Here is a 137,942-nt window from a genome sequence, read left to right on the forward strand (position 1 = left end):
ATAACATTAAAATAACTGTTCAATAAAAAAAAAAAAAAAGAAAAAAAAAAAAACAAAAAAAAAAACTCTCAAACAGTTATTCAGTACTCGCAGTACTCAATAAACATTTGCTACAAGTACTTTTTTACTTTTACTTGAGTATTTATTTGGGTCACTACATTTTACTTGAAAGTAATATTGTTCTAAATTATTTGTGACTAGTCAGTAGTCACCTCTGCAAATAACAAATGGTCAACAAATATAATAATGCTGGTATAAACATAAAAAGGCCATAATTAACAGGTAATAAACTAGTAAGTAAGTATCACACACATTTAAAATATGACTTGTTCAATATATGTATGCAGTTGAATAGAGAAAGTGCCTTGAGAGCACAGCTAGCCCTCTGGCTGCATGGCTAAAGTTGATGTTAGCATCATGGTTAGCTGGTTAGCTTCTCACCTGTCCCGTGCGGGGGCTGCTCCGGCCGGGCTGAACTCGGGGCAGAGTTTGTTCTGGGGAACAATGACATCCTGGTCTTTGAGGTACAAAACAACCTTTACGTGTGCGTTATGTGAGAAGTCATGGCGCTCAGGTGAACTTCTCACTTCTCTCCGTCTCCCGTTGAGCTGTCTGACTGTCAGGGTTCGTTGCCATGGGAACGTCTTCACGTGCTAAATTATTTGTCAGCTAGCTAAATGGCCAAAGTGTTATTCCGTTTATTTTATTTTTTTGTCGCACGTGGGAAAATATTACACTAAAAGTAAAAGAGTAAAGATGAAGCAAGGATAAAAAAAAAAATAAGAAACAAGGAAAAACAGGAAAAAGTGCCTCTGAAACTCTTGCTCTGTCCTGGCCACAGAACAGACAGGCAGAGGAGGAGACCAGTAAAAAGAAAGCCAAAACGGGGCAAAGGACAAGAGCAGAACCTGTTTCCATTTGAGAAAGTATAACACAAATTTCAGATAGAAATTGTTTTTGTATTAAAATGATGTATAATTAAAAAAAAAAAAAAACTTTCTATTTGTTGATGTGACCATATAATTCCTAAACTTTCACATTTTGGACTATTTGCTCATTGATAGAACAACTTTATTAATCATGGAGTTCAGGGGCTGGACTGGGACTGAAAAACAGCCCTGACTAGCCTGGCCCAAATCAGCGTAATTGTGACACTTCCACAAATACATATTTTAACCTCTTACCACCCGCCTAAACCAAATGCATTCTGTCCTCTTTTGGCTGTGTAACACCTCATTTGAAAGCTAAGACCCACAAAACTGACCTTTTTCCTCGCGCTGTTGCTGTGTTGTGTCACCTTTTGTATGTTTTTTTTTTTCTTTTTCATTTTTGTTGAATTTTTGTAGAATTTTTGTTGAATTTTTGTTGAATTTTTGTCACTTTTTGGTTGAGCTTTTTGTATTTTTTTTGTCACATTTTTGTCACATTTTTGTTGAATTTTTGTCACATTTTGGTTAAGTTTTTGTCACTTTTTGTTGAATTTTTGTTGAATTTTTGTCACTTTTTGGTTGAGCTTTTTGTATTTTTTTTTTGTATTTTTTTTTTGTTTTTTTTTGGTCACATTTTTGTTAAGTTTTTGTCACTTTTTGTTGAATTTTTGTATTTTTTGTTGAGTTTTTTGTCACTCTTTGGTTGAGTTTTTGTCAAATCTTTGTTGAATTTTTAATTTTTTTTTCTATCATTTTTTGTTGTGTTTTGTCCGTGTTTTTCCTCATGTTTTCATCCTCTTTTTCTCGCTATTTTGATGCTTTTCTTTTTAGCTTTTAGATTTGGGTAAAGCTCGGTTGAGGCGGGACCGGTGGCCCTAGAGCCAGTGGCCCTTCTGTGCTCTTCCAGAATGGACATATGGCCAGTCGGCCCCTGATGGAGTTGAATACTAGACCCCATTCTCAAATGTTTACGTCTTAGGGACAACGGTTTCCCTTATCCTTTGTAGGGGCTTTACTTTTTAAATACATATGAGCATGGCTAGGCTGTGAATGACTTTGTTTACACTTTTTAAGTCACATGTTGGAATGCGTTTCATTATGTCACGATGGATTTGTGTTTTTGTACAAAGTATTTTTTACAAGAAAATGTTGAATAAAAAGAAACTATTTCCTTATGACTTTGCGAGATATAATGGGTTATTGGCTTTGCCCCTAAAAACAAGCTGTCGAACACAATCACTCTCTAAAGTACAATAAAACCTGGAACCTCCTCGGGCAATGGTGCAACAACTGATTCCTCCCTCGCCCCTTTTATTTCTGCCCCTATCTGTCCACCCGCGTGCAGGTCTGCAGGAATGGACTTGTCTTTAATTAAATGTTATTATTATTATTATTATTATTATTATTATTATTATTATTATTATTATTATTATTATTAAATATCAAGAAGAAGGATACGGCCGTTGCTCTTAATCTTGTTTTATTTTTAATTTTTTAAAGCTCGATTTTATTTTTCATAGGTATAGGTACTTTTCTCTAATTATTCAAAAACTACTGTAACAAATGCTGAAATATGAACATAGTTTCTACTAAATAAAGATACAAAGACATGGGGAGGAGCAGTGGTTCAACAGCCCATAAATACATTAATAACATGGAATGCTAACTTGATGCTACATGTTAGCATCGGGCTAATGCTAACGGTTAGCTAGCGCTTGCTTACAACTGCCGTTTTTTCACTTCTACTGAACAATCTGCTGCGAGAAAATATCCATATGGGCCTGATTTACACTTGACTTTATTTGTATGTGATAAATAAGCTAGAAAATGGCACCAAAAAAAAGAGTGGAAAATTGTGTTGCGTTGTCGAAGTTGGCGTCGTTGTCATGACGACAAGTGCGCTATATAAACTGCGAGTTGCTGGAAAATCATTCTTGTCACTGCGACACTCGAGAGAGAGATTAACACGAGAGGTCTGTATCGTCATTTCTCACCAAGTTTATGTCAATTCTTGGTCATAGACACATTCAAAACGCTTTCTAACACTTTGTTTCTGTGCTTGTGTGTGTTTTTGTTTCTTTTTTTTCTTCAGATATACCTACAACTTTGACTGATCATCATGGCACCGACTCAGGACCTCTTCCCTGGCGGTAAGTGTCTTTACAATACTGTATATCAACAAATATGACTAAAATAGCAGGAATTTTCTGTGTTAGTGCCAGTTTTGTCCGTGTGAGGGCAATGCGGCGTTTGCTAATGCTAAAGTTTGGGCCTAAAGTGGTCAAGTTGAAGCTAATGGAATTGGTCAGGTGTGAGAGTGGTTAGTAACTTTCACTCGACGATTTCTTGTTTGAGCATGGTTAATACCTGATAAAAATGGCTTAAATGTATCAGTAGGAGTCCTAAGTAAAAGGTTATCAAGGAATTTGTTAGAAACATGAAGTAGTTTAGTTTCACGGCGTCGTTGTTGTGGCCCAAAGTGGTCAGGCTAGTGAAAAGCTCAGTCTTGAGACTCGTTGCGTACTTGGTAACTTTCAATCGTCTGTTTGTTTTTTGGGCACGGTTAATACCTGATACAAACTGCTCACATTCATGAGTAGGATTCTTAAGTAAAACATCATCAAGGAATTTGTTGGAAAGCAGAGGTATTTTAGTTTGTGGGCGTTGAAATTCATTGGTGTTTGATGTAAACCTTTCCAGTTCAACATTCTAGATTATTTCTCAGAAATGCATTTGCTGAAAAAGTAGTTAACTTTTGATGCTTTTTAGGTTTGACTGGCACTACCGGGTGCCCTGTGCACTTTGGCAAAACATGCCAGATTAAGGTCAGTCATTTTAAACTTATTTTTGTTCATTTATGGTAAAGCTAATTAACATGAATTGGTTATTACATTTGTTCGTGCCCGTGTAAATTTCGTCGACTAAAATATTCAGTCATAATTTTAGTCAAAGTCTAATTTTGGCAGACTAAAATTGGACTAAAACTAAATTCAAAGTTCTTTCTTGAGACTTAAAGCGGTACTAAGTAACTCTTCCCCCTAGAGGCCATAAGCGCAACTGCAGGTGTAGTAGCAAGTTACGATTTTTTAACTTATTAATTGTCTTGGAATAGTAAATACTACGCTGACAGAAAAGGCGAAGGGAGAGAGGGTTACTGTGCATCCAATTATACAATGGAAATATTTTTTTTCACTCAAACTTGGCTGTAAAAACTGTTTAAAGTGACGTTAGCCCGTAGTTAGCTTTGCCCGTTAGCATGTTAGCTTCTTCTTCGTGATTCCATTAGTGCGTATTGCTTTCTCATCCCATAAACACTTGTGTTACCCCCACAGGGACTACGGGAAGGATTTATTAAGGTAAACACGTTACTTAGTACTGCTTTAAACTATGTCTAAAATGTCCAGCTATTTTTGTCGATGAAAATATGACTAGATAAAAATGAAATGAAGAGACTAAAATCATCCAAACTTCCACTGACAGTTTGAAAGAGCCTCATATCATTTACATTCACTGCCAAAGGCACAGCTGTGAGCTTTGTTCATGTGGGAGAGGCTCCATGAGGACCTTAATAATATATGATTATAATAAATATTATAAATGCAAATTAACCTAAATTTAGCCAAATATATTTACATGCAATTTATTAAACAAAAAACTTGACTAAAGAAGAAGAGAATTAATTGACTAAATCTTGACTGAAATTAAAGAACATTTCCATCCAAAGACTTTAGACTAAAACTAAATGAAAATATGTGGTCAAAATGAAGACTGGTTTGTGCGAGTTGCTCATGTTTGTCCGTTTCAGACCCTGTGGACGCTCCGTGGGACGACCCGTGGTTCCTTCCGTGGGACGACCCGTGGGACGCTCCAGAGGACGTGGTCGACGCAGACGAGGACGACGGAGGTGAGTTTGGGGTTCTTGGGGGTCTTGTTTTCTTGCGTGCGTCGGAAGATGATGAAGAGGAGGACGACGAGGAGGATGAGGAAGAGGTGGAGTACTGGGAGGACGAAGAGGACGAGGACTTGGACGACGGGGACTTTGGCTACGGTCGTCTCACAGAGGAAGACCAGCGCGTGCCTGGAGAGGAGGGAGAGGACAGCGATGAAGAGGAGGAGGACAGCGATGAGGAAGAGGAGGACAGCGATGAAGAGGAGGAGGACAGCGATGAGGAAGAGGAGGACAGCGATGAAGACCAGTGCGTGCCTGGAGAGGAAGACAGCGATGAAGAGGAGGAAGACATGGACGACGGTGGTCTTTCAGAGGAAGAGGAAGATGAAGACCAGTGCGTGCCTGGAGACGAGTTTCTGGGCCGTCCTGCTCAGTCTGTGGAGCCGGTGGTTCTTCCCCTGAACCATTCGGCACCGCGGCGCCCCCTGCCTCCAGCCTTCCGCGCCCTGCAGAGGATGTTTGTGGAGCCCTCCCGTCCCATCCCGGAGTTGTCTTCAGGCCCTGCTCTGGACTTTCTGCCCCTCGGCGGATCCAAGCGCAGCAGGGATGAAGATGACGGAGATGAAGAGGACGACACCAAGCGCCCGCGTCTCTCCTTTTCTGAAGACGGCTCCGACGCCCCTTCCACTTCTGCTGGGACTTTCGGGGGCTTCACCCGGTACTTCCTCCACCCCTACGTGCTCCAGGACCGTGAGTCAGACGAGGACTAAGTTTTAGACTCAGAGACCTGGAAAGTCTGTAACGGCCACATTTACCAAGCTCCACGCGCCGACCTTTGACCTCTAGAGCCTCCACGCGCCGACCTTTGACCTCTAGAGCCTCCACGCGCCGACCTTTGACCTCTAGAGCCTGGACTTAGTCGTTCCTACGTGTGCGTAAAAACACCAACAGTATAGTAGTAGTAGTAGTAGTAGTAGTAGTAGTAGTAGTAGTAGTAGTAGTAGTAGTGTGTGCTTAAAAACACCAAAGGTATATGTAGTAGTAGTAGTAGTAAACACCAAAAGTATATCTAGAAGTAGTAGTTATTGTAATAGTAGTAGTAGTAATAGTAGTAGTATTTGTGTGTGCTTTAAAAACACCAAAAGTATTTCTGTTTTTAGTATTTGTCGTAGTAGTACAGTGGCAGTCGTAGTAGTAGTAGTAGTAGTAGTAGTAGTAGTAGTAGTAGTAGTAGTAGTATTTGTTTATGCTTTAAAAGCACCAAAAGTATTTCTATTATTATTATTAGTAGTAGTAGTAGTGTGTGCTTTAAAATCAAAAAGACAAAAAACATATTTCTTGTAGTAGTAGTATTTGTGTATTTGAGTGTGCTTTAAAAAACAAAAAGACAAAAAACATATTTCCTGTTTTGTAGTAGTAGTAGTAGTATTTGTGTATTTGTGTGTGCTTTGTGGTAAGTATCTGTGTCTCCAGTTTTCTCCATGTAAAAGTATCTGTGTTGAACAATGACTCTCTATTGTTCTTCTCTGTGTCATAACTGTGAGACTTTAAGACAAACTGACCCAAAAAGTTTCATGTCTCTGTTGCTCGGGTTTGTGGGACAGTCCCCCCCCCCCCATGGGGGGGTTGTTGTTGTTGTTTTGGGGCAGCAGTGGCTCAGCTGGTAGAGTTGAACCTCTAATTCAATGGTTAGTGGTTCAATCTGAGTTACTGGCAGTGCACACTGTGGTTGTGTCCTTGGGCAAGACACTTGAGCCGCCTTGCCTCCAGTGTAGATGTGTGAGTGTAGATGTGTGAGTGTAGTTGTGTGAGTGTAGATGTGTGAGTGTAGATGTGTGAGTGTAGATGTGTGAGTGTAGATGTGTGAGTGTAGATGTGTGGGTGTAGACGTGTGAGTGTAGATGTGTGAGTGTAGATGTGTGAGTGTAGATGTGTGAGTGTAGATGTGTGAGTGTAGATGTGTGAGTGTAGATGTGTGAGTGTAGATGTGTGTGTGTAGACGTGTGAGTGTAGATGTGTGAGTGTAGATGTGTGAGTGTAGACGTGTGAGTGTAGATGTGTGAGTGTAGATGTGTGAGTGTAGATGTGTGAGTGTAGATGTGTGAGTGTAGATGTGTGAGTGTAGATGTGTGAGTGTAGATGTGTGAGTGTAGATGTGTGAGTGTAGATGTGTGGGTGTGGATGTGTGAGTGTAGATGTGTGAGTGTAGTTGTGTGAGTGTAGATGTGTGAGTGTAGATGTGTGAGTGTAGTTGTGTGAGTGTAGATGTGTGAGTGTAGATGTGTGAGTGTAGATGTGTGAGTGTAGATGTGTGGGTGTAGATGTGTGAGTGTAGATGTGTGAGTGTAGATGTGTGGGTGTAGATGTGTGAGTGTAGATGTGTGAGTGTAGATGTGTGAGTGTAGATGTGTGGGTGTAGATGTGTGGGTGTAGATGTGTGAGTGTAGATGTGTGAGTGTAGATGTGTGGGTGTAGATGTGTGAGTGTAGATGTGTGGGTGGGTGAATGACTGAATGACTGACTGCTGTGCTGTAACGTAAGTGTGTCTTTGGAGCCGTCTGTTCACACTGACTGTTCTAAACTGTAACCAGGACATTTGGGTTTGTCCATGAACTCAGCATTTATGAGACACTCCCTTCTTCCTGATTCTCTGCTTTTTGTTTTAACTGTATTAATATGTTTAATAAAAAGATTTGACTCGTCTCTTTGTACTTTGAAACCAAAGCAATATTAAAAGGTGTGAAACATGTAGTGAAAGAGCTTATTTTCATTTAATAAAAATATAATCATAAAATGTTTTTTGAAAATGGGCCAAAATTCAGCGTTGTTTTCCCCTAATGTCTTCCATGTATGACTGATGCCGTGATATTAAAGATGAATAGGAGTGTGTTTGGGGAGGTAGGGTTGTGTGTGTTTTTGTTTTGTTTGTTTACAGGGAAACATCTGGGAGTGAGCGCTGCACCAGCAGAGGGCGCCCTGACCCAACACCACATGGGAGTGACCTGTGGATTCTCAGGAGACGCTGCTCCTGGTAAATGGTAAATGGTTTACACTTATTTGTTTATAGTGCTTTACATCACCCATTCACACTCTCATTCATACACCCATGTGCGCAGGTACCGGAGGCCAGGTGGACACCCCCGCAGAGCGCAGGAGCCCGGACTCTGACCTTCTGACCACGAGAACACCCGCTCCACCATCTGCGCCACTGTCTTCCTTTCTTGTGAGAAGTCACATGTCCCTGGCGAGCCCAGAGGAGCTCCGGTGGAGGTGAGGCGGCGCTGTGGCCATGTCCTTCTGATACGCCCCCCTGACTGTGCAGTGTCGCCCAGGAAGCACTTGGAGCTGCGGTAAATAAATGTAAATCAGGAGGATGATTTGTATTGTGGTTTTTGTTCACGGTTTATGTAGAAAACATTGGGTGTACTTGACATTTGTTGTAAGTGTAGTATAATACAATGCGGTCAATATGCAAATGATATTTTTATATTTATTGAGATTTTCTAAATTGTCAACTCAAATTACAGTCAGCGTAATTTTCAAGTCTTTAACTTAGAGGATCATTTGAATGTGACTGAAAAAAAACTCCCAATGATAACAGCAGTTTATTCAAAATAAATCTAAAGAACTTAAATGTACTTGTAGGTTCTAGCATGACTTGCTGTGCCCTTAGCATGTCCAAAGTTAGTCATCCAAAACACCGTCAATAATCAAATCCAGGGAGTCAAGATGTGCAGTTAAAATGTGCAGTACTAACAGCGTTTCAATACATTTTATAGGTTGTAAACAACTGATATTTTTTATTTCCTGAATGTGCAGCATTAGGAGGTCATATTTATTGAAATCAAAAGATATTTAAATCAAAAAACATCTTTACAGGTCAAGTTACATTTTGATTCTTACATCCATTAGGGTGGTCCTTATCTACTATGAAAAAAAAAATGTTCCTTGTAAACAAGTTCACAAACTAAAAAAAAGAAGTCCAATCTGAGGATGAGGAGGAGATGAGGCGAGTGAAGCCAGGACAGAGGCCTAAGAACAAGAAACGCAGGAGTGTGGCCTCCAAAGTGAGCTACAAAGAGGAGAGCGGCAGCCACGGAGGAGAAGGCGGGACTGTACACCGCACAAACTATCTTCAACTAGTGAATGAAAGACGGACTGGGACTGAAAAACAGCCCTGGACTCTGACCAGCCTGGCCCAAATTAGCGTAATTGTGCAGTTCCACAAATACATATTTTAACCTCTTCTCCCACCTCAACCGAGCACATTTTCTCCAGTTTGGCTTTACCCCAGTCCAAAAGCCTCTGGAAAAAAGGTGTGAAAATAGCAACAAAACTGAGACGAAAACGATGATGGAAATGGGACAAAAAAGTGAGGAAAAATGGATGAAAAAGTGGCAAAAATGTCACAAAAATGTTACAAGAAATTGACAAAAAATGTAAGAAAAAATGACAAATGCCCCAAAAAAATGACAAAAATGTGACAAAATGTGATAAAAAATTGACAAAAAAATGACAAAAAAATGACAAAAAAATGACAAAAAAATTACGAAAAGTGACAAAAAAATGACAAAAATGTGACAAAAAAATGACAAAAATGTGATAAAAAAATTGACGAAAAAATGAAAAAAATGTGACAAAAAATTTACAAAAATGTGACAAAGATTACAAAAATGTGATGATCAAAATTTGACAAAAATGTGATCAAAATTTGACAAAAAATTTACGAAAAGTGACCAAAAAATGACAAAAAAGTTACAAAAATGAGTTGAATACCCAACAAAAAAATGATGGAAAAAAAATCTGATGACGTGAGGAAAAAGATCCTCTCGGTTCAGTTAAGAGGTTAACCTCTTACCACCCGCCTTAACATTAACGAGTGCATTTTCCCTAGTTCGGCTTTTTATTATTATTATTTTTATTGGTATCATCAGCAAAAAGAGCGGGGGGCCCTAGAGCCAGTGGCCCTTCTGTGCTCTTCCAGAATGGACATATGGCCAGTCTGCCCCTGCTTGGAAGGCTAAATGGTAAATGCTCTACACTCTTATTGTTGACAAACCAATTTCAAGTGCAAAGAGGCAAGTCAGATCTTTTGATGACATTAATATAATACAGTACAATAAAAAGCAAGAAGGGAGTGTTCCACAAACCGATGGGTTCATGGACAAATCTCTACGTTACAGTTTTGGTTTTCAGTATTACACACATCCACACTGGAGCAAGGCGGGTCAAGTGCCTTGCCCAATGCCCAGAGTAGAACTACAGGCACACATGTACTACTGCAGGAAAAGTGCAAACACACAGAGTGGAAACGTTTTGAATTTTTCTCTTAAAGCACACACGGCTATGACTAAGAAGAATAAGTCGAATGTACAAAAATATTGGAATAATAATAATACACATGAAAGTAAGTGTAGTATTATAAACAGCAGTATTAAGTATAAAGTGCAGTATTATAAACGTACAAATAAGAGGTAAAATTACAATCCCTAAGGGTCCCAAAGTAATACTATGGAAAATTCCAGAAACATGTCAGTGGAACCTGAAAGGAAAGATCTTCATGGAGCTGAGCCCCTTGTTGACCAAAAGAGTTTGTTTGTGTCAGATGTTGAAAAGATGCTTCAGGTCCAAGTGTGGGCAAATGGGTGGAGGAATTAATCACAACTCTTCCATTAGAGAAAATGACTGATGCGATCAGGAATAAAGTACATTTATTTTTGGATTTATGGGGACATTTTCCGCAGTTTTCAGGATGGACAGATTCAACAAAGTTTGATAATATGTACGCGGAAACTACAGCTGATTAACTGTTGGTGATAGAGACACTAATCATTCTTACACAATGATACAGCATATAATAATTCTGCTTGAAAAATGATACACGAAACATTCAATAATATAAAAAACTATGTCTCTAGGAAGAACTGGATAGAAGCCTGGCTGAACACATCTGCATCACAGCAAAGAAATGTGGTTCTAAGTTCAGATTTGAATATAAACCTGAGAGGAATGGTCTAGAATCGAGCGTGCAGGTTTATTGGGCGTATGGAGATACATTTTGCACAGGTCGTACATGTACAAAGCTTAAATACATCAGCTTAAATATAAAAAAACAATCTACAATATGAACAGGCGTGGGTATAGGTGCACATCAGGTTGCTAGGTGCCTCTGGCTACAGCTGAGCAGATGGGGTAAGAAGTACGCAGCCGTCCCGTCATCTGGAATCAGCTCCAGGAAGTCAGTCGGGCTCGTCTCTATGGATACCACCAGCAGAGTCTCTGTCAGCACGGAAACACGCATTCAAATTGGTTAGTTGCGAAAAGTGCCTGTCTTATGGATTCATGACAAATGCAGGAGCAGAAGCCATTTAAAAAAGAAACAAAGATTCGAAGGTTTAAGATAAATGCTGTCCGCGGTGTTAGAAAGGACACAAAAACAGATCTATTCTACAGCACCTTTCAAAGCCGTCAGTAGGATGCTGTTGTCCATGGCCACTCTGGTTCGACAGCAGAGCTCTGGAAGTAACTTCTCCCACCACAAAGCCTGCAGAAATCATTCAACAAGTCATTACACAAAGCTCACACCGGCGAGTCAAAGCCCCCGTCCCGTTCTCCCTGTTAAATGATATCGATGACTTTTGTAGGGCACATCAATGACCCGATATTAAACTGGCATTTAAGTTCAATCGAAGAAATTAAACAATTTTAACTATTTGTTGCTATGATGAGGGCAGACGGCAAAACAACAAAAACTTGATTCGTGATGTTTAATCATCTTTAATAAGACCCAGTGTGGTTTAAAGATACAGAGAGTGAATTTAGAAAAAGCTCCACATGTTAATCTATGATTTATTGAATCTAAGCAAGATGATGATCTAGGGGAGAGGTAGGCCCGGGGTCCAAATCTGGCCCTCCAGCATAAAACCTCAGGTCCTCATGATAATTTTGAGAAACACCATTTCACAAATCAGAGATCAAACTCCTGTTAAGGCGAGACACTGCAGGTGAATAGGGGGAAAAAATAAATGTAGAGATATCAATTTGAAACTTTTGCTGAACATCACAGATATAAATATGAGAAAAAAATGTATTGCATTTTTTTCTGTCATTTTATGTTTTCACATAAAAATAAGGCATTTTGAGCATTAAAATGGCCAAAATTGCCTATATTTTGGGCAACGAAATAAAAATAATGAGCCAGATTAAATGTTATGGTTTTATTTTATTGACATATTAGCAACTAAGATTTTTTCAGAGGGGATTTTGGATATTTTGTTTAGTTTTTCAATAAACTAATTATCAGTGAAAAAATCTGTAGAAACTCAAATTCCGCCTGTTTTTTTGGTTTCAAAGCTGAATAAATCAGGCTAGGAATCAGATATTAAAAAATCCCTCTGAAAAAACCTTCAAAATATTGTCAGGTCTCAGACTGGAAAGTTTGGAGTCTGTGGGAGCTTCTATAAGGGCTCAGGCTCTGCCCGAGTGCGGCTTCTCTCATTCAGAGAAAACCAGCCCTGAAGTTTTGTAGCGAGTGCTCATGCTCGGCCCGTTCTTCCACTTTTCCGCTCCAGCGTCTCGTAGGAGGAAAAACACCATATTTGGGTGAAAGCGTCATCACGGGGCCCCTTAGCAGGACACGTGGATGTAAAATCTGTCAATATTTATGAATGAAAACCCGCGGGAAAGACGGCCTTTCTACGCGGCGCAGAAGCTACTTCCGGGTCGCCCCCACCTCGCAGACAAAACATCATAAAATAAACATCATCATTTTTATATCTGACATGAAAACTAAGATGTAAAGGGAGGAAAATAGATACAAATCTCCACTTCGACCACTGCGTGAAAAATCAATACTTTCACCTGCCGTGTCTCGCCTTAAGACTATTCTAAATACAGAAAATATGGTGTTAAAAATGTGATGCAAAACACCTCATTAGGTCTCAGTATGATGCACAACACTGGCGTTTGTAGGATGTGGTTCTTTACTTTGGGATGTAATTTGGGAGATTTAGTGCCCTTGGTGTTGACAATGAAGAGAAACGGCCCTGCGCCAAGGAAACCTGGCAACCCCTGGTCAAGGCCACAAGAGTAAAATGATATAAAGTTAACAAAAGGGCAGATTCATAAGACGTTTTTCTCTCTGCACTCAGCAGTAGTTTTGTGGTATATATTATTTAATGCCACTTTTGAATGAAATAAATAAATAAAAGGAAAACTGTAGAACCATTTGAGCCCACTCTGGCGGGGATGATCTCAGTGATATCAGTGCATTAGGTCCAATCTTAATTGTTGAGACTCGTGCGTATAAACAGTTCTCACTGCATTGTAGGCATTTGCACTCCCAAACACTGACGTTCATCCAGGCCTATTGTGCATCTGCTAGTGAAAGGGAAAACTGGAACACACGGAGGAAACCTGGACTGTGACACGGAGGCAAATCACAACAATGTCGCCCAAGAAGTGACTTCCTGTTTCAATCCAGTGCGCCAAAATAAAAGCACACAGCTCATGTCATTGAGTCGTTCAGCAGGTACTTGCAACATTATAAGAATAACATTAAATACACATTTTAAGTGTTTTGTCTGTTAATAGTTAGGCAGAAAGAAAGTTGAACGAATGAACTGCTGAACTAATGAATAAGTCGGTGCTTTTATTTTGGCGTGCTGGATCGAAGCGTTGTTTTGATTAGAGGTTATGCACAGAGTCATTTCCACAGAGAAAGACTAAACTGCCCTATCCTCTAATAAATATCTAACATGTAGAACTCACCATGTGCGTGTCTTGCAGGTGGTGGTTGGCGTAGGCGATGATGGCCTGAGGGCAGCGGTCCAGGAGCTTCTCTATGCTGCTGTGGTAGTTCCCTCTCCTGGTGGCACAGAGCAGATGCAGACTGAAGCCCCACAGAGTCTCCTCAGAGATCCGCTCCAAAAGAGGCACCACTGATGCAATGGACAGAGAGGGCCCACACAGGAGAGACTGAGGGACAGAAGACATAAGAGCAAACAGAGGTAAAGTAGGATTTAGCCTAAATGTTTTTTATTTGGCTGTAAATGTAAATGTTTTCATTCCAAATTGGAAGATGATGAAGTAATATGGATGCAGCTAAAGAAGGTGGGAGAGGTGAAGAAGGTCAAGACTGGCCCCAGGACCAAATGCTACGTTAATCAAGGTGCACAAACAGTGTCATATGTAGTTCCTGCGAGTTATCTGGAGGAGAGGCAGGATACCAAAGCTCTGGAAAGGAGCTGAAAGACTCCAGTCCTCCACACAGTCTCTAAAGCTCCAAGCCTCTGGAGCAGGAACAAACGGTTGACCTCACATCACCCGCACCTGACGTGTTTGGTCTGAACACACCTTAAAGCTGATTTTAGAATGTACCGTAAATGCTCTAATATAGGCCGGGGACTTTATTTACTCAAGGGCATCTAGGACCAGGCCTTTATTGGAACCAGGCCACAATTAGAGACAGGCCTTTATTTCTATTTGAGCAAAACGGACGACCAGGAAAATGAAGAAAAACGACATTTGTGTCCATTTGCACCTAAAAGATTAGGTTCATTTATTAATTAACATTTCAAACCCTCTCCCAGCGGCTGGAACATCATTATTTTGTCAGGACAACAGGAAGTGTTTCGTTGCTGTTTGTGTTTGTGATCGATCATGAGACTGACCCGAGAGAAGACGAGACGCTCGCGCTGATGGGAGGAGTTATTTTGAGGCGTGGGACTGACCTGCACACGGAGCAGCTGGACGTGCTTTGAAGACGCGATGGTGACTTTATTAAAACCCTGGAGGGTCACACAACATTTGTTGCTTTCCCTGTTTCTACAAAAAGTCACTGGAGGTTTGAAAAGTGGCTAAATCTGTGTCAAAGTTACGCTCGGATCAGCTCCTCTGCAGCGTCCCCCATCAGCCCGGGTTCCCGTTTGTTTACTTCCTGCACGTGAGTTTTCATTTACACCAGTATGAGACAAATTCCTAACATGGGGAATATTTCTACAGCTATAGTTTCTAATAAAAGCCCCGGCCTGTTTTAGAGACCGGCTTTAATTTGCCTCCGCCAGCCGCAAACCCGGCCACTGTTAGAGACCCGGCCGCTAATGGAATACAGGCCAGTATTAGAGAATTTACAGTATTTGACCTTTGTAGGCATTCAGTACAAGCAAACCCTCTCACCAGAAAACCAAAAAACAAGTGATCCTGGAGTTCTCATACAGCCACTGGGTCACTACAAGGTCAAACATGCACTAATGTTTTTTTTTGCTCCTTTAAGGCACCAGCAGTTACCTGAAGTTTGTGCAGTGCCTCCTGATGGTGAGCGTTGGTCATGTGAACAGGGAAAAGGACCGTAAGCCAGGGATACAGGGCACCGTAGTGGGAACAGGAGCCGATCTGTATTAAACACACAGTCAAATTAAAGATCCAAAACGTAACTAGGAACAGATGTGTATTTATCGCCACAGTACCAGGTCGTGAGCGCTCTTGAGGGAGCGTTTGCCTGGACCGGACTGTGTCAGCCTCTCGATGTAGACGGAGGCCACTCGGAACAGCAGCTCCAGAATGAGCGGCTCGTGGGAAGACGCCGTGAGCTGAGCCTCCCAGAAGTCCACTTGCAGACAGTTCTCACAAGCACCCAGAGTCTGCAGCACAGAAGGGTCAGTGCAGTACAACTCAACTCATTTCAGCTCGAACAAAAAAGGAGACACTGAGGAGTAAATGGCTAAATAATTAGAATATTTTAAGTGGTATTTAAGTAGGAAAAATGGACCTGAGAAAAGATAACGTCTTGTCTCATTAATGTAAACTCAGAAACGTCTCGTCATGTTTTGGCTCGTCACTGTCACGTACCTCAAAGTAAGAATATTTGGGCTGGGACGATCCACTTTTATCACGAGCCGATACGTAATACAGTAAGTAATTATGAAATATATTTGTGTTGTAGTGTTGTAGTAGTGAAAACAAAGTAGTGTGTGATAAAAATGCCTCTGAACACAAGTATTGAAAGTATTGCGATGAAGCACTGATACTTGTTATCGCAGCACATAGTATTGCGATACTCTACTTTGTCCCAGCCCTGTACTACTGCCTATACTAAATTGTTTTATCTAGATCCAGAAATAAATAATTAACCAAGTCACTTCCTTTAATGCTGTCCCTGAACCGACAGCATCTAAACTTGAATCTAAGAGGAGATTTTTTTCCGTACCTGTTTTCGATACTTTCATTTTTTTGGATAGCAATAGAAAAAAGAATAGAAATACTTTTTCTTCAATACCAGACTGGCATCATTGATAAATCCCATCACTAGACCACTCCCACTACAGAAATACAAAACGTTGATTGATACAGACGGCATAGAGGGACGTGGCCTACAGAATCTTTATGGAAACACAATTTTCCACTCTTTTTAGCCATTTTCTGGTGGAATATGAACTTATTTCTCACATACAAAGAAAGTCAAGTCTAAATCGGGTCCATGTGGATGTTTATTCACAGATTGTTCAGTAGAGGCGAAAAAGAAGGCAATCGTAGCTAGCACTAGCTAGCTACGATTAACTCCGTTATTTATGTATTTATGGGCTCTTGAACCACTTTGCTCCGCCCCATGTCTTTGTATCTTTATTGGGTAGAAATCTTTATCAATAATTCAGCATTTGCTAAAGTTGTTTTTGAATAATTAGAAAAAGTTTAGATTTTTCTCCAAATTGTTTTCCCCTTAACTGTTTTCAAACTTGACCATATATGGGCGATTCCAGAGATGCCGTCTGTATCTGTAGATACAAAAATCGAAACTTTCTTTAATTATTCAAAAACTACTTTAACGAATGCTGAATTATGAATATAGTTTCTACTAAATAAAGATACAAAGACATGGGGAGGAACAAAGTGGTTCAACAGCCCATAAATACATAAATAACGGAGAATGCCAACCTGATGCTACATCGGGCTAATGCTAACAGTTAGCTAGCGCTAGCTACAACTGCCGTTTTTTCACTTCTACAGAACAATCTGGTATCTTATATGTGATAAATAAGTTCATATTCCACCAGAAAATGGCTAAAAAGAGTGGAAAATTATGTTTCTCTTAAGATTCTATTTTCCCCCTTGGCGAAGCCACGCCCCCTTCTATGACGAGATGCCGTCTGTATCTATTGTTACTTGACCAAATAAAGACAAACGGACAGGCTGTATCGCTGTAGTTGTGACTGCTCACACCTTAAACACATGATCGGCCTCTTCCAGTCGGACTTTGCTGTTCTCGTGCAGAGCCACCATGGCGGCCACCAGGAGCCCGGGCTGGGAGCGGGCCATCTCTGAGGCCAGCGCAGTGGGGCGGACCAGACCGTGCTGCCCCCCTCCTGCCCCGTGCAAGAGCAGCCGCGGCTCCTCGATGAACCCGTACACCAGCAGCATCTGGCGGGACAGCCACAGGCCACTCGTTAGAATGATGAGGGAGGTCATTAACAAAGTCACTTTCTGCAGCTGCCCCAGGACCCACCAGGCATCAAACCCTCCAAAGATTTGTTTGATCGTTCAGGTTGTATCTTAGCTTTTTTCCCCCAACTATCCAGCTTTTGATTCAGGCCATCTCTTTCTCCAGAGCCAAACATCTTCACCTGACTCTTCCAAATCATCTTAAGCTGAGGGAACGCCCACGATTTTATGCAAAGACGGGGGATCACATTACACGACAGAGATTAGTGCAATTTAATAAAGACTGGGGGTTTTGTACTTTTCCCTGTGGTTCATCTCCGTCCTCACTCCTAGCTTTATCGATCTCTATGATTAAAAAGAAAAACACGGTCCCATGATGCTTATGCGTAAGTCTTCCCGAGTGTGCTTACACATACTGCAGCTATCACAAATGGAAACTAAAAAGAGGCGGGGAAGTTGGGACTTTTCTTTTCTTTCTTCAAGCTGTGAGGATTCTGAAGTTTGTTAGCGGCTCAGATGTGGCTGGTAAAGGTGGTTCTCCATTTTGTGCCGTTTGCTGTGGCTGTTGTTATGCGGTTTGTGTCTCTGTTATGTTCGGGAAATGGTTTTATTCTGCTCTAATCATTGGCCGCTGGACCCCCAGTGCATTTAAGGTGAGACACTGCAGGTGAATAGGGAAAAAAACAGAGATATCAATTTGAAACTTTTGCTGAACATCACAGATATAAATATGAGAAAAAAATGTGTTGCATTTTTTCTGTCATTTTATGTTTTCACAAAAAAATAAGGCATTTTGAGCATTAAAATTGCCAAAATTGCCGATATTTTGGGCAACGAAATCAAAATAATGAATTGAGCCAGATTAAATTTGATGGTTTTATTTTATTGACACATAGATTTGTTCAGAGGGGATTTTGGATATTTTGTTTAGTTTTTCAATAAACTAATCATCAGTGAAAAAATCTGTAAAAATTTCGCCGTTTTTTTTTTTGGTTTCAAAGCTGAATAAATCAGGCTAGGAATTAGATATTAAAAAATCCCTCTGAAAAAACCTTCAAAATATGGTTAGGTCTCAGACTGTAAAGTTTGGAGTCTGTGGGAGCTTCTATAACGGCTCAGGCTCTGCCCGAGTGCGGCTTCTCTCATTCAGAGAAAACCAGCCCTGAAGTTTTGTAGCGAGTGCTCATGCTCGGCCCGTTCTCCGGCTTTTCCACTCCAGCGTCTCGTAGGAGGAAAAACACCATATTTGGGTGAAAGCGTCATCACGGGGCCCCTTAGCAGGACACGTGGATGTAAAATCTGTCAATATTTATGAATGAAAACCCGCGGGAAAGACGGACTTTCTACGCGGCGCAACAGCTACTTCCGGGTTGCCCCCACCTCGCAGACAAAACATCATAAAATAAACATCATCATTTTTATATCTGACATGAAAACTAAGATGTAAAGGGAGGAAAATAGATACAAATCTCCACTTCGACCACTGCGGGAAAAATCAATACTTTCACCTGCCGTGTCTCGCCTTAAATGAAACAATTCAAACAACAAAAATTTAGCTCAATGGGTCCGAATAGTATTTCCTTTCACCTCCGCGTGTCGGTCCATCAGCTGCCTGTACAGTGCCGTGTCCTCCAGGCGTAGTGCTAAGGCTGCCATGGTGACGGTGAGGGTGACGGACACACCGGCGCTGTCTTCCAGACGCCTGAGGAAACCCATGGTCCGAGCAGGCTGGACATTCACCATGATGGGACTGCAGCACACGCCCGCCAGCTGCGAGGGCTCTGATTGGCTGAAGATGTCTATGACCTCATCGGCCGCTTGCTGTCGGAACACAGATCATTACTACAGACAAAGATTACTGCAGGTTTTCAGGACAGGAATCAGAATAAAATCCCACGACAGAGCACTGGATTCAAATCTAAAAGCTACTTGGAAAAAGCGTCAAACTAAAGAAACCTCACAAAAACACGATAAAGAAAACTACAAAAACACAAGGAAAAAGCAACACAAGAAAAAAGTGACTGAAACACAACAAAAGTGACAAAGAAGTGACTAAAACAATGTCAAAAAAGTGATGGAAAAGCAACAAAAAAATGCCAAAAATCTATGAGAACGCGCTCACATATAATAAAATAAAAGTTAAATATAAAGTTGAATCAACATTAATAGCAGTGAAATAAAATGGCAAAAAAATATTATTGATCAGCTGTGCTATGTAAATATTCAACCTGTGCTTATGTTTTACATTTTTAAGAGCAATGACTGCACATGTCCGGACCCTGGACATGTGCAGAAAGATACGAAAGTAAAGTTTCCGAACCTCAAGCAGATTTAGTTGGGGACCCCTGTGAGATATGTAAAGCCTTTATTTGTTATAATTTTAATTATTATGGCTCAACCTGTAAAAAGCCCAAATTAAAAATCTTTTGAAAATGGACCGTAAGCCATAATCAAAATGATAACAAACAAAGGCTTGTATGAGTCTATATCATATATTAGTTTCACATTTGAAGTTGAATTATGAGAAGTAAATGAACTTTTGAACAATATTCTAATTTTCCGAGTTTCACCTGTAGGTAGATGAAAAGTCTTGGGCCATTTACCATGGTGAAAAACAAAGTGGTAAAAAATATAGTTTACCAAAGATGAGGCGGACTGCAGACAGACCAGCCAAGACGGTATAAGTATCTTTTAAAATATAATTGAAAGTAGGCATAGGCAACCACCCCCCTGGTCTGCACATCACCAGCCCCCCCTGCTGGACACACACTGACACACTGAACAGGCGTCTGAGTGATAGCTGTGACATAGTTGAACCAATCACAGCAGTCACACAGAAATCATAAGCTGACGTCACTCCCTGCACTGTGCTGCTGTAGTCTTAACCACCGTAACACACAAACAAGTCCAAAACAAACATGGACAGAGCCAGCAACGGCTGAAATGTTTGTCTGGGCCTTCTCTGCATTTGCTCGATGATAAAGCACAGTCAGAAGTGAGCCTGACAAGCTACAATGACGACATGTGCTACAAAACTTGTGTGCTAGAATACTTTGGACAGCACATAACACACATTGGCCAAACTCAGAATCATCTCCTGAACAGCAGTGGAGCAGAGCTTCATCCATCTGGAAGAGCAAGTCTAGACTTTCATTATATTCTGAAGACGGACGTTTACAACAGCACCTTATCTTTGATGATTACATTTTTTATTAAAAACCAGCAGAATTTGTTTTAGACCATAGGTTTTGTGTTTTTGACAAATGTCGATGTCATTGAGTTTGAATCCAATTTCATTTTAATGACTTTTAAGGCCTTCATTTTGACCAAATAAATTGAATGACTTTGAAACCCTGATTATTGTTCTATTGGTATTGAAAAGAATGTAACAGTCCCCAGGCCGATTATTATGGCAAGTCTAACTGGACAAACTTAGCCCTGATGCGTTTGAGCCTGAAGTCATTCATCAGAGTTTGTTTCTTCAGATCTGAGGGTAGTTGTATGTGCATTGTGCACATGCAGTTTGTATGTTAGGGTTGTCGCACACAACAGCAAAAAATAGAATAGCAGAGCTTCTTTTGGGCCATTTAAAACAATATTATTTGGAGTTGTACAGTAAAACATGACATTCACTTTAAAGCAGTGGTTCCCAAACCTTTAGGAGCCGTGTACCCCCTGAAGCTTTGAGTGACGAGCTTTTCTCCTACTTTGACGTGATTGAAAACCCTGTGAATATCACATAATAACACAATGTCTATTTCATCCTTTATTACAGTCAACGCAAGTTGGTTTTCCACATTTCATACATTGTTGCTCATCTGGGTGACAGGCTATTAAAAAGATGTTGTCCTAATTCAAAATAACAAGATTTTGAGGTTCGGTTCTGCAGCATAATTTAGGTCCAGTATCGATTAAAGTGTGATAAAAAAAAAACATCTCTCCTAAATTTCTTTGCATACCCCCTGGGGCATCCTGCGGGCAACAGTTTGGGAACCCCTACTTTAATCCTTCTCCCACCTGAACTGAGCACATTTTCTTCAGTTTGGCTTTACCCAAATCTAAAAGCTTGGAGGGGGGGGGAAAGAGAGCATCAAAAAAGCAACAAAAATTAGGATGAAAACGCAATAAAAATGGGACAGAAAAACACGACAATGTGACAATAAAGTTAGGATCACTTTTGTAGGTCGTAGCTTTCAAATGAGGCATTACTCAGTTGCTCTCCAGTTGAGAAACTTTTAGATTTGGGTAAAGCCGAACTAGAGACAATGGCTCGGTTCAGGCGGGGGATAAGAGGCTAAAGGAAAGAACCATTAACATTGACAGTCAAAAGTCCAGAGAGTTGTGAGTTTGTAATGTTGGCACCTGGGAGAGAGCGTGCTGCGTTTCCTCCAGCAGGTAGTGCTTGAGGTAGAAGAGGAAACCTGGGCCGTAGGACTGAGGGCTGTTCGGTCGTGGTTGGTTTCGGCCCATGACTTCAGGGAAGGACAGACCGGACATCCTGTAGTAGGGAAGGGCCAGGTGACAGTCCTTCTGACTACCCCTGTCAAAGGACAACACACCAATATAGTGCTCAGTACAAACACTTTGGGTTTAAATGACTCACTTTAGGAACACCCAGAGTTTTCTGCAATACGAATATGCTGTTGGACCTTTCAATTCATTTTTTATAGCTATTCATATGAGCTAATCATCATCATCTGGCAATAGTGTTTTTATTCAAACATTTCACAGCTCTAGTGAAGTTCAGAATGCCAAAAGAACTCAGCATCAGTGACTTCAATGTTAGTGTCAGGACAGTGAATTAAAGGGATATAAAAGACATAACAGGAATGAAGTGACACCAGTGGAGGGCTGAAACAACTAACTGTTTAATCGACAACTGATTTCACTAATACTAATACGGCTAATAACACTGAAATAGTTTTTTTCTAGTAAACACAGACTCAAAAGGAGGAAAAATTACATGAAAATGTTGTAATTCTTGTGAAAACCTAATTTGTTCTTAAAGTTAAAGTATGTAGTGTTTTGTATACTGTAAATTTCATAAATATCTTTTCTTGTGTCATCCAATCAGAAAGCAGAATCAGCACAAAGAGCCTCCTAACATTCACTTCCTGTTTATTTATTGCTCTGTTTTATTGCCTTGATGTTTGGTGCAGCCCTGTGAGGCGACTTCTGTTGTGATATTGGGCTATACAAAACCATTAAACTTGAAACTTGAAACTTACTCCATCAACAGGTCTGTAAGTTTTATGTTTCATGTTGCACATAAAAAAATCCTAGCCTGTGAACCTGTTCACTGACAATGGCAATAAATCTATTGAGATTTTGTTCTGATTCTGACCTTTGCAGTCATGTGGCCTTTAGAAAAGAGTCCGAGCTCTGCTAAAATGGAGCCCAACAGCTGTAATGCTAAACAAGTAGACTTTTGTATAGATGCATAAGGCATAAGTACAGTTACTAGAACTGCTACATTAATTCGGTCTTCTGGTTTCAACAAATGTTGTTCTGGTAACAAATACCTGACATGTTTGGACGGTTAAATAATAATAATAATGCATTGGTATATAGCGCTTTTCTGGACACTCAAAGACGCTTTACATTGCATTATTCATTCACTCCATACTCGGTGGTGGTAAGCTACTATTGTAGCCACAGCTGCCCTGGGGTAGACTGACAGAAGCGAGGTAACCAGTCTGCGCCATCGGCCCCTCCGACCACCACAAAACACTCACGCATTACATTCGCTATTACAGCCGTCTTTCTCAGAGGCGTTGCTAGAAGTGTGTGATGTGTCTCTTATCAGCTGCTGTTCCCACAGTGAAGTCGCCTCATCTCTGTTGTTGGATCTTATTGATGAGCCTTTACTCTGGAGAAGTGAGTCCCATGTTCATGCCAGTGACCACCACACGGCGGCAGGCATGGCCACACGGACAGAAGCAATAAAACTGTCAGTGTGGCCACGCCTGAGAACAACAACTGATGACAGACTCATCATACTTTCTCTTTTTCTTTCATACTACATAGAGGTCTGGTGATGCCTCTGAGGAAGACGGCAGTGACCCTTGAACAATAGTGTTGTCTTCCTAAAAGAACCTTATAAAAGAAGTGATGTGAATGGAGTGACCTGCTGAAACAGTCTCCCAGCTGAGCACAGTTCTCCCTGAGAGCAGCCTCCAGCTCCTGTCTCTCTCCTGTGGGTCTGTCCTGGTGTCCGTCAGTGTCTGTGGGAGGCAGTGTGAGCAGGGAGGACCTCAGCAGCAGGTGGGCTTCACTCAGCACATGTCTCAGGCTCTGGGCCTGGGGATTTGCCTCCGAGTAACTCTGGCTGTACTCAACCTGAAACACACAAAAATACATGCCCAATTCTCTCTGAAATGTGTCAGATGTTTTGTAATGGTAGGTTGGTGCATCACCATCTCCTGGTAGAGCATGAGAGGGGACACGGTGTTGACCACGTAGAGGTTCCAGCCGTGGCCCACAACGCTGGTCTCTTTGGGAGAGGCTGCCATCCACTTCCTGCTCCTGAGGTCAAAGGGTAACATCATTCCTCAATACTTTCCGAAGCCTGACATGCAAAGCATATCGATTATCTCCAGCCTGTATCACGTCCAGACCAAAGCCTTATCACTGTTTGAAGATAACTTTACCACGATACTTTTTTACAACATGCATCACAAAACAACATGAAATGACCTGGAGTTAACATGACACTAATCTAGTTAACTGGTTAACTGGTTAACCATAAACCAAAAATCGAGACTGTCTAACAGGCTCTCTTGAAATGTCGTACTAAATTTGTATTACCGGTGTGCACAAACTCGTTTTGTATCATGTTTCTTTGTGATATATATGTAAAAAAGGTTTGTTTATCTTATAAACATGTTAGTATCGATGTGATTAGGATCTGGTTTGAACGTGATACCAGCTAAAATCACTGAATATGCCACTGGGCCAGGGTCTGACAAAAGCTGCTCAAGTTTGTTAAAGCTGCTAGTAAGACAAAACATACATAAGTTCTCTTTAACCTACACCTTTTGCAAATTCACTCATTTTCCTGTAGTAAATATTTGTTGTTGTTTTTTTATGCAACTCAAATAAACTTAATAGATTAAACTAAAACGAGGAATTACATAGCCCAAACCAACCTTTCAAATATTCCATGAAAAATGTAAAACTAAAATAACTACACACTACTGAGCCTTGGTCAGGCATTTGGAAGCATAAGAAATGCACACGCTTTCATGATGCACTGTCTGTGTGGTTGAGGTTAAAGAATGGTAAAGTTGAGGAAAAGTGTCACAGGATCTAAACATATTCATGGTGAGAACAATAACGACACTATTTTTGTGCAAATAACATTAACAAATATTGAGGAAAGCTTTGCAAATGTTTTGGAAATCTGGCAGAATTATTTCCAAATGCTTTTTATTATTCATAATAAATGGAATGTGCGAAGCCACACAGCACAAACGCCGTGAAGTCGGTCCCCCATCAAAGGAAAGGCCCCCAGGGGGCTGCAGCAGCGCCTGGTGGACAGGGTGCACATTGCAGGCAATATTAATAAACAGGAAATAAGTTCAGGAAAAGCCACATGGGGGAAGTGTTATGATGGCCCTGAAGGGCATAAACACGATTAAAAGGGCATGCTTAAAAATAATACGACTCTCAAATTCTGATTTTGATACTGATGATTTATCGTTGACCTCCTTTTGCACGTGCTGCTTGGTTTGTCAAATAGAAGACGAGTGCAAAAACTTTACACTTTACATTTTTAATGAACTAGTTATTAAAGGAACAGGCCACCGTTTTTACATACTGAGATATGTTCTTACCTTAGCTTTGACGAGTTCTTTAGGACCTGTCTGATCTTCACCCGTGCCTTCAGTCACGTAAACACAGTAAAGTGAAGATTACTGCGCAGTAAAGTGAAGATTACTGCGCGGATTTCGAACTACTCCTGGTATTATTACGCCTTACAATATAGTCCCCCCTTTTATCCGCTTAGAAAATCCACATTGTTTAATTTTGTGTAATTATACTTTGTAGTGGAACACTTCACGTAACCATATTTAAATAGGGAAAACGTGGAAGAGCTTGGTAGCTTCTATCTTGAGCTGTTTTGGAGCTATAGAGGAGAGAGGGAGAGGCTAAATGCTAACGCCGTCTGCGCTGTGTTTACGTGACTGAAGGCACGGGGGAAGATCAGACAGGTCCTAAAGAACTCGTCAAAGCTAAGGTAAGAACATATCTCAGTATGTAAAAACGGTGGCCTATTCCTTTAAAGAAAAAAATGCTGACAGACAAATGTCGCATTTCTTTTTATTAAGTTCAAAGTTCTAAAATGTGGCTACTAATATGATATCAAAAAATCTTTCTTACGACATTTATCAATATCTAAGATTGAGAAAACTGTAGTGTCCAGAAAAGCGCTATATAAAACCGATGCATTATTATTATTATGTTTCCATAATGAGGAAATGCATCATGAAAAAACTGGCTTGAAGATACACAATTTCAGATTTAGCTATAAAAAAAACTCTGCAATAAGCAAACATCTTATTGCGAAAATTAGGCAATTCATTATTTGACTCCATTCAAAAGTCCATGAGTGAAGCATTTTCCATAAAACTATTACAGTAACAATAAGTTTGAAAGCAAAAATCTGCACTTTTTCCATTGCGTTTGATGGAGGGCAGCTTCACGGAGATACTGTACACATTAGGCAGTGAGACGGGTTAGACGCCCAAGGGTCAGAGGTTAAAAAAGGAAGTGCTGTCACCCTCAAAACTAAGCTGCAAAAACTTCTGGAAAAGCCAAACAACTGTTCTCCAAGTTTAGAGACCGCTGAGCTCTAAGCCTTTTCCAAGGAGCTCACCAAATCTTCTCTACATTTCTACAGAAGCCTGAAGAGTCAAACTAAATTACTGTCTTGGTCGAACTCATATTTAAGTCGCACAACCGAATGTATTTCTCTTTGTGCACCTAATTACGATGATGAATGTTTTGAGAACCTCAAACGTGTTTTCAGCCGTGATGCTGCTGATGGGAGTCATGAGGTCCAACGTTGAGAAAATAATGTCTCAGTGTTACTCGATGTGCATTGCACTGACTCATGTCATCACACAGACCAAGAGTCCAATAACGGAGTGGATTACACCTAACTCTTGGACTGAGGTCAGGTAGCCAATAACTCAGCAGGTAGATAAAGATTTGAGCCCTTTATCCATAAACACCTCAGTGATTCTGAATGTCTCTGCTTGCAGCTTGGTTTGAGGGCTGACAGGGGAGTCAGGTGGGGGCGGGACTGTCTTACAAAAAGGGACGTGACAGGAGACTTTCCAGAGCTGCCGTGGTTGTGGGGTCAATTCCCATGGCCTGGAAAATACTGGCCAGTGTGCTGTGCTCTTTCAACATGCTAGAATCAAGACAGGGTCAACAGGTATATACAAATGTCAGTGAAGCACATAGTGCCTGCCCAGCTCTGATTCTGTAAAGATTTAGGTTGTTTTCAATTGATGAAAACAAGACAACATTTTTATCCTATTCAATTAAAGGAATGACAGAAAAACTTGAAACTAAAGCTAAGGCTGTGTTCACACTAGTTGTGAATCTTCTTCACGCTAGATGAAGTAACTAGGGATCAGGGATCTTTCAAAGACTGTCGCAGAGTAAAGTCACTTTACAATTTCGTTCATTACTCATTCACACCAAAACTGGAAAAGGTAAGCAACTATTGAAGCCACAGCTGCCCTGGGGCAGCCATGGGCCCCTCCAACCACCACCACTCACTGACTCTCTACATTGACTCCTGAACTGTCTTACAGGCCTCTGCGGTGCGGAGTGCGCTCTGGCTCCTCCTGTGGGTCCGGGTCGGTCCTGGACAGCAGCACAACATGACGGCCGTATCCACAAACAGATCTGAGGCCAATGAACAGCTGCATCCTGAGGGCACAGACGTCCAGGCTGCACGGAGGACAGGCCTGGACACAAGAAAACACATCTGACAGACTGCTTCACTGCATAGACACACTCATTTAGAAAGTGCGATGTTGCAATTCGTTTTGGGGATGTTTTAAATACTTCCATACATTATGAAAGGTTGCCTTAACAACACTTTTCTCCACCTTTTGCCAGAAAAGGACTGCTTTTGAAGAAAACTAACAGAGCGTCCTAGAGGCAGTGTGGTTTTCATCGACAAAGGCGATGCATTTCTGTGACACACCTTTTTTCAATGACGATAATGTCACGATGGCGAGACAAACAATAGCTCTTTGGGGACAAAAACATGAGTTTATGAGTTTACGGCTCGTCAGACTGTTCACAAACAGAGTTTGTGCATGGAGCGAGAGAACACAAAGGTACATGTGACATACAGTACATGTGCATACACTTCATATATGGGAAGTCAAATACAAATATAGACCAATACAATTTTATTATTTATTTATTTTAAATAATCAATCAAGGATTACCAGGCTGTTGGTTAGATTTGGCTGTAGCTCTGGGGCTGAGTCCAAATGAAAAGTTGGTGCAGTAAAATAATTAACAGTTTTTTGCCTCTCAGATTGTGTCCAGTGGGTCGACACCGGCTCGCGCTGACGTGCACGTGGGAGTGTGCACACGTGTGCACGTACATGCCTCCTTGTGTGCCGTTTGTGGAGCCAGACTCCGCCCGAATCTCTTAAGTTCGGGTATTTATGAATGAAGAAGATGTGCGTGGCTCGTCTGTCTGTTACGTTTTGCTTTTGACAGCGGGTTAGAGGCAGCAGCTCGGGGGGTTAGAGGCAGCAGCTCGGGGGGTTAGCGGCAGCAGCTCGGGGGGGTTAGAGGCAGCAGCTCGGGGGGTTAGAGGCAGCAGCTCGGGGGGGTTAGCGGCAGCAGCTCGGGGGGTTAGAGGCAGCAGCTCGGGGGGTTAGAGGCAGCAGCTCGGGGGGTTAGAGGCAGCAGCTCGGGGGGTTAGAGGCAGCAGCTCGGGGGGTTAGCGGCAGCAGCTCGGGGGGGTTAGAGGCAGCAGCTCGGGGGGTTAGAGGCAGCAGCTCGGGGGGTTTCCGAGTTTTGAATGTTTGACACCGTGTGCCTTTCTCCCGCACGCACCTGTCTCACCGCACACAGGGCTGCAGAGGGAGGAGGAACGTGGGGATGGTCCGATACTGTGCGCTCTCATGCGGGGTAGCGGGATAAACAGATCTGATGCAGCGAATGCCTCCATGAGAGCGGACAGAGTCTTATTAGCACTAATTTGAGCGCAAGTAAAAGCGACACAGCAACACCGTTAAGAAAGGAGGTTATCGGTCCAAGTGGACCAGCACACGTGGCCGTTATGATACCTGGTTTCGGTACCCATCCCTACTGATGACCAAAGAGAATAGGTCAGAAGTAAAGTCTCAGTTTTGATAAACATGTTGTACCTTCATGGTGGTGTCAATGTAGGGATCGTCCAGCCTGGCTGCCAGTGCAGCACAGCGGACGGTAAAGCTCTGTAAGGCACTCCTGCAAGGACATCCAAACTCATATCAGATGCACACAATCTCCAAACCCCTAACTCAGTACCCCAACTGTGTTCACCTGGTTACTACGTGCAGCAGGTGGTTAGTCAGCACGGCTTCTAGGACTTTCTCTGGGTACTGGTAAGCAGACAGCAGCTCCACCCCTCCCTTCAGACTGTACAGGTATCCAGCGTTAGGGAGGGAGAAGAAGCAGAAGACACAGGCAGGCTCCTCCACAGGTAAGGCCTGGTTTCCTGCAAATGTGTACATTTCATTATCGCAATCAAACCCCCAAATAGTGAACCCTCATAAGCCTCTGTTCCACATACCGTGCACACCACGATCTACGTGCACATATCGACTTTACCCAGTAAAGAGAAACACGACCACAGTTGTTGTGGGTGGCATCCCCACAGAGGAGCATGCTGTACAGATCGTCAATAAAGGTTTTTGAGCCACAATGAAAACAAATGTGGACAAATGCTGCCTTCTGGTGGAGGTTATGGAATCATCTTAGTGGTACTAAGGCTAATAAAACAGAAAAGAAACCGCTAAAACATGAACTATGAATGTAAGCAACATACTAATGCTAACACCAGCTAAAGTTGCGCTAACAGTGGCTAAATGCTATTATCGGCAAAATCCCTTTCAGAACACCGGTACTATGTTGTGAAATCTAAAATCCGTATGACCTGCATGTTAATAGTGAGGCCTGTTCTCTCTCTCGTCGGCCAATCAGAGGCCTGCGTCTGTTCACGTCACATTAGTCATAGTTTAGTGCGTTTTGACCACAGCCAGAGGTCGGTGCTAAACTTATACCTGGTCAGACCGAGTTGACCAGGCACTGGACTGAGTGGGCCTGCCTGTGGAAAAGCGACTATAGTGATGTGTTTCAACCGTTAGTCACACACTTATTTACCTGTCGTTTTTGGTTCACTTTCACTCAGGCCGTCTTACTCTATCAATATTATGTGAGCAGCTTTAACAAAAAGTATAATGTATAATGTTATTATACAGTTACACTCATAAAACTTCTAAATCCTATATTTCCCCCCATGATTGCTCTTTCTAAAATGGTGTAGACATGTATAAAATCAACTGTTAGTTACAGTCAAACATGCTCTTCTGCACAGGTTGAAACAGGTTTGGTGAAGGTGTCTAAACATAGCTTTGTTACCAAGTAAGTCAAAATTGCATCTATTATTCGACTCACTGATAAAGAGTGGGTGAAACTGCAGAGAGTGAATCTGAGTCTCCTCCACATTACAGCCCTGGAAGAACTCAGGAGTGAAACGCCTGCAGCAGAAGAAAGGACTTGTTAACTACAGAATATATACAAAAAAGTATATATCAAATGAAATCAAAAGTACAGACTTGAAGAGGACATAGGACACAGTATACTGTTGTTTGTCTTCAAGCCCAGTCTGTTCGATGCTGACAGGAATGTCACAGTTTTTAGCTCGGTCTCCAAGTAACTCCAGGTGTCTTGGCAAAACGAAAAAGTCGTTCTGCTCTTCAACATCATCTGCAAGAACAGTGTCAGAGTTTATGTTTTATGGGTTAGGGCCTGAACTCCTCTAAAGAAGACTGTTCCAGTTTTCAGGACAACTGAAGAAGCTCACACAAACAACGCAGACACACAAACCAATTATCTTTTGGCTAAAAAAAAACTGATTTTGGGAGACAATATATTCTTGAAAAAATGCCTGGGAAATGTGTGAAGTGAGTTTTGTGTTTTTTTTTTACCACATGTGAGCTGATGCAGGGTTTCTTCAGCTGGTGCAGGCTCAGAAGAGGCCTCTAGTTGAAGGACCAACACCTCCAGCTCTGACTGTAGGGCAATGTATCCTGCACACAGCGCCACCTGATGGTCAACAGAAAAAAATCATTTTATCCTGTTCTCATTGAAGTGAAAAGTTAAGTAATCATGCATAGATATTCGGAACTAAGACTTTTTGAACCTAATCTAATGAGAACCTGCAGCTCAACTTTCCGACCAGAGTCCACGAAATCTATTCAGCTGGACATTTTTCCCCAAAGTTGATGATTACTGTTCCTGATTCAGTGATATGGCAGAGAAAATGGCCGACTTCTGCTTTTGTACCGTAAAAAGGACTTCCTTGGTTAAAAACTGCCTCTTTTATGCTTGTCTTCTTTATTCTTAATACAAATAATAAAAGCTGAAACCACAGTATATCTCTAATCAAAAGGCCAATGTTTAACTTTGGAGAAAGCTGACAGTAAAACCTGAATGAATGCTTGAGACAGCGCTCGCTCTTACATCAAACTCCCTGATCTGGGTGGTATGAGAAGTTTCTTGTTGTATTGGCTCTCACTTTCGCTCCCTCTCTCTTTCTATCCCTTTCTCAGTTTCTCTTTCACTCTCTCCTCTTTCTTTTCCTCTTTCTCTCTCTCTCTCTTATATTTATATCAATAGTATCCGTGTGAAAGAAACATACTTTTTTGGGTTTGATGGCTGACAGATGAAGGATCACCGAGCGGTCAAAGTCCAGAGCAGCAACACTTTCAGATCCTAAACAAAAAGTCTTTGGTAACATTTTCAATCCTTTTTTTTTTTTAAATCAACAGTTTAAGGAGCTTACCTAGACTGGAGGTTTGCTGGTCACCTGGAACACTATTTTGTGCACTTTGCTGATTTGCATCCTACAAATAAAACATTGTTTTGTATGTTTGGCGGTGAATCCTCCATAAACACGTCTGTAGCTTGTGACTCACCGCGCTGTGTTGATTTTGCGTTTTGAGATTAAACAGTACAAGTGTGTTTTCACAGGCCACGAGCAGGTCTCCGGTCACTGAGCAGCTGGCCACAGCCACTGGCCGCTCGGACATAGGGATCTCAATGATCTCCATCTGTACCCCGCCCCTCTGGGACGCCCCACGCAGCAAGTGACCCAGCAGGCGCACCCCGACTCTGGCCTTCTCCTCTGCCTACAAAAACAAGCCAGTTCATCGAAATCAGTACCAGTCTGGGATCATGTCTGCCATTTCAAAGACAGTACCTGGTGGCGCCAGTTCGTATAAGCCCTGAGGTACGTGGCAGCGTTCTTTTCTTCAATGGTCACCAAATAGTCGCCTGTAATGGGTCAAAGGTTACTAACACAGTACTTCCACATGTAGATTACAGTGTTTTTATTGACTGCACACAGCTACCAAATGTCTGAAGTCATTGTTCCAAACTTTGAACAGTAGCAACATTATTTGCTTGTGATCTCAGTAGAAATGTTGTATCGTTGCAGAGATTCAAATACAGGGTTGACAGATGAGGATGTGAAACGTCTTGCTTTTGTAGTCAAACGTAACATTGCTCGAGGCTTTTTAAACTCTGGAGTCACCCATTTCTTCTTTACAGTTCCACTCATTACAACTGCACTAATAACATCATTATACAGTCTGTGGCGGCAGACACAGGGGTGAGTCTATGGGGTGTCTGATTCTGTGGGGCCACCCCAGGTGTCATTATTATCATAAGCACATCCCCAGGACAGTCAGGTGATTTCATTTTTATTATGCACAACTAATCACCAATAGTGGAGATGTGTATCTTTACCAAATCCTTGGCATCACTAAAAACAACCTATTGATAAGGTGCTTTAAAGCATTCAAATGTTCTCAATAATTCAATAATTACAAATGCCTAAAGCAGAGTCTAAACTAACAATGTCCCTGCTCTATGAACAATAAGAAACTCTACACCCCTTTTGGAGTCATGTTTAAACTACAGTAAATATTACGTTTGCATGATATTTATTATTATAAACAAGCAAAGAGCTTCATAATCAGTATTTCAGGACTTTTCTAAAGTGATGTCCCTAAATTAAACTAATGCACACCAAACGCAGTCTGAAACCTGCATCAGTGCACGTGAAGTATTGAGCAGTTTCAGTGCCGTTCTAGTCTATTTACAGTGGGAGGAAAAAGTATGTGAACACTTCGAATTTCTCACATTTCTGCCTAAACTGGTCACTAAACGTGCTCTGATTTTCATCAAGATCATAAGAATGAATCAACAGTGTCTGCTTAAACTAATACCAGCCAAGCATTTACATTAATCATATTTTTATTGGCCATAACATGTAAACATCGTTTACATGACGTTGTGTGTTCCTCCCCAACTGTTCAACTTTGGTTTGTGAAAGAGCTCTTAGATGCTCCACAGCACTACTGGATAAACATTCAGTGGACTTCAGTGGACCCAAAGTTGAATAGTTTGGGAAGAACACACAACGTCATGTGAGGGAGGACAAATGGAACAGCACATCAACATCTTTACACTATGCTCACTGTCAAGTCTGGAGCAGGAGAATCATGGTTTGGGGCTGTTTTGTTGCCTCAGGGCCTAGACAACGTGAACTTACTTAAACCTAAACTATCGTAAAAGTAAAGTTCATGTAAAGTTCACGATAACAATGAAGTGTTTTTGTCCTGATGCTTTGTGCATTTGGCTCAAATAAAGAACGTACAGTGTTTAGGGAGACGTGTGCAGTGTCAGGAACAGTGCCCTGTCTAGTTACTACAATAAAAGCTTGTGTTACCTATACTGCTGTGGCGGATGCTCTTCACTGTTCCCATGGTAGCAAAACGACAAATAAGTGGACAGCCCTCTTGCTCCAAGTTGTAAGCCTCCACCTAAAGATGGGCAATTAAAAAAAACATCAGAGGTCATCTATCTGTACACAGGGAGACAAACGCAAGAGCTGAGGATCATTCTTGGAACATGACTTGAACTTTTCAGTAGAAGCGCAGGTAAATTCACTTTTGCTATGCGTAATAATTATGCAAAATGTAGACAGATGCACATTTTCTTTGATGGAAGCACAGTTATTGATCCTTTAAACTTTGGATTTGATCTTAAAGTTATCACCAAAGGCCTGTAGACAGTCTATAGTCACCTTGCATCCTCCAGAGCCTACGACGAACAGCGCTCCACCTCCGCAGCACACCAGTCCAGGCTCCTGCTCCACCTGAAGCACCACCGCATTAGAACAGGAAGGAGGACAGAGGCCAGATGCTCGTCACACTGCACGTACCTGCACTATCTGCTGCGAGGAAAACGGATGGCAGTTGTACACGTGCACCATTTTGCTTCACTTAGCTGTGGTCAGTTAGACAAAAGTCGTCGTCCACTTGGTACTTCTTGTCTTCTGGAGTCAACAAAAGGCTGGAACATCAAGAGACTCGATCTTCCTTCATCTGTATTTCCTGAAAGTAGATAAGGCAAGACAGGCACAGGCATTCAGGTCACTAATGTGAGTATTGTATTGGACTACACTTTCGTGAGTCGACAACCTAAATAGCAGTTTGGAATGAATGTTAAAACTCCAGGCAGTGTAAAACTGTTGGACTGAAGGGTCCCAGGTGATGGTGCTGTCACAGCTGGTCAGAGGGATGCAGCTCTTAAGTCTTAAAATAAAAAGAATATACTGGGATTGGACCACAAAACAATCAGAGGTTTTGCCAATAGCCAACAGGGAAAGAAAAGACATACAGCAATGTAAGTGTCAGTGAGCGTGGAGACACTAGGAATCCTTCATCTACCAATGCTGCTATTTTCAGCAGCTGAACTTCTTATAAAAATGTGGTGACGTTATTCAAGAGTATCACTATCTGCCATAATATTAGTGTGGCAGTTTTGTGAATCCAATCACTTCCATATAATGATCAAGGAAAACATTTGGACATTTTCTGTTTAGAGATTTCTTTCCAAAACTGTGTCTTTCCGAGAGTTGGGAAAGTTAATTTAAAACTACTAGTAGTTACAGTTTAAATAATATAACAATATGTTTACATATTGCTTCTTCAAAACTGTAACTGAGTTACACTTTGAGTTACTTTTGGCAAAATATAAACTGAAAATAGTAATAATGCACCAGTGCAGTCACAGATGTAGCCCCATGCTATCTCCTCTACAGACTGCAGATCTTATTCACCAGTGTCGTTACTCCAGTTACTTCAAATGTAATATATTACTGTATTTTGTGTAAGTAATATGTTAGGCAGGTGAAACAAGGAAAATTACAATATCGTATACATTTTTGTTATTCAACTTAAAGTGTGAAACTAATGTATGATAGACTCATTACATGCAAAGTGAGATATGTGGCCTTTATTTGTTATAATTCTGATTATTATGGCTCAGCTTGTAAAAACCTCAAATTAAAAATCTCATAAAATTTGAATATTTGAAAATGTACTGTCAGCCAAAATCATCAAAATGATAACAAATAAGGCTTGACATATGTCACTTTGCATGTCATGAGTCTATTCCAAATCCCTCGGTCTATCTACTGGAGGGCCCCAGGGCTCAATCCTGGGCCCTCTTTTGTTCTGCATGTACAATGATCTTCCGCTTGTGTGCCCAGAAGTTAATGTTCAAATGTATGCAGATGACACAGTTCTCTATGTGCATGGGTCCTCCAAAGATGAAGTTGCAATAAAAATTACAAATGCCATGGCAAAGGTTACTGCATGGTTAACCAAATGCTGCCTGTAGTTAAACATATCGAAAACTACGAATATTACATATAACGCAACAATTCAAATATCTTGCCGTTGTATTTGACTCACATCTCAGTTTCAAATCCCACGCTAAACAGACAGTCAAACGAGTTACATTTAATTTGTCTAACTTCAGATTCATCAGAAAATCCATGTCCACCCAAGCAGCCAAAATGTTCATGCCCTCATGCCACCCATAAAATTTTGCATGGCCTGGCACCCCCACCTCTCAGTGATTTCATCAGTCAAAGATCTACCGCCACTGGTTGCTCCACTAGAGGAGCATCAAGAGGAGACTGCATAATACCAGTCCAAAAAACGGCATTTCAGTCAGGGCTTCAAAAGACTGGAACAGCCTTCCAACTAGAGTCAGAGTAACACCCTCATGTACTGTATTCCACTCATCTCAAACATTGGCTGATACAAAACCAAACCTGTAATCATGAAACTCTATGCTGCCCTCTTATGACGACCCTTGCCTGTATTTGTTCTGTTCTTTTGTTCTTGTCATTTTCCACTGCATCCTTAGCTCTCTGTTGTTACTAGTTTAATGTATGCTTTAGTCTTCCTGCTGCTGTTTTCATTGTTGACCTTGTCTTGCTTTTATAGCTTGCTGCTGTCCTGCACTGTCCCTGCCTTTTATTTTGCTTGTGTATTTCACTGGTGTACTCTCTACCTACAATGTATATTATACTCTATAATTGCTTTACTTTTAACCCAGCACTTTTTTGTTGGTTGCCCTCTTATACAGTTGCACTTTTGGTTAATATGCACTGTCCTATAATAAAAACATATATTAGTTTCACAGTTTAAGTTGAATAACAGAAATAAATGAGCTTTTGAACCATATTCTACTTTTCCGAGTTTCACCTGTATTCCTTAGTTGCTGAATAAAGTAATGTATTTTTGTAACTCCTTACTGTTGTGATATGTTACCCATCGGCCCCCGCTCCCAGGGGGCGGACTGGCCATGTGTCCATTCTGGAAGAGCACAGAAGGGCCACTGGCTCTAGGGCCACCAGTCCCCGCCTCAAAAAGAACGGGAGAGGTGGTCGTAAAAACAGAAGCAAAATCATTAATATAAATAATAAATAATATTGGTCCCAAAATTGAACCTTGTGGTACACCATACTCCACGGAATTCCTTTTAGATTCATGTTTTTTTTTATACCGAGCTTTACCCAAATCTAAAAGCTAAAAAGAAAAGCATCAAAATAGTGAGAAAAAGGGGATGAAAAGTCAACAAAAACATGAGAAAAACACAGACAAAAAATTATAGAAAAAATAATTTAAAAACCAACAAAAATATGACAAAAATGTGGCGACGTGACGAAAAGCTTCCATCACTTTTGTAGGTCTTAGCTTTCAAATGAGGCGTTACATTGTTGATCTCCAGTCAAAAAGCTTTTAGATTTGGGTAAAGCCCAGTATTAAAAAAACATGAATCTAAAAGGAATTCCGTGGAGTATGGTGCACCACAAGGTTCAATTTTGGGACCGCTATTATTTATTATTTATATTAATGATTTTGCTTCTGTTTCTACGACCACCTCTCCGGTTCTTTTTGCTGATGATGCCAATAGAGTTCGGGAATGTGACGTCATATCGCTAAGCATTATGGGATTAGCAGCAATTGTAAACTAATGGAGACTTTAAAAGTTAAAATACTGCAGTTATTGTTCACATTAAAACACTTGGAGACCACAGTGAGTTAGATGTTTTTACCAGCAGTAACTCAGCAGCTAACGGAGTTGTTCCACGGCTTTTTTCTCCACTTTTTGTAATGTTTTTAGCTAATGTTAATCTATGGAAATGTATGCTAACAGCTGCAAGAGTCCAGGGCTGTTTTTCAGTCCCAGTCCGCCCCTGCCTGCTCCGACTGAAACTATGACCTGACATTCTAGATGGTCGTGAGATTAAACATTGCTGTGATAAAACATAGAAAAATAAAGCAATAACAGTCGGTTTGTTAACGTTGAGAGTTGTTTGTGAAGTCTTTTCTTACCGGTCACGGCGGGACTCGGTGTGTCCCGTGCGTCCCGTGCGTCCCGTGGCTCTAATCAGCATCACATGGATCACATGCTGCAGTCCGCGCCGCCGCAACTCCGCCTGGAAGCCAGTCTCCTTCAAACTATTCCTGTACTGCCTTTTAAAGATCGAAATCAACCACGCAACGATTCAAAATCACATTCGTTTGTTGCAGGTTTTTGTAAAGGCTTTTTAGTGTCGCTCTATCAGGCAGGAAGTCGAGAAAAACCACAACACGGAAGCGCTCGCCCTCCCTGCGCTCTGATTGGCTACTCGGGCTGGTTTCCCAGACAACTGAGGAGGAGCCAATAGCGCTGGGCCTATTTATCACTTTGATACATTTTATTCTTTCTTTTTATTTTTTACTCAGGGTTGATATCAGTGTGTGTGTCCTACATGCACTGACATTAACCTCTTAACTCCCGCCTGAACCGAGAGTATCTTTTTCCTCACGTCATCACATTTTTTTTCCAGCATTTTTTTGTTGGGTATTCAACTCATTTTGGTAACTTTTTTGTCATTTTTTGTCACATTTTTGTAATTTGTTTGTCCAATTTTGTCACATTTTTGTCATTTTTTTTTGGTCATTTTTTGTCACATTTTTGTCATTTTTTCGTCAATTTTTTCGTCAATTTTTTGTCATTTTTTCGTCACATTTTTGTCATTTTTTTGTCAATTTTTTAATCACATTTTTGTCATTTTTTTGTCACATTTTTGTTATTTTTTTGTCACATTTTTGTCATTTTTTTGTCACATTTTGTCACATTTTTGTCATTTTTTTGTCACATTTTTGTTATTTTTTTGTCACATTTTTGTCATTTTTTTGTCACATTTTGTCACATTTTTGTAATTTTTTCATCAATTTTTTTGTCAACTTCTTGTGACATTTTTGCCACTTCCTCTTACCCCCCGCCTTAACCAAGAGCATTTTCTCCAGTTCGGCTTTGCCCAAATCTAAAAGCTTCTTGACTGGAGAGCAACACTGTAACGTCTCATTTGAAAGCTAAAATCTAGAAAAGTGACGGTAACTTTCTGTCACGTTGTTGCTGCATTTTTGTCATGTTTTTGTTGCTTTTTCATCTTTAGTGGCTTTTTGGCGTGTTTTTGTCACTTTTTTGTCACTTTTTTGTTGTGTTTTCGTCTCATGTTTTTTGGGAGGGGGTTTTCATGTTATTGTTGTTTTTTCATCGCTTTTTTCATTGCTTTGTTGTCACGTTTTCATCACATTTTGTTGTGTTTTTGTCACTTTTTTGTTGCTTTTCCAGCACATTTTTGTTTTTGGATGCTTTTCTTTTAAGCTTTTAGATTTGGGTAAAGCTCGGTTTCGCCCGGGGGGTAACGGTAAGGTAAAGTGAGAGGCCAGACCGGTGGCCCTAGAGCCAGTGGCCCTTCTGTGCTCTTCCAGAATGGACATATGGCCAGTCCGCCCCTGCCGTTTGTCCGCACTGTGATATGTTCTTACATGAGCTTAGACGAGTTGATCCGTACCTGTCTGGTCTTTGTGCCCGTGAAAGACCGTGGCAGCTTCTAAAGTCACCCCGTTTGGAGCTACAGGAATACATCGGGAGAGGCCAAATGCTAACAACATCTTTGGTCACGCACAACGACCAGAGTATGGCCTCATATGACCTCAGTATGTAAAAATCGTTCCATGACTAGAGAAAAATCTTTTGGGTCTCTGTGTTGACAATATAAAATGAGCCTATTTGAACATTTCCATTAACTTTCGACAATGAACTTTTTGTACTTTCTATATATTTCTTCATTTTTTTCAACTTTTGCATAGTCTCGATAGAAAATGTTCAGAAATCAATGTGTCTATGTGTAGAGTCAGGGGCGGACCGGCCATATGTCCATTCTGGAAGAGCACAGAAGGGCCACTGGCTCGAGGGCCACCGGTCCCGCCTCAACCGAGCTTTACCCAAATCTAAAAGCTAAAAAGAAAAGCATCAAAATAGCGAGAAAAAAGAGGGTGAAAAGAAAACAAAAATGTGCCGGAAAAGCAACACAAAAAGTGGCGAAAAATGTGATGAAAAGTCAACAAAAACACGACAACAAAGCGAGGAAAAAAGCAAACAAAAACGTGACAAAAACACAACAAAAAATGATAGAAAAAATGTGACAAAAACGCAATAAAAATGTGACAAAAACCCAATAAAAAAGTGACAAAAACGCAATAAAAACCCACAAAAAAAGTAATGAAAAAACAACAAAAATATGACAAAATGTTACAATCACTTTTTCAGGTCCCAGCTTTCAAATGGGCTGTTACATTGTTGCTCTCCAGCCGGAAGCTTTTAGATTTGGGTAAAGCCGAACTGGAGAAAATGCGCTCCGTTAAGGCGGGTGGTAAGTGCACATTTACGCTCATTTGGGCCCAGAGTCCAGGGCTGTTTTTCAGTCCCAGTCCGCCCCTGTGTAGAGTAAATGCTTTATTGCAACGCTCCTGTGCCACAGCATAACGGTCCACACCGTTCAGTTTCAAACCACTAGGGGGCGCCGTTTCTCCCCCCCTTTGTCCGGCTTTAGGACAGACGAGCAGCGCGTGGATTAACTCAGGCCAGGTCCGACAGAAAGATGTTTCAACATGATGACGCTGGACTTTTGCGGGACAGGGACCATGATATGACCTGGACCGGACTATGAATGATCTTGCGTCGGCCTGTGCGGAGTGAACGCGCCGAGGTGTGTGCCATGATGTGCGCACCTGCCGGCCTCGAACTGCGATATCCACTTTGGAAATCAGATTAGGCCTGTTGGATTGGAAAGCGCAGCCTGTCATTTCTTCTGGAGGAAACCGCGCACAGATCCGACCACCTTTACGCACAGACTTGGGGCCTCACAAAGGTTAGTGCTTTTGTACTGCAAAGTGGGCAGGTTGTTTGATCCGACTTAAATATATATGTAAAGCAGAGCGAATCAAACGTGGATTCTGCTGAACGTGTCAATGTGAAATCAGTTCGCCATTAAATGTGTGACTTTTCCCACGTGGCGTGTTCTGGCACATTCAAGAGGCCCCTTTACGCACGCCCCTTTTATTGACAAGCAACGATGTCATTTTGGACCGTTTCAATTGGATTAGGCCAGGGGTGTCCAAAGTGCGGCCCGCGGGCCAAATGCGGCCCTCAGACCAATTTTTGGTGGCCCTCGGGCTGCTTGCTGAATCGGTTCACAGCATCAGAGATGGTCCTTTTTATTTAATATGTAATAATTCTACACAATTCTAACCTAACAACTAGCATTTTATTGTGAGACAGAGCTGGCATTAAAGGAATAAGCCACCGTTTTTACATACTGAGATATGTTCTTACCTTAGCTTTGACGAGTTCTTTAGGACCTGTCTGATCTTCACCCGTGCCTTCAGTCACGTAAACCCAGCGCAGACGGCGTTAGCATTTAGCCTCTCCCTCTCTCCTCTATAGCTCCAAAACAGGTCAAGATAGAAGCTACCAAGCTCTTCCACGTTTTCCCTATTTAAATATGGTTACGTGAAGTGTTCCACTACAAAGTGTAATTACACACAATTAAACAATGTGGATTTTCTAAGCGAATAAAAGGGGGAACTATATTGTAAGGCGTAATAATACCAGGAGTTTGAAATCCGCGCAGTAATCTTCACTTTACTGCGGACTATTCATACAATAAACACAGCAGTATTCTGAAGTGTTTTTGTTTTGTTTTCATCATTTTTAATCATATCCGGAAAATAAAAACAAAAATGTGTTTTTTGTAAATACAAGCATTCGTTTTACTACAGATATTTGTATCATTTAAAAAAGCCCATAACCCCTTAACCTCCATATGAACCGAGGGCGTTGTCTCCAGTTTGGCTTTACCCAAATCTAAAAGCTTCTTGGAAAAAAGTGTCAAAATAGAACAAGAAGAATACAAAGATGAAAACGCAACAAAAAGAGACCCCAAAAAGCCTCAAAAGAGCAACCAAAATGTGTCAGAAACGCAATAAAAAGTGGCAAAAATGTGAGGAAAGCAATAAAAGAGTTACAAAAAAAGCAACAAAAGAGTAACAAAAAAAGCAACAAAAGAGCAACAAAAAACAAACAAAAGAGTAACAAAAAAGCAACAAAAGAGCAACAAAAAAGCAACAAAAGAGTAACAAAAAAGCAACAAAAGAGCCACAAAAAAGCAACAAAAGAGCAACAAAAAAGCAACAAAAGAGCAACAAAAGAGCCACAAAAAAGCAACAAAAGAGCAACAAGAATGTGACAAAAACCCGATACAGGCGGAGCAAAAAAAGCGACAAAAACTCAACAAAATAGTGGCAAAAATGAGATGAAAAAGATCAGTCTAGATCAGTTTTTTTAGGTCTTAGCTTTCAAATGAGGTGCTACACTGGCCACCGTTTTTCCACACTGTCACATGTTCTTACCTGAGCTTAGACGAGTTGATGCGTACCTGTCTGGTCTTTGTGTTGCATGTGGAAGAGCGTGATCGCGTCTAACTTCACCCCGTTTGGAGCCATAGGAATACATTGGGAGAGGCTAACATGCTAACAACATCTTTGGCCGTTGTGTGTTACTGAGCTCACGCACAAAGACCAGACAGGTATGCATCAACTCGTCTAAGCTCAGGGAAGAACATATGACAGTGTGGAAAAAACAGTTCCCAGTTCCTTTAAAGGCCCTATACCGGATTTTTTTGATTGCAATAGGAGAACAAAATCAATGTCATTCCATATGTAGAAGTAAAATCAGGTATAGCTCCTTTAAGTTGGACTTGCTTCTGTATAGTGTGTAACGGTCCTGAGTGATTTGTAAGTCATAGGGACCGTGTGGCTGTGAGGGAAGGAGCTGCACAGATTGTGTTGTGGACTTGTGGTGTTAATCCCATCTTATTGAGTCAGATAATACTTGCAGCTCAGAGTTTGGACCCTGAGTGGCCCCAAGCGGCACCGTGCCTCCTGTAAACCCAGCATCCCCTGGGGGGCCCGAAGCTCAACATGGAGCCGCTGACAGACAATAAATCATAGTATTACAAAAGGGGGAAACTGCACTATTATATATGAAACCTTTATGAAAACTCCTGAGAGCTCACACTAACGCAACCTCATGTTAATCACTAATGTGTCTGTGTTTGTCACATAAAACCCCAAATAATGTGTACTCACTATTTCATGCACATTTGTGGCTCCAGCACTTGGCTGAGCTGCACACGGGTCACATGACTGAGCTTAAAGTCACTGAGCTATTACCGTCTCCGCCTGCTAATACCTGCTCACTTACACTTCAGCAGTGACGACACACACGGAGGACCACGTGTGTGTTATGTGTGTGTTAAGTGTGTGTTATGTGTGTGTTATGTGTGTGTTATGTCTGCTCATGTGACAATCGTGTCAACTACAGAGCTGCAGAAATGAGACAGTGTTTGGGTCATTCCAAGAGAACGGGGCAAAATGAGCTTCAACATATTCAATGTTTCAATCTCAATATAGAGCTTTAATTTGATATGGGTCTGATAGTGATATGATGGGGGTTGGTAAAGCCGATGTATAGGCTGTAGGCCTGAAACAACTAATTGATTAATCGACAACTAATCGATTACTAAAATAGTTGTCAACTATTTCAGTAATCGATCAATCGTTTTCTAGTGAACACAGACTAAAATAGAGCAAAAAAGACATGACAATTATGTATTTTGGATGAAAACCTACTTTGTTTTTAAAGTGAGGGTCTGCAGTGTTTTGTACATTGTAAATTTCATTAATATCTGTCTTTGTCTCGTCCAATCAGAAAGCAGAATTAGCACAAAGAGCCTCCTACAAATGTTTACTTTAAGTTTACTCCATGTCCTCATGTCCTCAAGCGGCGCCACTTTAGCTTTATGTGGTCAAAAAATTGAAAAAATACAACTTCCACGCACCTTTCACAGTCAAGCGATTAATCAATTAATCGTAAAAATGATCGGTAGATTAATCGATTACTAAAATAATCGTTAGTTGCAGCCCTAATAGGCTGATATTTTAAGTATAAAATTACTTAATCACAGTGCTCAAATGATTGTTATAAGGAAGCCTAATAAGTAATACGGAACAAGATACTGAGAGTACTTATAAGGGGTGGGACTTTTTTCCCTAAGCTGTAAATGTATTGAGCTGCACATGTGATATTGAGCTCACAACTGCCTCAACCATGGCAGGTTGTATTTGAGTTCATATCAGTTTTTATGTTTTGTTTTTGGTCTGAATGAATATTTATTCATACATTCATTCATATAAAATACATAAACTAGTGACTGATTTTCACTGTGATGTTTCTCCGCTCGTAGCAGGGCATCTATAAATCCTCTGCCTAGAAAAAAAAAAGGTCCATACAAATAGTCCACACAGCCTCGGCGTCCACACTTAACTGCATACATGTGTTGTCAGCATTTATTGTTCAAATCTCTCCACAAGTTTCTGCACAGCACATTCATTATTTTTTATGCAGCTGAACGGCAAAATGTTTATGTTTATTTGTAATCTTCCGTTAGATAAATAGGACAGCGTGAGAGCAACTTTCTTTTAGACTGACCTGGCAGGTAATGACTCTAACAGCAGCAGGGCCGTGCATTCATCTCACCGACTTCAGCTCAAAGTTCTCCTGCAGAAGTGCGTCCCAGTCTGACCAGAACCCGCTGCTACGTCTGCAAGGAACATGTCAGATGCTTCACCTGCTTTGATATCAAGCAGGACTTGAGCTTTAGCAAAAAGCGAACAATAGTTAAAGGAACAGGCCACCGTTTTTCCATACTGAGACATGTTTACCTGAGCTTAGACGAGTTGATGTGTACCTGTCTGGTCTTCGTGCGTGCCCTCAGTTACACAAATGTTGTTAGTATTTAACCTCTCCCAGCATAGGAATAGCTCCAAACTGGGGTGACGTTAGAAGCGACCAAGCTTTTCACGTAACTGTTAAATACCGTTACGTGAAAGTTTACACAATCCAAGTCTAGTTACACAAAATCAAACATGTAGATTTTCTAAGCGGATTATGTTTTTGACCAGCGTGTTTTTGGAGGTCGGGGAAACCGTAGCACCCGCACTGCAAAAAGTAAATATCAAGCATTGTCTTAAATGACTTGAATTGAGGAAATGTATCTTGTTTTGAGCGGTTTTCGCTAATTTAGACACTTTTCCTGATCGGGCCCAGTTTACTTGAGGACATTTCAGACCAGTTCTAGGGTAAATCTCGCTTGAAATAAGAAAGTAAAATTGCCAATGAGATAAGACCAATTTTCTTACCCCATTGGCAAAGAAAATGACCTGAAATAAGGACGAAATGTATCGAAACGAGTCAGAAACATCTCAGAACAAGTGAAATAATCCCGGACAAATGCCCAACAACAATTTAACTAGTCAAAACAACTCAAATTTGGATTATTTTGCTCAAATTGAGATATTTATACTAATCTAGTACTTTTTGCAGTGCGGAGGAAAGCTGGCTGCCTTCAGTCTCCTCTGATCGTCTGAAGCGGTGCAGCGCCTCCTGGGTTTGTCCCTGTTCCAGAGCGTGGTTTCATTCTCCAGTCAACGTCCATTAGCCAGAACAATAGAAGGCGTGTGTGGCTGCGGTTCTTTCCTGGATACCTCCCCGTTTGTCCCTTCCTTGCTTCCCGTAGTGCCTCCACTGTGCTGCAGGTTTGGGGAGCTCTTGGTGCCTCTTCTCAGAGGAGGACACGTCTCAAATGGGTTTAGCTGATAAGCTAGCTGTTTGTTTACTTTCAAAAGGCTGCTTTCTTCAGGACCATTATGGACTCTCTGCAGTAAAAAAAATCCCCGAACACAAAACCACGACAAAGACATACAAAAGCATCCAGTTAAACAATGTGTAGCAGAAACCAGAAATGTAATTCGCGGAAAAAGGTCAAAAAAAATCACAGCTGTACAAGAGAGAGGGAGGTTGCTGCTTGTTTACACGTTGCCCTAACTTAAAAGTTATGGGAGGCTCTGACTGAGCTCTTTCCAGGAAGTCTCTATCACTTTCGATAGCCGATATTGAAAACACCCACATATCGGTTGGCCGATATAACCCCACATCATTAAGTACATATCAAACAGAATCTCATGCATTCAGTTTATCTTTTTATTCATCATTTTGTTTTTCTTCAACCCAGTTATGGACAACAGGGAGGCTCTGTTATAAAGAAACAAAAGTAAATCAACATTTTCATACTCATCAAATGTCCCTAATCAATATTTCAATCATTCGAAAAGCATATTGACATAAAAAAGTCGATTTTTCATTTCACTAAATCAAACCTCCTCATTTTTTATCAGAATTTGAATCTTTCCAAATTAATAATAAGAATTACAACCTCATTTTGTAATTGTACAGCATGTGTATAGTATAGCCTGTGAGCATGTGTGTCCTCCTGTGCAGACGGACCATGCTGACCGGGTTTGTGGAAGGCCTCTTCTGCTGCCTGAGCTCCAGATCGTCTAACGTGGTGGTCCCCATCGAGACGTCTGAACCCTCTGCTGATGGCTACGAGTTTGTGGAGGTCAAACCGGGGCGGGTGCTGCGCGTGCGTCACATGCTCCCGGAGCGGCCTGTGGTGGAGGAGCCGAGCGGGCAGGGCGGGACGGTCAGCTGCAAGAGGAAGATCACCGTGTACCGCAACGGGCAGCTGTATATCGAGAACTTAGGAGAGCGAGCCAGCGCTGAGCTGAAGGGCTCCGGAGAGGCAGAGGCCAATAGCACTGTGGAGGTGGAGCTGGCCGAGGGCAAGAGCACCCCCCCTGTGAGCCCACCCGACGGGAGACCAGACCCCGCTAAAGAGGCGAGTGGAGAGGGCCCAGGAGAGGCGCAGGTAAGAGGGCAATACAGGAATATACAAACCCATACAAAACAGTTCCATATTTGAACGATACTTGGTTTTCCATACTTTTTTATACCTGAATGATACCTGTACTATCATCTGTCATCTAGAACCAGAAAACAGAACAATAATGTGTGGAAGATCTGCACATTTACAACACTGGGTTCTTCCCCAATGTCAAGAAATGTGGGAAAAATGGGGAATAATTGTGGAAAAAATAAGTAGTATTGTCTTAATATATTACCAAAAAAAATTGACAAAAAGTGGGAATTAATTGGGTGAAAAATGGGGGGTAAATAGGGAAAATATTACTAATAAAAAAATTGCAAAAATGAGGGGGAAAACAAAACAAAAAAGGGGAAAAAATGTGCAAACAAAATGGGAAAAACATTGGAAGTGACTGCATCAAAACTCGGATCTAAAGATGTCACATTTGTTTTCAGTATCTGCTTCCCATACTTTTTTCAGATACCAGACTGATTTCATTTAACGGTGCCCTATTAGTGCCCTAATAGCCCTAATTGCGGCACGGTGGCACAGCGGTTAGAGCTCGTGCTTCACAGATAGAAGGTCCCGGGTTCGACTCCCACCAGGAACGGGGCCTTTCTGTCTGGAGTTTCCTCTGGGTGCTCTGGTTTCCACATGTACAACAGGCCTGGATGAATGAGAGTGTGTTTGAGACCTTTGGAAAGGCTATAATCCGGTGTGGCATGTTTACATGCATGAGACCCTTGTATGTTCATGTACATGTACTGAAAAATAAATAAATAACACCAACATCCCGACACCCCCAGGGTAAAATCTAACATTCTACTGATGACATTGATTCTGGTTTGAGCAAAGCTTGTCATGGTTGTGGTGGAGTGAAGAAAAGAAAACCCAAAATGCAGGACTGCAACAAAACTGGTGATGTTTAATGACGGACGAAAACTAAAATAACAAAATCCAGAAGTAACCAAAAACTCAAACAAACCGGGGCTGACGAAGACAATGACGCGACAAGGGAAACACAGGGGTATAAATACAAGAGGAAACGGGGCACAGGTGAAACACATCAGGGCGGGGCAGGCAGGTAATGAGGGAAGTAAAGCAAAATCACAAGGACAGAACACATGTCAAAATAAAACACAGGACAAGACCAAAGACAAAACATACAAAAACAGAGGAACAAAAGACAAATCATGACAAAGCTCACGTTAAAGTTAAGATGAAGTCATAATAAAAACATAAATTCATCATGAATTATGCAGTTATTTTTAATGTCCCAAAAATATAGAATGATTATTATTATGCCGATTATGATGATGATTATTATGATTGTTACATAATGTGTGTCGATATCCCTCCCAGGCACAGGCCGGTGAACGAAAAGACCAGCCCAAGAGGCAGCGACGGAAACCCAAGCGCACCATCGTCATCGACTGTGAGCGGAGGGTCTCCGCCTGTAAGGGGACTCATCCGGACGTGGCGCTGTTTTTCGTTCATGGCGTGGGGGGCTCCCTGGACATTTGGAACAAGCAGCTGGACTTCTTCTCACGCCTGGGCTACGAGGTGATCGCTCCGGACTTGGCGGGCCATGGGGCCAGCTCGGCTCCGCAGATCACAGCAGCCTACACCTTCTATGCCCTGGCGGAGGACATGAGGATCATCTTCAAGAGATACGCCAAGAAGAGGAACGTGCTCATAGGACACTCGTACGGGTAAATAATCACCAGGATGTGAAAAACCCAATGCTCAAAATACACTGGTCTAATAAATCTGTCACAATCCAATACAGTAAGTAATTATGATGAATACGGTAATATGTTTACCTTCAAATGTGCAGTCATGTGTTTAGACTTTATAAACCAAAGGCCATTTGACATTTATTGAAGTGTTAACAAAGTGCTGTGTAACTGTAACTGGAAAACAAAGGAGTGATGATAGAAATGCCTCCAAATGCCTTCAAATGATTGCAATACTTGATAAAGTATTGATTCTTGGTATTGCCCCTCCTGGAACCGCCACTTTAACATGGTGGAGGGGTTTGAGCGCCCGAATGATCCTGGGGCTCTGCTGTCGGGGGCTTCGTGCCCCTGTAGGGTCTCCCAGGGCAAACAGGTCCTATAGGTGATGGGTCAGACAAAGAGACACTTGCCTTGTAAGTTGTTTAGACCAGTTGTGAACGCAGCCTAGAACTAACGTTAAACCTTAATATGTTCTTAAAGACATTTTCTGTTTCTAAATTCAGTCAGTTACTTGACTGAGTTCAGTACAGTGAAACGTCCTGTACGTTTGTATTCGGTGGCACAGTAGTTGGAACCATGTTGGAAGTGTCTTTATGAAAGGGATCATGGCTGATACAACACTGTGCTGTGCTGCTTCCATATTATCACCATGATGCTAAACATGTTTCCTGGTCTTTCACAATGATTATTCTGGGTCAGGGTTACAGGGTTTCCACCGGGCATTAAAGAGCATTAAAATCAAGGCCTTCATGTCATTAAAAAGCATCAAAATTGGATTTAAACTGACATTAAATCTAAATTTGTTGGAAAATGATGACATTGCTCCACCATTTTTGCTGCACAAGTTAATCAAAAATACCTAAATAAAGGTCGAAATCATATTCAGTTACAGTTTGGGCTGAAAGTGACCTTTTTTTTTTTGCTCAGAAGTTTCTTGTTTTGTCCCATTTTCTTTTCTCTGTTTGATGAAATGTTTGGAAAGCCTAAGAAATGAAACATATGGTGTTTTCTTCTGTGTTTGTGGCACTAAAGCACAGTATTACATTTGACTTGCTTCTGTCTGTATAAACCCCGGGTTAGCTTTAGCGCTCCCGTTCCCGTATTACTTCACTGTAAAGTAAAGCACTGCCTTGTGTTGTTTCCTCCAGCGTGTCCTTCTGCACGTTCCTGGCCCATGAATACCCAGAGCAGATCCACAAGCTGGTGATGATAAATGGAGGAGGCCCCACGGCTCTGGAGCCCAGCCTCTGCTCCATCTTCAACCTGCCCACCTGTGTGCTCCACTGCATGTCCCCCCTGCTGTCCTGGTGCTTCCTCAAGTAAGCACATGTTCATACCCCCTCTTCACTCACCACGCTCTGAAACAGGGACAAACCCTGGAGCTGCACTGTTTCAGAGGAGCTTCCCTGACCTCCGAAACCATGCTGCTCAGGTCGTCCCACAGCGGCCCAGGACTAACCCAACACCTGATTTATGCAATTTCATTGTACAAATAAGACAAATGGCACTTACTTACTTATTGTGCTTTACAAGCCTTTGTTACCTGGTTTCTCAAATTGTCATTCATTCACTACTATTGTAGCCACAGCTGCCCTAGGGGTAGTCAGATAGAAGCGAGGCTGCCAATTTGCGCCATCGGCCCCTCCGACCTCCAACCAACCACTCACTGTCTATGTTTATTCAGGCCCAATATCACACGTTTCCTCACAGGTCTGCACAAACATTAAAGCAATAAACAAGACAAGTTCAGGCAGATGAAGTATCCAGGCAAACACAATGTCCAAGTAACTGTCAGTCACTCCATACTCTGTGATGGTAAGCTACTGTATGAATAATGCAATATAAAGTGTCTTTGAGTGTCAAGAAAAGTTATTATGTAACAAAAATAACAAAAATAAATATGTTATTATTAAACTCCCCTCCTGGAGCCGCCACCTTAATGTGGTGGAGGGGTTTGAGCGCCCGAATGATCCGGGAGCTTTGTTGTCAGGGCTTCGTGCCCCTGGTAGGGTCTCCTTGGCAAACAGGTCCTAGGAGACGGGTCAGACAAAGGGCGGTTCATAAGCCCCTTATGAGAGACCAACAGGCCTGAGGCCGTCCTCCTGTGGACCCACCACCTGCAGGAGGAGCCATAAGGGGCTGGTGCAATGTGATTTGGGCAGCTCTATATAAAACCGATGCATTATTATTATTATTATTATTGTTATTATGGCTGTGGACGCACAGGCCGGGGCACAGCACCAACAGGAGGTTCACTCTCTGCTCGGTGGATTTTCCCTCTGGAGTTAATACCTTCCTAACAAAGGAGTTGTGCTGTGGAGACACAGGAATATTGGATCGATTCCAAATCCTGGTAATCCAGACGAGGACATAGACAGCAGCTCGTCCTCTCACATCACTTTGGACATCATGTAGTTTTATAAAAGCACACATCACTCACATTATTCCTCCTGGCCTATTGTACATGTTTTTAGTGGCTCGAAGCACCCAGAGGAAACCCCAGCATTGGCACTGGTGGCCCAGGAATCAAACCTTGGACCGTCTTGCTTGAAGCACGAGCGCTAACGTATGGCCCCCTACTGGATTGATTGATTGTCTTTTCCTGAGGCTGGTCTAAGGCTCCGTTATTTAAAGCTAAAACCTACATTTGATTTAACTGGGCTGGGGGCTCTTCAGTTTAATTCACACATTACTCAGGAGAATAAGCACAAACACATCCCATAAGGCTTTGTCGACGGAATCAACACAGACAAATGCAGATCATTTAGAATGATTAATCCTGGTTTAGAATTTACTTCAGACCATCCAAAAATAACCACTCTGCATATGAGATCCCACAGAGTAAAAACCACACAGTTCATTTGTCCACAGCAGACTCCCAGTACAGAAGCTCCAGAGTGTTTACCTTTGGCCCAACAGGCTCAGGCTGCTCGGCCTGTTCTGCGGGCCTCACAGCATTCATACTGTATTTGTTTTGTACTTTAATTTTTTAATAATAATAACAATGCATTGGTTTTATATAGCGCTTTTCTGGACACTCACAAACGCTTTATTGCATTATTCATTCTGATGGAGGACAGGGTGGTTGTCACAAATAGAACCATAAAACCATTCATAATGTTACTTTATTCCTTTTCCTTCCATTTCATTTCTTTTGCATTTGTATCATTTGTTTGAAGTTAAACAATCAAGAAACTTCCTTTATCGACCAAAGGGCTGAAAAAACACGTTTTTATCTGCCTAAAATGGACGTCCTTCTCCTCTAGGGCGGGTTTTGCGCGACAGGGCTCGAAGGAGAAGCAGCTGCTGCGGGAGAACAACGCCTTCAACGTGTCTTCGTTTGTGCTGAGGGCCATGATGAGCGGACAGTACTGGCCCGAGGGAGACGAGGTGTACCACGCAGAGATCACTGCCCCCACCCTGCTGGTCCACGGTATGCACGACAAGTTTGTCCCTGTGGAGGAGGACCAGCGAATGGCAGAGGTCGGTTTACTCCCAACTTTTAATATCAAATACAGACTTGTTTGTGTGCTGTTTGGTGTCAGGGAGCCTGGGCAGTAAGGGCAGTGGACATGAGGGCAGAGGCCGTGAGGGCAGAGACTGTGAGGGCAGAGGCCGTGAGGGCAGAGACTGTAAGGGCAGAGGCCGTGAGGGCAGAGGACGTCAGGGCAGAGGCCGTGAGGGCAGAGGATGTGAGGGCAGAGGCCGTGAGGGTAGAGACTGTAAGGGCAGAGACCGGGAGGGCAGAGACTGTGAGGGCAGAGACTGTGAGGGCAGAGACTGTAAGGGCAGAGACCGGGAGGGCAGAGACTGTGAGGGCAGAGACTGTAAGGGCAGAGACCGGGAGGGCAGAGACTGGGAGGGCAGAGACCGTGAGGGCAGAGGCCGCGAGGGCAGAGGCCGTGAGGGCAGAGACCGTGAGGGTAGAGACTGTAAGGGCAGAGACCGGGAGGGCAGAGGCCGTGAGGGCAGAGGCCGTGAGGGTAGAGACTGTAAGGGCAGAGACCGGGAGGGCAGAGACAGTGAGGGCAGAGACTGTGAGGGCAGAGGACGTGAGGGCAGAGACCGTGAGGGCAGAGACAGTGAGGGCAGAGACCGTGAGGGCAGAGGCCGTGAGGGCAGAGGACGCGAGGGCAGAGGCCGTGAGGGCAGAGGACGCGAGGGCAGAGACCGTGAGCGCAGAGACTGTAAGGGCAGAGGACGCGAGGGCAGAGACCGTGAGGGCAGAGACTGTAAGGGCAGAGACTGTAAGGGCAGAGGACGCGAGGGCAGAGACCGTGAGGGCAGAGACTGTGAGGGCAGAGGCCGTGAGGGCAGAGGCCGTGAGGGCAGAGGCCGTTAGGGCAGAGACCGTGAGGGCAGAGACTGTGAGGGCAGAGACAGTGAGGGCAGAGACAGTGAGGGCAGAGACTGTGAGGGCAGAGACAGTGAGGGCAGAGACAGTGAGGGCAGAGACCGTGAGGGCAGAGACCATGAGAGCAGAGACAGTGAGGGCAGAGACCGTGAGGGCAGAGACCATGAGAGCAGAGACAGTGAGGGCAGAGACCGTGAGGGCAGAGACCGTGAGGGCAGAGACTGTGAGGGTAGAGACCATGAGAGCAGAGACCGTGAGGGCAGAGACCGTGAGGGCAGAGACCGTGAGGGCAGAGACTGTGAGGGCAGAGGCCGTGAGGGCAGAGGCCGTTAGGGCAGAGGACGCAAGGGCAGAGGCCGTGAGGGCAGAGACCGTCAGGGCAGAGACCGTGAGGGCAGAGACCGTGAGGGCAGAGACCGTGAGGGCAGAGACAGTGAGGGCAGAGGATGTGAGGGCAGAGACTGTGAGGGCAGAGGACGTGAGGGCAGAGACCGTGAGGGCAGAGACAGTGAGGGCAGCGGCCGTGAGGGCAGAGACAGTGAGGGCAGAGGATGTGAGGGCAGAGACTGTGAGGGCAGAGGACGTGAGGGCAGAGACCGTGAGGGCAGAGACAGTGAGGGCAGCGGCCGTGAGGGCAGAGGCCGTGAGGGCAGAGGCCGTGAGGGCAGAGACCGTGAGGGCAGAGACAGTGAGGGCAGAGGATGTGAGGGTAGAGACTGTAAGGGCAGAGACCGTGAGGGCAGAGACAGTGAGGGCAGAGGATGTGAGGGCAGAGGCCGTGAGGGCAGAGACCGTGAGGGCAGAGACAGTGAGGGCAGAGACTGTGAGGGCAGAGACTGTGAGGGCAGAGACCGTGAGGGCAGAGACCGTGAGGGCAGAGACCGTGAGGGCAGAGACAGTGAGGGCAGAGACTGTGAGGGCAGAGACAGTGAGGGCAGAGACTGTGAGGGCAGAGACAGTGAGGGCAGAGACTGTGAGGGCAGAGGACGTGAGGGCAGAGACCGTGAGGGCAGAGACAGTGAGGGCAGAGACAGTGAGGGCAGAGACTGTGAGGGCAGAGGACGTGAGGGCAGAGACCGTGAGGGCAGAGAGAAGTAAGAAAAGTAAGGCTGAAATGACCTTGTTGAACTTGCCTGTGTTCAGATACTGCTGATGGCGTTCCTGAAGGTGCTGGAGGAGGGCAGCCACATGGTGATGATGGAGTGTCCGGAGACAGTCAACACACTGCTGTACGAGTTCCTCCTGTGGGAACCCGCCACGCCCCCCAGCTCCAAAACCAACTCCAAAAGCCGCCCAGAGACCGCCAAGCCCCAGTCCGACCAGTCCAGAACTGTGCCCACGGACAGGCCCTGCACTGCCCGACAGGCCTCCAACAGCACCTCATAGCACTGGAGGACACGCCGTGCTACTGCCATGTAACCTTAACACTGCTGTATGTGGGGTCTGTGGTGGAGATCGCTGGTTAACAACACACTGCAGGGACTTGAGGAGCTACATTTAACCAAGCCTCCCGTGCAAACAGACTGAGCCATCCGTGCCTTGTGCTGTCGCAGTGTTCACACCAGATCCTACCAGCCTCAGGATTCTGGAAGTATTTACAACACACAGCGACTTTGAACAAGAAGATTAAGTGCAAGACTTTAACATCTACTGCAATACAAGAATCACTTTCATTTCCACCAATTCCCAAGTTAATGCGTTAATATGATTATTGTAAATGATTAGAGACTTTAACTTTATTCTCATACAATAAAACAGGATGATCTATAGAGAAAAGTGGTGTTTTGCACAATTGTAATCTAAATATTGACAGTTACAAAAGCACAAGTTTATTCAGTGTCTCCATTAACCGGTTTTATGATTACCACGATTATAAAAGGGCGTGGTAGGTGAGCCGTGGGGGTGGCACAGGTGAGGTTTGGCACAGGTGAGGGGTTGCACAGGTGAGGGGTTGCACAGGTGAGGGGTGGCACAGGTGAGGGGTTGCACAGGTGAGGGGTGGCACAGGTGAGGGGTTGCACAGGTGAGGGGTGGCACAGGTGAGGGGTGGCCCAGGTGAGGGGTGGCACAGGTGATGGGTCGCACAGGTGAGGGGTTGCACAGGTGAGGGGTTGCACAGGTGAGGGGTGGCCCAGGTGAGGGGTGGCACAGGTGAGGGGTTGCACAGGTGAGGGGTGGCACAGGTGAGGGGTGGACCAGGTGAGGGGTGGCACAGGTGAGGTTTGGCACAGGTGAGGGGTGGCCCAGGTGAGGGGTTGCACAGGTGAGGGGTGGCACAGGTGAGGTTTGGCACAGGTGAGGGGTTGCACAGGTGAGGGGTGGCACAGGTGAGGGGTGGCCCAGGTGAGGGGTTGCACAGGTGAGGGGTGGCACAGGTGAGGTTTGGCACAGGTGAGGGGTTGCACAGGTGAGGGGTTGCACAGGTGAGGGGTGGCCCAGGTGAGGAGTGGCCCAGGTGAGGAGTGGCACAGGTGAGGGGTGGCACAGGTGAGGGGTTGCACAGGTGAGGGGTGGCACAGGTGAGGGGTTGCACAGGTGAGGTTTGGCACAGGTGAGGGGTGGCCCAGGTGAGGGGTGGCACAGGTGAGGGGTGGCCCAGGTGAGGGGTGGCCCAGGTGAGGGGTGGCACAGGTGAGGGGTGGCACAGGTGAGGGGTGGCACAGGTGAGGGGTGGCACAGGTGAGGAGTGGCCCAGGTGAGGGGTGGCACAGGTGAGGAGTGGCCCAGGTGAGGGGTGGCACAGGTGAGGGGTGGCACAGGTGAGGGGTGGCCCAGGTGAGGGGTGGCCCAGGTGAGGTGTGGCACAGGTGAGGGGTGGCCCAGGTGAGGGGTTGCACAGGTGAGGGGTGGCACAGGTGAGGGGTGGCACAGGTGAGGGGTGGCACAGGTGAGGGGTGGCACAGGTGAGGGGTGGCACAGGTGAGGTTTGGCACAGGTGAGGGGTTGCACAGGTGAGGGGTCGCACAGGTGAGGGGTGGCCCAGGTGAGGGGTCGCACAGGTGAGGGGTGGCCCAGGTGAGGGGTGGCACAGGTGAGGGGTTGCACAGGTGAGGGGTGGCACAGGTGAGGGGTGGCCCAGGTGAGGGGTCGCACAGGTGAGGGGTGGCCTAGGTGAGGGGTCGCACAGGTGAGGGGTGGCACAGGTGAGAGGTGGCACAGGTGAAGAAGTAAAAGTCATGTGAGTTGTATTGACATTTTATTCATAATTGTTTTAAATAAGAAAGTAACAATTTATAAAGAAAAACAAGGCCAATCTGGCAAGACACCACTCCAGTCGTGTGAATGTGGTGTGTGAGTGACTGCTGGTGGATGGTGGGGACCCTTATGCATGTCTGCCCCAGGGCAATTTTGGCTGCCAAAGTAGCTTACCACCAAGTACTTCATAAAAAAATGCATCAAATATAAGTCTAAAAAGTAATTTCATTTCATGTATGTAGGCCTATGTTTCTGTTAACCATGACAAACCTTTCCATGAAGTTTGACAACAGCATCAAGATACAACAATATAAATTAAGCTCTTTTTCTATCTTTCACTAGCTCCATTTCAAAATGCTCTGAACTCAAATGCCTCATACTCTCTATACAATAATAAAACATTTATTCAAAAGAAAGCATAAATTCTCTATTTCATACATTCGTGAACAGTATTAGCTCGGTTAAAACCATCAAAGTTCTCCTTGTATTCAACAGAGAAAGTCGGTCTGGTGCTGATACAGTCGAATGCATTTTTCTGATACCTATACTGAAATATTCGTCATCTAGAACCAAAAAAACTGAACAATAATGTGTGGAAGATTTACAATTTATCTCCAATGTTTAGAAATGTGAGAAAAATGGGGAATAATTTGGGGAAAAAATGAGAAATTGTGGCAAAACTAAGGAAACATTGTGTAAAAAGAATTGGGGGAAAAACAGAAACAGTGCACAGCCTTACCCAGGACCATTTTTAGGTGTCTTCTGGCGTTGAAACAAACTATTAATTCTAAAGACATTCTGATATGCGGCACTTTAAAGCCCCACTTCATCCCCTAAACATCAACCCTCTGCAGAGTGATACCAGACCGACTTTCTTTGCAACATGACCAAACGAGGCCCCTTTCGTCTTTAAACTTGTACTGTGACTGTGGGACTAGTGTCCAGTGCAGGGGTGTTGTCTGAGCCCGCCGCTGTTGGCTCTTGCTTGTTCCCCTCCCCCTGCTGGTCGGTGCCAGTAGTGCCGCTCTCCTGCTCTGGGCCGTTCGCCTCAGTCGTCTTGGCTGGCGTTTGGTCCGTCGATGTGGTTTCGTCGACGATCTCCACGGTGCTGGCAGCGGAGACGTGCGGCGCCTTCACTTCTCCGTTCTGCACGGGGAAACAAGCCTCCAGGGCGTTGTACAGGAAATGATACTCCTCCTGCAAGAGAGAAGAAAAGATATGTATATATAAATGTCTGTGTCATGTCACCTGTAGCAACCAATCAAACTACAATCCTTTAGGAATACAGATCTAGGGCTTTCAGGCGAAACACTGCAGGTGAATAGGGAAAAAATTTATATTTACAGATATCAATTTGAAACTTTTGCTGTAGATTACTGGCATAAATGTGAGAAAAAAATACATGGCAAGTTTTCTGTCATTTTATCTTTTCATATAAGAACAAGGTGTTTTATGCCTAAAAATGCCCCAAATTTCACATCTTTTCGGCGATGAAATCTGAATAATGGATAGAGCTACATTCACATTTATGGTTTCAGTTTATTGATGAATGAGCTACCAAGACTTTTTCACAGGGGATTTTGGATTTCTTGTTTAGTTTTAAAATAAGCTGTTTTTAGTGGAAAAATTTGTAAAAATGTAATTTTCGCCTTATTTTTTGACATTCAAAACTCAATAAATGGGGCTTAAGGGATTAGATAATAAAAAATCCCTCTGAAAAAATCTTCCAAATATTGTTCAGTCCAAGGCTGGAAAATGTGAAGTCTTTAGGTCCGACTGACGTGGACATAGTGTCGCCACAATAACAGAAAAATGTGTTTTGAGAAAAAGGCCCTTGAAATTGCATTCTCCCATATAAGTCTATGGGGGAACATTGAATCAGCGCAATATTTAAACATGTTTTTGTGAAGATTAGGCATATTTTCTGTTTCCAGGTGAAAGCTTGTATGTTCAGAGACCAATTTGGCCCAAAACCTGAAAACTGAAAAAATTGAGTGTCTCCCCTTAAGACGAGTTAACAAAGGTCATTCAAAAACAACAAAAAAGTGATAAGAAAGATGAAAACTTTTTCCAGGCCAACTTTACTTTACTTGTTTGATTATAGGCTAGTTTTAAGGTAATCTTGCTTGAAATACGAACATAAAATGCCAACGGGATAATGACGTGAAATAAAGACAGCATTTGAAACGAGTCGGAGAAACATTTCGGAACAAGTGAAAAAATCGAGGTCAAATGCTCAACTCAATCTTAAAGCAGTACTAAGCAACTATTGCCCCAGAGGTCATAGGCGCAACTGCAGGTGTCACAGCAAGTTTCGTTTTTGAACTTATTAATTGTCCGTGAGAGTAAATACTACGCTGACAGAAAAGACAAAGGGGCAGAGGGATATTGTACATCCACTACACAATGTAGATCATTTCTTTCACTCAAATTTGGCTGTAAATACTGTTTAAGTGGTGCTAGCCCGCAGTTAGCTTTGGTGGCTCCAGTCCGGTGGCAGTTGTGGTTTTCTGGCCAGAGACACCAGCGGGAGATGAAACCCCCCAATCATCCCTTTAACACTTGTATTACCCCGAGAGGGACTACGGAAAGGACAAACAAAACAACTCAAATGTGGATTATTATGCTCAAAATGAGACATTTAAACTAACTAACTTTTTGAAGTGATTAAGAAGCCGGTGGAGAGCGATTTCTCCTCCCTGTGTAAATATTCTGCGATGAGACCCTTGTATTGTATCTATGCGTCCGACCTTCCATCAGTCGCCTTCAAGGGTCTATGAACAAGGACTGGTAGACTGATACTTTTGACAGCATCTCTTTCAGTTTCTGTCTTGTTTTGTTGCTACCTCATAGTCCTGGTTGTAACAGGCGATGAGGAAATAAGTCATAAACTTTCCAGCCATTGAAATGGTCAGAGCCGTGGGAAGACATTTTAGTTAGGGGGTGCTGAGGAAAAAAATGAACCAGAAAAACGCTTTTTCTGTGCTTCTCCTATTTATTAACCTCTTAACTCCCACCTGAACCGAGAGGATCTTTTTCCTCACGTCATCAGATTTTTTTCCCATCATTTTTTTTGTTGGGTATTCAACTCATTTTTGTCACTTTTTTGTCATTTTTTGTCACATTTTTGTCATTTTTTTTGTCTTTTTTTGTCATTTTTTGTCAATGTTTTGTAATTTTTTGGTCAAATTTTCATCATATTTTTGTATTTTTTTTGTAACATTTTGTCACATTTTTGCCACTTTTTCATACATTTTTCGTCACTTTTTTGCCTATTTTTTCCTCACTTTTTTGTCACAATTTGTCACATTTTTGTCATTTTTTTGTCATATTTTTGTCATTTTTTTGTCACATTTTTGTCACATTTTGTCATTTTTTCGTCAATTTTTTAATCAAATTTGTATCATTTTTTGTCACATTTTTGTCACATTTTTGTAAATTTTTGTCTTTTTTTGTCAAAATTTTGTAATTTTTTTGTCACATTTTTATTATATTTTTGTATTTTTTTTTGTAACATTTTGTCACATTTTTGTCATTTTTTGGTCAATTTTTTGTCACTTTTTTGTCTCTGTTTTGTTGCTATTTTTCACACCTTTTTTCCAGAAGCTTTTGGACTGGGGTAAAGCCAAACTGGAGAAAATGTGCTCGGTTCAGGTGGGAGTTAAGGGGTTATTATTGCCTGCAGTTCACAAACTATCCACCAGGGGGTGCTGCATCGCCCTCAGCACCCTGGGTTCCCACGGCCTTGGAAATGGTCCAAATCCATGCTAACGTTGGGTTGATCAGTAGGTTCCCCACTCAACACTCTTTCATGAATGCGAGCGTCCCTTTGAATGACACGACTCAAGCGTGCACACGTGGTCCTCACCATGCTGCTAATCATGGACGATCTCTCTTTGCGCAGTGATTTAACCACTTGAAAAACATCCACCAGCTTCTCTGTCTCCGCGCTGTCCAGCAAGTTCCACAGCGCCACCAGCAGGCCGGAGCGACTGGAGCCGTCACTGAAAAGAAACAAAGTCTGTACTTGAGCAGCAGTAGGTAGCAGTAATCATGCACCATACATTCTGGATTATATTGAACCTTCAAATGATCAAAAGTGTTGATTGTTTTATTTCAGCACATGAAATAGTCCATTTAGTGCAGGGCATGGGTGAAGAAACACCTGGCTGCTGTGAAAGAAGGATCTTTTAAATGGGATTCCAAAGGAGTTGTGTCTTACTTGCAGTGGACCAGAGCAGGAGACGCTCTCAGTGCTTTGCTGCTGCCACACTTGCTCCGGATGTCCCTCAGCATGTCCAAAAGCTCCTGAGCTTTCTCCGGTACCTCTCCATCCCCCCACTTCAGGAACTGGTAATGTCTGAGCGACCGGCTGTCTTTCCTCTGTACCACACACATCAGTTAAACCGAGTTATGAAACAGAGCAAAACCCGTTTCGCCGCTAGCTCAGAATGACTGACCAACAGAAGAGCATCCGAACCATAACTACCAATATACCAGTCAAGATGAAAGAGTGGACCATAAAAGCTCACACCAGACCATAACACTTTGATAGACGTGGAAAAGCACTATCTACATTGCAGTATTTGTATCATCCACACATAGAAGCAGGCCACGGACAGTCAGCGAGTCAGACAGTTGTGTTGCTAACCTTGACATGGCGGATGCTCATCACACGGCTGATGAAGACTGGAGTCATCTCCGTGGACGTCACCTCCACCTCGACGTCTCCAAAGTTTGTCTTCTCTTTGGACCAATACGTAGAGTCCTAATAGCAAACACACATAAGGAGACATGCTCATTTTCTTGTTAGCTAAAAAATAAATAAAGGCTAATTAGATTAAGGCTTGAAATCAGTTGATTCCGTGAAATAATTGGACATTTATATTTTTTATGTGAAAGCTTGGATATTACAGTGAAGGCATTGTATCTTTAATATGTTTGGCTGCCTGTTTTCAAACAGGATGGAGTGACCCAATATTGTGTACAATATTAGTTTATATTATTTTATGGTGATGATTTCACTAGTCCCCTCCTGGAACCGCCACCTTAACGTAATGGAGGGGTTTGAGTGCCCGAATGATCTTAGGAGCTCTGTTGTCGGGGCTTTGTGCCCCTGGTAGGGTCTCCCATGGCAAACAGGTCCGAAGTGACGGGTTCGACAAAGAGCGGTTCAGAAGCTCCTTATGAGAGACCAACAGGTCCGTTAAATTGTGAGGCCGTCCTTCTGTGGACCCACCACCTGCAGGAGGAGCCATAGGGGCTGGTGCAATGTGATTTGGGCAGCTCCAACAGCTGCCCCCACGGCCCGGAAACGGACAATTGGAAGAAGATGAATAGATGGATGGATTTCACTAGTGAAGGGCGAGTGACGTGACACTTCAAGGTTTTAAAAGGCTTGAGAGCGGCTTCATTCTGTTGGAACAATGACTTCCTTTGAACAAACAACCTGATACTGTTTGAATGATCAGGCCATCATTCTCTGTAATGTGGTTCTGTGACGGGGAGCTCCATTGGGCAGAGCTGACTTTGTCACCTGCCATACTGCTGCTCAGACGAAGGACATACAGGGTTGCCAGGTCTCGGCAGCCAAACCCGCCCACAACCATCTCCTTCTTATTGAAAAAGCAGCTCTGCGAGCCTTGGATTTGAGATGTTGTCATTCAAAATAGTGATTTTGATCAAGAAATAATGTACCGTAAATGCTCTAATATAGGCCGGGGCCTTTAATTACTCAAGGGCATCTAGGCCTTTATTTCTATTTGAGCAAAACCGACGACCAGGAAAATAAAGAAAAACAAGATTTGTGTCCATTTGCACCTAAAATATTAGGTTCATTTATTAATTAACATTTCAAATCCTCTCCCAGCGGCTGGAACATTGACGCCTTTTATTTTGTCGGGACAACAGGAAGTGTTTCGTTGCTGTTAGCGGAGCTTTGACATCAATGTCACTGCAGGTTTCTGTTTCGTTTTTACCGCGGACCGGATTTTTTGTTGTTTTCTTGTGTAAAAGGCGAGTTTAGACGGAGCGTTTGTGTTTGTGATCGATCATGAGACTGACCCGAGAGAAGACGAGACGCTCACGCTGATGGGAGGAGTTATTTTGAGGCGTGGGACTGACCTGCACACGGAGCAGCTGGACGTGCTTTGAAGACGCGATGGTGACTTTATTAAAACCCTGGAGGATCACACAACATTTGTTGCTTTCCCTGTTTCCACAAATAGTCACAGGAGGTTTGAAAAGTGGCTAAATCTGTGTCAAAGTTACGCTCGGATCAGCTCCTCCAGCGCCCCCATCGGCCCGGGTTCTCGTTTGTTTACTTCCTGCACATGAGTTTTCATTTACACGAGCATGAGACAAATTCCTAACATGGGGATTATTTCTACCGCTATAGTTTCTAATAAAAGCCCCGGCCTGTTTTAGAGACCGGCTTTAATTTGCCTCCGCCAGCCGCGAACCCGGCCTCTGATAGAGACCCGGCCGCTAATGCAATACAGGCCAGTATTAGAGAATTTACGGTATAAATAGCCCATTTTACATTGAAAACTGCAATCTCCACGGCAAGTCTTAAAAAGCCACCCAATTCCGCTGTTTAACTGCAGACCTGGCACCATCTTTTTACATCTTTCAATGTGAGCAAATTTAGCCCGTTTGCTGTCGAAGGTTCTCCAGGACCAGGCAGGGACAGTGTATGCTCATGAACAAGCCACTCTCAAACACACTCATTCATCCTGGCCTATTGTACATGTTTTTAGTGGTAGGGGAAACTAGAGCACCCAGAGAACATGCAAACTCTACACAGAAAGGCCCCGTCCAGGTGGGAATCGAACCCGGGACCTTCTGACTGTGAAGCATGAACGCTAACCACTGCCCATCACCAAAGTAAGGACCAGGAAGCATCTGTGATATAAAGCTGTGAGCCGCCCTGAGCCGCTCTGACTGAAGAGAGAAAGAAGAACAGAGCAGAGTTACCGGGTCGTCCAGTTTGCTGTCAGGGAACATGACGATGTGGGACACTTTCTTCTGGTGCACCATGAGCCAGAAGTCTGCAGCTGTGTCTGTGAGAGGGGTCTGAGCCGTGATGAAGCAGCGAGGGCCCCAGTAACCCTGCGCACACACAACAGGAAACATTTCATCAGATGACATCTAGTTCAAAGGTCAAATGCTTTATGTTTTTATTTAACAGATCCTCATTTGCGCAGCCAAACCAGGTGTCAGTATCTAAAATAAAGGTCACGGACACACCTCAGACCTTAAGGCTCTCAGCTCTGTTTGCTGGGTTAGAGAGGGGACATTTACATCATCGGAGCCCATACTCACGCCGATGTGTGAAGCGTTGATGTACTTGCTCGATTCCTCTTCCTCATCAGAAGACTCCTCCTCCTCCTCATCATCCTCACTGTCCTGACTGGGATCGTCGTCCAACCGCACCAGCACACGGTTATAGTCATCTGAGGCACAAGCAGAACACAACTTCAAATCAATACTTCTTTCTCAAAAATAAAGCAAAGATTTACAGAAAAGTGGCGACTAAGAGACAACGTGTCAACGGAAAAAATATCTAACATCTAATAATGCATATTTGTAATCAACACGGGACAGTGGTTGAGTGGTTATCAATGTTTCTACAACAGATGTTTTCCATGTGTTAATCCCTGATCTCGCTCAAGAGTTGGGTCCACACTCTGTGGTCGTCCCAGTGACAGTGAGGGGTGGCTCAGATTCAGAGGACACATTTCCCAAAAGAGACTTTCAGCCTCAAGGAGCAGGTCAAAGGCATTTAATAAAACTCTAGATCGGACGTGACGCTCGTTGATGAGCAAACGTGGCGGCCATCTTGTGACCGGCCGGTGAAGCTAACCCCTATGCCAGCAATGTTTAACAAGGAGCAACATTTTCATTGATCCAACGGCAGAATGTGAGACACACTCACTGTTTGAAGTTGGTTTATTCCTTCTAAGTGTCGTATCTCAGTCTGGATCAGATCATTTCTTTGAAATGTCGTTCAGTCGTATTAGCTTTGTTTGCTTCATTCAATCCCAGGGTTCAGTGGTTAACATTCACTGTATCACTGTCTCATGTTCAATAAATATTGGTCATTTTTCATTTATTTTTTTTGGTTGTGTTTTGTCCATTTTACAGTGGAGAGCCAGGCACAAGATGGCTGCCAATATTTCCACTTGTTCAAACGTATTACTATGGCCATGTCCTATCTAGAGTTTGATTAAAGATCTTTGGAGCCAGTCTTTAAAATGATGCGCCTCACGCCAATATGGACCTATATTATTCTATCCACAGAGCACATTCTAAACATATGCAGGAGCCTCATGTTTTTGTGCTTTCAAAAAGAAAGGCTGTATCCAAACCAAACAAAAGGATAACAAGACCCCAAGAAAATGAAATGACTCTTTCAAAAAGGTCAAATAAATTAGCAAAAGTAAAAACCTGAATGAATTAATAAAAGACAGTAAACTGACATGGGATGACGGTGGAGGAGCGGTTCTTCTGCTTGTTCTCCTCGGTGATCCCAGCGTTGTACGTTCTCCAGTTCTTATACACAGGCATTCTCTGGAAAAACACACATTTAGGTTTGAATACACAATAAAACCAGCCAAGTAGTGTAGTGTCTGAGGAGTCGCCGGGTTAATATAAACTGGTGCACGACCAAAAGGACACATTGAGAGCCAGCACTGTGTGGTCCAGCTGTCCCTTTTTAAACCCTCACCTGAACCAAGCACATTTACTCCAGATTTGCTTCATCCAAATCTAAAAGCTTCTTGAAAAAAGTGTCATAATAGCAACAAAAATGAGACGAAAACAAGGATGAAAATGCAACAAAAGAGCCACAAAAAAGTGACAAAAAGTGATGAAAAAGTGGCAAAAAACAATAAAAAAAAGCAATGAAAACGACAACGCGAGGAAAAAGATCCATTATCCGTTTTGTAGGTCTTAGCTTTCAAATGAAGCTTTACACTAGCTTATGGATTTGGGCAAAGCTGAACTGGAGAAAATGCATTGGGTTAAGGCGGGGGTTAAGAGGTTAAAATGTGTCAAATGTTTAATGAGTTAAGTGAAGTGAACTTAGTGAGAGAGGGACGTGAATCCCAGGGGTGGGTGTGAGTACCTGGAACTCCTCGTGCATGAGGGTGCTCTCCTCCTCTGTGCTCTGCTCCTTCAGGGCGCTCAGTGATGAGTGCAGCTCACTCAGGCTGATCTCGGTCTCTCCAAACTGGTTATGCTCCAGCAGGGCCTGATAGATGAGGATGTACTGGGCCTGGAAGCACACGCACACATGCACTTCAGCGCACTCACATCATCCTGCACGTCTCTCATTTTGATGTAGTCCTTTCAGAAAGTTTACAGCCCTCTTTAAATCATTTTTTATTTCAAGATCATTTTAATAGATTTGGAAAAATATGAAAACATTATATACTATCAGTCTGCAGCCATTTTGACCCAGGTCATGTGACGCCTGTCGACACCCACACGACTGATAGGTCCTGCTATGGCTGTATAACCAGGCAGTGTGTGTGGTATCTGTATCTAGTACTTAGTTACAGTAACTCAAGTACATGTACTTAACTCACTTTTTTACCTTGATCTTTAACTGTACTCTTGCAAGTAGTTTTATCATACAGTACTTTTGACTTGTACTTGAGTAATATTAAAAAACTTGAGTAAAAAAAATCATTCTGACGAGTAAAAAATATGTACTTAATGTTTTGTTTACTTAATGGTTTCCTTTTTTATTATTATTGTTTATGGCACAATATTCACATTATTTCATGTTTTCATAAATCAGACTTTTACGCTCAAACAATTAACTCAAGTTTCAACAGATTCTGCAAGTACTTTTTTACTCTTGAGTAAATATTTGGGCCACTACATTTTACTTTCATTTTTACTTCTACTAGTAAAATAATTTCAATGTAACGTTACTTGTAGCGATGGGCGATACCAAATTTTTTGGAATCGATACGATACCGATACTTTTGGGGTCATTTTTGTCGATACCGATACCGATGCCGATACTGGGTGAATGTATTTCAATCAATTTACATTTCTAAAACTGGTTATTTTATATAATTAACTGGTCAATTAAAATTATATTACTTTAACTGGTTAATCAAACAGTACTAATGTGAAATTAAATACATAAACAACATTTTAAATTAATACTTAAATGACAAACAGAACCTAAACCAGAATGATATGCCTGGCTCAGTTCAATCCTTTGCTGTTGTGACTGTTTTGGCTCAGAACAAAGGAATAAATCATCCGTTTGGGTTGATAATTGCTGCCCCGCCTTCTTTTAACATACGCAAATTAGTATCGATACTTTTTGCCCAATATCGATACTTAAAAAGTAGCCGTTTGGTATCGATATATCGATACTTTGATATCGATTCGCCCGTCCCTTGTTACTTGAGTAAGAGCTGAGGAGCGAGGAAGAGGAGCCCAACCCTTCACTCCAGTAGAAGAAGATGGATTTGTGCACGTAAACCAGTCAGGGATAAAGCGTTCTGCTGATGTCGGCTTGACTGCCTCTAAAATCCTGCACCGTCACTACAAAAGGTGTCACTTCGGGTCTGAATTACCGTCACGCACGAGCTTAATATAGAACTGCAGTCACGCGTAAGACCTGAGGTGGCAGTAGTGAGTATAAAATGACTTTCAGCTTGCATCTAGTTACTCTACTCACGCATCAAAAAAAGGAGACGCACGAGGTCAGAAAGCCAAACAAGGCTTGGGTGAAGTGTTGGTATGTGGAAGAACTATCCGACTGTCACCAGAGCAAAATCAAAGAATCAACAAACACCGTAATAATACCAGGAGTAGTTTCGAAATCCGCGCAGTAATCTTCACTTTACTGTGCGGATGCCAAATTACTCCTGGTATTATTACGCCTTACAATATAGTTCCCCTTTTTATCCGCTTAGAAAATCCACATTGTTTAATTTTGTGTAATTATACTTTGTAGTGGAACACTTCACGTAACCATATTTAAATAGGGAAAACGTGGAAGAGCTTGGTAGCTTCTATCTTGACCTGTTTTGGAGCTATAGTGGAGAGAGGGAGAGGCTAAATGCTAACGCCGTCTGCGCTGTGTTTACGTGACTGAAGGCACGGGTGAAGATCAGACATGTCCTAAAGAACTCGTCAAAGCTCAGGTAAGAACATATCTCAGTATAAAAAGGTAGCCTATTCCTTTAAGCTTGTGGTAACGCACCAATAAAATATAAAGTTTGTATTTGTGTGTGTGTGTTCTTGTAATTAAGACATTGTGAGGACCAATTTGAGTTTTTAACCAACAGGGTGAGGACTTATTTGAAGGACTGTTTGAGGGTCAAGATGTGGTTTTAGGGCTAGTGTTGGAATTGGGTTGAGATTAGGGTTAGGGTCTGGGGAATACATTATGTCTATGAGTGTTCTCAGTGAGATAGAATTACAAACGTGTGTGTGTGTGTGTGTCCTGCAAACAAACAATAGCTATCAATTGTATGAGTGTATGAGTATTAACTCCATTAGAGTAAAGATGACACACAGTCCAGTGCTGTTTGCTTGTTATACTCCTGTACGTCAGACGCTAACAGAACTTATTCAGGCTGTAATCACCTCCACTTGCACCATGAGGCACCTCTGTCTGCGCAGCTGCACCACGTATCCATAAATGTCCACTCTTCCCTCGGCCTCCAGACCCTCCATCATGGCATCGATGCCAATGTAGGTGCCGGTCCGGCCCACCCCAGCGCTGCAAAGAGAGAAAGGGTGCTCACCAACATGTTCTGAAGTGCAGTAGTTTTAGCAGTTCATATTTTAGCTTTCTCTCATATGTACATTCCTCTGGAGGCTTCAAATGCGCACTGTACTGAATTAGATTTAACACATGAATCTCAAATCTAAGTGCAATGAGCCCGCATCATGTTGCCCTCCCCAAGAGTTGGATGTGAAAGAACTGTTTGTAGAAAAAAAAAAAGTAGAAGGCCCCCTAGTGGCGGTTACAGATTCAAACCAGAAGGGAAAGAGGAAGTGTTGTTTGTAACGTGTGGTCCACAGACCTGCAGTGCACGACGATGGGTCCGCTGAACAGGTTCTTGAAGGCGTTGACGCGGCGTCTCAGCTTGAGCAGCAGGTGGGGGTCGCCCGGCACGCCGTGGTCGGGCCAGCTCAGGAACTGGATGTGGGTCACCTCCCGCTCGCTGTTCTTTTCCCTCTTCTGCACATGCACACAATCACATCACAGCTTTCTATATAGATGCACAGTGAAGTGGTGGGCAGCTGCTTAGCCTTTGGTGGTAACTATGGTGACCGTGAAAATGCAGAGTTTTGGACTACTATTATGTCATTGAACTACTTTTGATTATTGTTTAATTTGGATTATTTTTAATACAAGAATAACTTCATTTTGCCTGGAGAAATGGTGACATTTTGGGATTACATATGGTTATATTCAAAGCTGAGGAAAAACAAGAGTGGAAAAAATATTTGTCTAGGAGAAATGGAGAAAAGCATAATGGTTCAACAGCCCATAAATACTTAAAGCAGGGGTATTCTGCTTTTTTCAATCACATAGCACCAGTCTATATCACACTACAATGATGAGCAAACCTTCTGTTGGTCTGTAAATGCAGTAAATTAGAATAACTGCCTTGTATCAAATTGCTCTCTCAAAATGGCTGAAAAAGTGGGGAGGGCAGGGTCGGACTGGGACTGAAAAACAGCCCTGGACTCTGACCAGCCTGGCCCAAATTAGCGTAAATGTGCACTTAACACCCGCCTTAACAGAGCGCATTTTCTCCTGTTCTGCTTTACCCAAATCTAAAAGCTTCTCGACCTACAAAGTGATTGCAACTTTTTGTCAAGTCGCCGCATTTTTTCTCATGGTTTAGTTGTTTCTTCATTACTTTCTGTGGCTTTTTGTCACTTATTTGTCACATTTTTTGAATAATTTTTTTGTTATGGTCCTGTCACGTTTTTGTGGCCTTTTCGTTGCGTTGTTGTCGTGTTTTTCTTGACTTTTCATCAAATTTTTTGTCACTTTCTTTGATGCTTTTCCGGCACATTTTTGTTTTGTTTTCATCCTCTTTTTCAGGAGCAGTGGTTGGTTACTCGGCTGGTGACGAAAGCTCGGAGGCGTCTCCAGGAGGTGGGGGCGTTCCTAGGAGGACTCAGGCAAACCTATCCCTAAAATGGCCGCCATCAGAGTTTTAACAGATTACTCAGAAATACGTGAATGTGCCAAGGCAACACTTCAGGCATGTTTTTAATGAGGGAACGACATAATAACATGATGTAAAGCTTGAAAAAGTCCATTTTGCGTAATACCCCCCCTTCAAAAAACACAATACTAGCCAGGATCTAATGCTAGCTTCATGCTACATATGCTAATGTTAGCTATGAATGTTGTTTTTTCACTTCTACTGAACAATTTGAAAAAAAAAAAACAAGTAGGGACCCAATTTTGGCTTTTTTTTTGGTATGTGATAATGTGATCTGCCAGAAAATGTGAAAAATGTTGACTCTCAAAATAGGTTTCCTTCCCCCTCGGCTAGGCCACGTCCCCTTGTATGACACATTGCCGTCTGTGTCTCTACAAGAGCATGCACATTCATACAAAAATGACTGCTACTATTTCTGTAGAGATAAATTGCCCTCTTGGGTAGTTTAAAGGTCTGGAAATAGTGTCTTATTCCTTGTTAAGATCAACTGTAGGTTCCTGCTCTCACCCACAGCCTTGAGCCCTTGGAATATAGAATAAAATGAGCATTGGATCTTCATATCTGCTGGCCTGTGTGTGCAGAGACGGTGGGAAAGTGTGCAGGCTTACGTTGGTCAGGCTGAGGTGGCGGATGGTGTAGTCGGGGCAGTGGTCTTCAGAGTTAACCTTCACCACAAACTCCTCAAAGATCTCAGCTCCTCGCTCCATGCTCGGCCAGTACTCCGCACACTTAGCCTGAAAACAAGACGTCACACGGAACCTTCACTGTGACATACTTTGCAAATCAAACTTGGCCAAATCTCGGGTAAAATCCTAGCAGAATATCACTGTGACAGAAACGGTGATATTTTATGTACACTGCGTTCCAAATTATTATGCAAATGACATTTTTCTAAGATTTTCTAAATTGTCAACTCAAATGAGAGTCAGCATAATTTTTAAGTCTTTACCTGGTAGAGGATCATTTAAATGTGGTGAAAAAAAATTCCTAGTGATAACAGTATTTTTTTCAAAAATAAATATAGTAAAAACCTCAAAATCCACTGTTCCAAGTTATTATGCAACTCATCGTTTCAATACATTTTAAAGCTTGTAGTTAACTGAAAATGGTCATTTGTTGTATTTGTAGCATTAGGAGGTCATACTTACTGAAATCAAAAGCTATTTCAATCAAAAAAATATTAACAGGTCAAGTTATATTTTAACATAGGAGCCCTTGTGTGATAGCAGCTTTAAAATGCTTAAATCCATTAAAATTGTACGTTTTTGGACAGTTTCTGCTTGGATTTGTTTGCATGATGTCAGAATAACCTCCCAGAGCTGCCGTTTGGATGAAAACTGCCTCCCACCCTCATAGAAGTTTTTTTTGTTGAGGCTCCAAATGTTCTCAACAGGGTTGAGGTCAGGGGAGGAGGGGGTCCACATCATGAGTTTCTCTCCTTTTATGCCCATAGCAGCCAGTGATGCAGAGGTATTCTTTGCAGTATGACATGGTGCGTTGTCATGCATGAAGAGGATTTTGTTTGGGAAAGCACGGCTCTTCTTTTTGTAGCATAGAAGACAGTTGTCAGTCAAAAACTCCACATATTTTTCAAAGGTCATTTTCACACCTTCAGGGAGCCTAAAAGGGCCTAATGGGGCCGACCAGCTCTCTCACCAGGATTCTGGCCCAAAACATGACTCCGCCACCTCCTTACTGACGTCACAGCCTTGTTGGGACATTGTGGTCATTCACCAACCATTCACTACTCCATTGATTTGACCATCCAGGGCTACACGGCCTCATCAGTGAACAAGACTGTTTGAAAATGAGTCCTCATGTATTTCTGAGCCACTGCAGCCGTTTCTGTTCATCAGCATTCAATTAACCGTTTAGGGGAGGCCCAGATAGAAGGTTTATGCACAACTGCAGCCTCTGGAGGGTCCTACACCTTGATGTTTGGGGGACTCCAGAGGCACCAGCAGCTTCAAATACCTGTCTGCTGCTTTGTGGCAGCTGTTCTCCTAATCTGATGTGTTTGTCCGGCAGAAACCGTCCATATTGTGCCTTTATCGGCACAAAACGGAGTGTGCTCTGAATCATCCACAAATCTCTTATCAGTACGATGATTACACTTAATCTTTCATGAAATATCGAAGGTTTTCATACCTAGACCAAGGCATTCAACTATTTCACGCTTTTCATCAGCAGAAAGTCCCTTTTTCTTTGCCATATTGCTTAAAAATGATGATCTGCATAATAAAGTGGAACACCCTTTTTCAGTAGTTTTTCCCTTAACTGGGCTTAACCCGACAACTAATTATCCCAGGTCTCTGAGATTAATGTCAGTGATTCATAGAGCCCCAAGACACGATACCATCCATGAGTTTCATTATTATTGTTTTTTTTTTTACCTTTTTGACACAAAAATCCAATTTGCATAATAATTTGGAACGCAGTGTATTCATTGATTTATTTGGTTGGGACAGCGCATGTTAATGAACAAGCACTCTGTATTGTAGGGCTGATTTGCCTCCATTGTCCCACAATTACACTCTCAAACATCCTGGCCTATTGTGCATGTTTTTAGTGGAAGGGGAAACCAGAGTACCCGGAGGAAACCTATGCAGACACGGGGAAAACATGCAAACTCCACACAGAAAGGCCCCGTCCAGGTGGGAGTCAAACCTGGGACCTTCTAGCTGTGAAGCACAAGCGCTAACCGCTGCGCCACCATAAAATCTACAGAAAAATATTGTGAGGGACTGTGCTCACCCTGCTTCCCTCCTCACAGCGCGTTACCATGACGATGACTGAGGATTTTTGCTCCCAAACCATTCTCCAGAAATCAGTGATGCTCTCTTCCTTTGGCCCTGCGACACATCGTTTATATTAATATACAACAATAATAATAATAATAATGTACATTTATGTTTATTTTACCTTGTGCTGCAATGTACTTTTTGGCCTCCTTGTACCCCTGTAGCCGACACACACATAATGATGCTTTATTCGCACATACAGAACTGACTAGAACATATGATTCATTTTGGTCGTGGGTGATAAAGATAAAAAGAATGGAGTACATCGATGAAGCTGGCGTTGATGTAGTCGCAGCCCGGCTCTCCGTTCCCGGTGGTCAGCTGCACGCGGTTATAGTCATCTGTGGTCAAAACAAACAAAGGATGAAACGACCTCTTCCTGATCAGCTTTGGCGGTTTTGATGGTCATGAGAGCCGGCTCACAGGGCAGGATGTCCACGTAGCGGTTCTTGATGGCGTTGCTGTTTTTCTTAGCCTCCTTCATTGTGAACTTGGAGAAGATTCTTGGGATGCTCTGATGAAACAAACGGTAAATGTCCATCATTCTCGATTCTAAAACAACCCATTGTCCAGAAAATGACTGGACCAATAGGACTTTTTCTGTAATGAGAAGCGATCTGTCCTCCTCTGTCACCTCTTTGTTTTGTGGAGTGCCCCAGGGCTCCATTTTGGGCCCTGTGCTGTTTCCGCTTTACATGTTGCCACTGGTGTCAATCATCGCTCGACACAATTTGCAGTTTTACTTACCAGTGTTTCCAAACAAAAGAGGTGCCCCTCAAGCCCTAACACAGTGGTTCTCAACCTGCGGGTCGCGAGACAAATTTGGGGGGGTCGCCAGATCATGTAGATAAAATATACATACATTTTTTAGCGGATATTATAATATTCCCCTCTTGGAACCGCCACCTTAACGTGGTGGAGGGGTTTGAGCACCTGAATGATCCTGGGGGCTCTGTTGTCGGGGGCTTCGTGCCCCTGGTAGGGTCTCCCATGGCAAACAGGTCCTATAGGTGACGGGTCAGACAAAGAGCGGTTCAGAAGCCCCTTATGAGAGACCAACCGGCCCGGTTTGAATTGTGAGGCCGTCCTTCTGTGGACCCACCACCTGCAGGGGGCGCCATAAGGGGCTGGTGCAATATGATTTGGGCAGCTTCAACAGTTGCCCCCACGACCCGGAAACGGAAAAGTGGAAGAAAATGGATGGATGGATATTATAATATTGTATTGTCGTGTGTGTGTGTGCTATTTTACCAGAGTGCCATTATAGGTTTGTAATTTGATGAATTTTATTTTAGCCATTTGTTTTATTCTTTGTTTTTTAAGAAATGTTACGATTTCTCACGGTATGACCCGGGCAGGGGGTCACAAACCCCTTTAACTGTTTTAATGGGGGTCGTGGCTCCAAAAGGTTGAGAACCACACTGCAAAAAGTATTTAACTAGATCAGTATAAGCATAATAATCCAAATTTTAGCTGTTTTGACTAGTTAAGAAGTTCTTGGGCATTTGTCCTAGATTATTTCACTTGTTCTGAGATGTTTCTGACTCGTTTCGATACATTTCGTCCTTATTTCAGGTCATTTTCTTTGCCAATGGGGTAAGAAAAGTAAGGATTAAACAACTCGGAGCCGTGCATTCGACGGTTATAATGCACGACGCGGAGTCAAGAACACCACGACGCGAGTGGTGTTCTTGACTCCGCGTCGTGCATTATAACCGTCGAATGCACGGCTCCGAGTTGTTTAATCCGCTTATACCATGGTCCCACAAACGTAACATTTATAATAAGTATTTGTTTCATTGACTAAACTCACTAAATATGCCAGACCACCGGGACTATTTTATGTAGGTTATTAGCCGGTCACTGAAGGCTCGTCTCAGAGCGAGTCATTCTCCGCAGCTATTACGAGGATCTCAGTCAGACGCAACCAAACAACATAAGCACAGAATCACAACACAACAGGACTAACCCGGCACTTTTCCGTGGAAGTAAACACCGATATGCGGCACTCGTGGGCAGGAGTTATTTACCTTTTACAAGGTTTAACCTGAAGCTAGCTAGCTAGCTCAACCAGCTCAACTGTTTATGGAAACAGCTGCGGTGGAGTCGCTCACACCTGGGCCCCCCAACTGAAACTTTTATGTTTGACTTTACTAATCCAGACAAATATGCTTCAATGCAGGATCATTTTATGTACGCCTGAAAATCATGAATAGCCTTAACCGTTTCCAATATAAATGGAAAGCTCATATGTTATTAACAGTGGCTAACCTAGCTGCTCACTCTCCTCTACTTCACATTTATCAAACATTTTGTTTTGGCCAAAAACGTTGAAATTAAACAAAATCCATCTCATACGTTCCTGTCAGTCACTAATTACGCGTTTATCTGATTCAGCTGTGTCATGCGTTGCTATGGCGATGCCCACAGCGGAGTGATATCCCAGTGATTTAACTACCGGACTACGTGTGCGGTTATACCAAAATAATGCACGCTTGTTAGCACCCACCAGCCAATCAGAATCGAGTATTCACCCAGACCATGGTATAATTGGTCTTATCTCATTGGCAATTTTACTTTCTTATTTCAAGCGAGATTTACCCTAGAACTGGTCTGAAATGTCCTCAAACAAGCAAAGTAAACTTGGTCCGATCAGGAAAAGTGTCTAAATGAGTGAAAACCGCTCAAAACAAGATACATTTCCTCAATTCAAGTCATTTAAGCCAATGCTTGATATTTACTTTTTGTAGTGCACTGCCCTAACACACTGTATTGCTGACATCAAATCGTGGCTGGGGAAAAATGTCCTCCTTTTGAACGAGGATAAAACGGAGTACATTTTGTTTGGCGACGATGTTCTTGTGGGCTCTGATTCTTTGTCTTCAAACTGTCTGTGAAGAACCTCGGGGTGGACCTGAAGCTGAACTCACCTGGAACTCGGCCAGGAAGAGGCGCCCCTCATCAGCCAGCTTCTTCTTGTATGTGTCGAGCAAAGCGTCGGCAGGGATCGGCTCCACGTTCAACAGGCGCTCCTCTTCGTCTGCAGGAGTTACAAAAGAAATACTTGAATAAATGAATACTCTCACTCAGTCAGCTGATAATGGAGGGAAACTCACTTTGCGGGATGAGCCGTAAGTGTTCAGTCATATTACTGTGGACAGAACAGACACAATTTATATTCATATTATTATTTTATTTATTCATGTATTTGGGGCAAGTGACAAGTTCAAGTCTGATCTGTAACTGCGCTCACTTATCTTCAGAGTTACTATACTTAAAGGGACTATGCGGAGTTTAAAATGTTAAAACTATGAATTTTCCTCCCCCTACATGTTCCAGCCATGTCCCGAACCTGTTCACCTGCTCTCAAAAAAGTGTTAAGTCTGAATTGCCGTCATCCACGAGCTTAAAGGGATGTTTCAGGATTTTTGACATAGGGCCTCATTTCCTAGTTTTCCAGAGTGTTGTTGATTTCTGGAGATATTTGTTTTTTTTAATCCAAGCAGCATATTTGAAGAGTTTAGTGGTGCTAGGCTAGTGCTAGGCTAGCGCATGTCTATGGTAACTCGTAGCCTGCATTAAAAACCTCTTATTATACGGCTCTTCACAGCGTAAGTAGAAGCTCCGTTGATTTGAATGGGATTTCCCAATGTTCTACCGGTCATTATTTTCTGATAAAGGACCTCTGAGAAAAATAATGACGCTGCCAATGGCAACGGAGTTGGTGCTTTCATATCACTCCACGCGTACGTAGCAGCGACACTATCTGTCCCGTCACTGCGAGAGAAGTCGGGGAATCGCTCGTGAAGTTAGCGTGAGTCTGACTTTCAACTTACCCAGAGATTCCTCACCATTTCTCCACTCCAACTGCGCCTTCAACTAAGTAGCTAGGCTAGCTACTAGCCTTGCTGCTTCTAGCCTAGCAAAACGTTGCCTAGCAACGCGCAAACTTTTGGGAACTATTTGTCGCGGAAGTCATTAAATAAACCTTTCGACCTTCATAAAAGCATACGAAGTTTATGTTGTGTGTGTTCAGTTGGCAAATGGCCATATAATAAGCGGGATAATGTATAGAACGCTGGTCATTATCGGGAAAATAAGCACCTTCAGGTGCTTTATTTTCCGCTTCGCGTCGGGGGTACTTATTTTCCCGGTAATGACCAGCGTTCTATACATTATCCCTTACTTCAAAATCACGGGCTCGTCCTCCAAACGTTGCCATATCTGATTTGTAGGAAGCTCCTTTGTGAATTCCACGTGTAGTGATGCGGCCGCAGGTAAACAAACTACTGTAGATCCGGTAACCGAGCAGATCAATCCGCCGCTGCGTAGCTTACAACCAGGAAGCTGATGCTGCTCAAATAGAAGTTCTTTTAAATGCAAAATAGTTCTAATTTAAAAATGATTCAGTCAACACAGACATTTATATGGGTAGTCTGGTGTTATAAGTGATTTACCTCAGGTGCACTGTGCTTGGGTCAGATTGTTTTTAATGCAGGCTACAAGTTACCATAGACATGCACTAGCCTAGCACTAGCCTAGCACCACTAAACGCTTCAAATATAAAGACTGCATGAATTAAAAAAAAAAAAAAAAATCGCTAGAAATCAACAACACTCTGGATAACTAGGAAATGATATGTCAAAAATCCTGAAACATCCCTTTAAGATAGAAACTGCAGTTATGCGTAAGACCTGAGGTGGCAGTAATGAGCATAAAAAAAATACCAACTTGCAACTAGTCCCTTTAAGCCACTTTTTGAAGTAACTGTGTGTAACTACTTCATATATTACTTCTACTTGAGTAATAGCAAAGTAAAATATCTGTTTTGTACGTGAGTTAAAAATAGTATGTTTTTATATCTCAAGTTAAAAAATTACTTTAATTTGATACATTTTAACTTATATGTATCAAAGGAGAGACATTGAGCTGTTTACCTCCAGTAACTTCATGTTTCAAGATTTTCTTTCTAATATTGCAGAGTAAAAAGGCAAAGCATAAAAGAAAATCCCCCTTTCATTTATGGAAATTGAGCAGAACTGGAGCAATAGCATAGAAAAAGTCAGGGCTTATGACTGATCGGCTAATCCAGTGGTTCTCAACCTGGGGGTCGGGACCTCCAAGAGGGTCGCGAGACGAATTAGGGGGGTCACCAGATCATGTAGATAAAATATGCATATTTTTATTAGCATATAATCTAATATTTTATTGTAGCATGTGTGTGCCATTATTTGTATGTAATTTGATGAAGTTTACTTTAGCCATTTGTTTTTTGTCTTTGTTTTTTAAGAATTATGTAGACTAATGTGCCTGTTTCTCACGGTGTGACCAGGGCGGGGGGGTCACGAACCCCTTTAACTGTTATAATGGGGGTCGTGGCTCCAAAAGGTTGAGAACCACTGGGCTAATCAATAACAGATTTCAAAATAGAGACGAGCTAAAGCAGTATTTTTTTCTTCATAGAATCAAACAACAAACAGAAACTGTTCAGAGTCTAAACAGTTCTGGCAAATGACAAAGTAACAGGAAAAAGGTAAAGTCAGGGCGTTTTCACACGTCGGCCTGGCCTGGCTGGCCTCCGGGGCGGGTGTGAAAGCGCTGATCTCGGCCCGGACTAGTTTAGCTTTCATTCAACTTTTTGGAGCAAATGATCAGGCACTGATGAGTGAGAGCATGTGACTGTGGACTGAAGTCACTTTGAAGTATTGCACAGGTGAAACTAACCCTGGGTCGGCCCACAAAGCGCTCCAACACGGGTGACAACGGGTGGCAGCTCTTCCAGCCTGCACACGGGACTTACTGTGACCTGCGGCGCCTCAGGACATAAATCTTGTACAGGACCACGAGTAGAGCCACGGACGTGATGAGGATGAGGAACACCAGGAAACCAATCAGAGCCTTGTCGTTGACTACACACAAACAAATCACAGGCCGTGTCTCCAAACAGGAGTGAAATCAATGTTCAAGGAGGAAAAGAGAGGAACATACAGAGGGTGTCCACCGTTTTGATTCTTGGTTCGCTTCCGTGTTTCCAATTATAGGCTCGGACCTGAAGACAAACAGAACGGTTAGGAAACAAAAACACATTTAGCTTTAATCTGATCGCTTCAATCAAAATAAACATGACATCCAGGAGTATTTGCTCCATTTCTGATCTATGGGGACATTCTGGCTCTTTCACAGCACAGATGATGCAAAGGGTCAAACATCTTTATTTATAATCGCAGTTTCATTTGAAAATAACGCTGATCTCACTGCACCTCTAGTGGCAGAATTTACTTAAATGCGCCACTATAGCTGCCAGGGCTTGTAGCTGTAACTTTATATGTGTGTAAAGAGGGTAAAATGAGCAGAATGTCCAGAATATGGCTAGAACTGATTTACTGGGTTGTTGAAGTTGGTAAGGTTTCCACTAATATCAAATATTAGCAGATTATCATATTTTCGAAATTCTGCAGATCTACACAGTCCCTTTATTTCGGACGTTTTATGCAAAAATAGTTGGCAAGCTCTTTCCATGACTTAGTCTTTGTATTTATTTATTAGTTTATTTGGTCAGGACAGTGCATGTTGTTGAACCCGCCCATGGCCTATTGTACATGTTTTTTGTGGTAGGGGAAACTGGAGTACCCGGAGGAATCGAACCTGGGACCGAATACCATCAAGTACGAACTCACCTCCACTCTGTAGGTCGTTAAGTAGTTGAGGTCTCTGAATTCAAATTCACATTTGTCTTTGTATGTTTTCGATGGCTTTTCGTCTGCCTTTTTCTCCAAATAGAGAGTGGCTTCATAGTGCTTCAAATTTCCTCTGAGATTCCCGGGCTCACAAGTCACAAAGAACACATTGTTCTCTGTGACCTTCACGTTCAACTTTCTGACTTCATCAGGTTCTGCAATACAAAACATCAACTATCAAACAAACAAAGCACGACTTCAACCATGAATGCATCTAAAATCACTCTGAATATGTGAGGGCTCGGGTCATTTTAATCTGCTACATTTTATACGACATGGGCTTTATGAAGAATGTTTGATCTAATTTCATCCATTTATTAAAATCTTTTTAAATATTTGAAATGAGAAACATACAATTCAAATACATGAAGAAAGAAAAATAAAAGAATAAAAAGCCTTATTGTACATGTGTTATGTTCCTACCTCCTTCTTGAGTCCGTATGGATTTGCCCTGCATCTCTGGGGGCACACGTTGGCCATTGTAGGAGGTAAAGATTTTACACTTGTAGTCAGTAAATGGTTCCAGTCCCATCACTTCACACTTTCGAAGTGAATCATCAATACCTGAAAATACATCCAGGAAGACGTCAATGGACAGGAACAGGAAAACAAGGCTTTATTTTGTATTATTTATTTGGTCGGGACAGTGCATGTTAATAAACATGCATGTAAACAATTTCCATCCGACGCCCCCCCAGTCGCACTCTCATTCATCCAGGCCTATTGTACATGTTTTTATTGGTAGGGGAAACTGGAGTACCCGGAAAAACCTGGGACCTTCTAGTTGTGAAGCACAAGCACTAACTGCTGCGCCACCGTGCCGCCTGCGAGTTCACACTGAAGGAAATCAGGTTAATTACATGTGTTTGCTCAGGTCTACGGGAGGTCTAGGGAGGTCTACGAGAGGTCTATGAGAGGTCTACGGGAGGTCTATGGGAGGTCTTCGAGAGGTCTACGGGAGGTCTACGAGAGGTCTATGAGAGGTCTACGGGAGGTCTATGAGAGGTCTACGACAGGTCTATGAGAGGTCTATGAGAGGTCTACGGGAGGTCTATGAGAGGTCTATGAGAGGTCTATGAGAGGTCTACGGGAAGTCTACGAGAGGTCTATGAGAGGTCTACGGGAGGTCTATGGGAGGTCTTCGAGAGGTCTACGGGAGGTCTATGAGAGGTCTATGAGAGGTCTACGGGAGGTCTAGGGAGGTCTACGAGAGGTCTATGAGAGGTCTACGGGAGGTCTATGGGAGGTCTTCGAGAGGTCTACGGGAGGTCTACGAGAGGTCTATGAGGGGTCTACGGGAGGTCTATGGGAGGTCTTCGAGAGGTCTACGAGAGGTCTATGAGAGGTCTATGGGAGGTCTATGAGAGGTCTACGGGAGGTCTATGAGAGGTCTACGACAGGTCTATGAGAGGTCTATGAGAGGTCTACGGGAGGTCTATGAGAGGTCTATGAGAGGTCTATGAGAGGTCTATGAGAGGTCTATGAGAGGTCTACGGGAGGTCTACGAGAGGTCTATGAGAGGTCTACGGGAGGTCTATGGGAGGTCTTCGAGAGGTCTACGGGAGGTCTATGAGAGGTCTATGAGAGGTCTACGGGAGGTCTACGAGAGGTCTATGAGAGGTCTACGGGAGGTCTATGAGAGGTCTATGAGAGGTCTACGGGAGGTCTACGAGAGGTCTATGAGAGGTCTACGGGAGGTCTACGAGAGGTCTATGAGAGGTCTACGGGAGGTCTATGGGAGGTCTTCGAGAGGTCTACTAGAGGTCTACGAGAGGTCTACGAGAGGTCTATGAGAGGTCTATGAGAGGTCTATGAGAGGTCTACGGGAGGTCTTCGAGAGGTCTACTAGAGGTCTACGAGAGGTCTACGAGAGGTCTACGAGAGGTCTATGAGAGGTCTATGAGAGGTCTACGGGAAGTCTACGGGAGGTCTATGAGAGGTCTACGGGAGGTCTATGAGAGGTCTTCGAGAGGTCTACTAGAGGTCTATGAGAGGTCTACGGGAGGTCTATGAGAGGTCTATGAGAGGTCTACGACAGGTCTATGAGAGGTCTATGAGAGGTCTACGGGAGGTCTATGAGAGGTCTATGAGAGGTCTACGACAGGTCTATGAGAGGTCTACGGGAGGTCTATGAGAGGTCTTCGAGAGGTCTACTAGAGGTCTATGAGAGGTCTATGAGAGGTCTACGAGAGGTCTATGAGAGGTCTACGAGAGGTCTACGAGAGGTCTATGAGAGGTCTACGATAGGTCTACGAGAGGTCTACGAGAGGTCTACGGGAGGTCTACGAGAGGTCTACGAGAGGTCTACGAGAGGTCTACGATAGGTCTACGATAGGTCTACGGGAGGTCTACGGGAGGTCTACGGGAGGTCTACGGGAGGTCTACGAGAGGTCTACGAGAGGTCTACGAGAGGTCTACGAGAGGTCTACGAGAGGTCTATGAGAGGTTTACGAGAGGTCTATGAGAGGTCTATGAGAGCGAACACTATTTGTTATCCTCAAACCATGAGATGTTTTCGTTACATCTCTACAATGTCTCTGAGACCTCGTTCGATACCAAAGGAGACTTCTAAGTAGAGTTTAGATTCTCTACCCGAGCTCGACCCTGATATTCCCCGCCACTATCCTCGGGTCGGGCATCAAGAATTATGTTTTTTTTATTTAAAAAATGTAATAATGTCATTATAATCTCTAATAAAGATCCAAGATATAGGCTTAAACTATTGGATACAAACTATGATAATACTTATCCCTGGGTGCTGATAGGGCGGGAGGTGGTTCGGGGGGCGGGCGCATGGGCTGATTGCTGTCACATTGCAGCAGCAAGGCCAGGCAACAACACCACAGAGAACATCGTTATTCATCCTTTATCTCAGGACAGTGTTTAACTTACAGTGGATAAAAAAGCAGTCTGGTTCCCGTTTGTGCGTAAAAAGTCGGCTTTTGTGAATACAGCACGGCATTAAATAAATAATTATTTACGTCGGGTTTGTTCCAGGCTCGGGCTGACAATTCAAGTTAATTGCTCAGGTCGGGTCGGGTCGGGCAAGATGCCAGATCTAAGCTCTACCTTAAAGAGTCGTACGCTCTCCTCCGGTAAATCCTTATTACGTTATCGGCTCAACAGTTTAATCACATTATCGGCCACATCACGTTATTGACTAATTGCATTTTGAAACTAGCATGATTTATTACGTTATCAGTTCCTACAGACCCTATTACTCTCTCCCCTCCAGATGTGAGGTGGTGCACTAACCGCTGGACTTTGGTGCCTCCCCGTATTTTGAACAGCTGCATTCATATTTCAGTTTAGGACGGAGCTGAGTGATGTCGCAGTTTTCAGTCTTTGTGTTCCACTCAAGAGTAATGGAGGTCTCAGTAGCAGATGACTTGCTGATCGATACATCAAGCTCTGTAAAATAAAAAGAAAACCTTCACAACGTGTCCACCACACAGTGACTGTAATGTTGACCTGAGAGAAAATCCTCACCACAGGAGGTGTTGACACGGACGGGCTCTGTTCTTTTGATTATTTCATCATCCTTCTTGATATTTCCGGTGCAGTTGAGGACTTGGAAGGGCTCCACTTTAGACAAAGTGATGTTGGACTCTGCGACACAAAACTAACTTTGAACTCAGGAAATATACAATTAGCTTCTTTATGTATATTTATTATCCTTGGGTATTGTCTCTTTTTCTTGTCTGAAAGTTGAGCAGCGCCCTCCACATTTTAAATCGAAACAAAGCCCTTAGACAATCTGTTACCACTCAATTCCACTTTACTTCTAAAAACACATATTGTTTCTTCTGATAAACAAAACCGTTCCATTTATGAATCACAAAACAATCACCCCTAAGAATGTACTTTATCCAAAGGTGTCTGTGTACCTCCACAGGTGTAATTAACTGTGAGCTTGCAGTTGTCAGGCAGCGGGAGGTCAATTTGAGGTGGATGTCCAGTTTTGGTTGCTGTTGGGGTCAGGTTCATCAATCCGACAAACGTTTCTGCAACAGACAGAACGCACGAGTTAAACACGTCATACAACTGAAGCTTTGAAACAAACTCCCTCTAAAAATCCCCCAAATCCTTTTCCTCAACAGTAAAACTAAATAATGACAATAAGAATTTCAATGAATGATGAAAGCTAATCTAGAGACCAATGCTAATTTACATTTTTCCAAACGTCTATGATTGGGCTTTTGACTTGTCGCCCAGAGCGGGTTTGAGCTGGACAGACACTCTCATAAAGTTTCTGTATGACTTACTAGCATCCAGGTATTTGGTGTCCTTGACGGTACAGTTAGACTGGCTGTAGGTTACAGTGAAGTTGGTGCAGAGGTCATTCAGGGTGGTGTTAACGCAGCATTGTTGTTGTTGTCCACAGGATTGAGCCGACTCTTGGTTTGCATTTACGTGTTCACAGCTAATCTTCCAGCGCGTCGTCATGGAGAGACTCCCTGTGGTTCTGGGTTTGTAGGTGAAGTCTCCTTTCTCTGGAATACACAAAGTCACATCATTCATTATTTGGCACATTACACCAACATCCCCTTTGACCTCTGTGTGAAGGGTCTTACTAAAACAATCCCCCTTTACATATTTACATAAACATTTTCTAGTAAATCTTTCTCATGCGCTCAATAGTGTTAGACTTTTGCTTTAGTGTCCACAAACAGTCCTTTTCTAGTATCTGTTTCTCAAAGCTACACTCCGCTCATTTCTGTCCACGTTAGCATGGAGATGGTGTTTGGGAAGGGCCGGCAGCAGACACATACCTTTGACTTTGGTGCATTTATCTTTGACTTTAGTGCGTTTAGCTTTGACTTTAGTGCATTTAGCTTTGACTTTAGTGCGTTTAGCTTTGACTTTGGTGCATTTAGCTTGACTTTAGTGCGTTTAGCTTTGACTTTAGTGCATTTAGCTTTGACTTTAGTGCGTTTAGCTTTGACTTTAGTGCATTTAGCTTCGACTTTAGTGCGTTTAGCTTTGACTTTAGTGCATTTAGCTTTGACTTAAGTGCATTTATCTTTGACTTTAGTGCATTTAGCTTTGACTTTAGTGCATTTATCTTTGACTTTAGTGCATTTAGCTTTGACTTTAGTGCGTTTAGCTTTGACTTTAGTGCATTTAGCTTTGACTTTAGTGCGTTTAGCTTTGACTTTGGTGCATTTAGCTTGACTTTAGTGCATTTAGCTTTGACTTTAGTGCGTTTAGCTTTGACTTTAGTGCATTTAGCTTCGACTTTAGTGCGTTTAGCTTTGACTTTAGTGCATTTAGCTTTGACTTAAGTGCATTTAGCTTTGACTTTAGTGCATTTAGCTTTGACTTTAGTGCGTTTAGCTTTGACTTTAGTGCGTTTAGCTTTGACTTTAGTGCATTTAGCTTTGACTTTAGTGCGTTTAGCTTTGACTTTAGTGCATTTAGCATTGACTTTAGTGCATTTAGCTTTGACTTTAGTGCGTTTAGCTTTGACTTTAGTGCATTTAGCTTTGACTTTAGCGCATTTAGCTTTTAGCTTTGACTTTAGCGCATTTAGCTTTGACTTTAGCGCATTTAGCTTTGACTTTAGTGCATTTAGCTTTGACTTTAGTGCATTTAGCTTTGACTTTAGCGCATTTAGCTTTGACTTTAGTGCATTTAGCTTTGACTTTAGCGCATTTAGCTTTGACTTTAGCGCATTTAGCTTTGACTTTAGCGCATTTAGCTTTGACTCTAGCGCATTTAGCTTTGACTTTAGTGCATTTAGCTTTGACTTTAGTGCGTTTAGCTTTGACTTAAGTGCGTTTAGCTTTGACTTTAGTACATTTAGTTTTGACATTAGTGCATTTAGCTTTGACTTAAGTGCGTTTAGCTTTGGCTTTAGTGCATTTAGCTTTGAATTTTTGTGCATTTAGCTTTGACTTTAGTGCATTTAGCTTTGACTTTGGTGCATTTAGCTTTGACTTTAGCGCATTTAGCTTTGACTTTGGTGCATTTAGCTTTGACTTTAGCGCATTTAGCTTTGACTTTAGTACATTTAGTTTTGACTTTAGTGCATTTAGCTTTGACTTTAGCGCATTTAGCTTTGACTTTAGTGCATTTAGCTTTGACTTTAGTGCGTTTAGCTTTGACTTTAGCGCATTTAGCTTTGACTTTAGTGCATTTAGCTTTGACTTTAGTGCATTTAGCTTTGACTTTAGCGCATTTAGCTTTGACTTTGGTGCATTTAGCTTTGACTTTAGCGCATTTAGCTTTGACTTTAGTGCATTTAGCTTTGACTTTAGTGCGTTTAGCTTTGACTTTAGCGCATTTAGCTTTGACTTTAGTGCGTTTAGCTTTGACTTAAGTGCATTTAGCTTTGACTTTAGTGCATTTAGCTTTGACTTTACTGCATTTAGCTTTGACTTTAGCGCATTTAGCTTTGACTTTAGTGCATTTAGCTTTGACTTTAGCGCATTTAGCTTTGACTTTAGTGCATTTAGCTTTGACTTTAGAGCATTTAGCTTTGACTTTAGCGCATTTAGCTTTTAGCTTTGACTTTAGTGCATTTAGCTTTGACTTTAGCGCATTTAGCTTTGACTTTAGTGCATTTAGCTTTGACTTTAGTGCATTTAGCTTTGACTTTAGCGCATTTAGCTTTGACTTTAGTGCATTTAGCTTTGACTTTAGCGCATTTAGCTTTGACTTTAGCGCATTTAGCTTTGACTTTAGCGCATTTAGCTTTGACTCTAGCGCATTTAGCTTTGACTTTGGTGCATTTAGCTTTGACTTTAGTGCATTTAGCTTTGACTTTAGTACATTTAGTTTTGACTTTAGTGCATTTAGCTTTGACTTAAGTGCGTTTAGCTTTGGCTTTAGTGCATTTAGCTTTGACTTTAGTGCATTTAGCTTTGACTTTAGCGCATTTAGCTTTGACTTTAGTGCATTTAGCTTTGACTTTAGTGCGTTTAGCTTTGACTTTAGCGCATTTAGCTTTGACTTTAGTACATTTAGCTTTGACTTTAGTGCATTTAGCTTTGACTTTAGCGCATTTAGCTTTGACTTTGGTGCATTTAGCTTTGACTTTAGCGCATTTAGCTTTGACTTTAGTGCATTTAGCTTTGACTTTAGTGCGTTTAGCTTTGACTTTAGCGCATTTAGCTTTGACTTTAGTGCGTTTAGCTTTGACTTAAGTGCATTTAGCTTTGACTTTAGTGCATTTAGCTTTGACTTTAGTGCATTTAGCTTTGACTTTAGCGCATTTAGCTTTGACTTTAGTGCATTTAGCTTTGACTTTAGCGCATTTAGCTTTGACTTTAGTGCATTTAGCTTTGACTTTAGAGCATTTAGCTTTGACTTTAGCGCATTTAGCTTTTAGCTTTGACTTTAGTGCATTTAGCTTTGACTTTGGTGCATTTAGCTTTGACTTAAGTGCATTTAGCTTTGACTTTAGTGCATTTAGCTTTGACTTTAGTGCATTTAGCTTTGACTTTAGTGCATTTAGCTTTGACTTTAGTGCATTTAGCTTTGACTTTAGCGCATTTAGCTTTGACTTTGGTGCATTTAGATTTGACTTTAGTGCATTTAGCTTTGACTTTAGTGCATTTAGCTTTGACTTTAGCGCATTTAGCTTTGACTTTGGTGCATTTAGCTTTGACTTTAGTGCATTTAGCTTTGACTTTAGTGCGTTTAGCTTTGACTTAAGTGCATTTAGCTTTGACTTTAGTGCATTTAGCTTTGACTTTAGTGCGTTTAGCTTTGACTTTAGTGCGTTTAGCTTTGACTTTAGTGCATTTAGCTTTGACTTTAGTGCATTTAGCTTTGACTTTAGTGCATTTAGCTTTGACTTTAGCGCATTTAGCTTTGACTTTGGTGCATTTAGCTTTGACATGTTCAGTTTAAATAGAAAAGCCTTTGTGCACGTGTAACTCACTCATGTTGTTGGTTGTTATGGTTATGGAGGTGATATTGGCCTGGTCGGTGCAGTCCACCCCGCCTGTCCTCTTCAGTGTGACCTCATAGTCCGTGCAGGGTTTCAGGCCGATGACATTATGGGTCGAGTCGGTGAAATTTTTTGTTTTTTTGGTTTGGTTTTGCTCTGAGATGACAACGTCGAAGCGGCCGGTGGAGTTGATCAGGTCAATCTGAAGACCGAAGTCTATGGGCTTCACAGAAAACACGCCTGCAAAACAGTCAGAGAAGGAAACTGGAAAAATTAAAACAACTAACCACACCTTTGATGAGAGTAAAGTCAAATGTTTAGACAAGGAATCACTAAATCAATCATAACCAATCACTAAATTTCACCTTCATATTGCACATTAATAACAAAGAAAAGATCAAAAGCTCTGTAATGCCTGACTTTTCATATTCACAATACAGTCCTCAGATTGGACAAGTCGAATATTCAGTGTTCTGTAGCTAAATACAAGTTCAAACACTGCCCCCCGGCAGCCACATAGTTTCATCCCGCTGGATCCAAATGTCTAATAATGTGAATAATGAAGCGCGGGGAAGATGAACTGATCTCCATAAGGCATGAGGGTGTACACGAGACATTCACATATCACTTCCCAGGTTTTAATTCCATCATTTACATTATTAAAATTGCATCAAAATAAAAAAAAAGAGCAGAGCAAAAGTTTGGACACTTGCAGAGTTAATGCCTCGTAGAGTATGAATGAGCAAAGGCCGTTTGGAGAAGAAGGGGCACCATGCTATCCTCGAGGTGGATCCATCATCCTTTGGGTTTGTGTCACACCCAGTGGCCCAGGGAACAACTTTAGGTCAAAAGAAGACTGGGGTAAATTCATTTCCAACAAATTCTGAAGGAAAACGCAACACCATCTGTGAAAAAGCTGAAATGACTTCTACAAATGGACAAAGATCGTGAACACAGCTCCAAATCCACCATGGATGGACATGGACATGAAGATCTGTGGGTAAACCTCCAAAGAGCAACCTGTTACTTGTGGACAGCTTTTGTTTAGAGAAAGAGCTAAAGTCCCTTAAACTAGAACTGAAAGACTCTTGTCTGCCTATAAAGCGTTTCAAGCTGTAATGTTTGCCATATTTGGGGGCTACGAGGCATTACTCTGCAGGGTGTCCAAGCTTTGGTGTAAAACCATCAGGGGCACAGGCTCTAGTAGTGTGTACCTCCCAAAACCATCACAAAGGAGAATACTTACATGATTTATTGTTCATGGGGTCATCTGTCACGGCTGGAGTTAAAAGAGAAGAGGACAGTTTGTTAAAGTTGCAGCGGGAGGCATCCTTGTACTTGTGGTCGGTCATTGGACTTACGGATCGGTGAAGTTGTGTTGGTCGCTCTTGCAGCTTGGCTAGGTTTGAACTGGGTGGGCAGGGGGGACGTAGAAACCATGGGAGCTGTAGAAACCATGGGAGCTGTTGGACCCACGGGAGTCGGAGCGGATGAGTTTGAGGCTGAGGGGACAGCAAAAGTCAGTGTTTACTCACTTTGTAGGTCTGACTATTCCCAGGTCACTATGTGTATGTGTAAGGGTCGATCTCTGGAATGACTGTACAGAGGATCTTAAATGATGTCCCTCTCTCTTCCACCTAAAGAGAATGTATAAAAGTATTACAATTGAAAAATATATACCTTTTCAGTCATTTTGTATGTTATGTTATGAAGAAGAATACTTAACTGAATGTATCTTTTGTCATAATTTTGACCGAATAGACTGAAACTGAACTATTTGATCCAATGACATAAAGCTGCAGACCCGGAGGCAGCGTGTCCAGAACCGTCACAGCGCCCTCTGCTGTTTTAGGGCGTCTTTTGTCTTGGAAAGTACTAGCCGTACAGTAAAGTCATTTTTACTATCTCTTCCCTTTAAGGATCGATCTGTAACTTTGGAAAATGATGATGTTTTCAGAGATTAGGTTTACATTTTTATGAATGACTCAAGTAGAAGTTTACAAGCACCTCATGAAAATAAAACATGTATAACAGTTACTGAATAACCTGTGTGTGGCTTTACTCTGTCCTCTGCACAAAGATATCACTCAAAGCACACAATTACCATTACGGGTAAGTCTCATAATGATCTGCATTTTGGTTTTGATCTTGTTGTTGTTGTTTGGTTAGAAAGTGAGACTGAAAAGAAGGAAAAATCCTAAAAAGTCCTCCAGATCAAAACATGAGTCCGGTCATGTGTGTGAAGTCGGAATTAGAGAAGCCCTTCTCTTTGGTCCTCAGGGCGGGGAGCCGACATTACTGTAACACCACCCCCTGCTGGCCAGGGGCGACTCCAAAAGCACCCTTTTAAAATGAACTCCAATGGAGACTTTACACCTCCCTAACACAGCTCAAAAGCCTGGCTCCAAACAGTTTTCTTTTGTCTGAAAAGTGCTGTGACCCATGTGACAGAGAAGCCTGTTTTTAACCAGGCTTGTTTTTGGGCGCTCACTGGCCCTCGTTTGGAACATGCTCTGTGAGAGGACCAAGCTGCGCCATCTTATTTTCACAAACACCGAAATACAGTACAGTACATGGTTGTCCCTGTCTGTGCTTCTGGTTTCACATCCATTGGCTGTATTTAGGGCCATGCTGTTACATTTAATCACCAGCAGGTGGCATAAAAAGCAATTATTTTGTTCTTACACTGCAAAAAGTAAATATCAAGCATCGTCTTAAATGACTTGAATTGAGGAAATGTATCTTGTTTTGAGTGGTTTTCCCTCATTTAGACATTTTTCCTGATCGGACCCAGTTTGCTTTGCTTGTTTGAGGACATTTCAGACCAGTTCTAGGGTAAATCTCGCTTGAAATAAGAAAGTAAAATTGCCAATGAGATAAGACCAATTTTCTTACCCCATTGGCAAAGAAAATGACCTGAAATAAGGACGAAATGTATCGAAACGAGTCAGAAACATCTCAGAACAAGTGAAATAATCTAGGACAAATGCCCAACAACAACTTAACTAGTCAAAACAACAAAAATTTGGATTATTATGCTCAAATTGAGATGTTTATACTGATCTAGTTAATTACTTTTTGCAGTGTATAGTTTCCATTTGATTACACCTATAAATAAAGACTAAACGAATACAAAAAGATGACTTGAAAACTATGTATTATTTTGTGAATGAGGTCCCTGCAGTGGCTCTAAGGCCCCCATGGGGTTCCTGAAGCCCACGTTGGAAAACACTAGTCTAATGGTCTCATTTGAAAGACAAAAAAGCACATTTGGGCTGAATTATGATTATAATGATTATGTTTGTATAACAGGATGTTGTCATTGGATAAAGAAGTTCACAAGTCACGTTTATATTGGGACCGTCTCACAAACCCATGTTAAAAGTGACAAACAAAATATCAGAGAATTGATTCAGGTAATCGTAAAGTCAAATCCATTGAAATCCTCTTCAAAAAACGTCATCAATTTTTGCCTTTTTTTCTTCATGGTCTTCACTTATGGTCCCACATATATACGAGATACAAGCTCTTTTAAAAACCGACTTAAACATCATCTTAACCTCTTAACCCCCACCTGAACCGAGCACGTTTTCTCCAGTTTGACTTTAGCCAAATCTAAAAGCTTCTGGAAAAAGAAGCATCAAAATTGAGACGAAAACGAAGACGGAAAAGTCACAAAAATGTGCGATGAAAACCCGACAAAAAAGCAATGAAACAAAAGTGACGACAACGCGGCAACAATGTGAGGAAAAAGACCCTTCAGTTTTCAAATGAGGCGTCACTCTGGCCTATAGGCTGCAAACTTTTAGATTTGGGTGAAGCCGACCTGGAGAAAATGGTCAATGCGGGGGTTAAGAGGTTAATCAGTTAATCAGTCCTGCGCTCAGTTGAACTCTAATGTAATTTGTAGAGTTATTGTGTTGTGTTTTGTATCCCTGTACACATTGTATGGCTTGTGTGACCTGCTTTGGGACAGATGTGTGTACTTGTATATGATGGATCATGAATGTGTGTTGTCCCGACCAAATATATAAATAAATAAGTACAAAACAGTATTTCAAACGATAAAAATAAAAGATGAGGAAGGATGTGTGATACAACTCGAAACTGAACAATGACTCATTTTGTCCTGAAAGGGCCACCATCACAAAACAGAGCAAGCTAAACCCAGGCTTTAACTCAAGACCAGGTGAGGAAAGGGAGAGAGTTCAGCCACTTGGCGGAGCTGAACACTTCATAGAGACTTTAGTTTATGATAATAGGGCTGGGAGACACTACAGGTAAAACTCAATTTTTTCAGTTTTCAGGTTTTGGGCCAAATTGGTCTCTGAACATATAAGCTTTCACCCGGAAACAGAAAATATGACTAATTTTCACAAGAACATGTTTAAATGTTGCGCTGATTCAATGTTCCCCCATAGACTTATATGGGAGAATGCAATTTCAAGGGCCTTTTTCTCAAAACACATTTTTCTGTCATTGTAGCGACACTATGTCCACGTCAGTCGGACCTAAAGACTTCAAATTTTCCAGCCTTGGACTGAACAATATTTGGAAGATTTCTTCAGAGGGATTTTTTATTATTTAATCCCTAAGCCCCATTTATTGAGTTTTGAATGTCAAAAAATAAGGCGAAAATTACATTTTTTTTAATTTTTCCACTAAAAAACACCTTGTTCTTATATAAAAAGATAAAATGACAGAAAACTTGCAAAGTATCTGTTAATATACATTTTTCCCCTATTCACCTGCAGTGTCTCGCCTTAAAGACTGAAGGAAGCATGAGCAGTTCTGTCTATATTTGTCACAATGTCGAAGCATTATCTTACTAAGCTATTCCCACGTCATGTGCTGTCAAGTGCAACCTTTATCAATATAGCACATCTGACTGTGAAAAACCTCCCTTTTGGTACTTTTGAACTACAATACTTCAGTACTTTTACTAAAACAGAGCACTCGAGAACTTCACCCACTGCTTCTGTTTTGCCTTCATTCTGTATTTTTCATAGAAGTCATCCCAAAGATTCGGCTCCCAGTAAAGAGCCATAAATCGGAGGAAACAACCGCCAGGGGTTCATTTACCAAAGGTTTGCTCCTGTGCCAAACGAGTAGCATGTGCAGAAGTGACAGACGGGACAGTACATGACTCCGCTGGTCAGTCATTTACACATTTCTTAGTCTAAAACTGCAACACGGGTGATTTGGTCAGTTTAGCGCAGTCATATGTGGACAGTACAGCTCTCTAAAACGACACGCATGATCAAAAGCTCAACAGTTTCACCATAAACCCTGGACATCGGACTCTAAAGCCTCTCACAGTTGACCTGCTGCACAGAGAAAAAGAAAAAAAAAAGAACATTTCAAGAACAAACTCAAGTTCAAGGCACACCTTTTGAGTCACAATGTGATGAAAACGGGAAAACCCCTTTTTGTCACATATTGTTGCTACTTCGCACCAAATGTCTATAATGAGGCACAGAAAACCTTTTGTGTAAATAATCTAATAATCAGTTTAAATCCCTTGTAAAGGACTATCCTCCATGTGACCGCTCTTGTTTTTAAACATGCAAAATGGACAGGTCTGAGTTCATTCTACACATTAGGACATGGCTGAACATGTAGGGGGAGGAAAATACATCATTGTAACATTTTTAAACTCTGTGTAGTCTCTTTAAATGGTGAAATGGATTGTTCAGGGAGTATCTTGCAATCTCAGTTTTCTAATCAATATTTCATGTCATGCTCTGTAACTTGAAAAATACTGTCAATTTCTAGTAATATCTGAATGTTTCATTTGGTTAAATATATGAACAAAGTGCTCTCTCTCACATGTGTTTGATATAGATGATGATACCTCCAGTATAATGATAGTTTGTAGCCAATAGGGTGCTTCCTCACGCTATGTAAAAAAAAAAAAACATTTAAATCTGCTTTCCTCCAACCCAGCATTTGATGATGGGTCATATAAAGATTCAGTAGCCAAAATATTAGCAAATTTAAAGAATATTTAGAACTTGCTCAATGCGATTAATTGTTCAAAATACAAAAAAATGCATTTTTTTAAACTATTTTTATCAATGACCTGATAGAACGGGAAGTGTATTAGTACACAGTATTAGCAGTGTATTAGTCTGTAACTTTGCACACACATTAAGTAGAAAACTTTTGTTAACAGATTCTTAAAGTTGGCCTAGACCAGTGGTTCTCAACCTGGGGGTCGGGCCATTTGTTTTTTTCTTTGATTTTTAAGAATTATGTCGGCTAATGTTCCGATTTCTCACGGTGTGACCCGGGCGGGGGGTCCCGAACCCCTTTAACTGTTATAATGGGGGTTGTGGCTCCAAAGGGTTGAGAACCACTGGCCTAGACCATGCATAGTTGAGCTTGTTTGGATTTAATTGAAAGTAATAAAAGTCTCTGAACCTTGGGTTGGCGCCATGCAGTGTTAATTTTGACAACATATATTAGTTTAGTTTTAGTCTTTGTCTTTTGACTAAAATGTAATTTAATTTTAGTCTAGTTTTAGTCGACTAAAATTGCAAGTAAATTTAGTCGACTAAATTTAAGACTAATTTAGTCGACTTATATTTCTAATATCCATTATAATCATATTTAATCTTGTTCCACTGCTTCATGGAGCTGCTCCACATGAACAAAGCTCAGAGCTGATCCTTTAACAGAGAATTGACATGATCTGAGGCTCTTTCAGACGCTCAATAGAAGTTTGGATGATTTTAGTCTCTCCTTTTCATTTTTATTTAGTCTTATTTTAGTCGACTAAAATATCTGGACATTTTAGTCATAGTTTTAGTCTCATGAAAAACTTTTAATTTAGTTTTAGTCCAATTTTACTCGTTAAAAATATCACTTTGACTAAAATTAAGACTAAATATTTTAGTCGACGAAATTAACACTGGCGCTATGTGACTTTCGAGAGGTAAAAACTTCAATAGAGTTGAGCAAGTCTCAAATATCAATATTTTCAGCTAAAACGTTTTGTACAGCTCATCTATGACAAGCATCATGTAATGGAGGGTTGGAGAACACTGCCCTGAAACTTTCGTTTTTCAGAAGCACCCTAACGTACACACAAAATAAAACGAGTCACAATCAGCGGTCACCGATGAGGAGAGAAAAGTCTATATTTTTGCTAACAATTGGTCAGAAGCAAATTAACCTTAACACAAGATAGTTCACTGGCAAAGCGATTTTTGCAAACCTACTGGTAACACACTGACAGTTTCCATCATATTTGATCACACCGTGTCAGGCCAGTCCGCTAGTTAGATTATACACATCATCTAAAATGTTTAGCGCAACAAATGAACTCCACTTTTAACGTAAAGCAGCGCCTTCTCAGAACTGTGTAAATGTAAACGGTGACTTGTGATGTTCGCTGCGCCCACTGGGATGTGTGAAGACGACATCACATCGTGGACCAGTTGCCATGACAATAAAACAAAGATTTCAGAGGCGCTATTTCAGAAACAAACCACAACATCCTGCCGAGAACTGCTTCTCCTTTCAGTCACTCATTCTTGGCTCAGCTCAGGGCCGCGCTGAACACTATGTCAGGACACTTTTCTCTCTTCACGGCCTTCCCCAACCCAAAGAAATCACCATGTTCAACAACTGTCTCAAATTTCATTCAGTCAAAACTCAACTCTGAAGCCGTTGGTGTCAAAGTCAAAAGCAAAACTGAAATGGACATATTATGTTACTCGGGGTTCATTAACTTCAGTGTTTGATGATGCCTATGTTGCGATATACAGTATGAGGCTTATGGGCTAAAGCATTTCTCACGATAAGTTTGAATATTTATTGCAAAAATGATAAATGGCAATAAATCATGACGCCCTGCAGTGCGGCTCCTCCCACTCAGACGATGGAACAGTGTTCACATTCATTTTTTAAGTTGCATTTGCAAATGAGGACACTATGCCGTTCAATCTGTCAATTACTTTCCACACAGCAGTGAAATCACCCACACTTCGGACTCAATTCTCATCTCTGAAAACACAATAATGCAGACTTAAGATGCTCATTTGAATAAACATGAAGAAAAGCAATGATCTGGCCTCATGTTTTCACAATAAATCTTTCTCTGCGGCTGAAAGTACGAAGGCTTTTATTTTGTTTGAACAACAGGAAGTGTTTAACTGCCCCACAAAGGTTAGCCTGTTGATTGAACTTAACCTGTGATTGGCCCCGGCCCCCACTCAGAAGGGCCGGGGTTCCAGAGGTGGTTTGTGCTGCTCACGCCCCTGCACTTCCTCACAGGTTACGCCATAGTGGACACGGTTTAATCAGGAGAAAGATGTCAAATGGGATTCCCAAAGCCCAGATCTGAAGCGCTGGTGAACGCTGAACGCAATGAGCTGAAGTCTTAAGTCTTAGTCAGAGTGAGAGTGGAGCAGCTCGCACATGGAGGCAGTGACAGGATGTGGTTTTGGCGCCGTGACTGCAGTGGAGCAGAGATGCACCCTGTTTTTACAAACATCACACCCCCTCGGAGCTAAAGTGACTGTGTCTGTTTTATGCACAAATGAAGAGAAACACACTGCATTTAAGGCGAGACACTGCAGGTGAATAGGGAAAAAAATGTATATTTACAGATATCAATTTGAAACTTTTGCTGTCGATCACTGGCATAAATGTGAGAAAAAAATACATTGCAAGTTTTCTGTTATTTTATCTTTTCATATAAGAACAAGGTGTTTTATGCCTAAAAATGCCCCAAATTTCCCAGCTTTTCGGCGACGAAATCTGAATAATGGATAGAGCTACATTCAAATTTATGGTTTCATTTTATTGATGAATGAGTTGCCAAGACTTTTTTCTGAGGGCATTTTGGATTTCTTGTTTAGTTTTAAAATAAGCTGTTTTTTAGTGGAAAAATTTGTAAAAAATTAATTTTCACCTTATTTTTTTTACATTCAAAACTCAATAAATGGGGCTAGAGATTAAATAATAAAAAATCCCTTTGAAAAAATCTTCCAAATATTGTTCAGTCCAAGGCTGGAAAATGTGAAGTCTTTAGGTCCGACTGACGCGGACATAGTGTTGCCACAATGACAGAAACATGTGTTTTGAGAAAAAGGCCCTTGAAATTGCATTCTCCCATATAAGTCTATGGGGGAACATTGAATCAGCGTAATATTTAAGCATGTTATTGTGAAGATTAGGCATATTTTCTGTTCCCGGGTAAAAGCTTGTATGTTCAGAGACCAATTTGGCCCAAAACCTGAAAACTGAAAAAATTTAGTTTTGCCTGTAGTGTCTCCCCTTAAGACGGCATCTGTGTAGACTTTGGGCTGGAATGGTTTGAGTTTGACATTAATCATTGTCAATAGACTTACATTAGCTCCCATTTGAACATTTTATTAGAGAGGTGGTTTTGAGAGACATAAAGTAATGAATAATTAAATACAGTTTTAGATAAAAGCCATAGGTGTGATACACTGTATATTAGGGCTGATTGTTCATTCCGATAAAAAATGCGGCAATTAATCGGTCGCCGCATTTTCAAATAATCGTGGTCATCTAGATTAGAAGATGATCGCTCAACACACCAGAAAACCACCGGTCCCTCTGCTGTGAAGCGCTCGCTGCATGATGGCGTTAGTCCACAAATGTCTCTTTTCCTCTCTTTGGTGAGCTAGTGTGACGTGAACAGACGCTGGCCTCTGATTGGCCAAAGGAGAGAGTGGACAGCCCTCACCATCAACATGCAGGTCACACAATTAATATTTCATCAGATCATACCACCGATGTTAGTATTTAGCCGCTGTTAGCACAACTTTAGCTGATGTTAGTATAATATTTGCATGTTACAGTTTATATTATAGCAGTTTCTTTTCTGTTTTATTAGCCTTGGCACCTCTGAATGATTCCCCCACCATTTGCCCACATTTGTTCTCATCACGGCTTACAAAACTATAATGGTCTGTACAGCGTGCAACTCTGTGGGGGCGCCGCCCACAACAGCGTGGTCTGGGTAGAGTCTATACATGCACGTAGACGTAGATCGCGGTGTGTGCGGTAGAGCCGCGCTATGTGGAGCAGAGGCTAAAGGGGCCCCACTCCCCTAATCAATGGGCCCTCTGCTGCTGCAAGGGCCAGTGGGCTGGTGAAGAAGGCAGTCAGTACCTCCACACTCAGACTTTACTCCCCAGAATAAAGTCAAGTCTGAGTGTGGGATTTTTTTTTTGATTGACGGCAAAAAATGAAACTGCCGCACGAGGAACATGTGGAAGAAAAGAGTCAGCGCCGAGAGCCAGCGCTACACCCTCCACCTGCACCGTCTGCAAAGATATAGACAAACATAACAGGCTGAATTAAAAATGCTTTAGTCGATTGTTTCATCAGATGCTCGTAATTTGTTCAAATATACTTTATGTATCTCACACTCGATATGAATTCATAGCAGACAATGAAGAGGAATATTTTATGACCTGTCATTTCAGTGAAATGTTAATGATAAAATCGTTGATTGCAATTATTTTCGACAAGATAATGGTGACCCAAAATGTCATTATTGTCCCATCCCAACTGTATATAAAGTCATTCCTTTGAGAATGTCTCCGATTATCATTTATTTATTCATTATGATTCACTAATTTTTTACATTTTCATTCTAAACTTTTTGGATCTTCAACTGATCATTTTAGTTTTCCAGAGATTCCTATAATCCCCTGATAATCTCTAAAAAAAGAAAGCTCATTTGTGTTGATTGATTATTCAGTCCGAGTTCAATGTTCACGGTTGGTAGATGGTTTGACTACAATAAATGATCAATGAATGTGAATAAAACAAAATATACTATATTCGGTAATAAGAAAATTGATAATTTAACAAAACTAAAAAATAACCAAATAGAAAATGAGAGGCTGTGTCATACTGCATTGAGAGTGTGTGTTAATGAAAGACTAAATTGGAAAGTGCATGTAAATTATGTGAAATCAAAAGAATCAAAAATAATTGCCATATTGTGTAACATCAAGGCAGTGGTAAATCAAAAATCACTCCATTTATTATACAATGCTGTCATTCTTCCATTCCTAAATACTTTGGGGGAATAATTATAAAAGTACAAACAAACCCATTTTTATACTGCAAATAAAAGTGGTGAGAATACTCAGCTATGCAGATTATTATGCCCCAACAAAGCCCTTGTTCATTAAATCAATAACACTCAAACTAAGTGACTTAGTTGATCTCAGCACAGCTATAGTTATGTATAAGGTTCATAACCATAAGCTTCCTGAATGTGTTCAAGAAAGGTTCAAACCCAGAGAGACTGGCTATAATCTCAGAGGAACTCATATTTATCAGAAAAGTGTATTTGGAACAAACACCAAATCCAGATGTGTCTCAGACAGAGGAGTAAATGTATGGAATATTCTGATTTAAAAAACTCAACATCCTTAAAGGAGATATACCTGATTGTACAAAGAAACAGGGGCACTCACATTTCAAATTGCTATTTTCTGGTCCAAACTCAAACTTTCCTAATGAATTTACAACATCAACATTCGTCACAGGGACTGAGTTTAAACCAGGTTTCACAACTTTCACTGTAAAAAAAAGCCCACTAGCCTGACATTTCATGACTGTTTAAAAGGCTTTAAAACCAGTGTTTTTTGAATAAATGTATGTCCATATACTAAAGGCCAAAACAAATGTTATCTCAATAACAGAAAATAAAAAAATAGCTATAACAGCTACAATAAAAAACAATAAAAAAAATGAAAATCTAAGGTAATTAGCAGTTCTACAGTACTAGAACTAAATCACATATAAACTCTCCTGTGTACACTATGTTTTGTCTATAATTGTTGTTTCCAATGGATACATATTTTTGTTGTTCTCATCTTGCAGATGGTAAAACTGCTGGTGCTTTAAAGGAATAGGCCACCATTTTACATACTGAGATATGTTCTTACCTAACCTTAGACGAGTTAATATATCCCCGTCTGGTCTTTGTCCGTGCGCTCTGTCACGCAAACGGAGCACACAAACTCTCCCACATGTCACATAGCTCCAAAAAAGCTCACGATAGAAGCTACCAAGCTCTTCCACGTGTTCCCTATTTAAATAAAGTTACGTGAAGTGTTTTTTATGTGAAGTATATTTACACAGAAATGTAACATGTCGATTTTATAAGCAGATTCCTAAAGACTAGACTCCTAAAGGTTATTGACGGAAGTGAGCGGGGGAAGTCTTTAGGAGTTACTGCGCGGACGTTGTGCTCCACGTATCATTACGCCTCACAATATAGTCCCCCTTTTTATCTGCTTATAAAACCACCACAAGGCGCCTACGGTCCACTTTCACCCACACCCTTCACCAGCCCGTGACCAAGCTCTCCACAATGGGAGACAGGGCCTTTAAGGCAGTCGCCCCTAGACTCTGGAATTCCCTGCCAGAGTCCCTGAGGGTTCCCCAGAGTGTTGAGGCCTTTAAAAAAGGCCTGAAAACACATTTATTTAAAAAGGCCTATTCGGACTAATTTGTTTGTTTGCTGCTTTGTTTTACTCTATGTTCTTTTTGTTTTTATCTGATTTTATTCTTCTGTTGTAGCACTTTGAGGTTTTGTTGAAATGTAAAGTGCAATATAAATAACATGTTTGATTATTATTATTATTATTATTCTTTCTAATAAGTTATACTGTTGGTATAAAGCTGGTGACCTATCACTTTAATAGTCAGAGTTTTGAGTCTTTTGGAAAGAACAGATGACCAGCTCCTCTCTGCAGGCCCCATAATAAGGGCGTACTGTATTCACTGTATCGGATGTCTTTTGGGGAAGTATTAAAGGCTGTGTTTACAGAGTCAGTGAGTAGTCTGAAATATGTTTATATCAGGTATAACTGTAACTAAAGCATATCCAAGTCCGGCACCAATTGAGGAAAATGTTGAAGAGCCAGTAATGCAATAATGTATGTTTCATTCACTGCATGTTTTAGACGCACATGAGCAGGGCTGACTACCATTACACCAGTCTGGTACAGGAAAAAGAAGCATTGAAAGCAGGTACCAAAAAAAAACTTTCAATATTCAGATCCTGTTGGTCCAGGGACAGGATTAAAGGAAATGACTTAGTTATTTCAGCTCAAACAAATAATATTATTTCTTGCTTTCACAATTTTCCCATCATTTTTTGCTCATTTGCATTAGTAATATATATTTTTTTTGTTTTCCCTCATTTTTCACCCAATTTATTTCCCCTTTTTCATACATTTGTTGACTTTGGAGATGAGCCCAATATTGTAACTTTGTAAATCTTCCACAAATCTGTTTCTGGATGACAAATGTTTTAGTATTGTTGAAAAAAATGTATCCGGCCCTACATGTGAGCTGCTAAATGTGTACAATAATCACATGTGTTTAAGAGGTGGAGGTTAGTTTGATAACGATGAAAAGCGCTTCTGTTTCACTGGTGGATGATGAGGGGCGACAGGAGAACGGAGCCTTGGAACAGCATAGATGGACTATCTGACTTATAAATCAGCCGGATCATGGAACAACAGGCTACGGCCACAGCCAACACTTTGTCCATCAGCTCTTATCTTTTCCGAGTCTTGCACAGAGCAAATGCACCCTCTTCCTCCTTAAAGTCTTACATTACTCATAAGGAACTTATATTTGAGACATCTCTGACCTCACTTCCCCATCTGACACTTCTGCTTTTTCTTCATGTGAATTCTCAAGTTTTTCGGCCGGGTGTCGTGCGCCGCTTGTGCAGAATGTGTGTGTGCGCTCGCTTGAACGGGGGTGCATGTGGCAGAGGGACAGGAAGCCAGCAGATCACAAACGAACACGGAAGCGGTCGGAGCATTAAACCCCCGTTTTAGCTCCACAAGGCTTTGAAAGCAGCCACTTCACGCCCCAGGGGTTTAGCTTCGAAATCACGAAGGTTTGGGTGAAATTCACTGTAAGAAAAGAGTCACTTTGAGGAAAACTGACTCATTTGATTTTAGCAATGTCTAAAAACACAATAATTAAATCAAAAAGTAAATGATATATTAATGATAATGATATGTGTTTATTTTATTTTATTTAAGGGGAGACACTACAGGCAAAACTCAATTTTTTTAGTTTTCAGGTTTTGGGCCAAATTGGTCTCTGAACATACAAGCTTTCACCCGGAAACAGAAAATATGCCTAATCTTCACAATAACATGTTTAAATATTGCGCTGATTCAATGTTCCCCCATAGACTTATATGGGAGAATGCAATTTCAAGGGCCTTTTTCTCCAAACACATTTTTCTGTCATTGTGGCGACACTATGTCCACGTCAGTCGGACCTAAAGACTTCACATTTTCCAGCCTTGGACTGAACAATATTTGGAAGATTTATTCAGAGGGATTTTTTATTATTTAATCCCTAAGCCCCATTTATTGAGTTTTGAATGTCAAAAAATAAGGCGAGAATTACACTTTTACAAATTTTTCCACTAAAAAACAGCTTATTTTAAAACTAAACAAGAAATCTTAAATCCCCTTTGAAAAAGTCTTGGCAACTCATTCATCAATAAAATGAAACCATAAATGTGAATGTAGCTCTGTCCATCAGATCTCGTCGCCGAAAAGATGGGAAATTTGGGGCATTTTTAGGCATAAAACACCTTGTTCTTATATGAAAAGATAAAATGACAGAAAATTTGTCATGTATTTTTTTCTCACATTTATGCCAGTGATCGACAGCAAAAGTTTCAAATTGATATCTGCAAATATACATGTTTTCCCCTATTCACCTGCAGTGTCTCGCCTTAAAGTATAAAGAACAAAAACAAACAAGTAATTCTAACTCAGTTACAAATAGGGACCAACCCTAAGGACTTCACTGTAATTTATCTGCCTCATGAAAATATCTGTGATCAAAATAGAGAAAAAAGAAAAGAAAAAGGAGAAAATTCAGGATTAATAATTGATGCTAATAAATAATCATTATAATTTAAAGGCACACTTCGTAACATTTTGGACTATACTGTTGCCATGACCAGCTCGACACAGATAATGCTATTTCTGCAATGGGTGATCAAAGAATGGATTTGGATGAGGACCACATCTGTTTAAATCTCAAATTCTGCTGACTTTAGTCGACATCTCCATGGAGACGAGCTGGAGACGTACCCCCTCCCGGTAAAGTTATGTCATGTCCCAGGAGAGCTGAGGCCGCTCACAGCAAAATCACATGTTTGTTTGACATATTTTTCAATGCTGAAAATATCTGTCATAAAATAAAAGCTTGTATTTAAATTTTTTTGGGGGGGTAAAATTCTACGCAGTGTGGCTTTAATTAAAAATATTGCTTTGTTTTTTTTGTTTAGTTTTTATTATGAATGAATTAGCTCATATTTTCTTACACTCACTGAAGGTAAAGTTGGCATTAATAAAGCAATGATGAAATCCTGTCTCAAATACATGAACCATGTTAATATATATTATTGTCTTATCAAGTATGTAACAAATATGTCGTGTCCCCTTGGGTCTGGTGTACTTGTAACCACTGAAACTTGTATTTTCTATCGTCCAGCCTCACATTCCCGCTCAGATCTATAATTCTGTCTTATACAAAAGTGTCACCGAAAGTCGCACTTCAACCCAACCCAGTGACACGTCTGAAGTGTCAAAGCAGAACAGGAAAAACTCTGGTAAAGAATCAAACGGCCAAAAGGATCAAATAAATATTACAAGCTATAAATGCTGTCATTTTCCCCGGGATAGTTTTATCGTTTAGCCATGAGGTCAACGCACCAGCAGGACATTCTTAATAAAACAAAGTACGTGATCAAGATGAAAGGATGTTGCAATTTAAATCCATCATTTCAAACTCTCCCAGCACTTTTATTTTTAATGAAAATGGTTTAATAATAAAATAAAAGAAGTGAAATTAACTTCTTGATTCGTGACCCGTTGAGAACCACATTGTGCTGCGTGAGAATCAATATAAACCATTAAAGCCGCTACTCACAGCTGCCCAGAGCGAAGAGTCCGGCCCCGAGGACGAGGAGCGTGAGCGCCATGTCGCGCACCTTACGCCGGGAAAAGTCAATGACAATAATATCAAAAAAACCTAAAGAATACAACTACTTGATGAGAAAGAACAGAAATGCAGAGTGTCCGTCTTGCCGCTGTGCGCTTCCTGAACTTGTTCCCCAAACCTGCAGCGCTGAGGGCGGGCGGGCGGGCGGGCCTTCTCATTTCTCTCATTTCTCATACAGGAAGTACTCTCTGCCATTTCAGGCGCTCGGGCGTGAAACCGCGCTGCGATCCGGGGCATACACCGAGTCTGAAGGCAATGCAAATGGTGGTCAAAGCGTGCAACGTTTCATCATTCGCAAAGGCGTTCATTGAAGGCGAAACGGCGGCAAAGAGCTGCTCGATACATGTTGTAACTGATGGGAAGGATTTTACAGTGTGCAAACGTTCAAGAAAAACAATCATGAAAAAGGATGGTGGGTATCAAATAAGTCTATGTGTGACAAAAATGAAACGGTTAAATACGATAAACTACTATATCTCCCCTTACATTTCTGCAAACTTTTCATTGCATTTTTTCACGGGACGACACTGAAGTAATAATACTTGCACAGTTATTTTGTACCTGACAGTTTTGACTACACAGTATTGTTATTTTTCTTGCATTTTCATAATTCCAAATTAGGGCTGTGCAATTAATCGAAATTCGATTACGATTTCGATTATTACACTAGACGATCACAAAAATAGCATAATCGAGAAAAAACGATTATTAAAGGATCTATATCATGCTATTTTAGCCATTCCAAAGTTAAGTATAGGCATGTATATGATATATTGTACCTCTACCATTATGGAGCACTCATTTTTGTGATAAATATAAGTGTTTTCTGGAGGTGTTTTTCAAACCCGGAAGACAAAACGCTTCGATTCAGTTAACTCCGCCCCCTCTCTCCGCACATACAACTTTACCGTAATATAAATAAACAACAATAAGTGAAGTTACTTCACGATGCAGTTATAAATGGCTAACACACATGCTAATATGCTAACACACAAGCTAACACGCGTTTGGACTGACTCACCCTCTGGTCCATCACTGTTTACATTATGGGACTCGTGTTGGTTATAAAAGTTAATCCACTTTGATTCTGGCGAAGGTTCACCAAACATCCATCAGTGACAGTCACAGAAAAACAATATTTTGGTGATAGTCGCTGAATCCCGGAGAAAAAAACAACTTCGATTGGCCTCTTCTTGAAAAAAGTTGAATAAACTCCCGTCCTCGTAGCCAAATGCGCTTCTTTTTCTCCGTCCGTGACATCATCGTTAGGTAAGAATAAAGAACAGGTGTGTCCAGAATAGATGACAACGAGCTCCATCTTCAGCTGCAGCGCAAACATGACTGATCTGTTCAGACGCTCAGGGGATGTGTTAGTTTTGGCCTCAGCTGACCTGGAAGCACCTCGGGCACATCCTTTTTTTTTTCTTTTTTTTTTTTTTCCTCTTTCATCTCTCTTACGACAGAAATAATGAAAAAGCTGTTTTACAAATTAAAATCAGGCTGTAAGACATTGCTTTACAGACGCCGAGCACTTCCGTTCCGCTGTGGCGACACAACTGAACACTCAGTCGTTCACCAGGAGAGGGCGGTGTTTTTGATAAGGAAATAGCATAACAACATGGCTAAAAGCTCCAAAAAGTCGATTTTGGATGATATAGGACCTTCAAGGATGCCCTCCCGCTCGTGGGTCCTGCTCGGTTTGTGTGACGCGTCTGATCAGCTGAAACACCAGCACAGCCTGACAGAACTGTAAAAAATATCTACTAATATTTTTTATACCTAACTCTTGAGATTACGCCACTGTTAAGAGCTCACCTTGTGCTGAAGGAGAACAGCTGTTTAGAAGCCTCGATGTCCTTTGCTCAGGCCCTGGTTTTGTTTAGTAGAAAAGTCTAAAACTCTTGTTATTTCATACTGCTCAGATGATTGTTTCTGTTCCTTCACATTTCAGGAGCTAAAGGCTCAGGCTTTGGTTTGACATAAAAGCATTAGCGCTGTGTGATGATGTCATCAGGCCGCGCGGCTCTGTTGGACAGGTGTGAGGGCTGGCCAGCAGGGGGCAGGTATCCCTATAGGATTAGTTTAGAAACGTGAGCATATTATAAAAAAATGCTTTTATTGTCCAAAGAAAATGTAGTTCATAGTTGTTTTTAAAATAATAATAAAAATGAATAAATAAAATGAAGATTTTTTTTAAGGCAACAAATAATCGTTTGAATAATCGTGATTTCAATTATTACTAAAATAATCGTGATTATTATGTTTTCTATAATCGAGCAGCCCTACTCCAAACTGTATAAAAGTGAATGGCTGTATTGAAGCGTTCCAGGTGATGCCGATGTTTGTAACTTAAAGCAGTACTGAGCAACTCATGCCCCTAGAGGCCGTAAGCGCCCCTGCAGGTGTCGTAACATGTTGCGTTTTCTTACTCATTAATTGTCCGTGAGAGGGAGAGAGGGATATTGTTCATCCAATTACACAATGGAGATCATTTTTTTCACTCCTGCTAGCTTCTTCTTCGTAATTCCACTAGTGTGTATTGGTGCTCCGACCCGGTGGCAGGAAAGTTGCAATTCTGGTTTTCTGGCCAGAGACACCAGGGGGAGATGAAAGACCCCCCCAAACATCCCATTAACACTTGCATCACCTCCAGAGGGACTATGGAAAGGATTTATTAAGGTAAACAAGTTACTTAGTGCTGCTTTAAGGAAGTGTGGTGAAAGCAGGTCCACTCTCTGAATGGAGGCAGCTACTGTCCCTCACACTAATGGGAAGAAAATAGAAAAAAAACTACGAAAAACTCTGAAAAGTTCCAAATTAGTAAACGCTGGTCATTACCTTTGTAGACAGAATTTTTAGGCGCAGCCAGGGGCCGGAGGGTGTTCTGTTTGGGAGCCTCCGGATCTCATCTATGCTGTTTGCAGACGATGCTCAGCTCAGTTACCCGGGAGGAGCTCAGGGTAGAGTCGCTGCTCCTTCACATCGAAAAGAGCAGCTGAGGTGGCTCGGGTGTCTCTCTCGGATGCCTCCTGGTCGCCTCCCTCAGGAGGTGTTCCAGGCATGTCCTATTGGGAGTAGGCCTTGTGGAAGGTCCAGGACTCGCTGGTCCATGTCTCTGAGCTGGTGTCGCCTCGGGGTCCCCCAGGACAGCTGGAGGAGGTGTGCGTAGATCAGGAAGAACCGGCCCCGGAAAACAATGGGTGGGTGGGTGGATGGATGGATGGTCAGAGGGATGCAGCCATCTGGAAAAAAAAAATTAGGACAGGACACAGAACCATCAAACATTTTGTTGCCAATAGTCAAGACGATGGTAAGAAGTGAGAGTAACGGTGAGTAAGGTTACAGTCGGCCTGGGCGATATGGCCAAAAAATAAAATCTACATTTTTTTACTCAGTTTGGACAATTACGATTTTAATCAATTTTATTTGAAATAAAATTTAAAAAGTCACCTGATCTTTCATATGAAGAAAACTGCTCAGAGTCCTGCTCATTAAAGGGGCTATATCATGCTATTTTAGCCATTCCAAAGTTAAGTATAGGCATGTATATGATATATTGTACCTCTACCATTATGGAGCACTCATTTATGTGATAAATATAAGTGTTTTCTGGAGGTATTTTTCGAACCCGAAAGACACAACGCTTCGATTCAGTTAACTCCGCCCCCTCTCTCCGCACATACTTTACCGTAATATAAATAAACAGCAATAAGTGAAGATACTTCACGATGCAGTTATAAGGAGTTGACATCTGCAACACACATGCTAATATGCTAACACACAAGCTAATATGCTAACACACAAGCTAACCCGCGCTTGGATTGACTCACCACTCTGGTCCATCGCTGTTTACATTATGGGACTCGCGTTGGTTATAAAAGATAATCCACTTTGATTCAGGCGAAGGTTCCCCAAACATCCATCAGAGACGGTCACAGAAAAACAATATTTTGGTGAAAGTCGCCGAATCCCGGAGAAAAAAACAGCTTCTGAGAGAGTGGCCTCTTCTTGAAAAAGGTTGAATAAACTCCCGTCCTCGTAGCCAAACGCGCTTCTTTTTCTCCGTGACATTATCGTTAGGTAAGAATAAATAACAGGTGTGTCCAGTTATAACGAGCTCCATCTTCAGCTGCAGCGCAAACATGACTGATCTGTTCAGACGCTCAGGGATGTGTTTGTTTTGGCCTCAGCTGACCTGGAAGCACCTCGGGCACATCCTCTTTTTTTTTTAAATTATTATTATCATAATTTTTTTCTCTTTGTTTCTCTCTTACGACAGAAATAATGAAAAAGCTGTTTAACAAATTAAAATCAGGCTGTAAGACATTGCTTTACAGACGTCGAGCACTTCCGTTCCGCTGTGGCGACACAACTGAACAGGTCAGTTGTTCACCAGGAGAGGGAGGAGCAGCTGCTCAGAGAGCAGGATTCAGGAGGATTACTGAGAGCTGCGTGAATGAAGCCACAAACCACTCTGGGGGTGTTTTTGATGAGGAAATAGCATAACAACATGGCTAAAAGCTCTAAAAAAGTCGATTTTGCATGATATAGGACCTTTAATAATTCATAATGTAGCTACAATTGGGCCCATTAAGAAAACATAACCCTTTAGCTAAAAAATGTTATTTCAGTTTTAGATATTCCTCGTCTGCTCTCAAAAGTAAAACCTAAGTGTTATAGTTTTATAGTCTACATGCCTCTACTGTGATTGACAACCATCTCCATGGAGACTCAAGGGAAAGGGGCGGAGTTAAATGGTTCGCTCAGAGCAGAGTGAGAGAAAGGCACAGGAGCAGACCGGAGGAAAGTGGGAAAGAACACAACACTTTGGCCTTTGTGAAGAAGACAAGTGAACGACTAGAACAGTTTAAACCTGACTCACGTTTGCAGACATTCAAAGTCCATTCACTTCTTCAGCAGGACGAAACAAGAGGGTGGACCCTGTTCACTCTCCCCCTTTTCTGGTTTGTGATTCTCAGTCTTGGTTTCTGTGGTGGGATTCAGGCCAACGAAACATCTGCAGCCACATACAACTGAAACAGAAGGTTAAAAGTGCATGAAAGAAACATTGTCCCTCATTGTTCAACTTCAAATAAAAATACATTTCCTGTTAATTAAGAATAACCCAAATTTATATTTACAATAAAGGAATTGATTTGAGGTTTACAAACTATTTAGTATCTAGTCTAGAATGCATTGTTTGTTTGTTTGTTTGTTTGTTTTGCGGGAACTGGGATTCAAACCTACGACCTTCTGATCACAAGATGACCCGCTCTACCAACTGCGCCACCGTCACGCACATTAGACTGGCTTTAAGTGCTGCGGTTGGATTCACACTGACCCAAAAGTGCCACTTTCTAAAGTCCCTTCAGGTCGACCTAACTAGAGCCTGTGTGAAAACAGGTGACCGATCACCTATCTTTAATATGATGAAGACTATGGGCCTGATCCTGTGTTTCTATTAAACGCAGACTATCGCGTCACTTTTTTTAGGAGGAGTAATGTGAGGTCTTGTTGCTCCTCAGACCTGGTGCATTAGTGGGCCGTGGACAGTCTTCTACACTGCGTTCCAAATTATTATGCAAATGACATTTTTGATTTTCTAAACTGTCAACTCAAATGAGAGTCAGCATCATTTTCAAGTCTTTAACTGGTAGAGGATCATTTAAATTATGAGTTTCTCTCCTTTCATGCCCATAGCAGCCAATGATGCAGAGGTATTTTTTACATGGTGCGTTGTCATGCATGAAGATGATTTTAGGATTTTCTTTTTTTCGGGAAAGCACGGCTCTTCTTTTTGTACCATAGAAGAAAGTGGTCAGTCAGAAACTCCACATATTTTCCAGAGGTCATTTTCACACCTTCAGGGAGCCTAAAGGAGCCGACCAGCTCTCTCCCCATGATTCTGACCCAAAACATGACTCCGCCCCCTCACTGACGTCACAGCCTTGTTGGGAAATCTGACCATCCAGGGTTACGCTGCCTCATCAGAGAACAAGACTGTTTGAAAATGAGTCCTCATGTATTCCCGAGCCACTGCAGCCGTTTCTGTTCATGAGCTTCAATGAACAGTTTAGGGGAGGCCCGGATAGAAGGTTTATGCACAACTGCAGCCTCTGGAGGGTCCTACACCTTTATGTTCAGGAGACTCCAGAGGCACCAGCAGCTTCAAATACCTGTATGCTGCTTTGTAGCATCTGTTCTCTTAATCTGATGTGTTTGTCTGGCAGAAACCGTCCTCATTGTGCCTTTATCTGCACAAACCCATGTGTGCTTGAATCAGCCACAAATCTCTTATCAGATGATTAAGCTTAATCTTTCATGAAAGGTTTTCATACCTAGACCAAGGCAAAGCAAACCACTGACCGGCGCTATCGCGGGACTGGCCCGGGACACAGACAAACACCGTGGGATGAATGACGTTTCTAGTTTGCCCTGACAGAGCTTATATAGTAAAAGCCTATAGTGCTATAGTATAATAACATGAGGCAGCGCAATACAAACAAGGGAAAGAATGTGAGGCTGCCATAGAGAGCACAGTGCTCCTTTTTTTTAATAAGCAGAGCCAGTGCTATAAGTGGGCCAGTACGCACCGGTACTCAGTTCCGTCACTTCCAAAAACAGCTCCTGAGCGTACCGCGACCTCTCCGTGCGGCAAGAACGTGCTTTAGCGTACTGGTACGCTCATCTGCACATCTGTTTTAATCCTTTGGCTGCTCCGCCGCTTTTCAGAGCGCCCTTCACAATGCACGCTCCTACTTCGTCCCACCGTGAGCAGAGACTACATTACCCAGACACCCTTGGGTTGTATGAGTGAAAAGCGCGGTGCGTCGCTGTAGCCGCTCGTCCACACAAACAAGCGGATCGTGGAGAGTGTGAATGTGAAAAGCAAACATCACTGCTCGGTTAAAACACAATGAACACTGATGCTCTCCTGCTTCAGAGGAGTTAAAGAACAAGGCCGGCCGCGCTGGCTGACCCCACCTGTGCTGCGGTCATTGAGGTCCTCACAAGAGGCAACGATGTGATATGCCGATAAAAACAAAACAAAGTGGTAAATATGGATTGAAACAAACTTCTGCAGACAGAGACGAGGCGACTGCAGACAGAACGGAGCCTGACGAGCCGCAATGACAGCACAAGCTCCAGAACATGGAAGTGTTTGTTAGACACTTTGGAAAGCACAGACATTAGCCTGTAAGAATCACCTCTAACAGAGCTTCAGAAACACCCACCTGTAAGAGCTCAGCTTAAACAGTTTGTCTTTGGAGGTAAGACTGGGCTTCCATTACTGTTTTATTAAGCAGATGGACGTTCACAAAGATTATTTTCTTTGCATTGGACTGTTATCATGAGTTATTTATTTGAGCAGATCTGTGTTATTATTGTGAATACATGATGTAAATGATACAGTCCAGCAAAAAAGAAGGCAAAATATAACATAGTATATATAGGCCTATTTTTTGTCTTTTTTTTTAGGGGGCGGGGGGTGGGTCTTGGTAAAAAATAGAGTACCGGCACTTCTTTTTGTCCACTTAAAGCACTGAGCAACGCCCTCTCGCCAGTGGTGCAGGCACACATGTAAGATGACACGTGTCCAACGCCGTGTTTGGAGCAAAGCTGTCCTTGCAGCAGGCGCAAGACCTGGCTCTACTTGGTTTCTTTTCCCTCTACACTCGGGTCATTTCCAAAAACTCTCTCTAAATGTACGCTTCCCCCAAGAGCAGAACGGGCCACAGCACAGGACTATTTCCACACTTCACATTTGTGATTCTGATAATCAGGAAGTAGTCATTGGGCGAGCGAATTTCCAATGAATGTGACGCTTATGTATGTGACAAAAGTTGGCTTCAAGATAATAGTTATTTGCTTCCGGTTCTTCCTTCCTTCCTCAATTCAATTCATGGTCTCAATTGACGCCGTCCAGACCGCTTCACAAAACTCGGTCTGATCGTATCAGCTCGAAAATGGCCTTCTGTACAAACACTTTCCTGTTACAAGCTGATAACTATGAGCTTAAATGGAACGGTCACACGAAGAGGAAGAACACAGGCTGATTCAGATTCAATTTATTACATTTCGAAACTCAACCTGGGCTTTCTCATTAGGTTAGGTTAGGTTCATTTATTTGTACCCGTGGGTAAATCTGTCTTGCAATTCTGAGAACTAGTCGACGCATTAAAACACATTATACATACATAAAACATCACACATATTTAAATATAAAACTTGTAAGTGCTCCAGATACTAACAGGATGTGCCTTTGGTACAGAAACAACTGAAGTTTAAGCCACTTGACAGTAACAAAGATAGAAAGCCGTGTCAGGGGCAATTTGATCCCGACTTGTTCGTAAAGGAAAGGGCAGCGGGAACAAAGCTTTTCTTAAAACGGTTTGTGTGGCTCATTGGCATCAAAAACCGACGCCCAGACGGAAGCAATCGAAACTCTGAGTGCAAAGGATGCTCAGTGTCTTTGACGATGCTTCGTGTCGTCCTCTCTAACTGTCTATCATGCAGAAAGTCCAAACTGGTCTGAGGCCAATGACTTTACTGGACCACTTGACCAGCTGATTCAAGGCGTTTTTGTTTCTAACAGAAGAGCTCCCGTACCAGGCGACCAGGCAAAGCTCGGGTCGCTTCGATGAACGCCCGATAGAAAAGTGTCATCACAGTTTTATCTACATGAAAGAAGAACAGTTTCCGAAGACAACACAGTCGCTGGTGGCCCTTTTTACAAACAGCAGCACAGTTTTCATTAAAATTCAGTTTGCAATCTATAATTGGACTCCACACACTCCACTTGTTGTCGATTTATATATGTTACAACATGTGGGAGAGCGCTCTTCCCAGGGGCGGACTGGCCATATGTCCATTCTGGAAGAGCACAGAAAGGCCACTGGCTCGAGGGCCACCAGTCCCGCCTCAACCGAGCTTTACCCAAATCTAAAAGCTAAGAAGAAAAGCATCAAAATAGCGAGAAAAAGAGAAAAACACGGACAAAAAAACACAACAAAAAATGATAGAAAAAATAATAAAAAATTCAACAAAAACTCAACAAAAATGTGACAAAAACTCAAAAAAAATGTGACAAAAATGTGACACAAAATCAACAAAAATGTGACAAAAACTCAAAAAAAATGTGACAAAAATGTGACACAAAATCAACAAAAATGAAACAAAAATTCAACAAAAATGTGACAAAAACTCAACAAAAATGTGACAAAAATGTGACAAAAAATCAACAAAAATGTAACAAAAACTCAACAAAAATGTGACAAAAACTCAACAAAAATGTGACAAAAAATCAACAAAAATGTGACAAAAACTCAACAAAAATGTGACAAAAATTCAACAAAAATGTGACAAAAATTCTACAAAAATGTGACAAAAACTCAAAAAAAAGTGACAAAAATGTGACAACAAATCAACAAAAATGTGACAAAAAATCAACAAAAATGTAACAAAAACTCAACAAAAATGTGACAAAAACTCAACAAAAATGTGACAAAAACTCAAAAAAAATGTGACAAAAATGTGACAAAAAATCAACAAAAATGTAACAAAAACTCAACAAAAATGTGACAAAAACTCAACAAAAATGTGACAAAAATTAAACAAAAATGTGACAAAAAATCAACAAAAATGTGACAAAAATGTGACAAAAAAATCAACAAAAATGTGACAAAAAATCAACAAAAATGTAGCGAAAACTCAAAAAAAATGTGACAAAAACTCAAAAAAAATGTGACAAAAATGTGACAAAAAATCAACAAAAATGTAACAAAAACTCAACAAAAATGTGACAAAAACTCAACAAAAATGTGACAAAAACTCAACAAAAATGTGACAAAAACTCAACAAAAATGTGACAAAAACTCAACAAAAATGTGACAAAAATTCAACAAAAATGTGACAAAAACTCAACAAAAATGTGACAAAAACTCAACAAAAATGTGTCAAAAATTCAACAAAAATGTGACAAAAACTCAACAAAAATGTGACAAAAACTCAACAAAAATGTGACAAAAACTCAACAAAAATGTGACAAAAATTCAACAAAAATGTGACAAAAATTCTACAAAAATGTGACAAAAATGCAATAAAAATGTGACAAAAATGCTATAAAAATGTGACAAAAACTCAACAAAAATGTGACAAAAATGAAAAAAAAAGAAAAGAAAAAAAAAACGTACAAAAGGTGACACAACACAGCAACAGCGCGAGGAAAAATGTCAGTTTTGTGGGTCTTAGCTTTCAAATGAGGTGTTACACAGACAAAAGAGGACAGAATGCATTTTGTTTAGGCGGGCGGTAAGAGGTTAAAATATGTATTTGTGGAAGTGTCACAATTACGCTGATTTGAGCCAGGCTGGTCAGAGTCCAGGGCTGTTTTTCAGTCCCAGTCCAGCCCCCGGCTCTTCCTAAAGTCGATGATCATGTTTTTGCAACGTTCAAGAGAAGATAAGACTCATCTCACCATTTGACAAAATCCTCAACAACTGGGCCACGCTGGCTTTCATTTTTGTGAAGTCGACTTACAAGAACTGAGTCATTCTGTTTTCATGGTCACTCTGACACATGCTAGTGTACAATATAAACAACAGGGGTGAGAGAACAGAGAGAACATGATGTCTAAAACCGGACACTAGATACCAACAGGTTAAAGAGGTCTTTATTTCCAAAGTTCTGAAAGGGCGTCACACCTGCTAGCTTCACCCATTTGTCCTTGACTAGTTTGTGAGTGATGCTACTTCCTGTCCTTCAACCAATTTCCAATTAAAAGTCCTTATTTGGAAACTTCTTGATGGTCACACCACGTGATAATTCATCAAATCGGAAACATCGGACAAATTTCGCATAAAAATTGTGATGGAAATAGAAATAGAAACACTTATATACTCATATTGGACTGGAAACACTTAGGAAATCATGCCAAGCGGGGCAGGAAGCAAATTGCCGTACATTAAAAGTAATTTTAAGGATGTTTTCGGAACAGAGGTTGATATTTTGACACTTCAAGTATCAGAGTAAATAATAGATAAGTAATTTCTTATTAAAAATCCAAGGGTACTGCAACTATAGAATAAGTACTACATATACAGTATATTTGTATGCATTTAAACCTTTTTTTAACTGGAATAATAACAGTCGAACAAAAGATTGAGTCAATGAGGTGAGGGGCGACTCCAGAAAAACAACTCTGTGATATCGACACAGTCTTCTCCTGTGACACTGAGGGGAGTATTTTCAACCCCGTTTGAGCACAGGGTCGAGGGGGAGGAGCTTGTGCCACCATCTTGGATTCTCTCTTGACTGCTGTAAATATTGTGAATGGGGAAAGTGAGTAATAAAGCTTTATTATGTTCTACATGTCAGTGAATAGCACGATCTGCATCAAACATAAACTCAGTCACTGCCCCCCCTCAAGCATTCTCATAATGATCTTTGTTTTTACCAGTTTCATGTCAAAATCTAAAGTACTTTTTAACAACTTATCGACTGTTGGTGGTGCGTAAGCCCCTGATGCTGAAACCCACAGTCTATTTGGAGACAGTGTGAGGCAGTAACAGTAAGTTCGTTCTATTTTCAGCCTGTGGTGTTGCGCTGAGTTCTTATAGGCCTGCAGAAAGGGGCGTGGCCCACGAGGATGCTCAGTGACCACTTCCCCAAACATCGCAGTAGCACGACAAGCCATTTCAACTTCTTCTGCTGAGCACCTTTTCTTTGTAAGCACATGAGCTGTTGAAGATGGTGTGATGTGATGCAGTGGTAAAGAGCAGGAGTGACAGGGACAGGCTGTGGGGGAGGACTTTCACACCGGTTTTTACAGAGAAACTCCTACAAGTCTCACTGCAAAAACTCCAACCGACTCTCTGAATGGTTTATTATTAATCTTATTGTGGGAGGCGTGGACAGCATATCAACAAAGCAATACCAAGTGATTACAACATGAAGAAAAAGGAACAGGAGAAACTAGTGAAATGACCAGGGGCTGCGAGTAGAGAAGGCCTGGAGGGTGAAGGCTTGCTTGTCCAGCCAGACGCTCCTCCTTTCTGTTCAGAAGAAGAACCGCCATCATTTCACGATTTTACCAGAATCAGACCAATCACGGATAAAGAGGCAGGAGTTCATCCACCAAGAGACAGAAGCCGTCATCGCACTCTTCCAAAACATTAAAGATGGCGGCGTCTGATATACTGTTTCCTTCTGCTTATTTGTCTGTTTTAAATCATTAGGAAAATATAAAATCCCCAAAACCGAAGCAAGAAACAGCGCCGGAAGCATTCCCCGTGAAAAGGTGTTTTTTGAAAAGGCTTCCTGCAGCGTGTTCCTGCGTCATACCCAGCGTTTCTCTATCTGGCTGAGCCCATCTGTCATCATTCAGATCACGCAGCTACAGAACACTGAATACTGTAATGTATTCTGTTACTCTGGCCAATTAGAGTACTCCACCTACTCACCCACACCCGGTCCAGAGAACACATCACCCCCGTCCTCCAGCAGCTCCACTGGCTCCCCGTTCAATATCGCATTCAGTACCAGCTCCTCCTCCTCACCTACAAGTCTCTCCATAACCTGGCCCCGCCCTGCCTCACCGAGCTCCTGCAACAACACCAACCCACCCGCCGCCTCCGCTCAGCTGACTCCAACCGCCTCACTCCCATCACCCGCACTAACCGCCGGACCTTGGGGGGACTGAGCCTTCGCCATCGCCGCCCCCGCTCTCTGGAACTCACTCCCACAGCCCATTAGAAACTCCGACTCACTACCAACCTCCAAATCAGTATCAAAACCCACCTGTTCAAACTAGCTTTTTCCCAAACCCCCCTTTTTTGTTTTGTTGTATCCCCCATGTAAAGCGTCTTTGAGTGTCCAAAAAAGCGCTATATAAGTCTGATGTATTATTATTATTATTATTATTAGAGTACTGTATTCTGAGTAGGCCTACTTTAAATACTTTTTAAATACAAAGTATATTATTGTAGTGTATACTCTTGATGTAGTATTAAAAACATGTTTATTAATGCTAGTTTGCTTGTTTACCACGAATTAGACCAAAAAAAGTGCTTCATTCTCAGCGGGAGAACAGGAATCTGCTGTCGCAAATGTGCAGCCTCCAGTCTGCAGATTATAACACTGGCAACTCATGCACGCGCGGGAGCATGTTTGAATCATGTTTGAATGCACCCTGGATAAGTTTTCATCTTTACTTTTATTTTGGGAGAACAGTCTTTTTATGAACCATTGGCAAAATGCAGCATTACTTTGCATCGCACCCTACAGAGAAGTTTGGGAAAGTCAGTGTGACAAACTGCAGCGGAGCGGCTAACCCGGACACTTAGCTTACTGCTACTGCTACTGCTACTGCTAACAACAACAACAACAACAACAACAACATACTGCTACTGCTAACAACAACAACAACAACAACAACAACAACATACTGCTACTGCTACTGCTAACAACAACAACAACAACAACAACATACTGCTACTGCTAATGCTAACAACAACAACAACAACAACAAAAACAACAACATACTGCTACTGCTAATGCTAACAACAACAACAACAACAACAACAAAAACAACAACATACTGCTACTGCTAACAACAACAACAACAACAACAACAACAACATACTGCTACTGCTACTGCTAACAACAACAACATACTGCTACTGCTAATGCTAACAACAACAACAACAACAAAAACAACAACATACTGCTACTGCTAACAACAACAACAACATACTGCTACTGCTACTGCTACTGCTAACAACAACAACATACTGCTACTGCTAATGCTACTGCTAACAACAACAACATACTGCTACTGCTAATGCTAACAACAACAACAACAAAAACAACAACATACTGCTACTGCTAACAACAACAACAACAACAACATACTGCTACTGCTACTGCTACTACTACTGCTACTGCTAACAACAACAACAACAACATACTGCTACTGCTAACAACAACAACAACAACAACAACAACAACAACAACAACAACAACATACTGCTACTGCTACTGCTACTACTACTGCTAATGCTAACAACAACAACAACAACAACAACAACAACAACATACTGCTACTGCTACTGCTAACAACAACAACAACAACAACATACTGCTACTGCTACTGCTAACAACAACAACAACAACAACAACAACAACATACTGCTACTGCTACTACTACTGCTAATGCTAACAACAACAACATCATACTGCTACTGCTACTGCTAACAACAACAACAAACCAGCTTTCACTCTAAATGATTGAAAACACAGTGAAAAGGTAAGAGGACAGAGATTTGCATCTACCTGGTCCTTGCAAAAAGTCCCATTGCGAGGAGTCGTCGAATATCCATATAATCCACCGGTAGCTAGTTTCCCCTAGTGTTCACAGAGACCACGTGTGAGCTAAAGTGACCAATGAGGCGTCTTCAGTGTGCTCGCCCGGACTCAGTCCCAGAGCCAAGTGTACGTGCTGGAGGCAGAACCGACTGCCATCTATCCATCACTGTCATAATCCTGTGCATTCTGGGAACGAATCATAACCAGCCCTTTTTGATTCTTGTGGCTAAACCCGTGATCAGATGTATAAACTACAATGATTATACACAGTAATCAATGAAGAAGTAAAAATACAATTTGGTCTTTCCTCTTTCTCTCGCTTAGCCCACCTAGCCCATCCCTGACTGTCGGTGACCCAAGTTCACAAGCTCAATATTGGTATTCTGGCACTATTAGTCTTTCTGCCTGAGCACAGACAAATTTAAGGATTGTCAATAAAGTATACCTTAATCTTAATCTTAACCTTAACCCAGGGGCTGGACTGGGACTGAAAAACAGCCCTGGACTCTGGCCAGCCTGGCCCAAATTAGCGTACACTTCGTACAAATACATATTACCACCGGCCTTAAAGGGGCTAGCTGCAAGTTGGTCATTTTATACTCACTAACAGGTCTGAGCTCATTCTACACATGAGGACATGGCTGAATCATGTAGGGGGAGGAAAATACTTTGAAGTAGTTTCAACATTTTTAAACTCCTTATAGCCCAAGAGCATTGTCTCCAGTTCGGCTTTACCCAAATCCAAAAGCTTCTTGACTGGAGAGCAACACTGTAACGCCTCATTTGAAAGCTCAAATCTAGAAAAGTGATGGTAACTTTTTGTCACACCTGGCATTTTTGTCTCTTGATGTTTGTTTGCTTTTTTTGCAGCTTTTTCAGTACTTTTTTGTGGCTTTTTGGCATGTTTTCGTCACATTTTGTTTTGTTTTTGTCACTTTTTTGTTGCTTTTCCAGCACATTTTTGTTTTTGGATGCTTTTCTTTTAAGCTTTTAGATTTGGGTAAAGCTTGGTTGCGCCCGGGGGTAAGGGGTAAGGTAAAGTGAGGGGCCAGACCGGTGGCCCTAGAGCCAGTGGCCCTTCTGTGCTCTTCCAGAATGGACATATGGCCAGTCGGCCCCTGCCTTAACCTCAGTAATGTTAGGCTATCTTCTTTCCTTCTGTGGGGTTAGGGTGAAGAACAGATGAACTTTGCTTAATATTATGTAATAAAATGCAACACAATTGTTAAAAGGTCAAATGTTTGCATATATATGATGTAAATACAGTCCAGTAACAAACAAATATACACGTTTACAAGAGGGAAAAAACTTTTAATGTATAATATAATGACAAAAAGTCTGTGCTACTGATGAATTAAAAGAAGCAAAATGTATGTGGACTATCGACAGTCGACATAAGCTTAGTCAGTGAAATGAGTGTGCTTCCTGTTGGTTTACTGTGACACGGTTCAAAAGGACAGTCACTATACTATACAGTACTATAAGAAGTATCTGGTACCACACTCTACGATTAGAGGTGAGTAATGGCATGAAAAAATACATAATATAATAAATAGCTTTTTATTTTTTAAAGCTTTTTATTCCAGTGCCGTTCTAAGCTCGGCTAACAGACCCCAGGAAAGATTTATGAAAACGTTTGAGTCTATTTGAGCATTGAGCAGTGTAGAATTACGACTTTGCAAATACAAATCTATGTGTAAATGAAAGATTTGACAAAAAAAGAAGAAAAAATAAAGAGGAAAGAAAACATTGGTTGCACACGTTTCCCGATGGGGACAAAATCATGCCATCAATGTAAAGCTTTTGTAGGAGTTGTGGCTAAGTGTTTTGGTGACATCTGGTGGTGGAATTAAGCATTACTTTCCAACATTATTTTTATGCTTCCCAATGGGCTTGGGTGTGCTTCATGGCTGTGGAGTTATTTTGACATAATGGTGAGGCTTTACTGTAGCATGCCCTCCTGTTCTATTGGAAACAGTGAGGGAAGATATTAACTCAACTATTTCACGCTTTTCATCAGCAGAGAGATCCTTTTTCTTTCCCATATTGCTTGAAAATGATGATCTGCTTAATAATGTGGAACGTCCTTTTTCTGTTGATTTTCCCTTAACTGGGCTTAACCTGAAAACTAATCATCCCAGATCTCTGAGATTCATGTCAGTGATTCAAAGAGCCCTGAGACACAAAACCATCCATGAGTTTCATTGAAAACCTTTTTTTTTTTTTTACCTTTATGGCACTGAAATACAATTTGCATAATAGTTGTTAACACGGTGTATAAAAGGTGCTCGTCATTTAATTAAAATATCATGAAAAAGTGCATTTACTTCTAATATATGATACAGACTCATGACATGCAAAGGGAGATATACAGCCTTTATTTGTTATCATTTCGATTATTATGGCTCAGCTTGTAAAAATTAGAATATTTTGAAAATGGACTGTAAGCCAAAATCATCAAAATGAGTCTATATCATATATTAGTTTCACATTTTAAATGAAATAACAGAAGTAAATGCATGTGATCATGATATTGTAATTATATGACGAGCGCCTGTATTTCCTAAATGTGTTAGGCAGGACTTCAAAAGAAAAGTTCCAGACGTTTGCGTTTGGCGTTTTGCACATATGAAACCCAGGGGACTTTTGGAGCTGAGTGTAAGCCACACTTTTGAGGCACTTCCTCTTGGTGTTTCCGGCCTCAGTTTGAGCCACAAAAGTTTAACAATGGCTGATGAAAATAACCACTCTTAACTCAAGTTTTACATTAAAGGGATGTAGTAAAAATACAAGGACAATATATTACTTATATACTTATTCTTCCTTTATCCGTGTTCTGCTGCTCAACTTTAACATGAACTGTACAATGACAGGTTTTGAATGAAATTGTTTTGAAAGGCCCTACATACAGTCCAGTTTAAAGGTTTAAGATCTTCCCATTTTTCACGGTTGGATCGGGAGACCCTGGAGAGAGACAGGAGACACTGAAGGTGAAGAAAGTTTGATTCTCTGGTGATAAAAATGTGACCCTTGATGATCCCGATTGTTTCCAACATCACAAGCAGATCCACCTGAGATGTTTTCTACGAGCCACAGAGAGGGGGCGCCATAATGACCTTCAGTGGAACAATGGAACTTTCAGGTGGTGCAGGTCAAAGGTCAAACAGCTGCTGGCTCTGCAGATGTTGCAGAGAGCATCAGACTGAGGCCTCGTCTGTGGAACCACTGGTTATTGGGCATCAGATCCTCCGGCTCAGTGCTGGGGACATTTCTTTGGGTCTTTCACGTTAGGTTTTTTGTTCCATAACCCTCAGCATCTTTAGGACATTCAAATTGACTCAAATGCTCAACAACCTGACCGTGGTCAAAACCTTTGCATCAGGATGTCATGATGTTGTGTAGGTTTTCTCCGGGTACTCCGGTTTCTCCTTCCACTAAAAACATGTACAGAACTTCACGATGAATGAGAGTGTGTTTGAGAGTGCGCACGGGGGACGACAGATGGAAATTAGGCTACAATCGGGTGTGGCGTGTTTACATGCATGTGACCCATGTATGTTCATTAACATGCACTGTCCTGACCAAATAAATCAATAAATAATTAAATGTCAGTATGTCCACATTTGTTATTTATTTATTTTTATACATCCATCCATCCATCCATTCATTTTCTTCCACTTTATCCGTGGCCGGGTCACGGAGGCAGCAGTCTCAGCAGAGATGCCCAGACTTCCCGATCCACAAACACCTCCTCCAGCTGTTCTGGGAGGGGCGGGCGAGGCCTTCTCCCAATAGGAGGCCACCAGGAGGCATCCGAAACAGATGCCCTAGCCATCTCAGCTGGCTCCTTTCGACGTGAAGGAGCAGCGACTCTACTCCGAGCTCCTCTTGGGTCACCCGATCTCGAAGGGTGCGCCCAGCCACCCTGCGAAGGAAACTAATTTCGCGCGCTTGTATTCGTGATCTTGTCCTTTCGATCTCATGACCATAGGTGAGGGTGGGAACGTAGATCGATCGGTAAATCGAGAGCTTTGCCCCGACTCAGCTCCCTCTTCACCACGACAGACCGATACAGCGACCGCATCACTGCTGACGCCGCACCGATCCGTCTGTCCATCTCACGCTCCATCCGTCCCTCACTCGTGAACAAGACCCCGAGATACTTGAACTCCTCCACTTGAGGTAAGGACTCCCCACCGACCTGTAGAGGGGAAACCACCTTTTTCCGGTGGAGAACCATGGCCTCAGATTTGGAGGAGCTGATCCTCATCCCGGCCGCTACACACTCGGCTGCAAACCGCCCCAGAGCAGCTGAAGGTCCTGGTTTGTTGAAGCCAACAGAACAACATCATCCGCAAACAGCAGAGATGAGATCCTGAGGCTCCAAAAAAGGACACCCTCCGGCCCCTGGCTGCGCCTAGAAATTCTGTCTATAAAGGACAGCACAGATGTGTGTGTTTATATATTATAAACAATGAAAGAGGAAACCTGGCCTGTTAGTTCTAGTGGTGTAAGTTAGCCACTGCCTGTCCGTAGTACATACGTTAACCACTGGGGGGCAGTGTAGCACTGTGTTGGACTCTATCTGTATTTGAAGTATTTTTCTCGCTGTTTCTCTCACCAATAACCAAGTGGCTGAATGCATTTTACCCCCACACACACACGCACGCACGCACGCACACACACCCACACACACACACACACACACACACACACACAGGCTTCTCCTCCACTGGGCCTGAGCGTGCACATACTGGCTGCAGACTGTGTATCAGGAGAATTTGAAAAATGGGAAGCAAGGCAGGTTTCCACTGCAACTTGTCATTATCGTAATATCATCCATATCCATATTGTTGTTATAGACAGAAAATCACACTATTTTCCAAATAACTGAGACTGGCACAGTCAACATTAAAAGCAGATGATCACTCAATAATGTATTCAGTTGTGTGTTTTTATTCATGCTTGTTTTGACACAATTTCATGATACAAAATAATTACAAATACAAAAAATACGAAAAATCTGACACATGTCCATAATCAAGACATTTAAAACCCCAAACTGTGATTAAATTTATAATCACTAAATAATGTGACGAATCATTCAAAGAGGCCTCATTAGCAAGATTAGCATCGCAAAGCTGACTGTAGAGTAGATCCAGGGGAACATATCTCGGTTGGGGTAAATGATCACATTTATATAGTGCCTTTCTACCTGCTTTAGGCTCTCAAAGCACTTTACATCAAGGAACCATTCACCCATTCACTCCTCATTCACACACCAGTGTATGCAGACACTGGAGGCAAGGTGGTGAAGTGTCTGACCCAAGGACACACTGGCAGTGGATTTGAACCGCCCACCCTCCGGTCACAGGACGACCCGCTCCACTCTCTAATACATTCAGACTGCAGGCTTTCCCCCTATGCGACCTGTATCTGATCTTTTCAGGACAGTGTGAACGACACAGATCAGATCTTTTCAAATGCGACCCAGGCCACGTGGAAATGTGGTCCAAACCCGATACGTACATGATCTTTTGCAATGCGACTTCATTTATCCGACGCACGTCATCGATGCACTACAGATGCCATTCATTCTGCAATAAAGTCCAGGGGAGAAGACAGAAAAACTACAAGTGCACTTGTTATGAATGAATGAATGAAGTTTGTACAAGTGAAGCCGTTCACCTCCTTCTAAACGGCTGGACTCTAAAGCGGCACGTTTCTCGTTAAAGATGTCGCTGTCTCTGCTCCACAAAAGTCCAAAAAACTGTCGCTACCTTCTTAAAATGCTTTGGTTCTTGATGTACTCGCTCTGCTAGCTTCCAAAACGTTCACATTGCCAGATCCGAGGCTTCTTTTTCTATTTACTTCCTCAAACAGCAGAGTGCCGTGCCATCTACTGCGCATGGGCGACACATTGGAGTTCACAAAGGAGATCACATACAGGTCACAGGTCGCTTTTCCTGTGCTTGTTTCCTATTTATTATAATGCCTGCAATGCAGCAGCACCCTCAGCACCCTGGGTTCCCACGGCCTTGTGTAGAGGAGCTGATGACAGTCAGCAGGGGGCAGTAGAGGGCAACTAAAGAGTTAAGAACAGAAGAAACACTGTGGTGGTGTGTTTTTATTTACTGCTAACATCGTGTGTCGCAGGAGGAAATCAGATATTGGGGGGGTTCCAGTTTGAAATTTTGCACTGGGAAGTTGAAGTACAAATGGAATACACCATAATTACACACTGAATTTACAAAGCTTTGTTTAAAACTAACAGCAACAGAGATTAAAAAAAAAGAAGTTTAATTTATTTGTGGTACGTTTGGAGGATGGCAGCGACCTGAACCTGGCCCACAGTGGACTGTGGCCGGAGGCTGAGGAGAGCGTGGGTTCAAATAGGGCTGTGCAATTAATCGAAATTCGATTACAATTTCGATTATTCTACTAAACGGTTACAAAATTAGCATAATCGGAAAAAAACTTTTTTTTCCCCACATTTTTTTATTTTTTATTTTATTTTTTATTTTATTTTTTGCAAAGCAGACTTGCATATTTCACGGCACTGGGATTATTTCCCCTTCGTATTTCACGTGCCATGGCTCATGCTTTTGCCTAACTTAAAAACAAACAGTGCTGCTCAGTTTGCTTGCGCAGGTGTGAGGGCTGGCCAGCAGGGGGCAGGTGTGAAACAGAGACCTCTCCTTAATCGAGGCATCCTTCATATCATTTGTGCTTTTATGACTGTTCAGAAACAGAAAATATTCAGCATAGTTTTTAATAATTAATGAATATATAAATAAAATAAAGATCTTTTTTTATAGGGAACAAATAATCGTTTGAATAATCGTGATTTCAATTATGACAAAAAATAATCGTGATTACTATTTTTTCAATAATCGAGCAGCCCTAGGTTCAAATAGTTCAGCCCAAAAAGACAAAAGTGATGGATTATTACAATGTTTATCATAGTGAGCCCGAACGGCAACAACACTAATCCTGCATCACACTGAGCAGACGCGTGTCCAGGTCCTGTTCATTAAGGCATTGCACTGCTCTGCCGGAGGTTGCCATGTAGCACGGAGAATGTCCAACACAAGAGCACACAAAAGCCATTGTGCAGGGCGAGCTGTTGTGGCAACGACCGAAACCCTGTGATTCATGCCTCTTCTGTCTCACCTCCCGGCTGAAAAAAGGAAAAAGAACGCCCCAATTAAAATACTCTGTGGATGGATACCACAAAGAAAGACATACCTCGCCCATGACACTGCTGCTGCTGCTGCTGCCCCCCGCCAAGTGACAGATCTGGAGTGTTCCAAACCGGTGAGGAAATATGTGCCGCCCCCCAACCCCTCTCTCTGCTACCATTAAATGTTGATGTGTCGGGGGGAAAAAAGAGAAGAAATACAGTATATATACCATGCGTACACAGCGAGCGCTCCGATGTATAAATCAATGTGGCCCGCACTGGCACAGACTTGGGGGGCTGTATGTCAAATGCATATGTGTGTTTATTTTTCATGCGCAGTGTGGACAGACTGAAGCTGTCGCTCCCACAGCCCTCCTCATGGGCCCCCACTGCTCCCGGAGACTCCAGCAGGAGGATCAGGTGGAAAACGTTAGCTTTGTGATACAAGCGGCGACTCTGCCAACACGTATTTCCAAAAAGTCCATTAGTCGACAAACTGTTCAATAAAAGCATAAAAGTATCCTAATCTCACTGATCTCCAGTCGAGAACTTTTAGATTTGGGTAAAGCCCAGTATAAAAAAACATGAATCAAAAAGGAATTCCGTGGAGTATGGTGCACCACAAGGTTCAATTTTGGGACCAATATTATTTATTATTTATATTAATGATTTTACTTCTGTTTCTACGACCACCTTTCCTGTTCTTTTTGCTGATGATACCAATCAAAAAAATAAGAATAAAAAGCCGAAAGTTTTGTAGAAAGTTTTATAACCCTCTATTTTTTAATATATATATAATTGTATAGTGATTTATGTTATAATATTGTCAGAAAAACTGAGATTGAAGTAGGAGTTGGAAAAAAATGCATATTGTGATTTCTTTGGATCCCGATTCATGTGCAGGTACTGTATGCACTGTACCTCCCCTTTTAGAGGCAAGAGGCCATCTGCTTCCTCTGAAAGTTCACACTTCACGGTGAGGGCTCAAACCTCAGGCACTCAGAGCGTGATGAGCCCGAGCAGCAGGAGCAGTGAGTGAGGAAACCTGATGCGAAGCAGGGGCGGACTGGCCATGTGTCCATTCTGGGAGAGCACAGAGGGGCCACTGGCTCTAGGGCCACCAGTCCCGCCTCAACTGAGCTCAAAATAGCGAGAAAAATAGGATGAAAAGTCAACAAAAACATGAGAAGAACAGACAGAAAAAACTACAAAAACGTGAGAAAAACACAACAAAAAATGATGGAAAAAATAATTTAAAAAACAACAAAAATATGACAAAAATGTGGCGACGTGACGAAAAGTTTCCATCACTTTTGTAGGTCTTAGCTTTCAAATGAGGCGTTACATTGTTGATCTCCAGTCGAGAAGGTTTAAGATTTGGGTAAAGCCCAGTATAAAAAAACATGAATCTAAAAGGAATTCCGTGGAGTATGGTGTACCACAAGGTTCAGTTTTGGGACCATTATTCTTCATTATTTATATGAATGATTTTGCTTCTGTTTCTACGACCACCTTTCCCGTTCTTTTTGCTGATGATACCAATAAAAAAATAATAATAAAAAGCCGAACTGGGGAAAATGCACTTGTTATTGTTAAGGCTAAGAGGTTATAATATGTATTTGTGGAAGTGCACAATTACGCTAATTTGGGCCAGGCTGGTCAGAGTCCAGGGCTGTTTTTCAGTCCCAGTCCGCCCCTGATGGGAAGATTACAAGATTACATTTGTTATAGTTACTTATTACTTAACTGAGTAACAGTATGACAAAAGTAACTCGCTACTGGACAAAGTAATTGGACAAAGTAAATAAACTGAGTTACAAAAAACTGTAAGAAAGCGCTCATGCTGAGGTAAACATAAATACCACATAATCACTAAAGCTTCAGCCTCCTCTGATTGGCCCATTGTGCAATCAATCACTCTCAGCCAATCAACGTCACTGTAGCTCCAGGCACGTCCTGAAACATTGAAAGCCACTTCTTGAAAAACAGACGAGATCAGGATCTGAGGCAGAAAATAAAAAATAAAATACATTATTCCCAACACTGTTCAACAAACGAAAGGACGATGTCACCAAAATCAGGCCGAGGTTTGGTCATTTGGCCCAGACCTTGAATGGGAGGTTGTGCCGTTAAAGAACTTTGTGCCATGAGTGAAAGTCGCTGTACAAGTAGAATAAGGCTGGATCCTCTCTCCACCCATTTCCAAACAGCTCCTCAAGGCTTCCTTCATTTCTACATACACTTAATGAGCCTCATTTCAGATGCATTTGGGAAAACTAATGAAAATCTTGTTAACTGTGTTGATTTATCTTTAATGATAATGATGTGGCCCATAGTTTCTCTAGTATTCATTGGTTTGTAATAATTATGAATCACTATAAAACATTATGGGGGTTATCAAGACCGGTGCTAAATAGCGAGTGCAAGCTGAAAATATAATGCCGTAAATGCTCTAATATAGGCCGGGGCCTTTATTTACTCAAGGGCATCTAGGACCAGGCCTTTATTGGAACCAGGCCTTTTTTTTTTATATTTGAGCAAAACGGACGACCAGGAAAATGAAGAAAAACGAGATTTGTGTCCATTTGCACCTAAAATATTAGGTTCATTTATTAATTAACATTTCAAACCCTCTCCCAGCGGCTGGAACATTGACACCTTTTATTTTGTCGGGACAACAGGAAGTGTTTTGTTGCTGTTAGCGGAGCTTTGACATCAATGTCACTGCAGGTTTCTGTTTCGTTTTTACCGCGGACCGGATTATTTGTTGTTATCTTGTGTAAAAGGCGAGTTTAGACGGAGCGTTTGTGTTTGTGATCGATCATGAGACTGACCCGAGAGAAGACGAGACGCTCGCGCTGATGGGAGGAGTTATTTTGAGGCGTGGGACTGACCTGCACACGGAGCAGCTGGACGTGCTTTGAAGACGCGATGGAGACTTTATTAAAACCCTGGAGGGTCACACAACATTTGTTGCCCTGTTTCCAAATATAGTCACAGGAGGTTTGAAAAGTGGCTAAAATCTGTGTCAAAGTTACGCTCGGATCAGCTCCTCCGCAGCGTCCCCCTCGGCCCGGGTTCCCGTTTGTTTACTTCCTGCACGTGAGTTTTCATTTACACCAGTATGAGACAAATTCCTAACATGGGGAATATTTCTACCGCTATAGTTTCTAATAAAAGCCCCGGCCTGTTTTAGAGACTGGCTTTAATTTGCCTCCGCCAGCCGCGAACCCGGCCTCTGTTAGAGACCCGGCCTCTAATGGAATACAGGCCAGTATTAGAGCATTTACGGTTTGCTAGTTTGTGGGCATATTGCACCCGATTTATCATTTGAAATATCCTGCATTACAGAATTAGTGCCCCAAATGTAAATGAGATTAGGCTATGTGAAAACCTGCTGAAATGACTCTGCTGCTTACCCACTTCTTCACATGCTGCTCGATGCAATCACAACACAAACATGCAGTGTTTTTACAACCCTGTGATCGTTGTCTCTTTGCTCCTGCAGAGACGGTGAGATCTGTGTTTCAAAGATGTTCCTACTGAGGAAAGGACCCATGTTTGTCTGTGAAGCATCTCGCTCACATCAGTCGTATGTCTCATGCTCCAGCTGACGGGGAAACACCCACAGACTCTTCTCCCTGTCCACAAACCGCTGCACCGCCAGTCACCAGGATCACACCACCCTCAACGGGCTCATCTCAGACGGTGATGAGTCCGCCTACAGGAGAGTGGGGGCATCCTGGTGCAGCCACAACCACCTGGAGCTGAACGCCCAGAAGACAGTGGAAATAAAATAACTCCTCCCATCAGCGCAAGCGTCTCGTCTTCTCTCGGGTCAGTCTCATGATCGATCACAAACACAAACGCTCCGTCTAAACTCGCCTTTTACACAAGAAAACAACAAATAATCCGGTCCGCAGTAAAAACGAAACAGAAACCTGCAGTGACATTGACGTCAAAGCTCCGCTAACAGCAACGAAACACTTCCTGTTGTCCCGACAAAATAAAAGGCGTCAATGTTCCAGCCGCTGGGAGATGGTTTGAAATGTTAATTAATAAATGAACCTAATATTTTTGGTGCAAATGGACACAAATCTCGTTTTTCTTCGTTTTCCTGGTCGTCTGTTTTGCTCAAATAGAAATAAAGGCCTGTCTCAAACTGTGGCCAGGTTCCAATAAAGGCCTGGTCCTAGATGCCCTTGAGTAAATAAAGGCCCCGGCCTATATTAGAGCATTTATGGTACATACAGGCCTATAGTTGCCGTATCGGATAATTGGTATCGATATCCCAAATAGTATTTTCCCGATACTTGATACCAGTATCGGATCAGTGCATCCCAAATTTATAACTGTGTTCATCCAGGTCTTATCCTGTAAAACTCAGTCAACACACCTGTGTAAAATGTCAGGCTTGTAATGATTCCATAAAGTGATAGTCTGTTAGTTTAAATGTTTTACAATTTCAACAGATTGTCTAGAATTTGACGTAACATAATTAAGTATTATTAAATTACATTATTATTTCATAGTCCCTCCCTTTGCTGATCTCAGCAACTAAACAGAATCCCCGGGATATCACTACGACAAATGAGACCATGTTTGCTGTGAACCAGCCTGTCAGGTCCAATCAGGAGGAGGGGGAGGAGCTTGATTGTTAACTTCTGAAAATTCGGTCCTTGCTCTCCTTATTTCGCAAACTAGGAGTGGCCGTTTGGTTAAAGAGGGGAGGAACGTGATTGTTTACTTTCACATTTCACTATCTCTACTCAATATGAAACTTACAGACTATCACTTTAACCCCCTTTTTTGTCTCAATACAACGAAGCAATACCTCAACGTTAGACACTGCTACACAAAAGTACACTTCCAAAGACAAAATGTAACTACTACTTCACTCATAAAACACTGAAGTTTTCCGGCCTAAGGCATTATGACACTTTGTGAATGATCTGTAATAGAAAAAGATGCAGGAATGTGATCTGACAGCTGTTTTTATTCAGCTATTTTTGCCTCACTTTAAACATTTATTTGCCCTACAGGTACTAAATGAAATCCACACATGTATTTCGAATAGTGTGCTTGTTTGCCATTGTGGACCTGGGATCACCAACACTGTCCTTCTGCACCGACAGTGTGTGAGAATTCCCCACACGTGGCCCATGCACACATAAGATCATGTAGCCTTGTTTATACCTGGTCTGCCCCCCTGTGTTTGTGTGTCCTGACCCCACGCCGGGACGTCCCAGGAGATCCTCCACAGCGGCTGGAGCTCATACATACTGCAGATGTGATGTCAGTCAGAGGAAAGTGTCCCAGTTCTGCAGATTTCCACATTCACCATTCACTTCCATGCAAACATACACCGACACTGTGCACGGCTGATCTGGCTCTTTCATAGTCTGTACTGGACAGAGCAATGGGAAGATATTTTAGTTAGGGGGCGCTGAGGGACAAAATGTACCCCCAAAATACTTTTTCTGTGCATAAATCCTATTTATATTTTCTGAACCAAGAGCATTTTCTCTAGTTCAGCTTTACCCAAATCCTGTAGGCCAGGATTTGAAAGGCCTACAAAACTAAATGGATCTTTTTCCTCACATCAGATTTTTCATTTTTCATCACTTTTTTTGTCGGGCAGTCGTCTCATTTTTGTCAAATTTTCGTGACTTTTTCGTCACTTTTTCATCAAATTATTCAAATTTTTTTGTCAAATTCTTATCACTTTTTTGTCAAATTTTTCTCCCTTTTTCATCAAATTTTTCTCATTTTTTTGTCAAATTTTTGTCACTTTTTTGTCACTTTTTCGTCAAATTATTCACATTTTTTTGGTCAAATTCTTTTCACTTTTTCATCCATTTTTTCTCAATTTTTCGTCAAATTTTTCTCACTTGTTTGTCAAATTTTTGTCAATTTTTTGTCCATTTTTTGTCACTTTTTCGTCAATGTTTTCTCACTTTTTTCACATTTTCATCCTTGTTTTCGTCTCAGTTTTGTCGCTATTTTCACACCTTTTTTCCAGAAGCTTTTGGACTGGGGGTAAAGCTGGAGAAAATGTGCTCGGTTCAGGTGGGAGTTAAGGGGTTATTATTGCCTGCAGTTCACAAACTATCCACCAGGGGGTGCTGCGGCGCCCTCAGCACCCTGGGTTCCCACGGCCTTGCTACTGGATGTAATGAATGAGATGTATGATCCAAATCTTTGGCCTGAGGGTGCCCGTGTACGGCGGTTCTGCGAGCCCCGTCGTTCATGGAGTCGGAGAATCCACTGCGGACTTTGACAGGGGTGTTGTCAGGGGGAGAGTTTCAGGAGGTGTGGCAATACTGTGGAGAAAAGCACTTGACTATTGCATAAAGGTTGTGGGTGCTGATTGGTGTATTGGAGTACAGTTCACCAGTGACAATAAGGACTTTTTCCATTTTGAATGTATATACCCCAAGTAAGCTTACCCTTTTCAATTCTTTGGATGAAAGTTGTCTCTCATCAAGTGTCCGACATTACTGATATGAATTCTGCATTTGGAAAATATATGGTCCAGTTCTGTGAAGATCATAGTTATATTTTGTCGTGCAAGTTGTTGTTGCTGCAGCGTTAATTTCGTTGGAGCAGTGTTCATTTTGACAACATATTTTAATTTAGTTTTAGTCTTAGTCTTTTGACTAAAATGTAATGTAATTTTAGTCAAGATTTAGTCGAAAAAATCTTTAAAATTTTAGTCTAGTTTTAGTCGACTAAAATTGCATGTCAGATTAGTCGACTAAATTTAAGACTAATTTAGTTGCATTGATAATATGTATTATAATCATATTTAATCTTGTTCCTCTGCTTCATGGAGCTGCTCCACATGAACAAAGCTCAGAGCTGATCCTTTAACAGAGAATTTACATGATCTGAGGCTCTTTCAGACGCTCAATAGAAGTTTGGATGATTTTAGTCTCTCCTTTTCATTTTTATTTAGTCTTATTTTAGTCGACTAAAATATCTGGACATTTTAGTCACAGTTTTAGTCTCATGAAAAACGTTTAATTTAGTTTTAGTCCAATTTTAGTCGTCAAAAATATCACTTTGACTAAAATTAAGACTGAATATTTTAGTCGACGAAACTAACACTGATGTGGAGCAGCTCCATGAAGCAGAGGAACAAGATTAAATATGATTATAATGAATATTATCAATGCAAAGTCGACTAAATTAGTCTTAAATTTAGTCGACTAAATTTACTTGCAATTTTAGTCGACTAAAACTAGACTAAAATTGAATTACATTTTTGTCAAAAGACTAAGACTAAAACTAAATTAAAATGTGTTGTCAAAATGAACACTGTGTTGCTGTTATACTTATATCACTGAGGCATAAGATAAGATAAGATAAGATAAGATAAGATAAGATAAGATAAGATAAGATAAGATAAGATAAGATAAGATAAGATAAGATAAGATAAGATAAGATGATACAAATGGAGAAATTGCATAAAGCACATAGCATACCACATTGTGCCTAGACCAGTGTATTAGTACATCTGATACACATGCCTCCATTGGGTCTATGGATGTACTGTATGATGTGATTACAGGTGACCATGAACCCCTCTCATTCTCTATTAAAGCTGAGCAGTTGCCTGTGTTGTCTCTAAGCAACAATACTGCGTTCCGAGGAAGTCTGGACTGGTCTGTCCTCACTGAGGAAGACCATATGTCCTCTTTCATTCAAACTGATATATTACTGAGCAGAATGACCTTACGATGCAGTCAGACGTACTGATCCAAACTGTGTGTCACATGTGAATCAAAGAAGGGACATTTGTGCATTTTATAATGGAATAATAAGTGCTCCTGTTGAAAGTGGTAAACCCTACAGTAAAACGGATGAAAAAGAATAATGCTAAACGGCCTGTGTGGAATAGGAGGTCGAATAATACCAGGAGTAGTTTGGCATCCGCACAGTAAAGTGAAGATTACTGCGCAGTAAAGTGAAGATTACTGCGCAGTAAAGTGAAGAATACTGCGCAGATTTCGAACTACTCCTGGTATTATTACGCCTTACAATATAGTTCCCCCTTTTATCCGCTTAGAAAATCCACACTGTTTAATTTTGTGTAATTATACTTTGTAGTGGAACACTTCACGTAACCATATTTAAATAGGGAAAACGTGGAAGAGCTTGGTAGCTTCTATCTTGACCAGTTTTGGAGCTATAGGGGCGACAGTGGCACAGATGGTAGAGCGGGTCGTCTCATGATCGGAAGGTCAGGGGTTCGAATCCCAGCTCCTGAAAGTGCACATTGTCGTTGTGTCCTTGGGCAAGACACTTCACCCACATTGCCCCCAGTGTCTGCGTACATTGGTGTATGAATGAGAGTATGAATGGGTGAGTGGATCCTTGCTATAAAGCGCTTTGAGTGCCTACTGTAGTTGGAAAAGCGCTATATAAGTTGAGACCATTTACCATTACCATTAGTGGAGAGAGGGAGAGGCTAAATGCTAACGCCGTCTGCGCTGTGTTTACGTGACTGAAGGCACGGGTGAAGAGCAGACAGGTCCTAAAGAACTCGTCAAAGCTAAGGTAAGAACATATCTCAGTATGTAAAAACGGTGGCCTGTTCCTTTAAGGTTAAGGCATACTTTATTAATCCCCGTAGGGAAATTCATTCTCTGCATTTGACCCATCCTCAGTGCCTGTTGGAGCAGTGAGCTGCCAGTGTGGGCCAGGGCTCGGGGACCCATCGCCATGATGTGCAGCCAGGCTGGTGGTCAGAAACACCTGGCTGGAGGATTCACCTGTTGTACATGTTTTTAGCCTCTGGTTTCCGGTGTAGGGGAAGGGTGAGGGCTATAGGGCTAAGGGGAAGAGGTAGAGGTAGGGGGGTATAAATAGCGCCATAGGGCTTTAGTGGTTTGACAGTGGAACTGCAGCACTGAAGTCATTAGGAAGACTGATTGGAGGAAGCGTTTGTTGTGAGGAAACAAATAATGGGCCAGTTTATTCCAAGCCTTTTCTCCATTTCTCCATCACAAGATCCTTGTTCCTGAAATGGTTGAACAGTCTGTAAAGTCTAAACCACTTCTATGACGAGAAAATGTCCCAAGTGCAAAGCAGTAAACAAAGCAAAAGACGGATATTTTTTGTTTAACTTGTTAAGGACCACCTATTTTGATGAACTCTCGCCTGGCTAAATTAAACAGTAACCTCTCCATATTAAAATGACTGTTAAAACAACATACTTTGTCCAAATTGCTTGTGTGAACCATCATAGAAATCAGGACAAGAAGTAGCTTCTTTGTACATTTAGAAGGACATTGTGACAAAAACATGTAAAAGGGTTTTTTAGTTAGAAAATTAATACAAATATAGCTTTTTTATATATCGAAAATTACACATAAACTGAAAATATACTTCATAGTACACACTCCAAATTGAGTACAGTTGTGACCTTACTGGTGCTCAGCATGTGTGCAAAATTTCAGAAGTCTAGGTCCGAGTATGTTGGATTTGTAAACTTTTCAGTGTTTTGGTGCTATATCTCATTAGCATTTGCACAAACCTCTCCAAAGTGCCAAATGTTATAAAAGCAAAAATATTTTCACAAATGTGTCAAACAAAGTGCAGCAGCAACAACAAACCTCCCAAAAATTGACTAAATCAAAGCAAAGTGAAGTGGGTCATTTTTCTTCCATATTTATCTCAGTGCACAAAGGTGCGTCAGTCACACCCTTCCCCCGAAACAAAATGGCCGCCTTGTTTACTCAGAAAAGAGCCTTTTACACGTCTTCATTCACTCTTGATCTGGACTATGGCAGATTGTTGGACAGAGACAATGAACCTCTACTCAGATGTACCACTGTCCACTGTGATATCAATGGCCCTGTGGACATTTTAGACAAGTTTGTGCCTAAATGCTAATGTGGCTAACATGTGGCTAACATGTGGCTAACATGTGGCTAACATGTGGCTAACATGTGGCTAACATGTGGCTAACATGTGGCTAACATGTGGCTAACATCTGCTTCTGGCCTGCACTGAGCACTGCCAGCACAAATATCAATGGATTTCTTTGGGAAATGGCTCATTTTGAAGAGAATAGTCATTAGGAATAAGGGAACAGAATTGCCAAAAAGTTTGTTTACAGGAAGATTTTCTTATTTGTGGAGTATTTATAGGTAATTTCTGACGGTGAAAATTGAAAATAATGAGCCACATTTTCCAAAAAGAGTATTTTGTTCAAATTGTTCTTGAATTATATTTTACTTGAGTATTTTGGACCAAAAAAATCCAGTCAACCTATGATTGGACCACAAATAATTTAATATGGAGAAGAAATGGTTAATTTTGATGCTCGATTTTCATGTTTTTTATTTTATTCTGTCCTTAATTAATGTTTTCATTTATGTGATGGTGTTCCATGACTGGAATAGATGTTTTGGGGAGAAGTGGCTGTTTAAAAATCCGTGTCACATATTTATATTGGTCGAAATATAATTTGCCTAAATACTGTATGCAAGTAAATGGAACTGGAGTCAGTCCCTGATCAGGGACGGCCGTCCTGAACAGGTTAAACATATTTCCATATGTGTTTGTTGATGCATTCAATGAGATAAAAGAAAAACCCAACACATATAAAAAGTGTCTCCAAACTTTTGTGCGGTTCTGTATCTTACACTTTGCTTCACTTCCAGAGAGGCCTTTGAGTCTAAACACAAACCACTTTCCTCCAGCCAATGGTCGGTGCAGGACCTTCGCTGTAAACATTAGTGAGAAAGTGCAGAGACATGCCCCCACACGCACCCATCTCGATCCGCTTTGAGAGGCTATTTGGAAATCTGTCCGGCAGTTCACTGACCCAAGACTAACAAGAAGCCACGCCGGACCGAGGAGAGAAGAACCCTTATCAGCTGACCACACTGCCCGAGCGCCGCCATTAGCACACTCCCGTTTACGTTACAGATACTCATGTTTAATTGACTCACAGCACGGCTCCTCTCTGTGTTTACACCAGCGTCCAGATACAATAGGAGGTAAACAGTAAAGAGAGTGTCCAGGCCAGGAGGCGTCAGCTGGTGTTGGATGAGCGGTCAGCGCTGAGCGGACGCGCCATGGCCCAGAGTGTCACCCTCGCGGAGCGCAGATCTGAGCCTTTTAATGAGAATCTATGGGCTGGTCGGACAGGGGGCTGAGTGAGAGGGTCTGACAGGAGGGGGGGGGGGGACAGAGAGGAAGGGGAGGCCGCACACTGAGAGCACCACTGGAAATGAGAGGAGAGACACAGTGGGTCAGACTGGAGCAGAGCTGAGGAGGCTTTACAAGAGGAGGAGGAATAAACATGTCTGTTTAGAAGAACTCATACAACAGTATGTATGTATCAATGGAGAGGAGGAGAGGAGGGGGAGAGCTCAGCACTGAGGAGAGGGGAGAGCTCAGCACTGAGGAGAGGAGGAGAGCTCAGCACTGAGGAGAGGAGGAGAGAGCTCAGCACTGAGGAGAGGAGGAGAGAGCTCAGCACTGAGGAGAGGAGGGGAGAGCTCAGCACTGAGGAGAGGAGGGGGAGAGCTCAGCACTGAGGAGAGGAGGAGAGAGCTCAGCACTGAGGAGAGGAGGAGAGCTCAGCACTGAGGAGAGGAGGAGAGAGCTCAGCGCTGAGGAGAGGAGGGGGAGAGCTCAGCGCTGAGGAGAGGAGGGGGAGAGCTCAGCACTGAGGAGAGGAGGAGAGAGCTCAGCACTGAGGAGAGGAGGAGGAGAGCTCAGCACTGAGGAGAGGGGAGAGCTCAGCACTGAGGAGAGGAGGAGAGCTCAGCACTGAGGAGAGGAGGAGAGCTCAGCACTGAGGAGAGGAGGAGAGAGCTCAGCACTGAGGAGAGGAGGGGGAGAGCTCAGCACTGAGGAGAGGAGGAGAGAGCTCAGTGCTGAGGAGAGGAGGGGGAGAGCTCAGCACTGAGGAGAGGAGGAGAGAGCTCAGCGCTGAGGAGAGGAGGGGGAGAGCTCAGCGCTGAGGAGAGGAGGAGAGAGCTCAGCGCTGAGGAGAGGAGGAGAGAGCTCAGCGCTGAGGAGAGGAGGGGGAGAGCTCAGCACTGAGGAGAGGAGGGGGAGAGCTCAGCACTGAGGAGAGGAGGAGAGAGCTCAGCGCTGAGGAGAGGAGGGGAGAGCTCAGCGCTGAGGAGAGGAGGGGAGAGCTCAGCACTGAGGAGAGGAGGAGAGAGCTCAGCGCTGAGGAGAGGAGGGGGAGAGCTCAGCACTGAGGAGAGGAGGAGAGCTCAGCACTGAGGAGAGGAGGGGAGAGCTCAGCACTGAGGAGAGGAGGGGAGAGCTCAGCACTGAGGAGAGGAGGAGAGAGCTCAGCGCTGAGGAGAGGAGGGGAGAGCTCAGCGCTGAGGAGAGGAGGGGGAGAGCTCAGCACTGAGGAGAGGAGGAGAGCTCAGCACTGAGGAGAGGAGGAGAGAGCTCAGCACTGAGGAGAGGAGGGGGAGAGCTCAGCACTGAGGAGAGGAGGAGAGAGCTCAGCACTGAGGAGAGGAGGGGGAGAGCTCAGCACTGAGGAGAGGAGGGGAGAGCTCAGCGCTGAGGAGAGGAGGGGGAGAGCTCAGCGCTGAGGAGAGGAGGAGAGAGCTCAGCGCTGAGGAGAGGAGGGGAGAGCTCAGCGCTGAGGAGAGGAGGGGAGAGCTCAGCACTGAGGAGAGGAGGGGAGAGCTCAGCGCTGAGGAGAGGAGGGGAGAGCTCAGCGCTGAGGAGAGGAGGAGAGAGCTCAGCACTGAGGAGAGGAGGGGAGAGCTCAGCACTGAGGAGAGGAGGGGGAGAGCTCAGCGCTGAGGAGAGGAGGGGAGAGCTCAGCGCTGAGGAGAGGAGGGGGAGAGCTCAGCGCTGAGGAGAGGAGGAGAGAGCTCAGCGCTGAGGAGAGGAGGGGAGAGCTCAGCGCTGAGGAGAGGAGGGGAGAGCTCAGCACTGAGGAGAGGAGGAGAGAGCTCAGCACTGAGGAGAGGAGGGGGAGAGCTCAGCACTGAGGAGAGGAGGGGGAGAGCTCAGCGCTGAGGAGAGGAGGAGAGAGCTCAGCGCTGAGGAGAGGAGGGGGAGAGCTCAGCGCTGAGGAGAGGAGGGGAGAGCTCAGCACTGAGGAGAGGAGGGGGAGAGCTCAGCGCTGAGGAGAGGAGGAGAGAGCTCAGCGCTGAGGAGAGGAGGGGGAGAGCTCAGCGCTGAGGAGAGGAGGGGGAGAGCTCAGCACTGAGGAGAGGAGGGGAGAGCTCAGCACTGAGGAGAGGAGGGGGAGAGCTCAGCACTGAGGAGAGGAGGAGAGCTCAGCACTGAAGAGAGGAGGAGAGCTCAGCACTGAGGAGAGGAGGGGAGAGCTCAGCGCTGAGGAGAGGAGGGGGAGAGCTCAGCGCTGAGGAGAGGAGGAGAGCTCAGCACTGAGGAGAGGAGGAGAGCTCAGCGCTGAGGAGAGGAGGGGGAGAGCTCAGCGCTGAGGAGGCTGAACTTTCCCCCTCACATGGGAGAGGTAATATTCAGTGGAAAAGAATAGATATACCAATACCAAGTTTTAGGCATTATGTTTAGAGACCACATTTTGATGCTGTTGATCCAGGGACAGCTTTAAAGGAAGTTTCAGCTCAAATAAATGATACACATTTAATAGAAATGGTCTCTTATGGAATAAAGGAACATTATTGGCCACTGGCTCTATAGCCGTCAATCCTCTGACTTTCTCCCTTTCACCACCATCAAACTGACACGCTCACTAATCTCTCACCAGAACATGCACCTCAGACCCGGCCTGTCGCACGGCCACACTCGTCTGCGTTTGGCGCACCTCTATTTTCCAGATGTTTTTGGGCCGTTCGGCACCGCCACATCTGCTGTATATCCCGCCCTCTCCAGCCACAACACTTTGTTCCGGTGAGGGGTTCAAACCTGGCCGAGTCGATACCAGGGGAGGATCCGTCCATCCCCTGGCCTCGCGTTGCCGTGTGTGTACGTGTGTGTGTACGTGTGTGTGTGTGTGTACGTGTGTGTGTGTGTCTATGGGGACTTCTCGCGGTGGAGAATTCTCGGCGGTAAACGCTCTCAAAGCAATAGAGGAGAGGAGGAGAGAGCTCAGCACTGAGGAGAGGAGGGGAGCTCAGCACTGAGGAGAGGAGGAGAGAGCTCAGCGCTGAAGAGAGGAGGAGAGAGCTCAGCACTGAGGAGAGGAGGAGAGCTCAGCACTGAGGAGAGGAGGGGGAGAGCTTAGCACTGAGGAGAGGAGGAGAGAGCTCAGCGCTGAGGAGAGGAGGAGAGAGCTCAGCACTGAGGAGAGGAGGAGAGAGCTCAGCGCTGAGGAGAGGAGG

At 42.3% G+C, this 137,942-nt stretch overlaps 3 protein-coding genes across 3 annotated transcripts; 1 reads left to right on the plus strand and 2 right to left on the minus strand.

The window, feature by feature from the left end:
* Positions 1-10,685: 10,685 nt before the first annotated feature.
* Positions 10,686-37,502, minus strand: hps3 (HPS3 biogenesis of lysosomal organelles complex 2 subunit 1). The gene is made up of 25 exons (XM_079581140.1): positions 37,263-37,502; positions 33,791-33,962; positions 33,653-33,724; positions 33,296-33,389; positions 31,763-31,836; positions 31,479-31,691; positions 31,346-31,406; positions 31,202-31,275; positions 30,489-30,606; positions 30,117-30,267; positions 29,956-30,038; positions 28,822-28,996; positions 28,665-28,746; positions 27,079-27,236; positions 26,570-26,671; positions 23,670-23,778; positions 23,381-23,592; positions 21,616-21,793; positions 18,841-19,074; positions 17,035-17,232; positions 15,285-15,458; positions 15,106-15,210; positions 13,588-13,794; positions 11,275-11,362; positions 10,686-11,097 (listed from the first exon to the last, which is right to left on the minus strand). Exons 2-25 carry the CDS (start codon positions 33,839-33,841, stop codon positions 10,970-10,972), a joined length of 3,141 nt encoding a protein of 1,046 aa, XP_079437266.1. The 5' UTR covers positions 33,842-33,962; positions 37,263-37,502; the 3' UTR covers positions 10,686-10,969.
* Positions 37,503-45,667: 8,165 nt separating this feature from the next.
* On the plus strand, positions 45,668-53,589 carry LOC306981405 (protein ABHD8-like; the record flags this gene model as incomplete). The annotated part of the gene is made up of 5 exons (XM_079581010.1): positions 45,668-46,090; positions 47,450-47,799; positions 48,975-49,145; positions 51,093-51,309; positions 53,324-53,589. The coding sequence occupies 5 exons, from the start codon at positions 45,668-45,670 to the stop codon at positions 53,564-53,566; spliced, it is 1,404 nt and encodes a 467-aa protein (XP_079437136.1). The 3' UTR covers positions 53,567-53,589.
* A 2,617-nt stretch (positions 53,590-56,206) lies between these two features.
* On the minus strand, positions 56,207-102,066 carry ptprc (protein tyrosine phosphatase receptor type C; the record flags this gene model as incomplete). The annotated part of the gene is made up of 28 exons (XM_079581141.1): positions 56,207-56,572; positions 59,244-59,379; positions 59,598-59,758; positions 60,027-60,143; positions 62,351-62,485; positions 62,699-62,829; positions 63,856-63,946; positions 64,503-64,652; positions 66,995-67,130; positions 67,438-67,595; positions 69,207-69,332; positions 71,353-71,450; positions 71,521-71,557; positions 71,664-71,740; positions 71,823-71,913; positions 74,330-74,439; positions 74,516-74,550; positions 77,200-77,308; positions 77,388-77,448; positions 78,077-78,291; positions 78,560-78,700; positions 81,392-81,547; positions 81,626-81,745; positions 82,024-82,140; positions 82,402-82,629; positions 86,025-86,273; positions 87,395-87,535; positions 102,015-102,066. 28 exons carry the CDS (start codon positions 102,064-102,066, stop codon positions 56,285-56,287), a joined length of 3,666 nt encoding a protein of 1,221 aa, XP_079437267.1. The 3' UTR covers positions 56,207-56,284.
* Between the last annotated feature and the right edge of the window lie 35,876 nt (positions 102,067-137,942).

This window comes from Gobius niger, assembly GCF_951799975.1.
Source record: "Gobius niger genome assembly, chromosome: 22".
In the NCBI taxonomy this organism is placed as follows: domain Eukaryota; kingdom Metazoa; phylum Chordata; class Actinopteri; order Gobiiformes; family Gobiidae; genus Gobius; species Gobius niger.

Coding starts and splice junctions, on each gene's coding strand:
- hps3 (XM_079581140.1), bottom strand. CDS start 33,841: ATGGTGCACGTGTACAACTGCCATCCGTTTTCCTCGCAGCAGATAGTG. Junction 23,779..26,569: donor CTCCTGTCACGTCCCTTTTT/GTAAGACAGTCC, acceptor CTTTGACCTCAG/GAGCAGGAAGTGGATGGCAG. Junction 19,075..21,615: donor CGCAGCACGCTCTCTCCCAG/GTGCCAACATTA, acceptor GTGTTCCGACAG/CAAGCGGCCGATGAGGTCAT.